At 43.0% G+C, this 144179-nt stretch overlaps 2 protein-coding genes across 4 annotated transcripts; one reads left to right on the forward strand and one right to left on the reverse strand.

The window, feature by feature from the left end:
• The first annotated feature begins 1438 nt into the window (after nt 1–1438).
• LOC102559585 (uncharacterized) lies at nt 1439–71227 on the forward strand. Of its 3 annotated transcripts, none has more exons than XM_059720539.1 (13): nt 1439–1629; nt 2718–2784; nt 10974–11035; nt 17793–17820; nt 32891–32943; nt 34460–34517; nt 46720–46781; nt 51369–51482; nt 53448–53529; nt 55514–57039; nt 58087–58150; nt 68065–68180; nt 70523–71227. In XM_059720539.1, exons 1-12 carry the CDS (start codon nt 1555–1557, stop codon nt 68175–68177), a joined length of 2304 nt encoding a protein of 767 aa, XP_059576522.1. In that variant the 5' UTR covers nt 1439–1554; the 3' UTR covers nt 68178–68180; nt 70523–71227. The 3 variants fall into 3 exon arrangements, with proteins under 3 accessions (XP_059576522.1, XP_019332041.1, XP_059576523.1); XM_019476496.2 differs by having other exon boundaries at nt 1440–1629; nt 68065–68152; XM_059720540.1 differs by lacking the exon at nt 51369–51482 and having other exon boundaries at nt 1440–1629; nt 68065–68152.
• A 6784-nt stretch (nt 71228–78011) lies between these two features.
• Nucleotides 78012–96804, reverse strand: LOC102575462 (T-cell receptor-associated transmembrane adapter 1). The gene is made up of 6 exons (XM_014598981.3): nt 96352–96804; nt 88583–88702; nt 85810–85846; nt 84406–84467; nt 82966–83030; nt 78012–81580 (listed from the first exon to the last, which is right to left on the reverse strand). Exons 2-6 carry the CDS (start codon nt 88698–88700, stop codon nt 81311–81313), a joined length of 552 nt encoding a protein of 183 aa, XP_014454467.1. The 5' UTR covers nt 88701–88702; nt 96352–96804; the 3' UTR covers nt 78012–81310.
• Nucleotides 96805–144179: the final 47375 nt, after the last annotated feature.

The raw sequence follows: 144179 nt of genomic DNA on the forward strand, positions 1-144179 counted from the left end.
AGCTTTTGTCTTGACTCTGAAACATCAGTTTAATTCGAAGGCTCCAAGGGCTAACGAGACAACACACTTCAAGCATTTTGTTGTGACTTTATACACGATATGTGATATAGCAAATTGCTGCACCTTCCACTGACATTATATTTGGTTTTGCTTCCATCTTAAACTGAATAACACGGCCCTAGGCCCTCCCTCCCCCGGCATACTAGTAAAGCTTCTAGTTTTCTTTCAATTGGAGAAAAATATACATTGTTTCATGTGTGATGTTGCACTTCAGCCTCTGCACCCCTTTTCTGATCCCAAGATCAACCCCTGGATGTGGTACTGTGGTGATGCGGATGGTAGCAGAGCCACTTGGCACCAAACCCTGTCGTTTGCTCATAAGCGGGGCTCCTGGTGTTGTCTGATTTAAAAAAAAAAATAATCCCATTTTTTAATTTAAAAGAGCAACCCTTTAAAAAAGTAACCCAAAATCCACATTTTTCAGCTATTAAAATGAAACGCCACTAATAGCTAGATCTCTCTCTCTCTCTCTCTAAAAACACCACTAATATATAACTAGATCTATCTATCTATATATCTATAGATATAGAAAGATATCTACCTATATATTAGTGGTGTTTCATTTGGATCCACTTGACACGTGTGTGTGTGTGTGTGTGTGTGTGTGTGTGTGTGTGTGTGTGTGTGTGTGTGTGTGTGTGTGTGACCCAATTAAAAAAAGTAACCCCAAATCCGTTTTATATATATAAAACCCAAAATCCATTATCTATCTATCTAACAGGAAAATGGATTTGGGGTTATTTTTTTTTAAATTGGGACACACACACCCTCTAATATATAGATATACATATCTATAGATACCTATCTATATATTACATATATATCTATTTAGATATATATCTATCTATACGTTAGCAGCGTTTTATTTTAACTACTGAAAAATGTGCACTTTGGGTTACTTTTTTTAACCCGAAAATTGGGGGTTTTTTAATCAACGAGAACCAGGCTCCCTGCCCACGCGGATGCCGTGGAGCCCACGCACCAGGGTTGTACGGAGCGGTGCAATGACGGAAGCCAGTCAGGTCCACCCCCACTTCCCCTTCAAGCGCCTCCGTGTTCCAAACCCTGCAGTAACCAATAGGAGACCGCCCGCATCCTGCCTCCAATAGGAGCTCACAGACAGCCGCCGTTGCTAAGCGGAACAGGGAAGGAGGGTTTGCGTCCTAGTCCCGCCCTCCCTCTCCTTTCTCCCGAGCTCCGCCGCCAACTAGAGGGCTCTGCAGAGGGGGAAGAAAAAAAAAGATGACACGTAGCCAATCGTAGCTGGCAGCGTTCGCTCTGCGCACGCTGATTGGCTGCTGCGCATAGAGTGAGGCGCATCTCCTCCAATCGGATCTGGGATCCGTCAGCGCGGGCGGGACTGGGCGCGCAGTTCAAATTAATATCCGGAAAGTGCCGGGGCAGGAGCTGGGCTGGGAGCAACCATTACGCACCGGTAGGCGGGGAGGGGGCGGAAGCGGCCCATAGGCGCAGGTGGGCGCACGCCCCGGCCCAATGGAGGACCTGGGGGAGAGGCTGCACCGTAGCGGCGCCCGCTTCGCTGACGCCTTAAACGGGATCGTAACGAAGGTGAGGGATCGGCGCGGCCGTTGGGCGGGGGCTGCATCACCCCAGAGCGACCTGTGCGGGGGAAGGGGGCCCCGCGCACGCCTGATGTCGTCACAGTAGGGAAGGGTAGTGATAGCGGGAGGGGCAGCCTGCCAGGGCCTGCTTGGGGCTCCCCACGTGCCTGACCCCTGCCCTGAAAGCAGCGTTGATGGTGATAGCCTGACATTTTTACCCCCTTCTTCAAAAACGTTTTTTTCAAAGGCCCAGATAATGTGAGGATGTAAATATGCAGGAAGTGAAACTCCCAAATCTCTGGTTAACCGCTTTAAGTAGCTGCATTTGCCCAACGTTTCTAAGCACCTACCCATGCTACTGAATGTGTTGGAAACATTTTCCAACGTTTCTAAAGACCTGCTGATCCCACTGAATTACTCGAGGTGCCAGAATCCGTGTTTAGGAAGCTTATTATTGGGAAACTGTAATCTTCTCTCTTCAGGGTTATTTTACAGACATAACTTTGTGGCAACAGGCAAGTTGTTCCACCTTCCTCTTTGTTGAGACGCAGTGAGTAATGAAGAGGAGATAAAAATTTGTGTTTCCCACACTTTTTAATCTATACTGTACTCAGAAAAAAATGAACGTCTGATTTCTTTTTCAGGCTGTTGTGGAGATAATTATATTCTCTTCAGACTGCTAGACCTCTTTGATTTGCATGTGGGATCAAACAGTAGCTTGCCTAATCCAATTCCCAGACAGAGGCCAGTACAAATTGCTAGAGGAAGGTGGGAGATAGACGTGACATTTCAGAGTTGCCTCTTTGACAGGCTATCACGGGAGTTGATTTGTAATTGATACCCTGAAACAGAAAGGTTTATATTCTTGCTTCTAAAAACATTGGTTAACTCATGTAATAGTGAAAATTATTTAAAGTGCTGCTAATGAAACAGCACACGCACGCCAGTTTTCATAGGGTTCAATCTAAACCAAACTGATATGGGGTTCAGGTTATGAAAATAATCTTCAAATGTATTTAAGAGCTTTACTGTTATATTTAATACATCTGTTCTTATTTTTAAAAATGATTGGTTGGGTTTTTTTTATATATACAGTACAGTTATCCCTTTGAAGATGATGTACTTGTCTCTATGCAAACACTATCTTGCAATACACCTGATGGTAAGAATTTTAACTTTTACATATTTAGTATATTTTAGACCTGCTAAAGGATGAAAACTTACAAAACAGGGGTATACAATGTGTATATGAAGACTGTCCACCATGGCCTGCAAAAATTGCAGCATTTTCTGAAGTTTACCCATTGAAGTATGTAACCTTCACATATAAAATTATAAATCATCGAGACGCAAGGATTTTTGTGAGTTATATCTTTGATTGAACCCATATACAGTTGGGAGAGAAAGGGACAAGCTTTTGGCTGCCTGTATAGTAACTTTCCTCAACTATGTACCATTGGTCAGATAAAAGACATAAGCTGCAACAAATCCTTGCCTCTTGCATTTTTCCTGGACCATCATGGTTACATCACTCCAACATGAGAAAAATCTTTGGATTTATGAATCTGTCTATGTAGCAATGAGTGTAAGGTAAAAGGAACTGATATTTTTGGTTTGAGATGTGTAGTTGGTTTGTTTGCTAGACAAAAAAGCAGTGTATTCTTGGGGTTTCAGATTAAAAGTAGTTAATACTTTAAGGACGTGTAAGAAACAAACCACATAATATGAAAGAAGAAGGAAAAGAAGTGAGAGAGGAAAATGAAGGGAAGGGAGTATCAAAGACAAAACCAGTGGTTCTCAACCTTTTTGGACTTGAGGCATCCCTTGGAAATTGTCAGCTCTTTACAGTGAGCTGCAAAAAGCTTATCTGACATCTCTCCCAACTGTGTTAGTTTAATTAATGACACCACCAAAAAGACCCTTTCTTCTCACATATTTTCTAAACTATTGTTGTTGGCCTTGTCCCTTGATATGACGTTCTCAATCTTCCAGTAAATGGGGAAGTTATCAGTGAGTCTGTAGATGACTGAGGAGGCTGATTTGACATCCCCATGTTCGACTGCAAATGTGGCAAATAGATCCCAGTGCTGTTGCATTATAGTTCTTTCCCTTTTGGCTCTCTCACCTACCCACCTCCATAATGAGAAGAGTTTGCTCAAAATGATCAGTGCCTTATCATACATGCATCATGGTGCCGTTGGGAATAATTAAATGCTCAAGTCTCCCAAATAGCGTATTTCTTTGAATCAGCCTTCAAGGTGTTCTTGAATTTTTCTTTTGCCTACCCCCGGAATGGTGACTCTTAGTAAATTGGGAATATATAGGACCTATTTGGGAGCTGGATGTCAGGCATCCTTAGGATACATCCTGTCCAAAGGAACTGGTGCTTTTGTTCTTCTGTTCTTCCAGTTGATATGGAGGATTTTCCAAAGACATTGCTGATGGTAATGTTCCAAAGATTTCAGGTGTTCCTGATATGTCATCCAAATTTCACACCCATACAACAGGATAGGGCTGACAACCGCTTGGTAGATGAGAAGCTTGGTTTAGGTCCTGATGTCATGTTCATCAAAGGCAGTGCTGGCAGATTTGATTTGGTGTTGAATATCATTGTGTATGTTTATTTTTTGGGAAAGGTGGCTGCCCAGTTGGGGAAATGCTCAACATTCTCCAAGGATTGCCCTCTAATTGTAATATGTAGAAGAGCAGCTGGCAGATTTGGGGTGGCATAGTAAAGGATTTAGTTTTTTATGAAGTTGACAGTGAGTCCAGGCATTTCATCTGTTTCACAGAAGCAATTAGGGGTGTACCAATAGAGATTTTGGGAGCTGATACTGATAACCATTATTTAAAGGAGGTATGTTGTCTGATACCGATCCAGTTTCCGATGTAGTGCCTCCAGCTGGTAAGTCCAGTGTGGTGGAAGGGGAGTGGCATCGGGGGGCAGATCAATGTCTCCCGCGGTGAGGGAGGGGGCAGGAGCTGCTCAGCCAGGGTGGGGGGGGCATGGGATGGAGGCACAGCTTGTAGGGTGGATGCAGTTCCTGCCGCTGCTTGCACCCCGGGAACGCCCAGGTCCAGGGGTGTGTACCCCTGGATTCATGTAGTGCGGGTGGGCTGCAGCTGCGGGGTGGAGCCGGAGCCAGGCGGGGCTTGTCTTGCCAGGGACTGGGCTCAGATTGGGCTCAGGCGGCGCTGGGAGGAGGCTGCAGCCACCCCAAATTTCTCTGCAGCTCTGCTCCCAGCCCTGCACCACTTTCTTTCTCCCTCCCCTTCCGACTTATCAGCTGGAGGCAGCACAGGCATTTATTGGCCAAATTATTGGCACCATCTGGCCGATGTCGAATTGGTACCGATATAAAGAAAATTGTCTGTATCGGATATCAGACCGATGTATCGGTGCATCTCTAGAAACAATCAAAAGTGACCTGGAGCTCTCCAATGGAGTGGCCATACATGACGCAGTCATCAGCATATTGAAGATCAATAATGGAGAGGTTGGTTATCTTGGATGTTGAATGTGACTGGTTGATGTTAATCTTTCTTGACTCCAGTTCTAATAGTGAAGGGACCTGTTTCCGAGCCATTGCTCAAGACTGTTGCTGTTATGTTGTTGTGAGGAAGTCTGAGGATGGTAACAAATTTAGGCAAGCACCCAAGTCTCATCAGGATCTTCCATAGAGCCTCTCTACTGATTGAATAAAAGGCCGTTGTCAGGTGAATGAAGGCCATGTAAAGATCTTGATGTTGCTCACAGCATTTTTGCAGCTGTCTAGCAACAAGATCATACCTATTTTAGCTCTGGGTGGTCTTGAAACCACATTGGACTTGAATAGAACCTCCTTCGTGAGGAAAGTGAGTCTACTGAGGCAAACGGAGATGAGATTCTTCTGAGCTGTGGACAGAAGTGCAACACCATGATAGTTCAGCAATCCAATCCATCTTCTTTCTTGAATTTGGAAATGATTCTACTACCTCTCAAGTTTCAGAGAATCTGTTCATGTTTCTAGATTTTCACAATAATGATGTGTAGTTTTTTAGGGAGCTTTTTTTTTTTTTTTCTACCTTGCTAATAAATTTCACCTGGTATTCTGTGAGGATCATATGCTTTCTTGTTCTTCATCTGCTTAATGGCTTTCGATGCCTCTTGATAAGTTGATGGATCGGCATGGTAGCATATCGTTGTGGGGTGGCTTCCATGGTATTGTCTTCAATATTAAAATATTAGTACAGGATCTCTTGGAAGTGCTCCTTCCACCATGTATTGATGGTGGCTCTGTCTTAAAAGAATGTTGTTCCATCCTTGGACATCAGAGGAGTGGCTCCTTGCATGCTTGACCCATAGATAGCTTTGGTTATGCTGAAGAAACTATGCATATTATAATTTTTGCTTGTCTTTTGCTTTGTTTTCCTACTACTTGTCCTTTTGCTCTCAAATTTTTCTCTGAGTCTCAGCTTTAATGTTGTGGTAGGTGTCTGGATTCTGTTTAGAAGTGATGCAAAGCCCTCCTTTTGTGTTAATGAGAGCTTGAATTTCCCTATCTAATGTTTCTTTTTGGATAATCCTAGAGATTCTTTACTTGCCTCACGGATACCTTTCTTGAGGCTTTCCCGGTCATCAGTGGTGTCAAAATCATCTGTGAGGCCAAAAAATTTCTCACTGAGGCACTGCTGAAGATGATCGGCTTTAGCAGGATCATTCAAGCACTTGATATTGAACCTTTTTTTTAGCTGTTTCCTTTGTTTAGCTTGTTTTAGGGCAATATGAATGGACATAATAGGCCATGATAGACCAGCCAGTCATTTACTGTGGTCATAGCTCTGGTGATATGGACTTTTTGATGGTCCTGTGCATTATGACATAGTCAGTCAAGTACCAGTATTTTGAGTAGGAGTGCATCCATGATGTCTTCCATTAGTTGCTTTGATAGAATAAGGAGTTTGTGGTTGATGAGATCATGTTCCAAACACTTGCTCAAGAGAAGAAGTCCACTTGAATTACCTTTCCTCATACCTTCTTTTCACAGAATCATAGAAAATTACAGTTGGAAGGGACCTCAGGAGGTCATCTAGTCCAACCCCCTGCTCAAAGCAGGACCAGCCCCAACTAGATCATCCCAGCCAAGGGTTTGTCTAGCCGGATCTTAAAAACTTCCAAGGATGAAGATTCTACCACCTCCCTGGGTATCCTGTTCCAGTTCTTTACTACCCCCCAGTGAGAAAATTCTTCCTAACAGCTAACCTAAAGTTCACTTGCTCCAACTTAATGCCATTGTTCCTTGTTCTGTCATCTGCCACAAATGAGAACAGTCTAGGTCCATCCTCTTTCGAACCTCTCTTTAGGTAGTTTAAAGGTTGCAATTGAAACCCCTCTCAATCTTTTTTTCTCTAGACTAAATACGCCCAGTTCCTTCAGCTTCTCCTCATAAGTCATGTGCCCTAGCCCTTTCACCATTTCAGTTGCCCTCCACTGGACTTTCTCCAATTTGTCCACATCCTTTCTGTAGTAGGGGACCCAAAACTGAACACAGTACTCCAGATGTGGCCTCACTAGTGCTGAATAGAGGGGAGTAATCACTTCCCTTGCCCTGCTGGCAACACTCCTACCAGTGCAGCCCAGTATGGTGTTAGCCTTTTTGGGAATAAGGGTGCACTGTTGGTTCATTCAGCTTATTGTCCACTGTAACCTGCAGTTCCTTTTTTGCAGAGCTGCTGCTCAACCGGTTGCTCCCCAGCCTGTACTGGTGCATAGGATTGTTCCATCCTAAGTGCAGGACTTCGCACTTGTCCTTGTTAAACCTCATGAGATTCCTTTTAGCCCAATGCTCCAATTTGTCTAGGTCACTCTGAATCCTAGCCCTACCCTCCAGCATATCAACTACTCCCCCCAGCTTGGTATCATCTGCAGACTTGCTGAGGGTGTACTCTATGCCATCTTCCAGATCATTGATGAAGACGTTGAACTAAACCAGTCCCAGGACCGACCTCTGGGGCACTCCACTTGATACTGGCTGCCAACTAGACATCAAGCCATTAATTACTACCTTCTGAGACCAATGCTCCAGCAAGTTTTCTGTCCATCTTACAGTCCATTCATCCAACCCATACTTCCTTAGCTTGCCTGCGAGAATGTTGTGGGAGACCGTACCAAAAACCTTGCTAAAATCAAGGCACACCACATCCACTTGTCTCCTCGCATCCACAGAGCCCGTCATCTCGTCATAGAAGACAATCAGGTTAGTCAACATGACTTGCCCTTAGTGACTCCATGCTGACTGTTTCTAATCACCTTCTTCTCCTTCAAGTGTTTAGTAATGGATTCCTTGAGGATCTGCTCCATGATTTTTCCAGGGACTGAGGTGAGGCTGACTGATCTGTAGTTCCTTCAATCCTCCTTTTTCCCCTTCCTTAAACATGGGCACTATGCTTGCCCTTTTCCAATCATCCAGGACCACTCGATCACCATGAGTTTTCAAAGATGATGGCCAGCGGCTCTGCAATCATGTCAGCCAGCCAGCTCCCTCAGCAGCCTCGGGTCCATCCCATCCAGCCCCATGAACTTGTATATGTCTAGCTTTTCTAAATAGTCCCTAACCTGTTCTTTCTCTGCTGTTGGTTGCTCACCTCCTCCCCATACTGTGCTGCCAGGTGCAGTGTCTGGGAGCTGATCTTGCCTGTGAAGACTAAGGTAAAAAAGGCACTGAGCATTTAAGCGTTTTCTGTGTCCTTTGTCACTAGGTTGCCTCCCCCATTCAGTAAGGGGTATACACTTTCCCTGATCCTTCTCTTGCTACCAAGAGCGTCCAGATAGCATCAACATGCATCTAAAGACCCTTTAAACTGAACAACAGACAACAGCTAACAGTGCATATGCCCTTTTTGTTACCCTTCACATCACTTGCTAGCTGCAACTCCAATTGCACTTTGGAATTCCTGACTTCATCCCTGGCTGTCCGAGCAGTTCTGTTATACTCCTCCCTAGTTGTTTGTCCAAGTTTCCACTTCTTAGACGTTTCCTTTTTGTGATTCAGCTCACTGAATAGTTCCCTGCTAAGCCAAGCTGGTCTTCTGCCATACTTCCTAGTTTTTCTGCATGTCAGGATGATTTGTTCCTGCACTCTCAATAAGGCTTCTTTAAAATGCCGTCAGCTTTGACTTCTGCTTTTCTGAAGTCAAGGGTCCTCACTCTGCTGCTCTCTTTTCTTCCTTTTGTCAGGATCCTGAACTCAATCATCTCATGGTCACTGCTGCCCAAGTTGCCATCCACTTCTACATTCCCCACAAATTCTTCCGTGCCTGTGGACAGTAGGTCGCAAAGAGCATGCCCCCTAGTTGGCCGCTCCAGCACTTGTACCAGGAAGGTGTCCCCAGTACTCTCCAAAACTTTCCTGGATTGCCATTTCACTGCTGTATGTCAGAGTGATTGAAGCCCACCATGAGAGTCAGGTCCTGTGACTTGGAAACTTCTGTTTGAAGAAAGCCTCATCCACCACTTCCTCTTGGTCTGGTGGTCTATAGCAGATCCCCCTCCACGGCATCTTGTTGCTCTCCCCTCTGTCCCTAACCCAGAGACTTCCAATAGGCCTATATTCAGTTTCATACTGGAGCTTTCCCTTGACTGGAAGGATTGAAGAGAACACCACCTGAGCGCCCGTACCTGCCACCCTTGCACCCAGTGCCCTGTAGTTACTTTTGATGTGCTCAGGGTCTCCCCTGGCAGTATCATTAGTGCCCACATGGATGAGTAGCATGGGGTAGTTCTCAGAGGGCCTGTTGAGTCTCCGTAATACCTCCATGAAATCTTGGATCTGGGTTCTGGGCAAGCAGCAGACTTCCTGAGACAAAAGGAACACTTTCTAAGAGTTCCTTTCCATATGTCTTAGTCCTGGCCCGAACTAGCATTGAAATGATAAGAAGAATTATTTTATCTTATTTGGGGACAGATGACAGGTTTTGGTCAAGTTTAGAAATATAATTCTTCTTTTGTTTTTATCTGTATCGGGTCAGGACATATGCACTGTTAGTTGTTGCATGTTGTCTGTTGTTCAGTTTAAAGGGTCTTTAGATGCATGTTGATGCTATCTGGATGCTCTGGCATTTGAGTAACAATCCTGATCTTGAAAGTAAAACCAACACCATAGATGTGTTTGGTGTTTTTTGGATTTTGGAAAGGGACTGTGTGTGTGTGTGTGTGTGTGTGTGTGTGTGTGTGTGTGTGTTCATAGGGTGAGTCCTGCACCCATACCTCCCCTTGTACTACCATACATGCAGACCCCCATACCCTCCCACATATCCACACATACACCCATGTGCTCCCTCACTCCACCCCCAATCCTATCCGCCCCCTACAAACCTATACCCATCCCTCCCATGCCCCCCCCACCCCCACAATAGTCTGAACCTGTTCAGCCTCAGCAAGAGGAGGCTGAGGGGGGACCTGGTAGCTGCCTACAAACTCATCAGGGGAGATCAACAACAAACAGGTAGAGCCCTTTTCTCCCCAGCACCACCTGGGGTGATGAGGAACAGTGATAATAAACTGATGGAGAATAGGTTTAGGTTGGAGATCAGAAGGCAATATTTTACAGTTAGGGTGGCCAAAATCTGGAACCAGCTTCCCAGGGAAGTGGGTCTCACCCCTACCTTGGGCAAATTCAAGAGGAGGTTGGACGATCACCTGTCTGGGGTCTTGTGAACCCAGCATGCATTCCTGCCTGTGGCAGAGGGTCAGGCTAGATGATCTGTTCAGGTCCCTCCTGACCCTAGCTACTATGATACTATGAATATACAAGAGTAAGACTTCATTTTAAGCTATTATGCAATCACCTCTGTGTACACTACACAAACGCATGTAAATCAGGATAAAAATATTTTTTGAAATCAAATTTAATGTTGTAGATGTTCGCTTTCTAGAATATAATTTGGTATTTTTCTGGTTTGGAGATGGCAAAACCTCTTTCTGAAAGGAGTACTTCTGGGGGGCAAGGGAAGGGACTTCTTGTGGCAAAGGTCAGGGTTAGGGGGCAGAACTTCTGGTCAAAAGATGACAACTGGGGGACAGGGCACCTGTCAAGGGGCAGGGCTACCCTTGCGGCCCTCGGCACCATGGCAAAACTCAGTAAGCAGCCCTCCGCCCAAAATAATTGCCCACCCTGGCCTACATCCATTCCCCTAGATCTGGGGGCGAGGGGTTGCTGGCTAACACAAAGCTTAATTGTCCTCTAGAGTGTGTAGTTCATTTCCCTGCTATCAATTCTCCCTAAACATTTAATGAGTAGGGAAGGTATCTAACATGGAATGACACTGTTAGGCATATATCATATCTATTAACTTTTCCTTAAATATTTCTAGGACCGAGGAGTTGGGAGGACATATCACAAAATTACCTGAAAAGGAGGAGAAAATTACTCAAGGTATCAGTTTACTTGTGACTGTATGTTATGAATCATCGTATTCTAATCTTGTTATTTCCACGAATGTGGAAGATTTAGGTCACTATTAATTGGAGAACTATTTCCTAAATAAATGGGGTTTTTTGGCTTCTGGAGTAATTAGATACTTTGAAATGAGAGGTGTGTTTTTGTTTTTTTGTTTTCTGTTCGTCATATACCATGGCTAGCGTTTTGGAAAATATGGGGGCAGGAGAGAAGGTATGGGGCAGGAGTTAATGATAATTTTGGACATCATTGGGATATTGGCTTGTGTATGTGTACATATGCATATCCACACAGGATATGTATTGGAATAGAAGAAAGTAGGAGTGAAAGGGTCCTCATGCGGTTATCTTGGGGAGGGGGCAAAGCCTAGCCCATGCACTAGATTGGGCCCATGACAGATTCCATTTCCCAGCAGCCCCTACCCACATTGCTGCGGCTTATTTCCCTGGAGATCCCACTACTGGGGTCTCCATGGAAGCCAGCTGCAGCAATGTGGGCAGAGTCTGCTGGGAAATGGAGTCCAGCCATTGGCCAGATCTGCTGTTTTGCCTACCCCTGGGTTGTCTAGTGCAGCTCCCTACTCAAGGCAGGATTATCCCAGACTAAAACCATTCCAGCCAAGTTTGTGTCTAACCTGCTCTTGAAAACTTCTAAGGATGGAGATCCCATACATTTTTTAGGTACCCTGTTCCAAAGCTTGGCCAACCTCAAAGTGAAAGAGTTCTTCCTGATATCCAGCCTAAGTTTTCTCTGTTGCAAGCTGAGGCCAATGCTACTAGTCCTGTTTCCTATGGCCATAGAAAAAGCCCATGTTTACCTGTCTATAATTGTCATTCAGGTATTTGAAGGCTGTTATCAAGTCCCCCCTCAGTCTTCTCTTCTCCAGACAATAACCCTAGCTCTTTCAACCTGTCTTTCAAAAATGATTCTTCCCAGGCTCTGCTCTAGACCTTTTTAATCCTTGAAGTGTGGGCCCCAAAAGTGAACATAACGCTCCAGGTTAGGTCTCTCTAATGCTAAATAAGAGTGGAAGAATCATTTCCTTTCATTTATAGGTAGCACTTCTGTTCATTCATCCTAGTATGCCACTGGCCTTACTTACAACAAGAGTATGCTCTTGGTGCATATATAGCTTTTGGTGCACTGTAACCCTCCAAGTCTTTCTCTGCATTGCTGCTGCAGCCTAGCCAGTTATTCCTCAGTCTGTATTTGTATATTCAATTATTCCATCCCAATTTCAGGATTTTGCATTTCTTGTTGAATTTCATCTGATTTTGGACCATTTTTCCTGTCTATTCAGGTCGCTCTATATCCTAGCCCTACCCTCCAGAGTGTCTGCAACTCCGCCCAAATTTGGTGTCATCTACAAATTTGCAAAGCATGCACTTAGTCCCATTGTCCATATCATTAATGAAGAAGTTGAACAATACTGGACCCAGGCAGGACTCCTGGAGAACCCCACTTGATACCTCATACCAGCTAGACATTGAGCCATTAATGATACATTGAGCCTGTGATGAACATGACAATCGAACCAGTTATGTATCTACCTTACAGTACTTTCATTCAGTCTGTATTTCCTTACCTGGCTAACAAGAATGTCATGGAATACAATGTAAAAAGCAAGATGTATCACATCCCCAGCTCTTCCCCCAGAAAGAATCAGGTTGGTCAGGAATGACTTGTTCTTGGTGAATCCACAGTGCCAGTTCCTGATCTCCTTGTCCTCCTCTAGGTGCTTCAAAATAGGTTCCAGGAGGACCTGGTTCGTGATCTTTCTTGGTATCGATGTCAGAATGACTGGACTGTAATTCCTTGAAACTTCCTCCTTCCCTTTCTTAAAGATGGGCACTAGAGTGGCCCTTTCCCCTTTCAGCGCCATATTGTATTGGCACTGATAAAAGGAAAATTAACATTATTGGCTATTGCCTTTTTTGGCCAGTGTAGCCAATAACGTACCAGTAAAAATGCCTTCTGGCTGGGGCTTCTGGACACTGCATGCATGCGTATGGCCACAGCATGCATGCGGGCAGAAGCACAGCCAGACAGTATGGAGAGCAGTGCCATTCAGGTAAGTCTGTACATGGGCAGGGGGGAGGGAAGGGGCCATAGGCGGGGCAAATCCAGACCCTTATGGTGAGGGAGGGCGTGGGGCAGGGGTTGGGTTAGGGTGTGGCCCAGCCAGGGCAGTGAATGGTACCCCAGGGCCAGGGCAGGGAGCGAGACAGAAGCACAGGCGGTTCATCCATGGGACGTAGCGGGGAGCAGGGTTTGGCTCCCCACCACTGTGCGGTGGCACCCGTGGGGGAGCTTGTGCCCCCCTGGATTTGTTCGTGGAGGCAGGCTGCCTGCTGTGTGCTCAGGGCTCTCCGCCCTGCTGCCTTTTTTTTTCCCAAGAGCCCTGTGCCAGCCGTACATCCCCTGCCCACCTGGCGACGGTGGGGGCAACAAGTTGTGCCTTTTGCTGCCAGATGTACAGGGGACACAGCATGGCCAGTGCATGGCTCCCGGGGCAAAACAAAGTGAAAAGACGAAAATAGTTTTGCAGTGGCAGTGTGTCAAATTGAGATGACTTTCTCCATCATTAGGGTTGTGGGCATGTTATTTGTTCTTTTCCCTCTGAGCATTTAAGTGTTCCAGATGAACATTTCTTTTGTAGTACTTTTTTTACTGCAAGGGTGTTGAACTCATCTGGCCTTCTAGGCTTGGATGAGAGAAGCTGGCCAATCTGTGGGCTGGACCAGGACTGACCCCCCGTGCATATAACCTGGGGGCTAGACCACTCGTGCCACACGCACTGCCAGGTCCAGCCTGTGACCTCTGTGCCGGCCCCCTGTGGTGCATACATAACCAGCCCCTGTGCTGCACACAGAGCTGGACTGTGCCCTCCATGCAACACAGGAGGCCTTTCAGGGGCACACACTATAAGCAGTGCCACACAGGTGCCGCCTTGTCTCTGATTCGGCACAACCCAACCTAGGTCATCCCAGGAGCCATCATGCCGTTCTAGTCTGGCAGCATGCAGCATACATTGCATGCTCCGCATTGATCCCCTGTGCTGCATGCAGGATGCATGGCACTGGGTGCAGTCTGTGGTGCCCCATGCAACGTAGGGCCAGGGCCAGTACATTGGGTTGCTGCGATGACCCGTGGGGCTGTGGGCCTGATAACATGGATATGGCCTGTGGGCCTCATGTTTGTCACCTTTGTTTTACTGCAAGATTGCTGGTGTGCATGCTGGCACTGAATATGTTTAAGGGTGGGAATGAACAATTTTTCCTTGTAGCGTAGAAATAATGTAAACATAGGGGTGGACAAAGTATGGCCCACGGCCAGATAAAGCCAGCCAATTGACTGCATCTGGCTCATGGGTGGGTGCTCGTCAATTAAGTGGATCTAGCCTGTAGCTGCCCCCACATTACTCTGCATGGGGATAAACCCCACCTGGGGCAGCCCACAGCCACTGGACACTCCCAGTCCTAGCCAGCGTTCACAGCTTCCTGGTGGGGTTGCTTCCATTGCAGCTGCCTGGGTACTGCTCTGCTCCCCCTGCCTCCAGCATTTCCTTCTCTTGCCCTTGCTGCACTGCTTCGGGGGCGGGGGCAGGAGGGCAAGCCAACAGTTGCAGCCAGATGGCTCCTGCCCCAGTGTGTGGGACTCTAGTTCCAGCTTTTAGCTGCCTTTCACTCCAGCCACCTGGCACAATGACCAGCCACCTGTGGGCTGCTGAGTGGTTGGAAGGCAGCCAGGAGCTGGAGCCCTGTATGCTGGGGCAGGGACCACCCAGCTGTAGCTCCCTACCCCCCTGCCCAGAGCAGCACAGCAAGGACAGGAGGAAGAGGAGGAGGAGCTGCTGGAGGTTGGGAGAGCCAAGCAGTTCCTGGGCAGCTGCAGCCACACCAGGAGCAACCCCCGGGGAAGCTGTGCATGCTTTCTGGGGCTGGATTGGTGCAGATGGAAACACAGTGCCTAGGTGGGAGTGGGTGGGGCTTGGCCCCACGTGGGTGCTGTGGGGGCAGCAGCAGGCTGGGTGGGATGTGGGGTGGATCACACAGGTACATGCACCACCCAGGCAAGCTCTGCTGCATCTGCCCCCTCACCGTCGATTCCCTAGACTTAGCGTGCAGGCAGCCTTCCACACATGCAGGCCCCCCTCCCCACCCTCACACACACACATTTTACAATAGTAAGACCATATTGAGCTATTATGCAATCACCTCTATATACACTATTCAAAAGACCAAATCAGGGGGGAATTTTTTAAATAAAATTAAAATATATTACAGTAGATGTTTGATTTCTAGTATATGATTTGTTTTTTATCTATAATTTGTTAAAATTATATCTTCTGCAAGATTTTACATGTGTAGCCCTCGAAAGCTCACGAAAACTTGTTAAGGGGCCCTTCAGCCAAAATAATTGTCCACCCCTGTGTTAACATATCAAGTATTTGTCAGTTGCTATCAAAATTGAATATATAATATACTTGGTGTACAAATCGCATACCAGCATTCATTGTAGTTGAAATAAACACCCTCAAACAGCCCATCTTGGGCACTAACATCTAAATCCAGCATCTACAAACATAAAATATCAACATCATTAAAAATGGTGGCTTGTGTTCTTTACAGTCCTGCCCCAAAAGCACTCAGAGCAAAAACATGCTAAACTGATTCTTAGTCTTAAAGCTCATCAATAATTGTAAGAAATTCCTGCTGTCTATACACATCCTTGGTGTTGGGTGGAGGGGGTGCTTTCAATTAGAGTGGTTCCCAGAGAGTAATTAAAACACCTCACTGTCACATGTATTAAGCCCCCACAGGTTTAAAGATGGCTGTGGGATGCTTTATCTAAATTTCATTCAACAAGGTTTAGGTAAAGTGCCCCAGCGGCCATGTTTAAACTCATGGGATCTTATGCACGTGATGACGAGACTACGCTGAAGTGTTCTAATTGGGATGTGGAACAGATTTGATTAATCAAGTCTGCTCTGACAGATTCTTATTAGGAGGTGAACTAGCATGTGTATAGATGCCCTCCAGTTTTAAGTTTCCCCTAGATGCTCTTTCAAAAAACTGGGCCATGTGGCCTTGAAGGTCAACAAATAAGTACTGTTTTGAACTTGGCAGGATGATGGGTTAAACTAACTTTATTCTAGAGCAGGGGCAAGCAAAATGTGACCCACGTGCCAGATTCACCCCTTCAAGCACTTTCATCCAGCTCTTCTTCCTGTGAGGGTGGGAGTGAGGCACCTACATCTGCCCCCAACATGCCGTATTATGTCTTGCTCTGACTCATGGGTGGAAGGGCCAGCCTTGCTAGCGCTTGGTGGGGCTGCTGCTGCAGGCTTCCCCGGTGTCCCGTTCCCTCAAGGCAGTAGGTAGGGAAGGCGGGGCAGAGCTGCAGCTGGGCAGGAGTACAGAGTGTGGGACTGGGGCTGGTGGCAGTGCGGAGGTCGCTGGGCAGGGTGTGCGTATAAGGGAGGGTGGGGGGTATGGGGATCCCTTCCACACTCCCCCCCACATGGCATGCAGCCCTGGCAGGCAGCGGGGGCAGTGCTTGGCACTGGTGTCTGGCTCCAGCCAGCACTGCACATTGTGGCGAGGAGCTCAGCCCCTGCCAAGTCATCTGTATCACGGGCGCTCCCTGTACTCATGTGGCACAGTAGGGAAGCCCCAGGCACAAGCCAGTTGGGGTGGGGAAGACAGCTGGCTCCAGCGCCTGGGGTTTCCCTCGTGCTGCATGAATGCAGGGAGCACTGGCAACACAGATGGCCTGGCAGAGGGCTGTGCTCCTTGCTGCAATGTGCAGCTCCAGCTGGAGCCAGGCACCAGCACCCCTACCTGCTGCTGCACCATGGGGAAAGTGTATGGGGTGGTCCCCACACCCCTCCCACCCCACAAATCGCACACAGTGTTGCCTGCGTTGACTGCAAGAGAGGACAGTGTTCCAGAGCCACATACCCACACCCAATAAACACCACAATCCTCAAACATACCCTATGCCTGCCACACACAGTTACACTACCTCACAAATTACTCCCACAGCCTACTACACACCCACCCACCCAGCCATACCCCCTTACACAATATATGACTAAAATTTCATTTTTAAGTTATTATGCAATCGCCTTTATATACAGTACACAAACACAAATCATGACAAATATTTTTTGTAATAAAATTAGAATATGTTATAGTAGGTGTTTGACTCTTAGTGTATGATTTGTTTTTTTTCTGGTTGTAATATGGCAACTCCCCTCCCCCCCCCAAAGGAGTATTACTGGGAGGCAAGGGGAGGGACTTCCAGTGGCAAAGGTCAGGGAAGATGGCGACCAGGGGTGGAGCAACCTTCAAAGGGTGGGGCTACCCATGCGGCCCTCGACAGCGCACTATATCTCATTAAGCTGCCCTCCACCTGAAATAATTGCCCGCCCCTGCTCTAGAGCGTCCCTAAGGAGAGTATTGTCATTAACTGGATAGATACAAAGTTAAGTTATAGCTTGTGTTTGCTGATTTACCACAACAGTACCAAGGCTTGAGTAAACAAGGTGGAAACAAGATGATGCCAGTATAGTCATTGCCTTGTAGATTAAAATAACAACAGAAATCTCATCCATAGCCATTGAGAATTAAAGGAGATAGGTGCCTTACAGCATTGAAATAAATAAGTGGTTTAGTCAAAATAACTTGCGGTTCTAACTTCTGACTCTGCTTTCTGTTTTTAATTTCAGAAGACTACACACTATCAAGTAACTACAGGTAAAGAAAAGTCTTACAACATTATCTATATTTAATCTATCCAGAAGTAAAATAGAAATGCCACATCTACAGTGCATGAAGATACAATGATTTTGTATATGCTTTGCAATCTAAAGGCAGTAGGTGCGGTCACCCGACAGGTTGTCATCATTTGATGTGTTAATACGCCTTTGTCAAAAGTTTTGAAAAAAATGTTTAATACCCAAACAAATAGTTATTGGATTTTAAAGCCCTCTCTTTTATCTACAGTGTTCAAGATATATATTAGTGAGAAAAATGTTTAAATAAGTGGGTATAGATTAGGAAAGGCAACCAGGACTGGTTGAGCCAAAGAGATGGGAAACTTGGAGGGAGATGAGGCCAGTACTGATTGTGGAAAGAGCTGAAGCAGGTAAGAAAAATGTGGGAGGAAGAATTACAATGGAACTGGAAAAGGACTAGGAACCAGTGATGTCACTGGGGACAGAGCAGAATGAAATGGCTTGGATAGGGAGCCCATGTGAAAAACTAGGATAAGACACTAGCAAAAAGACTTGTGAGTAGGAGGAGAAGCCAGAGGAGTGGAAACTGAGGGTGGAAGAGGCAGACAGAGGAGAATGGAGATGAGATTGGGCGGAGTAGGAAGAAAGGGGTCAAACTGAAAGCAGAAAAGGCCAATTAGGAAAAACTTCCTTTTTACAGTGTGAACCCAAGAGTTTTAAAATTCATCATTTTTCATGTCAGCAAATATTGAAAATCCAATGGAAAGTTGATGTCTCATCCCTTCCAGTCCTAAAATACATAGAGGATGGCTGCCTACTGGTACCTAATATTTGGTTAGTTCAAGTCGGTAGTGATAGATAGATTCCATCCGTATTGATAACCCGTGTAGAAGGTTTTATTTTTAATGTGTGTTTTTAAAAATAAAAGAAAGAAATTATACACACAAACATCTGTATTGCTAGAACTTAAAGTCAAAATCAGAAGCTCAAGTCAGCACTGAACGAAGCAAATTTTCTGTAGAAAAAAATGTGATTGTGTATCATAATGTATACAGAAATGAGGACATAATTAAGGCAACCTTAATTCTGATATTTCCAAAATTTTGGGTGCTTGATTTTTTTTGCAACCTTAACACTCTTTTTCCTCAAAGATTTTGTGCATCCAAGATGGGATTAGAGATGGACTATTGAATAAGAGAAAATGTCTGTATGTATGTGATGACTGCAGTGGAATGGTTGTCAAAAGATACTGCATAATGGAGTAAAGCTGGGAGAGAAGCATTAGCTTGCAGTGAAGACTTCAAAAGATTTGGGGTCTTTCATTTTGCACTAGCAAGTACTTTTATTTGTAAAATCTTTTGGCTTGACCCCAACCCAATACTGTTCAAGTTGCTTAAAAATTAATACCAAAGAAACTTACTAGTTCTGTTTTAAATACCTTAGGATTTGATGTAACTGCTTTTAAATCTTATCTTTTTGCAATATAATTAAGGCCAGGTAGAAGGAAAACCACTTCAGACTTATTTTTTTGTTTTTCCATTTTTAATGTTATCAAAGCAAGGTCTAAAGGAAAAGTGTGTGTATTTACTTATTTTACTGTGTTCCAATTATAAATTTACCCTGCACGCAAGTCAATCCCACTCTCTCAGGTAGGGATGCACCAATAGAGATTTTTTGGGCCAATACTGATAGCCAATTTTTAAGAAGGCATATCGGCCAATACTGATCCGATTTTCTAATAGTCAGCCCAGCAGCTTGAAGAGTAGTGTCTGGCTGGTAAGTCTGTTGTGGGGGAAGGGGGGGCAGATTGAGGCCCCTGCGGTGAAGGAGGGAGAGGGGCTGGGGCAGGCACTGTCCAGCTAGGGCGGTGCATTGGGGGGGGGCATGGCGGTGGGGGCATGTGTCCCCAGATCTGTGCATGGTGGCTGCCGCTGCAGGCTGGGGCTAGGGGCTGTGCTGGCCTCTTTCTGGTGGGGGCTGGGCCGAACTGTGCTTGGGGTGCGGGCTGGCAGTGCTGGTAGGGAGTTGCGGGGGGGTGGAGCTAAAGCGAATTTTGGGATGGCTGCAGCCCCTCTAGCGCTCATATACCCTTCCCAGTGTCGCTGCCACCCACCCCGGGTGCAGCCCTTGGCCCCAGCCAGCAGCAGCAGCTGCCCCACAGCCCCAGACAAGTTGCAGATCCATCCCACGCCCCCTGCTGGACAAGCCGCAGCACCATCCCGTGCCCCTCCCTGGCTGGGCAGCATCTACCCCAGCCCCATGCCCTCCCTCACTGCAGGGGCCTCGATCTGCCCTCCCACGTCCCTTCCCTCCCCTTTCACCACAACAGACTAACCAGCTGGACATATAGCTCTCCAAGCTGCCAGACTGCGCTCCTGGCCCTGTGCATGCTGCAGTTGCTCATATTTATCAGGCACAGTATCAGCCGCATCAAGCAAAAAAAGCCGATTTCTGATGTAGTCAATTTTCTTTATTGGCACTGATTCTATCGATCCAGTATCGGACTGATGTATCGTGCGCCTCTACTCTCAGGTTCTGTTTTAGGAAAATAGCCTTCCCTGTAAGGATCAAACCCTTAAACTAGTATTGCCATTACAGATCTCACAGAATCAAATAACTAAGTTAAGGACCCAAGTGTTAAAGGCACAAAAATTACTAGCATAAAAGGTATATTCTGTACCAAAGTTAATTTTGCCCAAGACTCACTACATTGCTTTCAGCCATTTCCGAATGTCAGTATATTAAGGCATATTTTTAGTTAAACTGAAACTGTTTCTCTTCTTTGGCAGTCCCTTGCAGTTGAGGATGATTGTCTTGAATTAATGTCTTATCTGTGGGTTCGAAGATAGCTGACAAGGCCAATCTGGGATTGACAGACTCTGCTGCAACTCAGACACATGTTTCTGTGTGGGGTGGGTGGCTCAGGATTCTTAATTCAGTCCGCAACGTGCTGTTTTTACCACTTCTGCTTTTCCATCTCCTGTTGTCATTGTAAGGTTCCAAAGTACCGAGATCCTCACAGTAGACTCTTCCTCCATTTGGGGCAGTCCTGGGCAATAGTCTCCCAGGAGTTGATGTTGATATTGCATTTTTTCAAGTTAGCCTTGAGGACGTCCTTGAAGTACTTTTTCTCCTTTCTTTTGAGTGTACACCTTGACCTGAGCTGGAAGAATAAAACTTGCTTCAGGAGTCTGGAGTTGGACATCCAGATGACATGGCTGGCCCAACGAAGTTGATGTCGAATGACCATTTCCTCAATGCTTGTGGTGTTTGCTTGCAAAAGTACATTAATATTGGTGCATCTGTCTTCCCACTGGATTCAAAGGGTCTTCTGTAGGCAGTGCAAATGGTATTTCTCCAGCAGCTTGAGGTGTCTCCTGTATATTGTCCACATCTCAGCTTCTTACAGTAAGGTGGGGATCACAACTGTTTGATAAACCATGAGCTTGGTTTTGGATGTGATGTTGCAATCTTCGAACACCAATTTCCTCAGGCATCTGAAAGCTGCACTTGCATATTTGAGGTGATGTTGGATTTCTTTGTCAAAGTCAGCCTTCTGCAAGAGATGGCTTCCAAGTTATGGGAAATACTCAAAGTTCTCCAGAGTCTCACTGTGCACCTGAATTACCAGAACTGGGGATTACTCATTAAGAGCTTGTTGATGGAGGACCCTAGTCTTCTGAATGTTAAGTGCAAGTCCCATTTTCTTGCATGCCTCAGTAAAGACATCGAAGATTGCCTAAAGATCTGTTTCTGAGTGAGCACAGACTACAGCATCATCAGCATATGTGAGCTCAATTATTGAGGCCAGGATGGTCCTGGTTTTGACACGGACTCATGAGATTAAACAGTTTACTATCCATTTAGTATTTTAGCTCCACTCCAACTGGAAGCTTGTTGGTAATCAGATGTAGTATCGCAGTAAGGAATATCGAGAAGGGTGTTAGAGCAATGATGCAGCCTTGCTTAACTCCCGTCTGAACCTCAAAGAGATCTGTATTAGATTCATTACTGGGAACCACGGCTTGCATTCTGTCATGGAGCAGGCAAAGAATGGTGATAAATTTCAGTGGACATCCATACTTAAGAAGTATTCCCCAGTGCTTCTCAGTTGACAGAATTGAAGGCTTTCATGAGGTCAAAGAAGGCCAGGTAGAGAGGGTTTATGTTTCTTCTGGCACTTTTTCTGCAGCAGGTCAGCTGCGAAGATCATGTCAGTTGTGCCTCTTGATGCCCTAAATCCACACTGAGATTCTAGGAAGAGCTCTTTAGCAGTGGAAGGAGACGGTTCAGGAGAGGTTCCTGTGGTGGGCAGCAAGGCAATCCCTCTGTAATTTCCACAGTCAGACTTGTCTCCTTTTTTGAAGATTGTCATGATCATGGCATCCCTGAGGTCATCTAGAATTTCTTCACCATTCCAAATCCTTAAGATGAGGGCATGGAGCTCTGAAGTGAGCTCTTCTCCCCCATGCTTGAAGATTTTGATAGAAGATTCCATCAGCTCCAGATGCCTTGTCATTTTTCATCTGCTTGATGGCTTTCTTCACAGGCTTTCCTGTCTAGAGGGATTTCTGACTGGATGATGCAGGATGGAGTTGAGAACACTTTCATCAACAAGTCTCAGTTGAGAAGGTCTTCAACACATGCTCTTTCCAATGTGTGTGGATGGCTCCCCTTTTCTTGATCAGGTCTCATCCGTCCTTAGATCTCAAGGGGGTTGGTCCCTGCATGCTTGGACCGTAGATGTGTTTGGTAGCCTTGAAAAAACTGTTCATATCATGGATGTCAGCAAGATGTTGAATTTCCTTCGCCTCATCTTTCTACCATCTGTTCTTTATATTGTGGGTCTTCTTTGGACCTTTGCCTTGGTTTGTTGGAGATGCAATTTCTTTTATTGGAGTTGATATTATTCTGCCAAGTACAAAAGGTCTTGTGCTTATGGTCAATCGACTCTTGGATCTCACAGTTTTTCTCTTCAAACCAGCCTTGATGTTTCCTGGTAGAGAATCCAAGTGTCTCTTTGCAGTCGCTGATGATGGTGGACTTGAAAACACCTCAAATGCTGCTGACATTCTCCCATTGTTATTGATTGGAATCTTTTGTTGATGCACTGGTAGAAGAGGTGTCGCTTGATCAGGCCCTTGAATCCTTTGATGTTGATCTTCCATTGGCATTTCTTCTGCTGTAGCTGTTGTTTGGGAGCCAGTTTGAGTGACATAACCAACTGAATGAGTTTATTGGTCCAACAATCATCAGCTCCTAGCATAGCTCAGGTGATACAGACATGTTTGCAATCCCAGGCATGAACAACAATGTAGTCAATCAGGTGCCAAGGCTCAGATCACAGATGCTGCCATGATGTCTTGTGCCATTTTTTCTGGTGGAGCAGGGCATTGGTAATGATGAGCCCATCTTCTGTGTACTTGGTCAAGAAGAGGATGCTGTTGGAGTTGACCTTCCCCGCTCCTTCCTTGCCAATGGTTCCATTCCACAGGTTCGAGTTCCTCCCACCTTTGGCATTGAAATCACCAAGCAGAATAAGCCTGTCTTCCTTTGGAATGCCAGAAAGGACTTAATCAAGGTTTTTGTAGAATTCCTCCTTGGTTTCATCAGCAGTGTCAAGAGTCAGGGCATACTCACTGAAAACAATGGCATATTGGCTCCCTGCTAGTTTAAGATGGAGAGTCATGAAGTGTTTATTAATTCTGATAGGGAACTCGTTGAGGTGGTTTATGAGTTCATTTTTATGGCAAAATCAACTCCATGAAGCTGGTGTTCTCTTTGTTTAACTTTCCAGAAGAAGGTACAGCCACCTCCATGTTCTTTTAGTTGCCCGTCTCCAGCTCACCAGGTCTTGTTCAGCGCAGCGACATTGTTGTGTTGCCTGAGTTCTTGAGCCGTGATTGCAATACGGTGCTCTGGGCATTCACTATTAGCATTGTCCACGAGGGTCTTGATGCTCTAGGTCCTGAAATTGATTGGATAACTTTATTGATTCTATCCTCAGTAAAGGTGATTCTGCTGGATGTGAAGGTAGGCTTCTTCAGGAAGAAGGTAGGCTAGTTTAGGGCACATTTTCTAGCCCCCTCCCCATGTGAAGTAAGCAGATTGGATCCTGAAGAGGGCTGCTCAGTTGCAGTTACAGCTTCAGAATTGCACTCCTGCCTCATCCAGCTGCTAGAAGGACCTTCTTGTAACTGCTGCCTTCATGCCAGTTCATAACTATGAGCTTCCAGACCTCACAATCCTGGTCCCGTCATCACTAGCTGGTCATCAAAGGGCTTGAAAAATGTGCTGGGAAAGCCATTTTCATGGAAGATGCCTGTACAATAAACAATAAAAGAAATGAAACTGTTTAAGCCTGTAAATAGGGGGTGGGCAATTATTTCGGGCGGGGGGCCACTTACTGAGTTTTGGCAAGCCATTGAGGGCCTCATGACAGACAGCGAGGGGCAGATGTATATTAATTTTCTAAATTTTTTTAGGGGCCCCACAGGCTAGGTAGAGTGGTCTGGTGGGCCACATCTGGCCTGCGGGCCACATTTTTCCCACCCTTGCTGTAAATAATCACAATGGCCAGATTTAAACAGCAGTTCAGGATTCAGATCTATAGGATATAAATCCTTAATTCAAACAGCCCTGGCTTTAAAGCTTTAGAATCCACATTTTCCTAATTTTTTGAGGGATGGTGGGGAAGGGTGAACTGGCTGTTTTGTATGGAAGATTTCTGATGTTTTTGTTGTTTTTTTTTGTTTTGTTGCAAAATGCTCATTTGTTGAATCCAAAGTGTTTCACTATTGGCTTTGACCATCTTCCAAGTGAAATACAGACAGGGCTCTGTGAACCACCCAGGTAGTCATGATTCTGGAGAGGCACTGCTGGGTGTATTGGGTTGGGTGTACTGCTACTCCCCGACTCCTTAATATTCTAGTTGTGGAGGGTCAGCCAAGGATCCACAGATCAGGACCTTGGCCTCCCTGGGCAGCTGGCCTGAGGCTTGCCCCTGGATTATGAGCTTTTCCCCAGGCCCTGGGCTCCCTTCCCAGAGTCCATCCCTGTTAACACAAATCAATAGTAATAATAAATGAAAAGGGTTGCACTTATAGTCATGGTTACCATTTGTGGTCTCCGCTCTCTGCTCCCTGTGTTGTGGTTCTAGTACCCCAACAGCCTGGATCTGGATATGGGTTGGCAACAGGGCTTCTGTTGGACAAGGATAAACCCATCCAAGAATTACACTGTCCGAGCGTCTTCAGCAGTGGCAGCGTGCTCCTTGCCCAGGAGCTGCCCCCCCCCCACTAGTTCCTGGCTGCTTTGAACAAACTGCTCCCATGGGGGCAGGCCTTTCCACCCTGCCCAGGTGGCTGGGCTTCCAGTTGTCTGCAGTTGGGGGCACTCTTCCAGCCAGGGCTGTTTGTCACCTCTGCTTCCGCCATATGGCCTTCTAGCTGGTCCATGTAGCCACAGTGCTGTCTTGGGGTGGGGGGGAGTAGGGAGCCGTCTCAGGACAGAAGTGGCTTGGACGCGCTCCTCCCCGCAGTAATGGAGCTGGACCCCATCACAGACTCCAGCAGAACTCCTTGTTTCCTACCACCTCCTTTTGTGGACTCTTTCCTGACTTTGTGGCTCCAGTGGTGACCTGCCACATGGATCACCACATCTCTGGGAACCTAAGGCACCAGAGCCAAGGGTCTGGAAATCTCAACTTGATGCTAGCTTCTTAAGACTTCTGAGCCCCTAGTTTGCCTGAGGAAGGATTAATGCTTACCTCCTACAAGAGAGCAGGGAAATCGCCAGAAATTCCAGGTGCAGGTGATCTGGGTTACCCAGCCATAGTGGCTCTTCCTTGTGTGGGCCAAGACTCATGCTACGTGGTGCTCCTAAGAGCCACAATGGGTAGCATTTGTGGGGTCATAAGATCAGCCAGCAGCCTGACAAGCCATTACGGTCCTTAATGACATAGGTGATGGGTAGGGGGTGCATAGGGGTGCACGTGCCCCCAGCTTACAGGGCCAGTGCCCCCCCAACGACCAACATTGCTGCTGTCGGTAGGGCTGGTGCCCACTCCCCTCTGACAGGGCTGCTGCCATTGGTGGCTTCTGCCTCTTCAGGAGGCACCAGTTGCTCATGCTTAACAATGCTACATAGGATCAGCTGCTTCACATTGTAATGCCATGTTTCTTTGACTATAGAGTTACCCCATAAATTAGGATGATTTTTATGGTTCTCTTTAAGCCAGGGGGGAGGGGACTGATCTATAATTGGAGCAATATGACAAACAGGGACCCAGGTCTTCCATTTGCTGCAGAAAAACATGGATTTTCTCCCTTAAAGGAAAAAACCACAGGAGACTTTCAGGCTGGCAGAGTTCCAGCCTGCAAGGAGCTGCTTGGGAGAGTAGGGGGAGTGGGAGGAGAGCAATCACAGACAGGGGTGTCTTGTGCATGTGCACACACATACATGCACACGGCAGCCAGGTGGTGTGGTGGAGAGCAGCTCCCTACAAGTAAATCTATGGTGGGGGCATGTGCCCCACCCCCCCTGATTTCTGTGCCTACAGCGGGGCACAGGCCTGCAGCCTGGCCAGACCAGCATAGGCAGGAACCACCTTCATGGCCTAGCAAGTGGGACCCAGCACAGGAGGGTGGAGCAGGGCAGCAAGACTCATTGCTGCTGGTGCCAGGACCCCCATGCCAGGCATGCCACCAGCAGTGCAAAGAATAATGGACCGTGGCAGGGGCTGTGCTGCCTTCACCTCCTCTTGCTCACCAGGCCACAGCTCTAACCTGCCGCCATGACCCAGCCGCTGCTGCCACTCCCCTCAGGCCGCCTGTGCTGCCCCCAACCCCATCTCCTGTCTGGGGTACAGCTGCAGCCTGAGGGGACTGGCAGTAAGAGCCGGGGCCTGGGAGCAGGGTAGAACTGTGGCTCAGTGTGCTGGCAATGGGAGGAGGTGAGGGCAGAGCACCACTACCCACCAGTCTGTTACTTCTTGTGCAGCTTGGGGCACGACTGGTGTGGGGGTTCCTGGCAGTGATGGCAACAAGTTTTGCCATCCTTCTCTGCTCTCCCGCATGGTTCCTGCCTGCTATGCTGCAGAGGCAGCTCCTGCCTGTGCTGGTCTGATCAGTTTGCAGCCTCATGCCCACTGTGGGTGCACAAATCCAGGGGACATCTGTCCCCCACCATGTCCCAGCATCATGTCGGCTATGGTCAGGCACCCCCTTCCCCACACATTGTGGGGCTGGGGTGGGGGCCTGCAGGTTGGGGGGGCACTGTCAGGGCTGGAGGGGCTGTGGTTTAGGAGTAAGTGGCACTGGCATAACAGGGCTGCTAAGCACCACAAAGCAGCAGGAGGAACAGCTGCAGCTGGACTTGCGTCCTGGTAAACAAAGAGAGCAAGGGGAGCTCTAATATGCCATGATAAAAAAGCCAAAACCAGAAGCCAAAATATGTATTTGGAATGTATTTTATTATAATGAGTGAAGCACTGATAGGAATCTGAATTGCTTTAAAATTGTCAATAAATCATTAAAATATTGTGTTTAACTGATATCTATATAAATAGCGGTGTTTCATTATAATTATGGAAAAATGAGGATTTGCAGTTTTTTATCACATAATTTTTAAACTGAGAAAACCAGGATCCCTGATAAGTCTCAAGTTGTCCTAAGCAATAAATATTTAGCAGTTATTAATTTGTAAAATTAAAAAATAAGGGTTAATATAAACATTGACAGCTTGTGGTCTGAGGGAAAAAATGACTTTGCACATTTTTCTGGCTCGTGTTTGTTTATAAATAACCTGATTAAAAATATCGGTTCACTGGGGACTTTCAACGCAATAATAACTTGGAGCTTTTGAAAATCAAAATTTGCAGAATAGCATAAAAGAATGGTATTGAGGAATCTTGTACTTGGCTGGCTGTTAGTCTCCTGAAGATCTCTGCATCACAGAAAAGAAGAATGCATGCCTAGTTATGACTGAATAATTAAATATATAATTTATACTACTATTCTGACCACATCATATACTGCACTCTTAGGATTCCCTGATTATATAGTTAGGTTACAATCATTATAGCTATCTGCATGTTACTTTAGAACAGTGGTATTCAACCTTTTTCCACGGCAGGTTGGATGGACAGCACCCAGTCTGTCCACAGGCTGGATCCAGCTGGTGGTCCTGATCTGGTGCCTGGGACCGGCATGGCAAGCACCATCTGGCCATGCAGAGCAGGGTGGGTGGCAGAGGGCAGGGTGGCTGCAATCCAGCTCCACAAGGGAAAGAAACTTGTCCCAGCCCAATGGAGCAGGGAGGGAGAGGGAAGGAAGCATGGCCTGGCCCTGTGGCGAACATGGGGAGGAGAAGGAAGGTGCATGGCCAGGTTCCAGCCTTGCCTGAATTAGAGGGAAGGGGCCATGCCCCAGCCCTGTATAGGGAAAGGGGCATGACCTGGCACCGCAGCAGGGGAAGGTGATGTGGCTTGACCCTGATCCAGAAGTGGGGGCTGGGGCATGGTTCCAACCTGCTGTACAGGGGTTTAGGAGGGAGGAGGATGGCTGTATTAATGGTCACTGCTTCCCCACTGCCAAATTTTCAAACCTATAAGGGCCCCACAGGCCAGATGCAATGGTTCTGCAGGCCGCATTTGCCCCATGGGCCAGAGGTTAAGCACCCCTGCTTTAGAGTTAAAAGAAGAATAATGAAGGTAACATAAATAAAAGCCAAAATATTTCTGTACTGAATACCACCTTCATGTTGGGTGTTCATGTTTGCTCTGCACTTTTACCTGCACTTGTAGTTTATTTTTAAATTTTTTATTCTAAGCATTAGTTACCTATGTTGTGCTGAGTCCTCTGCTGAGTTGTCTGTTGTGGCAGCTCAGAGTAGAAGGACCAAGGAAATAATGTATTTCTGGGACATGTCCCACACAGTTTTAAAATTTCTTCTTTCCTGAATAAAGCAAATGTTCCATTTCTATTTTAGACCAAACAAAGCTCCTCTGAGGTATTTAATAGATTTTGCTTTACAAAGATGGGTATAGGAATGTTCATGGGACATTGTCATGTGTTATCTGACTTCCCATTGGTTTCCAGTAACAGATAAGCTGCCACAATGCAGGTCTGATTCATCTTTAACTTTTAGCATTAAATTAAATTTTTTTATTTAGAAAGCATTTGTAAATGTACTTTGCGTTCACAAAATAAATGATGTGGTACTTCGACAAAGAGCTTAAGTTAAGGCTCTGATCCTGGTAAACATGTGCTTAACTTTATGAAGCAGAGTTAATTTCATTGTAGCCCCAGTCCTTTCCCCTCCTGTTATCCAGCCACATGTGTCTAATTTTCCAAACATTAGGCATTTGATTAGTCCTGTTACTTGTGCATTTATTTAAATATTTGCTTCTTTAGAGACCTTAGGTTGATTGGTCCCCAAGGTTCCCCACCACGCATCATGAAAATATAGTATTTATTAGGGCTGTGAAACAGCACCATTTTGTTTCAACGTTCCATTTCAATGGGACAGTGTTTTGTTTCGAGTTTCATTTCAAAACCACTGTTCCTTTTTGTTTCATTGAAACTTTCGCTGCTTCATTGTTTCGCCCATAGGCTATAATGGGGAGCCATGAAACTGCCTATAACTTTGTCAGTTCTTGCCTGATTCAGATGGAACTTGCAGGAATGGTAGCTCCTTCTGAGGCCGTGAAGCCTGCCATGTTTCAAGGACATAGTTGCAGGGATTTTGGGGAAACTGCACCTCAAATTTTTTAAAGCAAAACTTGTGTCACGTATATGTGTTAAGACAGCAGGGTGAAAACTGCAGGGGTAGTAGCCCCTGCTGAGGCCATGAAGCCTACCAAGTTTCAAGGAGTCAGATCCAGGGGTTTCTGGGAAGCTGCACCTCAAGCTGCTGAGAAGCAAAACTCATGACGTGTGACTGTGTGTGTGTGTTAAGGCATGGGGGTGGTGAAAACTGCAGGCATGCTAGCCCCTGCTGAGGCCATGAAGCCAGCCACGTTTCAAGGAGATAGTGCCAGGGTTTCAAGCAAAACTGGTGACATGGGTGACAGAAAGCAGGCCAGTTCAAACAATGCTGCCTTTATCCTGTTTTTCCAATCCCAGTTCTCCGGGGGAGGGATGGAAGAGACCTCAGGGAAGGATGACAGTCACTGGCCAGCTACACAATCGATATGGGAGCAGTCCTTGCCCCCTTTTCCCCCTCCCTCTCCTTACTTTCTGTTTCCCTGCAGGCAAGCCCTGCTTGAGTTTCGAAACTCAAAAAGTTTCGAAACTTGAAATATTTCAACTGCCCTCGTTTTGTTTTGAGGCTGTTTCAAAGCCTTGTTTTGTTTCAATTTTGCTGTTTCAAGCTCAAAACGAGTTGAAACAGCATTGAAATGAAACAGCCAGTGAAATTTCACACAGTCCTAGTATTTTTTGTCTTTGATATCCATTTATCTGCTAACAAGCATAAAAAAGCAAGAGCAGTTAAATTTGCCTCAAGTAGAAACTTCTTTAATGTCAACCCTGAGCAATAGGGTTTAGAATGTTTCTTATACAACCTGTGCCCTTTTTTTTTCCAGGCTCAGTGCATTGTATGCATGCTGTCCTAAGAAGAAATAAATGTTACAAGTGGTGTCTGAAAATAGATTTGACTAATTTTTGTTATTAACAGGCCCAGTTCAAGAGTATGCATTGTTGTAAAAAAAAATCTAAAGTCATCAGTAGATGTATGCTGTGGTTCTAAGGAAATTAGGTTTTGTTTGGTTTTTATAATCAGTCAGCCTGTGTACTTCTAGTATTGTAATAAATGAAGGAAGAGTATAATCAGGACTGAAACAGAGAGAGGGTCTGAGAGTCTCCTAGCATTAGAATCTTTACACAGGCACACAAACCTTGGAGTATCATTTAGATTCTTTTTACATTTTTCATATGTAAATATATGAAATCTATAAAACGGGGGTTTTTTTTAAATACATATTAAGGCACAGTAAAGTCTTGTAGGGTGAACACAAGTGTTATCTTAAGCCTGTTGAGGGCTGAAACATTTGTAAGAAGGGAAATTTATTCCCACAAGGGATTGCCCAAAATAAACTATTTCTCCCTTTCCCCCCAATTTATTCTTCCAACAAACTAGCATCAGCAATTATAGAGACAGGGTTTCTACTTTCTGGCGGCATTTCACAGGGCAAAAATTGAAGTGTATGGCACATCTGATGAAGGTGTCCCTCCTTACTATAGAATCATAGAAAATTATGGTTGGAAGGGACCTCAGGAGGGTCTCTGGTCTAATCCCCTGCTCAAACCAGGACTAGCCCCAATTAGATCATCCCAGCCAAGGCTTTGTCTAGCTGGGTCTTAAAAACCTTCAAGAATGGAGATTCCACCACCTCTCTGGGCAACCTTTTTCAGTGCTTTACTACCCTCCTCACTGTAATTTTGTTTCTAATATCTAATCTAAACTTCCCTTGCTGCAACTTGAGACAATTTCTCCTTGTGGTTATGACTTTGCATTTATCCTTATTGAATTTCATGAGGGATCCTTTGGTCCAGTCTTCCAATTTGTCTAGGTCTCTCTGAATCGCAGCCCTACCCTCCAGTGTATCCACTGTTTGTTGTGGGTACACTTCATCCCACCTTCCAGGTCTTGGATGAAGATATTGAACAACACTGGGGCACTCTACTTGACACTGGCTGCCAACTAGATATTGGGCCATTGACTACTATCCTTTGATCCCGATGATCCTGCCAATTTTCTATCCACTTTACAATACATTCATCCAACCTATACTTCCTTAGTTTGGTTGCAAGAATGTTGTAGGAGACCGTATCAAAAGTTTTGCTAAGATCCAGGTATGCCATATCCGCTGCTCTCCCCACATCCACACAGCCAGTCCGCTCGTCATTGAAAACAGTCAGGTTAGTCAGACATGACATGCCCTTGGTTAATCCATGCTGACTGTTCCTAGTCACCTTCTCCAAGTTCTTGGAAATGGGTTCCTTGAGGACCTGCTCCATGATTTTTTCCAGGGACTGAGGTGAGGCTGACAGGGCTGTAGTGCCCCAGATCCTTCTTCCCTTTCTTAAAGACAGGCACTCTATTTGCTCTTTTCCAGTCATCTAGGACTTCTGCTGATCGTCACCAGTTTTCAGAGATGATGGCCAGCAGCTCTGCAATTGGTCATATTACCCAACTCTCTCAGCACCCTTGGGTGCATCGTGTCCAGCCCCATGGACTTGTACACATCCAGCTTTTCTAAATTGTCCATAACCTGTTCTTTCGCCACTGTTGGTTGCTTGCCTGTCCCCGAAACTGTGCTGCCAGGTGCAGTAGTCTGTCCTTAGAAATTGGTAGCATGGGATATGGGATGGCTCACATCTTAGGAACACCAGCAAGTATTAGGTTTCCTGTTCATAGGCCGGTTACTCTCACATAATACAAGTGGGCTTTAGGCAGGTGTTTAGAGTAAGAAAAAGGTAACCTAAAGCTGAAACTAAAATGAACTTGAATGCAACTTGGATAATATTTTTAGGTATTTATTTCTAATATTCTAGCCCTAAATCCTCCCTTTCAATCCATGTGACAACCAGAAAAAGACATGTAGTATCTGATTAGAACACTGCAAATGATTTTAACAAATAGGAATCAGTAATTACCAGTTATAAGGTAGTTAGGAAATATTTAATTTCTGAAAGTGAGTATAATTTAAATCTGAGTAAAGTTATTTGTTTGCTTAAGTGTGGCAGGGTGTGGTCATAGTTAACACTTTTATATAAGATTTGTAAGAACCTTTTTTGAATATCTATTATTATAAAATACTAACTCAGATTTATAGCTGATCTAAATCAACATATTTCCATTGACTTCAACATTCCTACATCAGTTTATATTGGCCATAAATCTGTCCTGAAATCTTTCTCTTTACTTTCATTGTACATGTTCTGAATTTATTAAACCTCTTTAGAGTTTACTTAACTTACTAGTAAATTAAATATAGTTAATGAAATCACTGTGGGTATGCAGTTTTAACAACTATCAGCAGCAGATTCTAATGTAAGTGTGTTTTATCATTCTTTCTAATTAAGAAACAGAGCAGTCGATTGCTGGTGTTAAAGATGAAGAGATAAAAAGTTATCAGGTATGAACACAAAGCTATGCCTTTTTGGCAAATGTAAATCTTAAGAAGAGCTGATTTGTGAGATATGGGTTCATGACTATGTAAATATAATTTCTATAAGTGTTTACTCCTAAAGGAGTTGGTATGATTGTTATAAAACCACATTTTTAAAAAGCAGATAAATAGTTTAATTAATTTACCACACTGTCTCTAATTAAATTAAAAAGAACTTATTTGAGAAAATTTGAGTTTATTTTTACACCTACAAACGCCATGCACTTGTTTTCAGATATTGCATATCTGACTTTTTTTTTCCTTCTGTGAAGAATTTGCAACCACGTATTTTAGTTAGAAAATTTCCCTTCTAGTTTCCCACTTGTCCACTTAGATCATTTTAGAATAACTGTATACGTTGTTGTCACATATATGTTCCTTCATAGGCTGAAACAAAATTTATATTTTTAGTTCTTGGGGTTCTCGAATACAAAGGTGTTCAACTCATTTAGCTCCGCAGGTTGCATCTGGACTGCAGGACTTCCAGCAGGCTGGATGGACCCACCTATGGCTACAGGGCAGCAGCTTGTAAGAGTGACTGCCAGAGCGCTTTCATTGGCATGGTTCCAGGACCCATAGGGTGATTGCCACCATTGTTTGCCTCCCATTTTCCCCTGCCACTGATTTGAGTTGCCAGTGGCCACCAAAACACCTGAAATTTGGCAGCAGGCAAGGGAGTGGAAGGTGGGGGACAAGTAGCAGTGTTGTTGACTCCCTGGGTTCCAGATTAACAAGAGCAGGTCCAACAGGCATGCTGACAATCCCCCTGGACCACAGTCTATCTAGTTGTGGGCCACATGTATGATGCTAGTTGGACAGCCCTTCTTTAACATCTTTTTTCTCATCTGCTTAATCCTAGCCTCGAATTTAGGTTTATCTAAAGTGACAGAGAGGTTGCATACGAGCTTTTCAACTTTGAAAATAGATTTTGTTAACATTACTTGTGTTTAATGTATTTTTCAGTAGTAAACTCTGGGCCTTTTAAGGCTTAATGTTTTGGGGAATTGCTCTTTTTTCAGGAGCAAAAGTTCAGTAGTAGATTTTTGTGTGGCTATGCCTTCAAAAAAGTATAATTTTTTTGTTTATGATCTTTTTATTTGTCTGCATTTTACTGTAGTAAATTCAACTAAAGGTTTTTTTGTAAATGAACTAGATATGAAACTTGTTTTACAAAAGATTCCTGCAGAGACTTGGCACAAGAGGTCAATTATAATTTTCAATAAAATGTTGTAGAAGCTTCTGGACATTTTTCAGCATAGTTTACTGAAATGTTTTTAAAATAGGCAGTTAGGGACTAATCCAACATATGTCATAATCATTGGCAAAGTATCAGCTACTTCCCTGGGTACTGGATCAAACGCTAAACTTCTAAAGAATACAAAATGTAGTTTTAAGGAGAACTAGTTGCAGAAGAACACCTCTAACCTGTGACCAGGTCTTGTGACTCATTTTTTTTGTTCACATGCATGTTGCTATTTTTAAGGAAGTTGCTGGGGAATCTTTCATACAATCCTCTGAAGAGAGTCAAGTTGAAGACACAGGTAAGGCTTCAAAAATGTTACCAATTTTGACACTGGCTAGAAATGAACTACAGCGGGTAAAAGTCCTGTTGCCACCTTTTCCAGAATAACTAAAATGATGTTTGTTAATACATGCCTACTTTTCATGTTTGCAATGGTTTGTAACTAAAATACAGACTAGGGACCATGTGGAGGCTCTGCAACATTGCTAGTGCTATTCAGTGCATCATCCATGCAGTATTTTAGATCTCAGCACAGAAGGCTTGCTGCTTCCTGCTGTTGGTGTAAGTAATTCAAAGGAGAAAATTTAAAAATTTGTTATGGACTGGCTATAAGTGACAAATTCATGTTATAAATCCTAGAAAACTTTTGCCTCAAGGGTATGTGCCATAATTTACAATGGGTTAATTAGCAAATTCTTTAGACGGGGCCTTTTCACTGCTGTAACTATATGTCACCATTTCCATATCAGTTATGGGTTTTACATACCAAGTTGTTCAGTGTTATGTTCCCAATTAATTATTTAAGTCATTAATACCACTACCTTTGTTCAGAATGTCATCAAATACTTATACTTCAGATAACATTTTTCCAATTTGTAATACCTGTTCTTTTGCATTATGTAATTCATGGCTGGTTAGCATCCTACGATTAACTCTTTATTAAATAAAACATCAATTTCATTAGCTAGTACATAATTTCTTTGATTTACATAACTGCTTTCATAAATATAGTATATCCCTGAAGATGCCCCTTTGCATTTACCTATTGGTGAAAAACAAGTGTGAAAACATTGTTCGTCCTCTTGTCAAATTAAATTCCCTGTTATCTTTAGGATTATGTCCTTATCTATATTCTTTAGTATCCTTACCTATATTTTTAATGCATAATTTACAAAAAACAAAGACGGTTATAAGTTGCATCCTTTCTTTTAAGCCTGGACAATGAAATCCACGGTAAATTTCGAGGTAACTAGAGTGAGTGAGGAACTCAGGTGTCCTGCATATCTCTATTCATGGGAAGCACCAGGTAGTTCCAGACTGTGGAAACTTCTTGAGGTCAGGATCCATTAGAGTGCTCTTGTGACCCTCCCACTCCCACTGCTCTGCATTCCAAATCGTTTCAAAGGTGGAATTCGAAAGGCTTGTGGCATCCTCTGTTATTTCCATTCTTTCCCATCATTACAGCCCTTGTGTGAGCATCTTCAAATACTTAGCACAGTGGTTTTCGACCTTTTTAGACTCAAGGCACCATTTGATAGACTTCAGACACTCCTTGGGAAATGCCAGCTTTTATTTTTCACTCTTCTTTTGACTACTGAAAAATAGAGCAATTCTTCTGTTGCAAAGAACTCAGAAAGATCACAACAGGTCAGAATGTTTTTAACACTATAAATTCCTATAGGGAAGCTCTGGATTTATCTTGTGAATTATGTTTGCACACCAAATAATGCTAACATTGTATGGCACCCCACAACCACAACACCCTTGAAAGGATTTCAAGGTATCCAAGGGTACTGTGACACTTTGTTGAGAATCACTGACTTAGCATCTTGTTTCTTTATTGAAGATTATAGTGTCTTGTCTATAATTTGCCTTTTTATTGTTAGAGATGTGTGAGGGACACCCTGACCTGAGTTAGTCACTTGTGCTTTTGAGGCACATGCGTGCTCTCATGTGTTCATGGGTGTCCTTCAGCCTCAAATCCCTGTCTGCTGCTTGATTACTGAAAAGAGACTGAGACATGCCAGGGGCCAGCTCCTTGGCCTAGGGCACTGTGGCTCTACCCATTTTACCAGCATAAGAACGTAAGTGCCATATTGGTTCAGCCCAATGGTCTAGCCCAGTATTTTTTTTTTGAGCAATGGTAGTAGTGGAAGCTCTAGTGGGAGAGTATTGAACATGGAATATCTCAAGTGATCTATCACATATTCGTTACCCTCCTTGGTATCCACCATCATTGGTTTTGCCAGATCTTAGCAGAGGAAATTTTGCCATCTTAAAGACCTTTTGTCTATCATATGCTCAAAAATCACAGATCCCCCTCCTCTGGAGAAGAGGGCTGCCTGTTTAGTCAAATGCTGTGAAATCACATTTATCACTAACAATAGCTAAGTTAATAAATCTTTTGTTATATTTTATATCAAAACAAGAAAACCTTAAGAATCAGTAACCATATTCTAACATGCAGAGAGAGATTTTTATTAGTAAATGTTTAGGATTGTGAATCCAAAACTGACAAAGCCGGTAGGGAAATACATAGCGCCCGAGCGAGGGACTGACAGTAGAAGGATGGGGGTGAGGAGGAGAATGCAACTAGGTTACGGGAGATACAGTGTTAGCCAACTAAGCCCGGGGGTAGGGGGAAAGGGGAGGGAGGGGGTTTGTGACACAGAGAGAAAGAAGATAGATACACTCAAACTCGTTACAATGGTCCGCAATGGTGGAAGAAGTGGTCCGAAGAAAAAGTGCCTCAGTCCATATAGAGTCTCATCGCGGGGGTCCTCTTCGGGTGGAGCAGGGTTGTCCATTGGTGAAGAATCCTCTCGAAGTGAAGGTCCATCTGGTGCAGAGGGGAGGTTCAGGCGGTCCCCTCTGGGTCTGGTCCAGCGGTGGTTCGCCTGGTGGGATCGGTGTACTGGCAGTGGCCTGTGATGTGTTCCACGTAGATGTCACGGGACCAACAGATGGTGTCGGACACCATGAGGCAGCACATGAGCTTGGCATAGCGGCAGGAGACATGGCAGGCATGCAGGACTCTCTCGTTCCTGGGGTCCCAGGCTCCGAGCATTCCCACGATGAGCACGTTGACTGTCACATCGTAGCCGTGGCCCCTCAGGATGTCGGCCAGCGGGGCGTACTTCACTTGATCTGAGCCTTCAAGAGGCCGAGAAGCGATAGTAAAAACACAAACAAACAAAGACCAAAAAGAAATATCAGAGCAATGATTGGACCTTAGTCCTGCATCTTAGCTCTAAGCCTTAAAAACATAGCTTCCACTGCTGACTAAGCCAAAGACTTCTTCCAAACTACAAACTTGTTTTGCCCAGCTAAACCACCAGAGACTAAAGCAACTTATGCCCAGGAAACTTTGGACCAATGATTCTCTACCAAGGTGCCATGCCACCCTGGGATGCCTTGAGATCCTTTCAGAGATTCTGTAGTGTCACACAGTGTTAGCACTGTTAGATGTGCAAATATAATTCACAGTTAAACCCAGAGATTTCAAACAGGATTTCATAGTGTTAAAAGCATTCTGACCTGTTGTGGTCTGAGTTATTTGCCACAGAAGAATTGCTCTATTATTTTTCTATTGTCAAAAGTCAAATGAAAACTAAAAGCTAACGTTTTCCAGGGGGTGCCTTGAATCTAACGAGAGGTCTCTTAAGTAAAACTATTGAGAACCATTCCTTTAGATAATATTTGCCTCTCAAGGACTGACTTAAGTATTTTTTTAATTTTTTTTAATCTGGCCATTTTCATTATTCTTTCATTGAAATCTTGGAGAACCTGTGTTATACATATCCTTTTATTCCCCAAGTTGTTCACTGGTTAGTCAGACCACATGTTTTTCCTGATCCATTTATGATCAAGAACATATTTACATCCTTTCAGATATGACGGTACTAATCTAATATTCTAAAGATAGTTTCTCCCTACTCTGTTTTCCCCACTCTAAGAAATACTCTTCTAGTCCCTTCCCTAGTGTCACTCTTGCTACAAGCCTCTCTTTTTAAAATGTAAATTCATCATTGTCTGGAACAGCCTGGCTCATATGCCTCAAACCACATCCACAAGGGCCTGTCTGGCTTACTATTAAGCATACACATCAGATGCTAATTCTCAGTGGGTGCATCAACACGTTCATTAATGCACCTTAGATACTATGCATTTAGTTTAGTACTTATTTAGTAAACTGCTAACTAAATATGCAGTAACTAATGCCAGCACACAGTTATTTTGTGATGCTTGCTGCACATTAGCCTAATTATACTACACAGTAGGCTATTAGCATGGTTTTTAACCACTATGCTACTGTGCAGTGTTATTAGAATAATGTGGCATAAGTGTCTCTTGTAGACATGCCCAGTGATTATTTCTTTCAGCTGTTTAGACTATGTTCCTCTTCCAGGTGTGAACCTCATTGTTTAGGGAGGAATACCTAATAATCATTATCATATTGCACATTTGTGGCCCTAACTATAAAATGCATAAATACATTCATGTCGTTTTAAGTTGAGGGGCTTTTTTCCATGCCAGGTGGAGGGGAAAAAACCTTGTCTTTTATTTGAGTAAATACATAAATAAAGTGGGTACCACATCTTTCTTTTTCATTCTCTGGCCATGTATTTGAATAAAAGTGGCTGTGGCTGTTGTGCATTGTGCGGAGTTCAGTGCTTCAAGCCTGCTCTGAGGCCATCTACTGGATTGAACTAACTGGAGGATTGTGTGGGGCTACTTTAGTTTGTGAATCCTTAGGGGTTTAAACATCAACACTCAGATAAGCATTAAGACACTCAAAACTGTCAAAATGGCACCTTTTGGTGTTCACAGGCACAGAACTTTAGACTAAAATAATTTTTTTGGTCAACATTTAGTGCCTACAGCTTTTCAGATGTCTAAACAGTTAGGTTTGGGGGCTTTTATAGGGGGCTTTATATGCAATTGGCATGTAAGTTCTCTGTTGCAGCTGGCTGTTAATACTGTTGTGCCACGCACCATAAGATAAGTGTTTCTTTTCACAGCACAACTAAGGGATTCATTAAATTGACTGATCAGTGTATCTCCCCCCAGTAAAACATCAGATTCTGTTTTGTCAATTTAATTTGGTTCTAACACATCATAGGAAGTCTTCATTTGATCTCATGATACACTGCTGTGTTCTACCTTCTTGTTAAACTAACCTTTATAATAGCTGGAAGGCCATGTTTTTAGAGAGCAAGTTATATGCTATCATGGCAAATCCATTGCTCACTATTGTATGCAAGAATATGATTGTGTTTCACTGTTACTGTAGATTTATTTTGCTGAGTAGTATCTGCCTTTCACTTTAATCAACTAATTAATCTGCCAGTTTTCTTCTGTAGATCTCTTGCTCTCACAGAGTCAAAGCAACATGCTTAAGATGCTAAGACAGCAGGAGCTTACTATCTTAATAGGACTAAGAGATTTCTTTTAATCACCCAATCGCTTTATTTCATATGCAGGGAACTATAAAAGGTCATACTAGCCTTTTTCTAGGTAGGCTAGATAATGTTTGAAGTTGGTTTGTAGGGTAGCATCCATTCAATAAGAGCACGTATGCAGTGGCATCCAACCTTTTTGGTAGAAGTACCACAAGTTAGCTCCACCCTCTCCAAGTGCCATTCTGATCCCCTTCCATTGCCTAATCTGCTGTTCTGCTTTCTGCTCCATATTCTGTGCTCCCTGCCTGATATCTTGCTTTGCTTTCTGCTTCCTATTGTTTCTGTTGCTGTATTGCCAGTCCCTTCTCCCATCAGTTGCGTGCCACACACAGCCTGCCCATGCCATTTGTGGCACTCTTGGCATGGGTTGTGCACCCCTGATTTGTACTGTAACATGGAAAATTGCTACGGTAGGCAAGGTTAGTGATGCTATGTACACTTGCAAAATTATACCTTGTTGTGAATCTGATAGTTGTAATCCCTGACCCTACTAAAGCTCCAGGCCCCATCCCTTCAGGCTTGGAAGATGCAACTTGCCAAAATATCCCATGACTAGGGAGGTCTAAAGGAGGCTGGATGAGGGGGTTGAAAGCATATTGTCCAAGTTTGCTGATGACACTAAGATGTGGGGCAAGGTGAGCACACTTGAAGGGAGAGAGAGGCTGCAACTAGATTTAGACAGACTACATCTACATCTAAAGTGGGCAGATGAGAATAGGATGGGGTTCAACATAGATAAATGCAGGGTGCTGCACCTTGGGAGAAGGAATCCACAGCGTACATACAGGCTGGGGAGTTCCCCTGTTGAAAGCACAGAGACGGAAAGCGATCTTGGAGTCATCATTGACTCCTAGATGAACATGAGCTGCCAATGCTAGACCGCAGCCAGCAAGGCCAGCCATACCTTGTCATGCATCCAAAGATGCATCTCAAGCCAGTCCAGAGAGGTGATATTCCCCCTCTATGCAACTTTGGCCAGGCCACAATTGAAGTACTGCATCCAGTACTGGGTGCCACACTTTAAAAAGGATGTGGCCAGCCTAGAGAGAGTTCAGAGGAGGGCCACCTGTTTGGTGAGAGGGCAGCAGGACAGGCCCTACGAGGAGAGACTGAGGGACCTGAACCTGTTCAGCCTCGGCAAGAGGAGGCTGAGGGGGGACCTAGTGGCTTCCTACAAACTCATCAGGGGAGATCAATAGCAAATAGGCAGAGCCCTTTTCTCCCCAGCACTACCTGGGGTGACGAGGAACAATGGTAATAAGCTGATAGAGAATAGGTTTAGGTTAGAGACCAGGAGGCAGTATTTTACAAATAGGGTGGCCAAAATCTAGAACCAATTTCCTAGGGAAGTGGTCCTCACCTCTACTTTGGGTAAATTCAAAAAGAGGTTGGATGATCACCTGTCTGGGGTCTTGTGAACCCAGCATTCATTCCTGCCTGTGGCAGGGGGTCTGGCTAGATGATCTGTTCAGGTCCCTCCTGACCCTAGCTACTATGAAATGGACTTACCTTTTCTGTAACAGAGTTCTGAAATGGACTCTGCAGGCATGTCCAGACGAGCGTGGACGTGCAGTATGTGGCCCTGCAGACCTGTCTGTGGCACTGCACATGCAGGCGTACCCTGTGCTGCTAATTTGCAGCATGGGGGTTTTTTGACATTGGAAGATTCCAGTGTCAAAAAAAGCCGTGCCTTAAAAAAACGGGGTGACGCACATGGGTGATGCATGGCAGCAGTGTGTGCCACTGGAAATCGGAGCTTGACCAGTCAGTGCCACACTCCAGCTACTGGCCAGGCTGCATGCTGCTGGATTGCCATGGCTGCAGCTCCCGGAGGCCCTGATTCCCCCAGGTAAGGGTACTGGGACCAGCCCAGGTATGGGCCTCAGCTTTCCCAGCCCCACCCTGAGCAATGTGCCCCACGCCAAAGTGTGCGCACACAGATGTTTCCCAGGGACAAGCAGCAGTGGCACATACTGTGCCACTACTTTTTGTCCCTGAGAAGCACATGTTCCCACTCGTGGAGACATGCCTTGCATGTTCACCTTTTCCTCCCATCATCCTCTGTAAGAAATCCAGATAAAATCTTTACTAAGTCATAGAAGGGGCTGAGGTAGCACAAGTAGGTTGTGCTTGTGGAGTTTTGCCCTTGGAATGTTTTAGGAACTATTTTGACAGAAAGCAGTGGCACTGTAAAGGGAAGGCCCTGGTACCTGACAAGTATGTTTGTTCTGTGAGTGTCGATATGTCGAGTCTATCTGGAAGAACTGTACTTTTAGGTAATTAACCTTAATTTTTCAACATGACTCTGCTGCTTACAACCCATACACTTTCAATACAATTTAAATTGGACATGTAAAACAAGGGAATGTTTTCATTAGGTATTACAAAAGCTTTAAAAAACATTTTTTGTATGGAACGTTTTTTGGCCAAGTTGACCAAAACTATACCTAGAGGAAGTGTATGCATGTTGTCAGGCACATTACAAAGTAGAAAGTAGGCCTGTGGAAAGCCTCTGGGTAAAGATTGGATGAAATAACAGAAGGGTGGATGCCACTTGGCCTCTGCATAGGCTACCAAACCAGGAAGAAGAGGGGTACAAGGCCTTTTTTTAAACAAGTAATAGGATCTGGTTCTCATGGGTGATTTCAATTATTGTGACATGTACTGGGGGGGAAACACAGCAGTGCACAGGCAGACCAGCAAATTCTTGGAGTGTGCTGGGGATAACTCTTGGATAGAGGTGGTGGAAAGGTCAAGTAGAGGGGAAGCTGTTTTAGACTTGCAGCTCACAAACAGAAAGGAATTAGTTGAGAACATGAAAGTGGAAGCCAGATTGGGTGATAGTGATCATAACGTGACAGAGATCAAGATCCTATGGGGAGAAAGGAAGGAGAAGAGCAGAATAATGACAAGAAGGGTATAGTGCCCATCTTTAAGACAGGAAAAGAGGAGGATCTAGGGAATTACAGACCAGTCAGTCTGACCTTGATACCAGGAAAGATCATGAAGCAGGTCCTCAGAGAATCTATTCTAAAGCACCTAGAGAAGAACAAAGTGATCTGGAACAGTCACCATGCAGTCACCAGGAGGAAGTCATGCCTGACCAACTGATTTCCTTCTGTGATAAGGTGACAGGTTCTATGGATAGGGGAGAGCTGTGAATGTAATACACCTTGAGTTTAGCAAGGCTTTTTACACTGTATCCCATGACATTCTCATTAACAGGCTAAGGAAATACTAGGAGAAAGTATTTTAAGGTGGATACAAAACTGGTCGAATCATCATTTTCAATGGGCATGTCCCCACATGCAAGTAATGCACACAAATAAACTCCAGAGCTAATTGCTGTTAATTAATGCACAATCTGTTAATTGTGCATAACACATAGAGGCCATTCAGAGCAGCTGGCAGGGCACTGACTGGGCTCCACATGCTGCAGAGGGGCTGGCTGAGGCAAGAGGGTGCTTCAGTGTGGGGCTAGCCAGGAGTCATTCCCTAGGCTAAAGTACCCTTGTGTCTCGGCCAGCTGAAGTAGTACCTAAACCAAGCCTGTTGCACATGAAAAAAACCCTGCAGCAGTATTTTACAAGTACTACCATGCTACAGAGTTTACTAATTTTGTACGCCCTAATAGTGGCGCATGTGTAGATGTCAAGATGTTTACTGTGCAGTGAGACACTTACTGCATAGTTAATTAATCAACTGTGCAGTATATTTCTCACGCCCAATCGGTAGTCATCAATGACTTAATGTTTAATTGGGAAGAGACTTCAGGAGGGGTTTCCCAGGGGTCTTTCCTAAATTCAGTGTTTTTTAAGATCTTCATTAGTGGATTTGGGTGAGGAGACTGAGTGCATGTTTAGCAATTCTGTTGAGTGGAGTTACAGTCTTGAGGTTTGGGGAAGGAAAGCTGAAGAAATGGTCCAAAATCAGTCAGGTGAAATTTGGCATGACCACGTGTAAAGTCCTGCACTTGGGATGGAATAATTACATGCACCTATATAGACCGGGGTCTGACTAGCCAGTACTGAAGAAAAGGATCTGGGGACTACAAGGGACCATAAGCTGATTATGAGCCAATAGTTTTGGTGGGGCTGAGGTGACATGCACACTCAGGTGCACAGTTGACAGGCCAGAGCTTGCAAGTTTGAGTCCGCAACAGAAGCGCTCATGGTGCAGATACCAACCAATCCGTGAATTCTGCTAAATTCTTTGTCACAAGGAGGCATGAAAAAGGAAGGAAGTGTTTTGCTTGCAAAAACAGCCAGCAGCATATTGGGTTGTAACAGGAGTCTTGCTTGCAAATCAAAAGAAGTGATTCTTCCACTCTGTTCTACACTGGCAAGGTCTCATCTGGAGTACTGTGTTTAGTTTTGGGCCTCACACTTTAAGATGTGGACAGATTGGAAAGCATCTGGTGAAGAGAACTTAAAATGTTTAGAGGCCTGAATGACATGACATATGAGGAAAGGCTAAAAGAACTAAGGTTTCATAGTTTCATAGTTGGTAGGGTCAGAAGGGACCTGTACAGATCATCAAGTCCGACCCCCTGCCATGGCAGGAAAGAGCACTGGGGTCAAACGACCCCGGCAAGGTGTACATCCAGCCTCCTCTTAAAGACCCCCAAGGTAGGAGCCAGCACCACTTTTCTCAGAAGTTGGTTCCAGATCCTAGCCGCCCTGACAGTGAAATAGCGCCTCCTGATATCTAGCCTGAATCTACCAGCTGCCAGCTTGTGACCATTATTTCTAGTCACTCCTGGTGGTGCTCGGGGGAACAGGGACTCCCCCAGTGCCTGCTGGACCCCCCTGACTAGTTTGTAAATGGCCACTAGATTCCCCCTCAGCCTTCTCTTGAGGCTGAACAGGTTCAGGTCCCTTAGCCTCTCCTCGTAGGGCCTGCCCTGCTGCCCCCTGATCATGCAGGTGGCCCTCCTCTGGACCCTCTCCATGTTGTCCACATCCCTCCTGAAGTGCGGCGTCCAGAACTGGACGCAGTACTCCAGCTGTGGCCTGAACAGTGTCGCATAGAGGGGGAAGATCACCTCCTTGGACCTGCTTGAGATGCATCTGTGGATGTATGACAAGGTACAGTTGGCCTTCCTGACTGCGTCCCCACACTGTCAGCCCATGTTCATTTTGGCGTCAATAATGACTCCAAGATCCTTTTCTGCCTCTGCACTGACAAGAAAGAAGTTCCCCAGCCTGTAGGTATGCTGCTGGTTCTTCATCCCCAGGTGCAGCACGTTGCACTTGTCAGTGTTGAAACCCATCCTGTTCTCATCCGCCCACCCCTGTAACCTGTCTAGGTCTGATTGCAGCCTATTCGTCCCTTCTGGTGTGCCCACTTCCCCCCACATCTTAGTGTCATCTGTGAATTTGAACAGGGTGCTTTTTACCCCCTCGCCCAAGTCGCTGATGAAGATGTTGAACAGTGCGGGTCCGAGGACCAAGCCCTGGGGGACCCCACTGCCCACATCCCTCCAGGTTGAGTAAGACCCGTCCACCACCACCCTCTGGGTGCAGCCCTCCAGCCAACTAGTGACCCATTTGACTGTGTAGGTGCTGACGCCACAGTCCCCTAGTTTTTTTAATGAGAATGGGGTGAGAGACAGTGTCAAAGGCCTTCCTAAAGTCCAGAAAGACTATGTCCACTGCTACCCCTGCATCTAAGGATTTTGTGACCTGGTCATAGAAGGCCACCAGGTTGGTCTGACAGGACCTGCCTCTAATGAACCCATGCTGGTTGCCCCTAAGCATAACCTCCCCTGCTGGCCCCTCGTGGACATGCACCAGTATAATTCTCTCAAAAAGCTTACCCAGGATCAAGGTAAGACTAACTGGCCCATAGTTTCCTGGGTTCTCCTTCCTCCCTTTTTTGAAAACGGGAACCACACTGGCCCTTTTCCAGTCCTCTGGCACCACGCCAGAGCACCATGAGTGCTCGTAAAGCCATGCCGGGGGTCCTGCAATGACCTCCGCTAGTTCCCTCAGCACTCTGGGGTGGAGGTCGTCAGGACCTGCTGATTTAAATATGTCCAGTCCCACCAGAAGTTCCCTGACTAGATCCTCACTGACCCTAGGTCTGGGTGTGCTTCCCCAGGGGCCTACAGGGGTCCTGGTGGGGGGGGATGATCCATTCCCTGCTCAGAAAAATGGAGGCAAAGAAATTGTTAAATAGATTAGCTTTATCGTCTGGTGCGACGACCAGATTTCCTAGCATGTCTTGCAGAGGCCCCATGTTACCCGGTACCTTCTTTTTACCCACTATGTATTTAAAAAAGGACTTCTTGTTGTCCTTGATCCGGGTAGCTAGTCCCAGTTCCATCTCCACCTTGGCCTTCCAGACCGCCCCCCTGCAGCCCCGAGCAACCGAGGTATAGTCCTCCCTGGTGATGGCCCCTCCCTTCCATTGGGTGTACGCCTCCCTTTTAGCCAGGAGATGTTCCCGGATGCTTTTGGTGAGCCATGGGGACTTTTGCACCCTCTTACCCCCTTTGATCCGTGTTGGGATTACCTCCCTTTGGGCTTGGAGGATTGGTTATTTAGTTAGGAGAGAAGATGAAGGAAAATGTGATAAGTCTTCAAATACCTGAAAAGCAATTATGAAGAGGATAGAGACAGTCTTTACTCTGTAGGAGTGGCTGTAGGAGACAGAACTAGGAGCAGTGGCCTTGAGCTGCAGCAAAGGAAATTTAGGTCGGAGCTTAGGAAGACCTCTCTGACTATAAACATGGTTAAGCGTTGGAACAGGCTACCTTGAACTTGTAGAATTTCCACCTTTGGAAACTTTCAAAATCAGTTTAAAGAGGCAAAAGCAGTTTGGCAAGGATGGTTTAGTCAGGGGGTAATCCCGCATTGAGCAGGGGACTGGACTAAGTGGCCTCATGAGGTTCTTTCCACCCCTACTTTCCTATGATCTTGCTATTACAACTGGTCTTGAGAGTATCTGTGTGTTATTAATTCATAGAAAAATTAATGAATTGCATTTGTTGCAGGATTCAAGTGGATTTTATTTAGTGTTTAATTTCAATTGCAGATACAGAAAACAAAGCAGATTTGGTTTCAATTAGAAGAAGCTTTGAAAATGTTAACCTAAAGGTAAGATCATTTCTGTTGCGCTTTCTCCGTTAATTATAATAGAACAGTCTCTCTCTCTCTTGTTTTGGTTTCTTGTTTGTTTTTATTTAAACTATTTTTATGTGGACTTTTTTGTGAAAGGTGCTCAGCAGACAGTTGCAAAACCTGGTTAGCTGCAGCTCAAGTACTGTACAAGCTGCAACTGTACAAGTTTCTCTTCTTCATTCATATGCATCTCTTTCTTTGTTGTTAGAACATCTGTGTCTAAATCTGAGTCCTTCAGTCCTCTGAGGTTGCTAACAGATATTCTATTAGCCCTTGCAGTCCTTTTATGAACTAAGTGGTAATCCCCAAAGCCATTTCACATAAGCTGCCCTTTAGGTTTCTTAGTCCCACTGAGGACAGTTAGGGACTTACAAGATCTTAAAGAGCAAATGAGGGAAGCCTGAGGGCAAACTAGGCTTTAATAAATTGCACTGCCCTGGGGGACTATTTAGCCTGTCATAGTACTGTACTAATTCAGCTACCCTGCTTTCTGGTTCCAGAAATAGCGCATTCACAGCTAGCTCAGTATATCTCTGCATGGCACTGCATTGTCCGATGTAGTCATACTCTGTGTTTCTATATAAATAAATCGTGAGACTTCATCTGAAATACCATTTGCAATTTTCCTTAACCCATTTTGCCTGTTCAATTATTTCTCCTTTTATTTTATTTATTTACACTACTGTTATCTCACTGGATTCAACTGGACTTGACACACAGAGCTTTTTCTTCTTGAACACTGAAAGACTAAAAGCAGTGCTGAAAGCAAAAAATCAAAGCTGTCCTGTCATCCCTACCAACCCCTGCCACACCCTGCTTTTATACTATTCTGTCCCTTTTACGTAAGTAACTTGGCCTGTCACAGGGTGTCAAACTTGCCCTGCCCCCAGGCTGGATCTAGACTGCAGGGCTCCTTGCAGGCCAGATTCAAACACAAGTGTGGGGACACCATCATGCATGCCCAGGGTGGTTTTGTGTCCTGGTTATGCAGCAGGTCTCATCCTGAATTCCTGTCCCCCCTACCAGCCCCATGGACCACACAGCATGTCAGTGCAGGCCAAATCTGGCCCATGGGCTATACATTTGATGCCCTAGGCCTGTCATGTTAAGTCTTTCAATTTGCATCAATATGCATTAATTATAAGGGGAGAAGGAGAGAAAAATATGCTTCAAATGTTTTCACCTCTCTCTAGGGATACCTCAACCCGGTTGGAAACTCTCCTATATCTTATGAAGATTTTTCCCAATATCTTACAAAACTTGATACTTCTGCTTCTGCAAATTCAGGCCTAGACCCTTCAGCTCAACTCTTCAGCTTCACTAAAACAATACAGATAATTTAGTTAAGATCTAAGTTTAAATAAAAAAAAACATTAATTTATTTTAAAGCTGTCTTAAACTTTCTTGAGCAACACCCATCTCAAAGTTTATGGCAGAATGGGATGGAATAATATGAATGATCAGAAACATGAGGCTCAAATGTTGACATGATTTTTAAAGTGAGATTGTTGAAAGGCATGAATTAAGGGGTTACAATAAAAGTATATAAAATAATGGATAGTATAGAGCCTGTACTCAGCTTTTTCTGATCTGGTCATCGAGTACAAGAACTTGGGAAAACTAGAATGTGGTGAAAGCAAAATAAGTAAAAGGGAGGAAATGCTTTCTCACAAACACATATATCAAATGTGAAACCTCTTGCCACAGGCAGGCAGTCATTGAAGCTGAGAAGTTAGCAACATTCCAAGAGGGATGGGATGTCTGTGGATATCAAAACTATCCAAAGTGGTTTGAAGCAGTATAATTTTTTTTTTTTTTTTTTTTTTTAGAAGCGATATTAATAACAAGGCTTCAGGCCAACCTCAAGATAGTTAAGTCAGGTAAAGTCTAGTATGTAGGGCAGATTACCCCGTGTCCACTTTCTTCAGTCTTCTTACGCATACTTTCTAAAGCATGTGGGTAGTGGCCACAAACAGGATACTGAAGGAACATGTGTCTGATTCGATAATGAAACTCATGTTTTGATAAAGGCCCATTTGCACTCAGAAGTGCTGACACCCAGGTAAAGGAGTGAATTAAGGGGAAAAAATACTTGTGTGTGGATTATCATGCCCATGGCTGCTGTTTTTTTATCATATATAACAAATTAAATATAATTTGAGACATGCAAAGTCCTGCATTTGGGGCAGAACAATTACATGAACAAATGCAGACTGGGGGATGATTGGCTAGGCTGTAGTATTGCAGAGAAGGACCCCATAGGGTTATGGCAAACTGCAAACGGAATACGAGTCAACAGTGTGCTCTTACTGCAAAAAAAAAAGCCAACAGCATCCTGGATTATATTAATAGGGCTGTCACTTGCAAATCAAGGGAAGTGATTCTTCTGTTCTATTCAGCACCGTTAAGACCCCATTTGGAGTACTGTTTGTAGTCTTAGACCCTATGCTTCAAATAGGACACGGACAATTTGGAAAGAGTCCTTTGCAGAGCGAGAAAAATGATTAGGGGCCTGGGAGACAAATTTTAAGGCTGAAAGAACTAGGGCTACTTCATCTGAAGAAGTGACCAAGTGGGGATTTGATAACAGTCTTCAAATACCTAAAGGGTGATTATAAAGAGGGTGGAAATGGGTTTTTCTCTAGGGCTATAGGGGACAGGACTAGAAGAAATGGCCTCAAACTGCAGCAAAGGAAATTTTAAGTTGGAAATTAGGAAGAACTTCCTGACTATGAGGGGAGTCAGGCATTGAAACAGGCTACTTAAAGAAACTCATGAGGTCCCTTTCAGCTCCACTTTCCTATGATCCCCTTTATAAGATCATAGGAAAGTAGGACTGAAAGACCTCATAAGGTCATCTAGTCTAGCCCCTTGCTCAAGGCAGGATCATCCCTGACTAAACCATCTTTGCCAAGTGTCTGTCTAATCTACTTTTGAAAGTTTCCAAGGATGGAAATTTTATGTTTGTGGTTCTCTGTCTCTGGAGTAACTGTCACCAAGGATTTTGGAGCCTTAGAAAGGCCATAGACAGATGTGCATTTGAAGCGCTCAAAGTTCTACTCCAGTTCAAAGCCCTTCAGTTCTCGGCAGATCTGTGGTTTCCAACCAGGCCTTCCCCCCATCTTATTCCAAATCTCTGTAATGGTATACTGAAGCTTTAGCCATGGGGCATGGTAGGGGCAAATGCAGTCCTTCAGCATCTTACAGTCATCTTTGGGGGAGCAGGGGAAGGAGGGAGTGGGAGTGGAGTAAGGTGGACAACCACTAGCTCACATGAGAGCACTTGTTAGCTGTCTGCCCTGCTCTCAATCTCCCCTACCGTCACCCCATGAAGCACTGGGATGACGGAGGACTGAACATTCTGGTGTTCCAACTCAGTGTTCCAAATGGTGCATAGAGGGATTTTAGGAAACGTTTTGTCCATGCATGTCTGTACACTCGTTGTCTGGAGCACTTCAAACAGAACATCTGTCCAGGGCCAACTCCTCTTTCAAAATGTTTTTGGCATTTTATTATTTACTTTCTACTGAGGGACACTGGCTAAGAACAAGTCATCTTCGGAACAGGATCAGTCGGGGTGGCATGTGTCCCTGCACAACTGATCCAGCTCATTGGCATCCACAGACATCACCAGGGCTGTTGTTCCACAAAGTCAGGTCCCCCTGGAGCTTCAGTGGCCTAATCCTGTGGGAGATCCCATGCAGGTTCCTCCACTTGCAGATGTGTATCCTGAGTCAAGGTGAGGCAGCCTGATACTTGTGCTGCAAGAATTCTCTGCAAGAGAATTCCCATGCCACAAGCAAACAGAAGTCTTGCCATTTAAGTCATCACAAACTGTGATTTCCTTAGGCACTTGGAAGTGCGCCAAGGAGCTAGGATATCTGTTTGCTCACTTTGTTGGCACAAGGGTGATACCTGTTTACATCCACTGAGACAGGGGTGTTCTAGCCCAAGGTCCCCTTGTTAATCAGTGATGTAGCCAGGGGCAGACTTGAGGCATCCAGGGCAACAATCCACTGTTTTTACCTCTCAAGAAAAATCTTCCCCCTCTCCCAAAATCATAATCAACTTTTTTTTTCTTAAAGATCAAGGTGAAGTAAGTCTGTAATACTGAAGTTGGATTGTAGAGTAGGTGGAGTAGCATTGTTTTTAACCTGCTCACATCATGTAATCATGCAAGTTTTTGGAAGATGAACCTTCTCTAAGGACTTGGATGTAGCTATTTATGTGTACTATTTTTAGAAATGCAATTTTTTTTTATATAAAACATGTAATATACATGTACATACAAAATACATGTAATATAAAAATTAGGTTATAATTACTGAACATTTTAATACTCTTTACTTGGAATGTAAAGTTAGTTCATTCAAAATACAGTACTTTGAGTATGCCATAAGAATGTATTTATTAATAGTTATACCTATGTTTTTAATTTTTTAATTAATTTGAATAATAGGGATGCCAATATTATGTTTTTGACAAAGTATTTTATTAATTTGTACTTCATAATATTCTGTTGACGTGGCTATTTCTGGTGGGGCTCTTTTTTGACAATGATAGGAAAACAATATTCTGCTTGCAAACCCTTCTGAGATGGAAATGGGAGACAAATTCAGAGTTCGTGTGGATGTTTTAGTACAAGGTGATGATAGAAACATTCCCAAGTGGATTACGGTAACATATTGACTTTTATTAGTAGATGTTTAGGATTGTAAATCCAAAAAAAAGCTGACAAAGCTGATAGGGAAATACATAGCGCCCGAGCAAGGGACTAACAATAGAAGGATGGGGGTGAGGAGGGGAACGCAACTCGGTTACAGGAGATACAATGTTAGCTAACTAAGCCCGGGGGTAGGGGTGGGGGGAAGGGGAGGGAGGGGGTTTGCGGCGCTGAGAGAAAAAGAAGATAGATACACACAAACCCATTACAATGGTGGAAGAAGTAGTCAGAAGAAAAGGTGTCTCAGTCCAATACTACATTTAGATAGAATCCATTAACTGTTTAAAATCGTATTTTTAAACTACTTGCCAACTTAATACTTAGTGTGCCTATTGCTAGGAACAATTCAAATGTGCAAGAGCTTCATTAGTAGAAAATAGGATAATTCTCTTGAAGATAGAGCATCTTAATCACTTATAAACATTTGAGTTGATTTAAAATGTAGTGTTATAAGGAAACTGCTGAATCAGTATACCCATTATAAATACAGGGTTGAGCGCAGTATATCCCAATCTGTTTTCCACTCTTCTTGGTGGAAATCCAGTGATATCCTATTACAGTAAACTTTAATAAGCTCATTAAGACTGATTTTGGGGGTGATTTTTTTGGTTGCTAAATATTAATCTATACTACATTAGCTAATTTGTGTAACATTAGTTTAAATGCTCAGCTATTTCTTTGTAGTCTCTTAATGACTTTTTTTTCTTCAATAGGGGTTACAGACCCTGCCAAGTAATGTTTATGGAATTTTTTTTATTATTATAATTGCCATACAGAGTATAATTTTATTTCCTCTTTGTAATCTGAGTTGTGATTTGGCTTTTGTCTCTTGAAATGAGCTTTGTCCCCATTGCTTTTAGTATTAAAGGAAAACTTAAAGGAACTGAGCAAACAGTATTCAAATAGCCTTTTTTACATTGCACGTTATTTTTTCCGGTTATAGAGGTAAAGACGAATTTACACATCTTAGTTGGCCTGCTAAAGTAGGGATGTGAAAGGATAAACACTTCAATGTTAAGTGGATTTATATTGGTAATTTATTACTGGTTAACGTTTAGCACAGGGCTTAGTTTGGCTCAAAAGGAAAGTGGTGCAGTGCCCCAGGAACAGGAAGGCGGCAGGGCAGGCAGGAGGGAGGAGCAAGGAGAAGAGGGAGGGGCAAGAGGGGAGACTAATAACCATAGCCTATGAGGTTAAAGAGGAAGACAGAGGGCAGCTTAATTAGCTGCTTGTTCACAGGTGTCCCTTCTTTCCCAGCGCACCAGTGGCTTCAGCAGGCTGGGAGAGCCCCTCACCTACTGCTGCATTTGTATTGTCTGGTAGGGTATCCCACAGCTAGCTCCCCTTTCCCTCCCCTTCCCCTCAGTCAAATGGCCCAGGGAGCAGCTCCCAGCAGCAGCCATGTCCAAGCTTCTGTGTTACTGCTTAATCATTTAACCAATATGATTAGGGGAGGCTAAACAGATAATTTTTTAAATAATATTTATATCCCTATGCTGAAGAACCAGTATTGTTATGATTGTTCTTTAGGGAAAATAGAAGTTAGGTTTGTTGTTGAGTTGCCTGGTACTTGTTTTATAAATCTAAGTACATGTAAATAATTTGGGAGCGAAATGTAAATTTTATGTTTAATTTAGAAATGAACAAAGGTGATATAAGATTTTAAATACTCTACAAAATGTCCTTTGAAGTTTTACCTACAATTACTTTGCATAATAAATCTTATTGAAGCTTTTATTAAACTGGAGAAAGTATTGAATGGAACTTTCTCTTCCTGGATTTCATTAAGCTACTCCTGAACAAGGTCATACCTCTCTCTCTCTTTATTTAGCACTAGTGAAATGGATGTCACAATCCAATGATGCTTGGGCACTAATGTAATAGATTCTCTAATTGAGTTCTGTGAGGGTTTTTTTCAGGTGGCACCTAGAGAAAAACCGGAAAGTATTTACCTACTTTCTCCATTACAAGGGCTAATGGAGACATCTAAATCTGTATTTGGTGAGCATCGTACTGAACATATTATTATTGATTTTAACATGTTTTATCAGAAACACAGAAAAGCGTGCGTTTTCTGAACATGAAAGTACAGTGGCTTGAACTCTTAAGGCGCATACATATAGGCGCATTATTAATGCTTTTCTAGAAATGTATTAAAAAAATTAAAAGGAAAAAGTGGCTAGTATAAATGAAGCCCAGTTAATTAAAAGTGACCAGAACAAAAGCTTTTGAGAATCCTGAGAAGAAAATTTTGTTTGGTAGTATCTGTTATTAGGTCAATTAATAATAAATAATTAGTAAGTCATGGAACACCTGCACAAACACCCCTCTTGGTCCAATTAAAGCTATTACCAAATAAATTTTGCTTCCTATATGTTCCCAGCTACCACAGCACTTTAAAAAAGCTCAATAATATTTAAGCTTGGTGATTTTAAGCTCCTCCCTCCTAGTTCAGTCACATACTCTGGACACTCACCTTGCTAGAATCATCTGACTTCAGCAGTCTTTCCTGCCCAAGCACAGGGGGCTGGACCCGGTGTTGGGAGGTCCCTTCCAACCCCAAACATCTATGAATCTATGAATTTTTACATGCTTTAGTGTTTGCCTTGGTTTAAATGCAGAGAATACATCCAGGAAGAACACACATCAACTGCTGCAGCTTCCTTAGCCTGACGAAGGGTTTTTGAACCCGAAAGCTTGCTTAATAACTATTCTCCAACCATTTGGGTTGGTCTAATAAAAGATATCAAATTCACCCAAGGAACCTTGTCTGGGAGTACAATGATGCATTTTTGTCTGACATATTTGTTGGATTTGCTTCCTTGCTACTTTTGCCCCCTTTCTTCTGCAAGAGAGTACCAGACTAAAATCCTGCAAACCTGCAACAGAAGACTCCCATTCATTTAAGTTCAAGTTTCACCCCTCTGGAGACTACAGATATTGGGCCTATCAATATATTGCTTCAGCCCAAGGGAAGTTTCTATTACTGACACATTCAAGGCTCCTGCAGTCTTATAGGAATATGCAGCAAAGCACTCTAGGTGATAAAGAGATTCTTTTAGTTTTGTTAAACAATAGAACAAAGTTAATTATTGTGTTGCTCATAACGCAATTGTAATTTAATCTCAAGAGTGTTAGTCTCTTTCATGACACAAATTAACGTGAGTGCTCCTAGCCAGATTCCATTAATCAATATTTGGTTACTTTTATATGAAATACTTAACACTTCACAGTGTATCATGTTTTGCCTCAGAGACCAAAAATGTTTACATTTTCAGATGAACAAAGTAAATTTAATGCTGTATTTTCTTATGTTTTAAGACTTGTTTTATGCCATCTCTTTCTAAGAAATTTACCTTAGACTTTCCAGTCAATGTCAGAAATTTTGAAAAGGAGAGACTGTGTTTTGCCTCTGGAATGAAAGTACTTTCTTTCAGCCTTAAATTTCTCTCTCAAGCACTTTTTGGCCACCTTTCTAAAATAACTTTACATTTTATTTTCTAAAACATTATCCGTTATCTGTAATCTGTTAATACAAAAATGTTCATAAAATATGTATAAAAATCTTCTTGCTTAATTACCCTTTAACTCGATGATAATTATGTTTAAAAAATACTAGAGATTTTAATCATGTATCAAAAAAATCTTTATTAAAGCTGAGTTTTATAAGGCTTCATTAAGAGATGAAGATCAACACAGAATACTTTACAGCATTTGACAGTCTATTAAAGTCATAGACTCATAGTATGTAATAAATGTTACTAGAAAGTTTCTAATTACTATTTTGCATAACTTTATTTGGTAATGGTTTCAGGGACGAGTCTATACTATTATATTAGAAAGGGTCTAATTACTATTTTGCGTAACTTTATTTGGTCTACAAGGAAGCTAAGGTAATGGTTTCAGGAGGAAGGCAGAGTCAGGTAACATGTTTTGCTTCCAAATCTCAAATCACATGTTTCCGCTGTTCCTTTTTTATCAAAAGATACAGTTGCACCCAGATGTCGACCTCTCACGGAGAAAAATGAAACTGGCTATGATAGCTTTTATGAAGAGTACCAGTCTGCAGATGAAGAATGTTCCTGGAGCAATGTCACACTTGCAGACTTGTATCCAAGCATGGTGGAGAACCTTAGCAAGCTGATCAACAGACAAACTCAAAGAAAAATAGCTGATTACATCATCAGAAACTACAAACGCAGAGGATGGCATCCTAAAAAACCAAGACTTAATGTTACCATGGTAAAAACAAAAAGGTTGAGGCCAGCTAAAGTAAAGCGCTTCCTGCTGAACACACATGATGGTGGTAATGATCAGGAGAAACAAAAATTAATTCCTGGAACTAAAGTCAATGAGAATAATTATGACACATGTTTAACTAGGGATGAATCTGATGTGCTGTCTTGCTTACCTTTTAATACTGAAGAAATGGAAATAGACTGTATAATAGACTGTTCTGGAAGTTTCGCCAATAATTCTTACACTGAAAGAACAGACCAAAACATCTTGAAGTCAACTATTTTTCCAAATGCAGTCATTAGAACAGACGAAACATTGTTGGTTGAGAGTCCATCTCAAGCCACTCTGTCACTGAACCATTCTCAAGGTAGCCCAACTGAGAAGCTTCCTGAAATATCTTCTCAGAAATACCCTTCTGTAACTTGCACTGGAGGTTTGGGATCAGTGTCTCTTTGTCTAATGAAAGATGGTGAGAACAGCAAAATTGATTGTGTAACTTTTGATAGTACCTCAGAGAGAAACTCTCCCACTCGCAACTTTAATGTCGATGCTAATACCTTTCTGTCGCTGAACAACTACTCCTTAGCAAGAACATCAGATGTATTTCACAGACAACCTGAAATAAAGCCAATCGAAGGAGGTGTTTTGTTGCAGCGCAGTCATTCATTTTCCTCACTTCCTGTGAATCGGAGCCCTAGCAAGGCTCAGCAGAAATATGAGACTGCGTTTGAAAAAGTTTACCAGAAGCTGTGCTCTAAAGAACTTCAGAAACCACATATATTTCCAAAAACTCCTTCAAACCTAAGGAGATTTGAAGAGAAAGAAAGTTTATTCAAAATTAACTTTTCTGAGTCTGAGAAGTGTCATAAACAGTATGAACATGCATTTGACAAGATTTACCAGAAGTTACATACTGAAGGGCTTCCAAAACTCCCTACTTTTTTAAGAGCTTCAAACTTAAGGAAATATGAATGCATACAAATGTCTGAAACTGTAAATGCCCTAATTAATTCACCCATACGAACTTTGCCTTCATTTGCCAGAATTAAGAGAGTAGCAGATATCCACAAAGAAGATCTTTTGTTTTCACCACTAAAGAGACTGAAAAAAGTACCTGAATCTTATTGTCCTAAAGGAGCATGTCCAAAGTCCTCTCGTAAGAAACATGTTAACTCTCAGACGACTAGCATGGACTTATCAAACACAAAGGATGAGATTGTTGTCAGCCTCTCTCAAAGTCCAAATAATCAAAATTATGAGACTGAGAACTTTGTAAGGAAACTTTTACTGTATTGCCTTTTTTTCCCCACAAACACACCTGAAATGTTAAATGTCTTGTCTCATGCCCTCATAAAATCTACATCCTGGGGAAAACTTTCAGCCTTATTTAATGTAGAAACAGTCAAATAATTTAAAAATATTAAACAATATCTTTAATTGTAGTTGATTGCAATGACTATTGAAAGAAAAAAAAACCCCAAAATTTTGCTCTTTGAACATTAACTAAATCATATTGGCTAAGTAAAGACAGTCAAAAAAGCCCAAGGCTAAATTGATTCAATCTTCACAGGTTAGTCTAAACTGCGTATATTGAACTGACACGCAAGTGAACAGACATTTATTTTTGATTCGGGAAAAGCAACCACGTGCCTGCAGTGGCCTAGGCCAAAAGCCGGTGGGGGGCGGCACTAGAGCACACCCACTTGCTCAGCCTGCCCACTCTATGAAGTAGGGATTTGCAGGGGGAGATGAAAAGCATCCTGGGATGGTGGGTGACTGAGAGTTAACTAAACTGTGGAGGAGATCTGGAAGTTCAATAAACCGAAATCACTTAAGCCTGATGCAACACCCATCCAGATTTATCTTTAACCAGTTTTGGCCATTTTGAAAGTAGTTTATGTGTACTGAGCTTCTGTATATTACAGATTTGAACCAGTTTCCAATCACTTAGACCTGTTTGTGTGTAATTTCTGTCCCTAGCCCTTAACAACTTTCCTGTGAAACTGGCGAGTATTACTCCCATTTTATTGTTGGAATACTGATGTTAAAAACTTCATAAGGTCGTGTTGAAACCAATAGCTTTTTACTAATTTTTATAGGTCTTAAATTGGTCCCATAGTCCAGGGTTTCTTGTCCTGCTCTCCAGCAGTGTTCCCTCTAAGCTATGTGGCATGTGTGGCCGTACAGGCATGCTCATGCTGTGCTCCCAAGCGTGGCTGCGCACACCACACAGCTTAGAGGCAATGCTGCTCTCCAGTTCAGGCAACGAATGCTGAGATGTTTGAAAACTCACTTAATTTATCAATGTTTTTCTTTTAGAATTTTGGGTTTCCTGCTTCTCCAAATCGTACTTTTCTTGTTCATCCAAGTACTTTCCTGCAAGGTAAGTTCCAGAAGGCCTTGTGAGGTAATTGCTTTATAGGTTAGGAGAACTGCTTTACAGGATAAGCCAGTAGATCTCTGCAAATCATTTCCTAAATGACATCCATTTCCCCTCCCCCAAAACACACCTCATACAAAACAAATCATGAAAGGTTTTGTGAACTGCAGCTTGAGAGTTGTTTGGCTATTGTCTTCTTCCATTAAACCAAAAACTCCTTATAAAAAAATTATATAGTGTTTTTTCTTCTCTAATCTGCTTCAAATGATGTACACAACATCTCTCTGTTAATGTGAATGGGGAAATTGGTAATTAGTTAATCTTATGCTTTAGGAACCAAATACTTTTATTAACAGTTTTAGGGTATGTCAACTTCCAGCTGCATTTGGCAAAATGTGGTTTGTTTTGTGCTTTAGATTGACTAGCTTACTGAGTTTAAGTGATAAGAATGGTGTGCTTGAGTTGATAAGAGAATTTGCTCAAGCTCTAAATTTGAAAAATTAAGAATGTTTTTTGTCTAGAGGTGTACCAATATATCAGTGCCATATTGGATCGGCACCAATAAAAGGAAAATTAACATTATTGGCTTTTTTGGGTGGTGTAGCCAATAACATTAACCAATAAATATAATATGCTTTCTGGCGAGGGCCCCCAGATGCCACATGCATGCACGCAGCTGGATGCATGCATGTGCCCAGGAATGCAGGCCGGCAGGTTGTAGAGCAGAGCCTCACAGGTAAGTTTGTGGCAGGGAAGGGGCATGGGGGAGGGAAAGGGTGTGGGGGGTGCAGATCGAGGTCCCTCATGGTGAGGGAGGGACCAAGGCAAGGGCTGGGGGCACTGCCCAGCCTTGGTGGTGAATGGGACCTGGGACTGGGGTGGCAAGCAGGATGGAGCCACAGGCAGCTTTTCAAAGGCGTGCGGGGGGGTGGCTCCCCTCTGCTGCACACACCCCCTGGGGCAGGCATAGGGGAGCATATGTCCCCCAGTTTTGTGCATGGGGCAGATGCAGGTTGCCTGCTCAGGGCTCTGCTCTGCTGCCTTTCCCTCAAGAGCCCTGTGCTGGTCACACGCTCCCTGGCAGCAGTGGGGGTGGCAAGTTATACCTCCTGCTGCCAGGCAGTCAGGGGACACGCAGCCAAGTGCTCCTGAGGGAAAGTCAGCAGGGCAGAGAGCCCTGATCCCACAGCAAGCAGCCTCCCGCTTGCCCCATTTGATTTCGGTTAAAAGCGCCTGTGTGCTTAAAAATGGGGGTGGCAGGCAGTGTTTGAACTAAAGCTCATTTGCCAACCTTTAGTTCAAGCACACCCGCCACCATTTTTAAACACCGGGATACTGATCCCCTGAACAACCTGCCCGCAGCTTTGTCCCACTCTCTGCCCCGGACCTGGATCCTATTCACCGCCCTGGCTGGGCAGCACCCCCAGCCACAGCCTTTGACGCTGCCCCACTTCCTACCTCACCATGGGGACTTTAGTCTGCTGCCCTTCCCCTCCACAGACTAACTTTCAGGGAGCTGGTGTCCAATCTGCCCAGCTGCATTCCTGTAAATTGGTTATCAGATCAGTATTGAGTGATATACCTGGTTTGTGATTGGCCAAGAAAATCTTTCTTGGTGCACCCCTATTTTTTTCATCAGCTTTACAGATTTGAAAACTACTGTCTTGTCCTCCCATCCTCTCTTCAAGTCTCCTTTTCTCCAAACCAGCCCTGCCTTGTTCCTTCAACTTTTCCTTATATGACTTACATTCTATTTGTCACTTGTCTTCTTTTCAGTTTCTCTCTTTTCTTGAAATGTTGCACCCTAAACTGAAAAAAAGTACTTTAGCTAGAGTTTAATCAGTACTGAGTATTGTGGTGCTATCATCTCCCTTGTCTTGCATACAGAGCGTCTGCTAATGCAACCCAGATTTGCATTTTTGGTTGTTTCTGAGTTTTTTGTGACCTTTAACCTCCAGATCCTTTTCATTAGTGCTACTGCCAAGCCAGTTATCCCCTGTGCATCTGTTTTAGTTCCTGGAATTAGCATGTTAATTTTAATCTTTTTCTCCAAAGCATTTATAGCCTCTATTACTTGTACATCCTCTGCAGATTTGATCAGTTTACTCTCTTCCTGTAAAGTAAACAACTCTGAACATGGAACAGGTCCATTTGGAGTCCCACTTGGGACCTTCTGCTCATCTGACATTGAACCGTTAATAGATTCCCTTTGCTTATGGTTATTCAGCCAGCTAATGCTAATTCTAGTGACCCACACTTCTGCTGTTTCCTCATGAGAATATCTTGTGGGACTGTGTCCAAAGCCTTACTAAAATCCAGGGATATTATGTTCACCTCTTACTTTTCCTATCAACTCAGTTACCCTTGTTAAAGAAGGTAATCAAGTTTGTTTAGTGTGGTTTATTCTTAACACATGCATTTTTCCTAGTTATCATGCCTTCCTCCTGACATTTACTGTTTTGTTTCCTTCAGTAGCTTCTCAGGTAGGGAAATGAGTCTGACCAGTGTTTAAAGCCCTGGGCTTTCTTTTTCGCCTCTGGAAAGGTGGGCACTACATTAGTCCTTCTCAGTAGGGGTGTGCAAAATGGTCTGTATTCAATTCAGATTTGGCCCAAATCGGGGACAGTGATTTGATTAGTTGATTCAGATCACTGTCCCCAATTCGATTTGGCCAAATTCGAATATGAAGATGTGGAGAATCAGTGATTCAGCCATAGGCACAGCTTTAAATGTTTTTTCTACATACCTCAAGGTACCAGGTGTGGCTTGTGAACACTGCGATGGTGGGGCAGATGGAGTGTCCTGCAGGGGCGGGGGTCCCTGCGTGCTCTGTGCCAAACCCAGAAGTGGACCTTGACTACTTCTGGGTCCTCCACTGAGCATGCAGGGAGCCCTCCCATGCTCCCCTGGCTCGGCAATTTGGCCACAGGGGGACCCTGGGTACACCCCCAGACTCAAGAGACACCAGTCATCAAGCAGGGGGGTGCAGGGTGCCCCCCAATACACTTGCCAGCAGACCTGGAAGTGGACCAGTGGACCAGAAGTGTTTCTGGTCCACTTTTAGGTCTGCTGCCGAGCACACTGGGGACCCCCCCCCCCCCCGGGCGCTCCTGAGGGACACTCCATCCACCCTACCATTGCAGCATTCACAAGCTGCCTGGTACCTTGAGGTATGTAGAAAAAACATTTAAAGCTATGTCCAAATCATTGAATCTTTCCGAATCTCTCAGAATTGAATCTGAACCCTCAAGGATCTCCTGATTTGATTCAGAGATTTGGCCACCAAATCAGGCTGAATCTCCACCAAATCAAATCAGCAACCGAAGCTTCTCACAGCCCTACTTCTCAAGTCTTTTGTCTATGTTGCAGCAGCATGTATCAGCCAGGATAGGCCTGAGTGTGTCCTGTATCAGTTGGAAATGCACTCCAGACCCAAAAGTTCACTGGTGAGGCCACTGAGGGGTAGTCTCTCAGGCAGCTCTTGACCCCTTAGTACTTGCCTGTCATCTCTACAGCTAGTTCTTTCAGCACCCATGGGTGAATTCTGTCAGTCCCTCCTGACATAAATTCATTCAGGCTGTCCAAGTTCTCTGACACATTTTTTATGCAACATGATCTTTGTTGATAGTATTTGGCTAGTCTTGTGGTTAGATGTTTGTATGTATATGTGTGTGGTGTCTTTTGTGACTGAAGTAAATTAGTTACTGAATAGCTTACCTTCTCTGTCTCTTCCATTAATAGCTCACCTATCTGTGAGCTGCTGACTCATAGTTGTCCTAGTCTATTTTTTTCCTTCCTTTGTTGAACCCTTTCTTCTTACCCCTTCAACAACTCTACTGAATTGTAACTCTTTTTTTTTCTGCTTTCGGTTTCCTCATTTTTTTCCCTTCGCTTTTGTTCTGTTTGTGTATTTTTCATATTAGCAGTTGTCAATATTTCCTGTGCAATAAGTTGCATTCAGTTCCAGATTTTCAGTTCAAAGCTAATGGTGATGCTATCACCTTGAGAAAATAATGAATTGGTCTCTGAGAATGTTCTACTTTTGTTGCAAGAAACACTTAAGATCAGCTGAAAGAGATTAGAGGTCCTTTGTTTCCTCAGTTTCTTGTGCTTTTCACGTGTTGGGCTTTCAGCAGTGAGACCACTAAAGCGCTACTCTGAAAGGAGCTCATATAAATGTTACTTTCTGGTTCCTGCAAGAGGGCATATGCTGTTTTCTAGGAGCATGAGGAGCAGAGCTGCTGCTGTTTCCAAGTTTGATATTGTGGAATGTTGTCCTTGTCCTAGTATCCCTGTATAATAAAGGGACAAGAAACCACATTTTTCACTCCCTAGACCAGGCATGGACAACTGTTTATGGTGAGGGCCATATAGGGAGTTTAGATGATCTATCGTGGGCCAAGTCAGCCCCCCTCCCCCACTCAACAATGTACCAAAACTACCTATGGGACTTTGGGGTAGATGGGGAGCAGTGTTCAGGAGTGGGATGGGTGAGCAAGGCTGGGTCATGGGGCAGTGACAGTTTGGGGCCAGGCAGGTGATAGGCAGCTGGAGCCAGAGCCCTGCACACCGAGGTAGAAGCTTCCAGCCTAAAGCTCCCCCACCACTTGGAGCAGTGCAGAAGGAAGAGGAGCTGCAGCTAGAGGTGTGGGGAGCAGAACAGCCCTGCCAGCCCAGGCTCTGCCAGACGCACTCCTTCCAGCAGGGCTGTTCCCAGTGTGGCTGCAGCTAGCCAGGTGCTGCTCTGCTCCTCCTCCCCCTGCGCTGCCACTCTGGGTGGGTGGGGGGGAAGCTTCAGTCGGGCGGCTTCCACTGGAGGCGAGGGAAACAGAGCAGCACCAGGAACAGCCCCACTAGAAGCTGTGCATGCTGGTCAGGGCCCAGGCCAGCAAGCATGGGTAGGAGCATGAAGCAGGCTGCCCCAGTGAGAACAGGTGGAGCTCAGCCCCGCACAGACCACTGTATGTGCAGCCACAGGCTGGATCCAGTCAGTTGGCAGGCCAGATCCAGCCTGTGGGCCATATTTTGCCCACCCCTGCCCTAAAACATTCTGTGTTTATCTGAGGACAAGGCATAGTGAGATCACACACACATACACATGCGCACACATTTTCTCAAATTGAAGACAAGGGGGTTTTCCCCCATTTTTAACATGCAGGGAGCTTTGTCTTGAATGCTAGGGTAGGAGCTGCTGCTGCTGGTGTTGGCCAGAGCCAAGGTGACTTGCAATAGCTTGTACAGTAGGATAGCATGGAGAGACTGTTTTGTCGGCATGAGCAGGACAGGAAAGGCCATGTCATGCTGGGTGTGGGGGCTGCTACAGGGAAGACCACGCAAGGAGCTGGAACTGCTGCCGCCACCACTACTACTTCTACTGCATACGGTAACCAGTGACTGCAAGTGGCAGTGGCAGCAGGAGCAGGCAGGCTTTGGCCAGGTGTGCAGTGCTGCAGGTGGGACAAATGGCAAGGGGGCAGGCACTGGGGGGAGGGAGGGAGGAATGGCAGGAGGCCCTAATAGCTGGCTCCCATGCGACATGGGTGGGGAGATGAATTTATGATGCCCAGCCAATAATTAGACTACAGCTACTCCTTGCTTAACATCATAGTTACGTTCTTGATAAATGCGACTTTAAGTGAAACGATGTTAAGCAAATCCAATTGCATCAGTAGTTACCTACTAGCAGGTGGCGGCCAAATGTTATAACCAAACATTGCGCGACTTTAAATGAGTATGTTCTCTAATAGATCAGCGATGTAATAATGAAACAACGTTAACCAGGGCAGCGTTAAGTGAGGCGTACATAAATATATACACATATGTGGAAAATTATAACAAATTTATAATTTTCCATGTATGAAACCTAATTATTGGGAGAGTTGCTTTAAATTCAGTGTTGTCTTAGGTTCATGTAAATATGGTACATATACACAGTGGGTGTGAGAGTATGTGTGCGTGTGTTTTTATTCCATCCCCAGTGGCTAAGGCAAGAGGGAGGGGATAGGATCTGGGAGTAGAGTTTTGCACTTCTGCTGTTCTGATTGAAAGGCCTTGATTCAGTGTTATGCTCAAGCAGGAGATGAATGGGGTAGCAGGATGAGCCCCAGCACATCTAGAGACATTCATGGCTCCCTCTCTTCCTGAAAAAAAATCCATATGGACTTCAGTAGGGTACCAGGAAGCCCTTAAACTTTTCCAAACTTTTTTTCAGCTTGATGACATACTACATAAGGGGCCTTGTCAAAAACATGACAGTGTTCCTATTAATGCAAATAGCAATGTTTCTCATTCTTCCAACCCTCCACAATTCTGAAACGATTATTTTACAAGGGAAAGAATTTTCTTCCTTGCATTGTTAGAACAGCATGTAATCATGTAGAGTTTTGCAGATTGTTATTTTTGGGGTATTATAAAACAGAAGAAAATATAAATTGGTTACTGTTTACAACAAGCAAGCTGTTGTTTTGCATGTTTTTATGATACATGAATGTTCCTTTACCTTCACTATAAATACTATTAAATGTTTTTTGAGATGTACATTGCAATAAAGTGCTCCTCTGTGGATAATCATAAATGATATACGGGTATATCAGCTGAAAGGTTATACATTTGAGGTTTATAACTACAAAATTCATGTGTGTGAAAGCTGCACCCATTTTAATTTGCAGTTGGAAGAGTAGAAATCTCCTTTTGCTTTATTTGCTTTTGAAACTAATGAATTAAATGAAGAATTTTTTTGATCCTAGATGTTATGTACAGTAAAACTTGCCTTTGTTTTGAAGGAAGGACTTCAGATACAATAGCCAGTACCATGATGCTCTTTCCAAAATTGCATTGACAGCCAGTTGGTAGTAAGGATGTAACCAGGTGGATAAACTAGTCTGATACCCAGTTGTACAAATGTACCTAAATGAGAGAGGCAATAGGCACATAAATAGATCTGAGAGTCATTCTTTAGGGCCCTTCTCTCACCTTTTGGTCCTTTATATCCATACAGTACATGGCCTGCAGTTCTGGAAGCAACATACTGTATTGGAAAGGAACTATCATTTGTGCATGCTTAGAAGCACAGAGTTGGTTGTATTCTAAACTCTACCTCTTAATTGAGGGTGTGAAATGTCACCCTTTCTAAATCTACTTAGACTATAGTAAGCCAAGGTTTATTTAAAGAAAGACAAGCCAGTAAAGTAATTCAACTGGTCGTGGCCCAGCTGACACTGGAGATGTCATACCTAGCATACAGGTATGGCAGTGATGAGCCAGGATCTCTGCCTGACATAGCAGTGAAAGGCTGTGATCTTTTCCTCTGTGGCCAGCAGCTCTTTGGTTTAGCCCAGGGCAGTCAAACTTACCCTGTTCCTTGGAGTGCATCTAGACCTTAGGGCTCCTCACTGGCCAGTTTACAGGGCAAGCAGCAGTTGCAGAGGTGACTGTACCAAGCAGCTGTGTGGCAAGCAAGGCTGTGGCAGCAAAGCCCACCTGCCAAGGGCCATGCCCAGTGGGGCCCCAGAGCCTCAGATTGCACAGCAGACCATGCCCCCTGCTAGCCATGCCAGCCTCGCCACCACAGCTCCCCTCCTGAATTCCTTGGGCTACTCGTAGTCCTGCAAGCGATTATATTTGACATGCCTGGTCCACCCTCTAGTGTAGGCCAGAAAACAAGTATTCTGTTTTGTGAAGAGTGTTGAGGACTGAGCATTTAGTAGTGTTCTGCAAAGCATGACTACTTTGTGTGTTGGGTTGGTTTGTTTGTTTTTTCTAAAGGTGTGAAAAACCTCAGCAGCCTCATGGTTACAGCATTCAGCTGGCATTTAGAAGATACAGCTTCATGCTCTGCATTTTTATTATCCCATGTTCTAGGCAGAGTCCCAGAACACTTGGCTGTTCTGAAGTTGGTTTCTCATTCTCAGATTTTGACCAGAAATCCTATTGTGAACCTGAGAGACCTCCTCAGTAAAATTTTCTTCATTTTGAAATTTTTTGGAAAGTATACATTTCAGCAAATCCTTTGTTGGGAGAAGTACCTTCCATCAAAAAAAATCATGACCTAGCTTCACTGCTTTAGCTTGTTAATTGTGCATGTTAAATGGTAGCCTGAATCTAGTTCACTCTCTGGCTTTAACAAAATAGGGATCTTATTTTCGTGCAGTTGTTCTTTTAATCTTCTTTCCATTATGAATTTTTGTCAGTATCATTGGAAGAGAGAGATTTATCTTGTATTTAAAAAGTGCTTCCATTTTAAAAATTGGTCAGTTATTAACCTCCCGTAAATTAAGGGTTAATAGGTGCAAAAAAGGTGACTGCTTAACTTTGAAGTCATTTAATTGATCTCCTTGCAGTAAGTGCTGGGTAATAGCAAATAGAGTGCTAGCAAGTAAAAATTTAAATCCTTGCATTACAATGGCTAGGCCATCTGCTTGCCAGGTAAGTTTTTGTCCTTGTGCATCCCTTTTGTTTAGAATAGTTAAATTTTTATGTTTCAAAAGATGCAACTTCTACCCTTTTGGGGTACTATTTAGGATTTTTCACCTAAATATATTTTGCGCTCAAAAACATTGTTTCTTTTTTTCTCCTGTTTTCCACTTTGATAATTAGCCAGGGTTTTCATTTGCTAGGTATCTTTTTTCCCTGACTTTTCTTTGTTGGTATTGCCTAACTTCTGAAATATACTGTACTTTCAGTCAAAAGTAACCATTAACTGAATATAATATCATGTGACATTTCAAGTTTGCATCCAATTTATTCAGTACCTATGGTTTCAGTGCCCCAGTTTTCAAATATTTTTGCTACAGAATATTTCTGTTCTGAATTACTGTATTTAATCAAATCCAAAATTAAGTGTTCTTTTTCCCTCATTTAACTTGGGGAAGGGAACTCTCATCTTGGACTCAAGTGCCAGGACCAGGGCTGTAGCTACTGGCATTGCTATCTGGCAAGGATGGCTTGTGGGGCAGGGGAGAGGGTGAATTGGGGGAAGATCACGTGGCGCGTGCGCACGCGCGTGTGTGTGTGTAGAGACAGCTTGCCGCAGGGTAAGTGGTGTCAGGAAGGGGAAGTGGCCTATGAGGAGGAAGAGGCAGCAGGGGGTAAGCACTGGGGGCAGTGTGGGGGGGGGGGGCAGGGGGAGATAGGTACTAGAGTTGCAGGTAAATACAGTACTTCCCTTCTAGCTATGTGAAAGAACACATTAATATTGAACTATGTTTTAAAAAGAAAAGAAAACAAAAACAAATTTTGGTTAAAGTGTGTTTAATGTGACTTGAGAATTTCCTAATATAAAATGTATATTTTGAACAAACCACTGGTATTTTCCTGTTTGTCAGTTCATTTTTATTCATCTTGTCAGCAAAGGAAGAACTCCAAATGAAGAACTGATAAAAGCAACTTAAATTGTCAAATGCACAAAGTTAACCAGTTGCAAGAGAAAATAGAAGAAAAAATATATTTGTTCACTGCTTTGTTTTAGTAATCTGTTCCTAGTCAGCACGCTACCTGCAAACTCTTCAGAAAGATGCTTGACTTTCTTTTCGCTATGTTTAAGGGTCCCTTAATTTTCTGTTTTCCAAAGCAAATTTTATTTTATAGTTTGTCCCAGAAATTGTTAGTCTCCAACGTTCCTTTATAGTATTTCTCTTTACTGATGTATGCGGCGCACTCTAATTGCCCTATGTAATGATGATACATTATAAAGACTTTAAAGAAAATTAGCTTTACACTTAAATATGTTCACTGTTTTGAATGTTAAATGCAAATTGTATTTGAAATTGAATTTGGACGCAACCTTGCTGACTAAAGTGGTGATGGTCTGAGCTACTTATCCAAGCCCATAGCAGTCCAGTGTTTTAACAATCTTCTGCAATGCACAGTGTACTCGATGTGGTGCTTAAAATTTTTCACATTGTTCTTTATATCACCAGAATCCAGGATAGCAGATATCTATGCAACTATTCCTAGGATGCTGCAAAATCATGGATCAACTAGAAATGCAGAAAAACGTCAACAAAGGCAAGTGACTTTTTTGAGCAGCTAAAAAGTAAGTTACTTTGCAACTGCAAGTTAATTTGTTTCTTTTCTCTCTCAAAAAAAGAACACATTTACTGTGTAATAACCTTCCTTTTAAAGATGTGATGTTTGAGGAAAGAGAGAGTGTGTGTATTTATATTTGGTCTTATGACAATAAAAATAACTGATGCACTTTTTATACCATTAATAGAGTCATATCAGTCCTTGATCAAACCTATACTTTTAGGGTGCATTTTGAGACTTACATATTGCAATACCTTGCATCATGATAGGTTTTGATGCAGAGGTTTTAAAGGCTTTGATTTGCATTCCTCTATCATGTGTTACATATTTCACATGTGCTCCATACATGAATATGTGGAGAGAATGAAACAAGATGTTGATGGTATCCCCTATACTGAATATGTTGTGTTAATGGACGTATGTTAAATTGTGTTCATAGTATGTGGCTGACCATCTTGTCATTCTTGTGCCCACTAGTCTGTGTATAAACTAGACCTCTTGACAGGTAAGGCATGGATGGACTTTAGACATATTTATTTGTTTCCTTTCCCATCAAATTTAGTCTTCTCCACGGTTGGTAATTTTAGCCTTGTGACAGGTTCAGATTCTAATATCTGGCTTACTAGGGCTTTCTAGTGGACAAAGATCTTTAATTTGTTTAGTTGAATTAAGGGGAGATATTAGGATAACTTCTGGAAGCTTCTGAAGCTTCCGCTCTTGAAGTCATGCTCATTTAGATTTCATCACCAGAGGATATCAGGTTTATAAACACTGGAATGTAAAATATAATGCACAAGGTATTTTTTAAATGTCCTTTATTTCCAAAAATATATATTTAAAAAATTCATTAACAGTTGGTAACACAGAAAATCTCTTAAGACTTTAAAACATGACTTCCTATTTGGCATTCTATTAGAAGCATCTGAAGGATAAATCTGTTACTTGACACTCTCAAATAGTATACCCTTCCCAGACTCATGCCATTAAACACTTTTGTCATGCCATTATGCATTCAGTACAGCTGATCTCATGTGAAAGAGGCTTCTGAGGGTGAAAATTAGTTGAACATTTAGAAATTTAGAATAAATAATGTAATTTGGATGATAAGTAGATGAGTTCTTCAAAGAGTGCTAAACAGATTGTGGAAGTATTTCAGCACCAATCTTAAGGAAAAAAGATCCCATGCTTTGAATAAAAAGGAGAGAACAGTAAACTGTTCCTAAATGAGTTTAGGCAGAGATGAATGTGAAATACTCTACAAATATGGAAAAGTCAATGCAGTGTATGATCTTGAGTAAGCTTAACAAATGGGATGATTTTTTTGTGAGTTTACTTGTCTCTTCCCACTTAAATCTCCTTTTGGTAAATCGTTACTCAGCTTCTTAATTCATACTTGTTTTTTTTCCCTCTGTTTCTTTCCTTTCTGTCCCTCTGGACAGAAACTTTTTATAAGATTGGCAAACCCAAAAACTTATTTCTGTATGTGTGCAAGTAACAGGCTGTATGAGAAGCCATAATGAATGTTTTCTTGTCAAGCTATCTGGAATAAACATCGATCTTTGTTCCTTAATTGCAAGTCAGTGAACATGCATTTGTATAACCTGAATGGGCTCTCAGCTGGCAATTTTCTCCAGCCAAAGCCTTGATATTTTTTAGACATCTGAGATGCCTCTAATAAACACCCTGAGAATGAGGCTTTTCCTTAATGTTCTTGAAGCATTCCGAAATCTTACAGCCAAGCAGATGGCAAAGCAGCCATGTGTTCCAATTAACAGTTGGGAAAGAAACAGATAGATCCTCATTGTGTCTGGAAAGATTTGACAATCCTTGGCAAAAAGGAGTTTACAAAAGATAAATATCAGGAAAGAAAAAGGACAGAAAGTAACAGGTTTGCTGTGGATCTATTTGAATGCTGGCTTGGACTGTGGTGACACAGATCACCTGACACTGTGATCTCAACCTAGATGAATTAATAATAAATCTGAAGAATAAGATGACAATCCTTCAGTTCCTAAGGGGAGAAATGAAAGGGAGAGTAAAGGAAGTAGTCTCCCTCTTCTGGAACTTTCACTTTTATTTATGTTCAGATATGACTGCTAGATTAGATCTGAGAGTTATTAACCTAATTTGAATTAATAGAGATTTTCCTCTATTTGCTGAAATTATTGGGACATTAAAACATGGAAAGAAGAAGAGAATCCCTATGTTCAGGTGGGTGTGAGAAGGTGTGTGGTAGGCCCACTGCAGTTAACAATAAATGCAGTTAGGTGACTAGATCCTTTGCTTTGACATTGTGTTCTTCAGAGGTTCAGTTACTAGTAACTATAATTCAACAATATTCTTTTCCAGGATATTCAGAAAACTCAGCTACAATGATGAGTGAAAGACGACTCCTCGCATCATTTTGACAGCTTCATGGCTACCACCCAGCCCAGATCATCTGTGGACTGCCATAAAGAAATTATTTTATGAATTGTTAAAGATATCAGAGACAATTTTTAACTACTGCAGGCTGAAATTTGCAATTCCTGCTAAGGAGGGAGCTGAATAACATTGCTCTGTATTATACAGATACAGTTTATCCTAATTTGTACATTCCCTCTTATCCAGAAGAGTACCCAGAAGGATTGCAGGGCAGTTCTACTTACTGAATTGTTGTTTATGTGACTTTTGAGGTGTCTGCTTGCTGCTGATAATCAGGGCTCTTTCTTATAGCTCAGCATATATTTGTAACTCATATATTAGGAGTATTCATAATGCTACATGTTTGGGCTACACATAGTTCTTTTGTCTGCTGATTAACACAGGTATCATCATGCTAATAATAATGTGTTAACAAGCTCTGTACTTGCCAGAATTCCTACCCTCTACTGTGAATAGTGGCTTTATATGTGCATGTCATTAGGCTCCTGACAACATTAGCTAGAAAGATCTAAATACAGTATAATATTATGAACCTGTAATGGGGCCATTCTATTAGGTTCCATGTTTTAATGTTTAATTTTCCATTTATCTAATTACTAATCTTGTAATAAATTTTTATGTGTTATTGGATTTAGTAGTTGTTTTCTTTTTTTCTAAAGTTTGGTAACTGTAAGAGGGAGCAGAGTCCTTGTTATGAAAAATGGAGAAAGAAAGCTGGAAAGAGGTCCTGACCACTTAAAAACCAAGACCTTTTGGGACAGTACGAGCCACATGCAGCCAAATAAGCCACATGACCAGAAGTTGGGGAGTGGCCTAGGCAGATAAAAGTTCACCCAGAAGGGATGGGTTGGGGGCAGTGGAGCCCTGACCACCAAGAGGACAGGATAGTCCCCACCAGAGGGAGAAAAGGCACAGATGGACCCTGTAAGTAGCCCTGGCAGGGGAGTGAGCTTGAACAGAAGAAATTCTAGTTTCCTCTTTTGTTTCTATTTTGTTTGAACAGCAGGCCTGTGGGGCAAAGCCCTGTGGAGACTGTCCATTACCCTGAAGTAGAGAAAGAACTTTAAGTTGATTTTTTTTTCCGTTTTTTTTTTTTTTTCCTAATGGACAGCTGGTGGACCAGGAGTGACTAATGGGAGATGTGGAGGCCAAAGGACAGGGTGCACCCTGCCCAACCTACTTCCCACAAGAAAGATTATTGCCACAGGCATGATAGCCCAAGAGTCTACTGTGGTGGTGCAAAGCGTTGAGTGGCTGTGAAGCCCCAAGTCTTGGGCCCTGGACCTGAAGAGGTGGTAACCTAGGAGTAAGCCAGAGTCAGAGGCAACGAGACTGAGACAGAGAAGGGGAAGCTGGTGAGGTGACAGCCTGACCAGGAAACCAAGAGTACCACCCAACATCAAGAACACACCAAGCTATGAGGCCTAGCCTTAGGAGTCCTCTCTACCCGAAAAGGCATGACAAGCAAGTGTCACTGGGAGGATTCTGAGCAGGTGGGTGGTAGGATGGACTGTGATGGACAGAGGAACCCTCTCTCCCCTCAGCCCTGCCACAGTAATAGATCATATTTTAGGTTCATTCAGTATAGATTGGGTGTGGAAATCTAATCTTTCCCAGTTTTATGAACACCTATTATATGATGATGTGATATGGTTAGTCTTTGCTTACTTACTCTGTAGGGCAGAAGAGTGAACATGATAGTTGGGCTATCATCAGGGATCCAGGTTTTCCAATTCCCACAGAAAACCGAGAAAACCATAGATTTCTCCTTTTTATCAGAGAAAACACGGATTTCTCCTTTTAGCGGAAAAACCTGCAGATTCTCCACTTTTGCAAAGAGCTCTGCAGGCTGGTTGAGCTCCAGCCTGCAAGTGCTGTTTGCAAACAGGTTGGGAAACCCCCAGCCCTGCTGGGAGGGGGAGGCAGAAGGGTGGGGGCTGAGACTCAGTCAGCCACAGCTCTGCTCAGCTCAGCCTCACTCTTTGCTCCTGGAGCCTGTGCGGTAAGTGGGGCTTGCAGAGGGCTGGGGGCCCTTCTGGCAGGGCTGGAGGGTTGCAGGTCATGGCTGGGGGACACCAGCAGGGCTGGCAGTGAGCCTGGCTTCAAGCTGCTTCTGCTGCAGCTGACTGCTGTTGGGGACAGGGAGCTACAGACCTGGGTCCCTGGCCATATAGCCCTGGCAGATGGGGGGCCCCTTCCAGCAGGGCTGGGGGGCAGGGGCTGTGGGTGTGGGGCAAGAAGCACAAGTAGGGCAGGGGAGCTGTTGTGGAGGCAGTGAGGGGCACCAGCAGGATGGGGGGGGGGGTTGGGGGCAAGTGAGGGGCACCAGCAGGGTTGGGGGGGCTTTGGGGACAGTGAGGGGCACTAGCAGGACTGAGGGAGGCATTAGGGGGGATGAGGGGCACCAGCGGGGCTGGGGGGAATACAAGGAGCTTTTAATTTTAATAACGGATTTGGGGGGGGTTATCAGAGAATTTGGATTTATTTTTTTTATCAGAGAAAACTAGGATCCCTGGTTATCGTGCACCACAAGCCATCAGAACTTATTCAGGACCTAAGTTAAGAAGGAATACATTTTTCACCTTTGTTTACTGAAATGTGCTTGAAAATATGGTTTCTCTCTCCTATGTCTGGCACTTGAAGGGTGACTGTTCCTCAGCTAGTGAATGTTCTGACCTAGCTACTGTTCCTGGGCAGTTTGTTCAGTTCTTCAAGTTCTCAGAAGAAATCTGTCTGCTGAAAAGCATCAGGTAGCTATTGGGTTTTTTAATTTGTTGCCTGGTTATATTTTCCCGGCGCACCACTGTTCTCTTGTTTCTTGGAAGAGAGGATTATTTTAACCAAATTGTCCTATAGATCCCATCAACATGGGCTATATTTAAGCCCACAGGTTCACATTTGCCTTTTCCCAGATTCAGGAAGATTTGGTACTGCATTCTGAAAGTTTCAGTAGGAATCTTTTTATAACACTTAAGGTCAAATGCACTTTACCAGTGTGCTCACACGTGGTTGTTTGTATTCTTTAGGAAGAAAAAACTAGTGTTCTCTTCAACCCACAACTTTGTATATAGGCAGTTGCCTATTATTGCTTGTCACTTGCTTATTTGCACTGTGAAGAAGTTCTTCCTAATGTTCAATCTAAATCTGTTCGCTAGCTTGTGGCCATTGTTTCTTGTAACCCCCGGGGGCGCCTTGGTGAATAAAACCTCACCAATTCCCTTCTGTGCCCCCGTGATGAACTTATAGGCAGCCACAAGGTCGCCTCTCAACCTTCTCTTGCAGAGGCTGAAGAGGTCCAGGTGCCCCAGTCTCTCCTCATAGGGCTTGGCCTGCAAGCCCTTAACCATACAAGTGGCCCTTCTCTGGACCCTCTCCAGGTTATCCACATCCCTCTTGAAGTGCGGTGCCCAAAACTGCACGCAGTACTCCAACTGCGGTCTGACCAGCGCCCAATAGAGGAGAAGTATCACCTCCTTGGACCTGTTCGTCATGCATCTGCTGATGCACGATAAAGTGCCATTAGCTTTTCTGATGGCTTTGTCACACTAGCGACTCATGTTCATCTTGGAGTCCACTAGGAGTACAAGAAGGTTTCCATGTCTGGAAGGTTTCCATTTGTCTTCACCTCCCAACACCTTCATCTCTTCCCTTACCTCCCGCAACCCATACCTCCCCAAAAACAGTTATGTCATGACCCAAAGGTCTGATTTTTTTGTGTGTGCTTCGGCACTAGAATTATCCCCGTGGGTTTACAGCTTCATTGCACGGTGGAGTTCTGCTGCACAGAGAACCCGCGTGCAAAGGAGTGTTCCCGCCACTTTGCAGCTGTCTTTGCAGGGTGCATTTTCTTTGCAACACAGAAATGCACAGTGCAAAGAGTTCCCACTCTTCATATGCAAATTCACGTCCCGCTATTGGCTAGTTCTAAATTATTCACACGTGGCGGCTAGCGATTGGCCTGCTAGCCGTATAAGAGGCTTGAGCAGTTTCCGCCAAAGCCGAAGAGGACTCCACATCCATCTTGTGGGGACTCTGGGTGCGCGGCGGGGTCATCGAAGCCCTGTGTGTTACTCAGAGGAGTTTGGCGGCCTGATCCACCACCCACCTCTTCCCGTCTTCAAGCAGTAACTTTCTATAAGACGTATCGACGAGTTTTCTATTTTGAGGCGCGCTTGTCCTGGACATCCGGAGTTCCGTCTGCATGGAGCCTAGCAAACTCCACGTGATTGTTCGTGTTTTCTGTTTGTAACCGCAACTCAAGCAAGTTTTTCAGCCTGCACCGCGACCATCTCGGTGTAAGTAAACAATCTTAAAATCAACCGTTACGTGTCTGTGCCTAATTCTAGCTCGGTGCCCGCCCTCTCCGACCCGGCCTGCCCGGGCTGCCGGCCACAGCCCGCGTGCAGCGTGACACAGGGCCCGGGTCCGACCCGGCTCGCACAAGTTAGAATGGCCAAGGTCTGGAATGGGCTCCCAAGGGAGGTGGTGCTCTCCCCTACCCTGGGGGTCTTCAAGAGGAGGTTAGATAGGCATCTAGCTGGGGTCATCTAGACCCAGCACTCTTTCCTGCCTATGCAGGGAGTCGGATTCGATGATCTATTGAGGTCCCTTCTGACCCTAGCATCTATGGATCTATGGTTGCAAGAGAAGCCATGGAAGGGGTAGGGAAAGCTGCCAATTTCTGTCATTTCTGGGCAGGAAGGATGTTGAGGAGTGTTGCAGGACACTAAGGTGTGCCTGCTCCTTCAAGACCAGAGGCAGCTTAGCTAGGGAACCCTGAGAGCTAGGCAAGTTGCTTTGGCAGTAAGCTAATCGGTATTAACTGGCACATGCACCCAGTCAGCTGACCAGAAGTAAACAGGGCCCTGGGCATATATAAACCTCAGGGCTAGGGCTGGCAGGAAGTTAGCTCTCTGTCAGCAGGCAGGGGGAAGGAGCTCTTGCAGAAACACTACTCAAAGATGCTTGGTTGTCTATTCTTCTGGTAAGACTAATGGGCTCTAGGAGCTCCTAAAGTATCTGGGGCTAGGAGGCACACATTGTTGAGGGAGAAGCTTGCCTCCATAAAGGGGCAGTGTGACCTCCAATGTTGTTGTTATGTTATAGCCCAAGGGTTTGTATTTACATTGTTATTTGAATTTGGTGGACCAGGATGAGGCTATTTGGGAAAGAGGAGGTCTCATTAGGACTGAAGTGAGCCCAGTTCCAGTGAGGGCACAACGACAGGGCTGCTGGGACCCCAGCACCAGCGAGGGCGCCGCTACAGGGGGTGGGGGGGACCCCAGCACCAAAGGTCACCATGACGGGGTGGGGGAACCCCAGCACCAGAGGGCATCATGCCAGGGTGGAGGGACCCCAGCACCAGAGGGCGCCTCTACTGGGGCCAAGGGCCCAGTGACGACAAGAGGCCGAGCTAGACTGCAGCCTCATCAAAAGAGACAACATTCAGATGCAATCTGCGAGGCATGGGGCATGGTAAAGGGGAAGTTTTGAAGCCATTCATCTAGCTCATAAGGCTTAGGGTGTCTCAAGAGGCACTGACTTTGAATGAGACCCAGCAAGGGATCCAAGATCAGCAGGATCTAGTGGGGTTCAGCAGGACTGTGACCACACAAACTCATGGGCAGCATCCCAATTTATTATTTCAACCAATAAGATGTGGCAGGCAAGATTAGAAGGCGCCTGCAGGGTGGCGCAGGCACAATCATAGTCACGGAGCCCTAGGGTCACCATGCCCATCCCTAGGGACCCCATGCCATGAAAAGGAGATTGGAATTATTTGGAACTAGTTGAAAAAGGCCATGGTCCTGGAGAATGTCAAGCTATTATGGGAGATTGGGGGAATTTATAAGGTGTCAAAGCTGGAGGGGTTGGGATTTTGAGGGGTTGAAGGAAAAAGGGAAGGTGTTGAAAGAGATTAGATGGAAAGATAAAGTGACAGACGTGGGGGAGTTGGATGGGCAATGGAGGTTTAGAGGAGGGGGATCACAGAGGGTTGAACAGGGAGCATGCAGAACTGATGTGGAAGATAGGGTTTTACCAGTTAGGGAAATTCAGCACAGGTGAGGGTTGAGAAGATGGATGTTTTTTCCAGAGGAGAGATGCGCAGCAGAGTAAATGGTGGTGCACATTTTTTGGGAATGTTATTTTGTGAGGGAGTTTTGGCTAAGGATGTACAGGTTTGTAAGGAGGATAAAGTGGAGTAGAAGAGTTACTTTTGTGGTGATCAAGTATGGGATAGTGAAGCAGGGTTCAGAGGAGTGGAGAATGAGGATCTGGCTTACGTGTATAAAAGTAGTGTTGCGGAAGGTGCAGAATCTGTTGATCCTCAAAAGATTGGAATTCACAGTTAGAGCATGTCTACGGTTGGCTCTGCTTGAACTACGATACTATATGAGGAAAAAGGAGTGGAAGTGGGTGGGGATTGAAGAGAGGTGGAGAAAGGAGGAATGATGGCTTATGTTTCCATAAGGGACATGAAATGGGGAAGGACAAATGTGAGATATGGTGTTAGATGTTTATAGTGGAGGAGAAGGGGTAGCAAAGTAGGCGAGGAACAGAGGGAGTGTTGTGTTAGGGGTATCTTATAGATCAGAGGAAGAGGTTTTAGGGAGGGGGAGTGTTTATGTTAGGGAGACCTGGTGCAACAGGTGGTGGGAGATGGGACAAGGACTGATGGGAAGGTGTATAGTTTTAGTTTTATTTCTGGTTATTATGGTTTATCCTGGATCTTATGGTTTAGTATAATTGAGAGCGACCTTATATTTATAATGATGAACAAAGCATTGTTTGAGTGGATCCATAAAGATATGTACCGGTAAGATAAAAATAATGATGTTTTATGTTTGATGTATAAATCTATGTGGTTGCTTGTGTATTTGAAGTGGGAGTGTGGATGTTATCTGAAAAAGGAGTGGAGAAAAAGCTTTAAGTTGGATTTGAAAAAGATTGTTGTTTTAAAATTGTTTGGAGTGGGGAGGTGATGCAAACAGTTCTAGGTTCATAGTGTGATATATGGGAGAGAGAGGCATGTTATTTAAATTGTTGTGGGGGTGATGTAAACATTCATATTTTGGGGGATATGGAAGAAAGATGCTTTTTGTTTAGTTTGTTTGGGGGGGATGTGATGTAAACAAAGTTATGTTCAGGTTGCATTATATGTGGAAAAAAGATAAAATTTTCTTTTGTCTTTAGGGGGATGAGTTATAAATAGTTATGGTTTCTTTTGAGCTATGAGAGATTATATATAGTGATAATATTATTTGTAATGCTTTTATGAGGATATTTGTAATAAAAAAATAATAATTCCCCTTCTGGCTTTGTCTTGGTTCACTTCACTCTTTTGAGGGTCTCAGGCTATATGAAAGTAAATACATGTTCAACTTGTTTATGATATGATCACAGTTTTACACTCTTCTTTTACCTTGGTTTTATTTAAAATACTTTCTCAGTATATTACTGAAAACAGAATTTTAGGTTATGCAGATGTTTACTAACAATTTTACTGAAATTACTCTTTAACATGGCATTTATACAACACACACTTATCATGTACACAGTCACATGGGGTCCCCTAGGAAGTTTGCTGAAGAGGGAGCAAAAAAAGAATATTCTCCTTTTCAGAGTTCTGCAACCACCTGAAAACCACCTCCAAAAAGGTTGTTGCTAGGTCAGATCTATGGTTTTCACTGACTTGTAGGCTAAGGACAAAAGGTTCAGTCTATATGAAAATTTAAGCCAAGGCTACAGAGCTGAAGAATTATTTCCTTAAAAAGATCTCCTTACTGCTGAAGGGGAAAAATATCCATATATCAGGACCAGTAGAAATCTCTAGAAATAGCTGATGTGGTCATTTAATGTTGTTTATCCTAAAATATCCTAAAAATCATCATAGGATAAAATTACTTATCCTATGATGATAACCTTTAGACCATTTAATCAAAGCTGTGGCCAAACATAGAAATAGAATCTGCCAAAGTTTCCATTTTTGCTTCCATCATCAAATGACTAGGAAAAGATGGCAAGTTTTCCTAGCTGGTATGAGGTATTATCAATCCATAAAAGATTAAATTAAGACTAACAATACTGAGGGAGCAAAGTTACAAGACTCCCAGATAAGCAAGACACTTAGGTACGAGGTTAGCTTTAAGCATTTGTGTATATTCTATTGATGTTAATGGGAATTAAACATGTTTTGTTTTGAGGCTTTAGTAACCCATGAGATTACCAGAAACTTGGGATTTCCACTGTGAAAGAGGGAGGTTGAATGCAAAGTCCATGTGCCCAGTACAAGCATAATGAGAAACCCAGAAAGTTGTCCCTGGCCACTTTTGACTTCCACCACTGACTTCATAAACTGTTGTAATTTAAAATACTCTATCCCTTGTCTTTGATCCACTGGGCATGTCTACACAAGACGCTGACTGCTCAGTAGCCCAATATTACTGTGCAGTAGCATCACATGGCAAAAACTGTGACGCAACGCTGCTGCACAATATTATTAGGCTACTGCTCAGTAACATCACAAAAAAAGTGTCTGTTCACTGGCGGTACTGTGCAGTAACTCAGGTTACTGCATTTATTTAATACTTACGTACTAAATACATTTCAATTACAACAACTTATTAAGTGACTGTGTAGTAGCATCTTGTATAGACGCTGCCATTGTAAATAAAAATAGCAGCAGAAATGCTTGGCCGTCTGTAAACGAAACAAGTGGGTGGTGTGCACAACACTTTAAAGCAAGCTAAATGCTTTTGCACTGCTTTAATGGTGTCAGTGTTTTCACACCTCAGTGGCGTATTGCGCATTAATTCCAGCTGCTGTAGGAAATTCAGTGGCGTAATGCTCCTTAAATGACTTGGGGCGCAGCAAACTACCATAGCAAACCACCTGAGCCGGGTGCCTGCATGCAGGTGCTGCCTGGGGGGGTGCTGCCACTGCTGCAGGGAGAAGCACCTACCCCCCACACAGCCAGAGACCACTCCACCTGCAAACAACTTGCTTCCTCGTCCGCCAGAGTGGCAGGTAAGTAAGTGGGGTGTGTGCACAACACGGGGGTTTGATCGGCCCAAAATTGAAGCTGTGTGTGTGTGTGTGTGTGTGTGTGTGTGTGTGTGTGTGTGTGTGTGTGTGTTCTTCTGGTGTGTAAAGTTAAGCAAGAGTTTGTTGATAGATGTTGCGTTCTTTGATCTACTGTAGTAACTAAGCTATAACTACTTCCTTCAGATTTGATATGGGTAAGATAAATTTCCTCCTTTAGCGTTCCCGTATTTCAGTTCAAGCTTATCGTCTTATTTTTTGAAATCTCAGATTGGTTTTTATCACAATGTGCAAAATACATTTTCTGTTCACTACTAGTATTTTTTTTCTAGTTCCTTCATATTAGCTGTTCTTTTGGAGACTTTCATTGTAAGAAAGATGCAGACACATTCAAGTAATACTTAATATTTTCAGAATATGACAGTTCATATTCTGTTTGTTTTGCATGTGAAGAGCTCCTGTACCAAAAGGTGGCACCATTACAACTATGACCTATTATTACTATTAATATTTACACAAACCCAAAATGTTTCATATATTAAAAAAAGAACAAGACCCTTCCCTAAACAACTTTTAGCATGACAAAAGTCCAAATATGGTGCATGCACCATATGAATCCTGTTGGAAATAAAAGGGCCTTTCTACTTTCCTAAAATAGCTTCAAAAGCATCAATGTAAGAGTCAGGGGGCATGCCCACATGTGCATTAATGTGCCATAGTTACTGCACATTAAGTTTAGTACCTATTATAACAGGTATTAACTCAATGAGCAGTAACTGGCACTACTGCGCAGTAGTACCGACACATGCCTTCTTAGTGATGGTAATGTGCGGTAGAACTAGTCTATTGCGTATTTAGCATCTTGTGTAGACATGCGCAGTAGAATCAAATAGAAAATTATGGGAATAAATCTTCCCTAGGAGGTTTGTTTTTCTGGATCATTTGCCATTTTCTTTACAAAGAGCCGATTAAAATGTTACATTAATAGAAGAGGAGGGAGATTCATTCTAGACAAGGTCACCAAAAGGAAACCAAAAGTACATGTAAGGGAATTGTTAAGTTTTTCTGGATGTTTAAGTATTGAATTAAATGAACTGAAGTTGCGCAATTATTCTCTAAACTTAAATATAATGACATGTTACTGTAGGTCACAGTGGGAAATACAGCATAACAAGTTTTTAATTGTACAATCAACCACAATCTTAAATACACCAATCCTAAAGTGCCTCTAATTCCAGAATTATTTATGAAACTATAAAGAATAACAGTCAGAACCTGCTAGTATACTGCAGAGGACTGAGTGGGGCTTTTTGATTTCATTTCAGAAAAAGGGGTAAAATAAAAGGACTGAATCTAACCTACTAGCATAACAACACATTGCAACAGCTAATTGGGGCCAGATTCTGAGAGGTTTGCAGCTCCTGCAACTCCCTTGGAAATTGGGTGGATACGTGGGTGTCCAGCTCTTCTTCAGGTGGCCTCAGAATTAACAGTCAAGGTCTAACATCCTGCTATTTACTGGCCTAAATTAGTCTGCAGTTGCTTGTGACATCCATTTGTACCATTGATTGGTGCATTAATTTACCAGGTTTTTAATCCTTATTTATGCAGCATCTTCCTGTTGCATGACCAGGCAGAAGACCCTTTATTTGGCATGATGACTCAGCTGGGTCATGAATCCCCTTCAAATGTTTTCTCCTTTGCTTTATGAATCAAACCAAATAATCTGATGGGGTCATCATGAATGGCTTCTGTTTCCGTGTTTTCAGCAGCTAGCTGCTCACTATTGAGATAAATGCTAGCTTTAGAAGCCAATGTGCTGCTTTTAGATGTCCTGTCTTCCTCCTCTTCTATCGGAGCTTTTTTTTTCCTAGGTTTTCTGTGTTTTCCCTTAATGCTGTGATCCAGAGATGCGTAGCACATCTGATTTTCAGGTTGCACCTAAGAGGAGAAACATTGTGTTTACTAATATTTGTAAAGTATTAATCCTTGGCTGAACAACTACACCCTTTAATCTTTTGTGCAGGTTTAGAGTGCAGTCATGGTAATGGCTATACTATGGTCCAGACATTGTAAATTGCAGGGCATATGGCTTAGGTCTGCCACACCACAATCAGTCAAGTACTCATTTAGATTTTCCCAGTATATTTCTAACTCCCAGCTTATGTATTTTATTTTGAAAGCAGAAGTCTACAGCAAGCAATGCCATGCTGGTGACTCAGATTTTAGCACCTCATTTATTAGGTCATTACTTAATTTTCAATAATAGGTAAGTACCTTTTGCCCCCCAAACCAAGGATTCTCTTATCCTGCCACATCTTATTTTTTTAAATACATAATATATTTAGAAATTATCTGATGAGCACAGTATACATGATTAGTAGCCAAAATCCTAAAATACCTTCAACATATTTTAATATGTAACTTCACTTATTAGTAGGGGTTGGCCCAACTCAGAGGCAGCTGGCCAATTTCATAGGCCAACTGTGGGGCTGGCTATCATTTTCAAGGGCTTATCGTGGCTGTCCCCACCCCCACCATGCCCCTGACCAAGGTGTCCCCGGGGCCCTGCCCCTTGCTGTTGATTGGCTGCAAAAGCTGCCCATATGGCCCCACCCCTTAGTTCTGATTGGCTGAGGGCTGTCTGCATTGTGGCCCCACCCCCACTGCTGATTGGAGGAGAGGCGCAGAGCTCTATGATAGGCAGCCCTCATAGCCAATCAGCAGTGAGGGGAGGGGAGTCAGCCATCTTGGGATCCCCTGTATGCTGGCATCCATCACAACTTCCCCTCTGGCAGGCTGCACAGCTGGGCCACAGCACCCTGAGGACTGCTGGCTCCAACTGGGGAGCCAGCGTTTTATTTTCAGTAAGCTGTTTTTGTTTTCTGCAGATTTTGCAGACATTGCCCACTTCCACGGGCAAAGCCAGCTTTCATGTTTTCCTCAAAATTGTGATTTCAGTAGGTCATTACTTGTTAGTGGCTAAGCTGATATTTTTGACACAATGGAGCAAATTCCCTGTTAACCCCTCTAGAATCCATGTCATTAAACCCACAGTTTGCTTAGAGCTGTAGTCTTATGGCTTGCGTTTACTCTTTGGGTGCTTGCAATGATCAAATTTCCTCATTAAGGCATGGATTAGGCAAAATCACCAAGTACATTGTTAAGTGCTTGGCTGAACTGGAACTGAAGGCAGTGTAACTTTCCCACTCTTCACTGCAGAAGAGGCTGGGGCTGACCGCTACTAATGGACCCATAAAAGGAGTTGGAGACAAAATGTGTTTGTTGATGATGAAGGCTAAGTGGAAAGGTAGAAATAAGGATACCTGTAACCCAGTAGAGGGTCTCTGGGGCTGAGCCGTCATCTGTTCATAGCAACATTCCTCCAAGGCTTATTAAAAAAGGAAAAATATTTCTTAATGTTAATGAGATACTGTCTATGATGAAAAGATAAGCAGAAACGCTCCAGGATAGAACTGCATCTCCCACGTCTACATTAGTGGAAATGAAAATTAAAAATTAAATGCTCACTCTGCCCTCCTTTGGGAAAAGAGGAAAAAGGACAGGAAATCCAGGCTTAATTTCATTTTCTTCCTGTACATGGGTCTATTTATTCTTGTGATTGTCGAACGGGACAACAATTTTGGCTGTCCAACAAGTATTTTTTTTTAATTTTAGGATAACTTTTAAAACATGAACAGTCTTGACCAGAGGTGTTTACCTCTGGCCTGTGGGCCAAATCCAGTTTAGAGATTCCCCATGGGTCTGGTGTGTGGGGTCACTCCACCACCAAATCCCACATGTGAGGCCATACTAGCAAGCCAGATCACACCTGTAGACTGTCACTACATGTCAACCCTATGCTGGATCCGGCCTGCAGACCAACCCCACCCACAGGATCTGGTCCACAAACTGGCTCCATGTCACTCATCTGGTCTGCAGGGCTGAAGGTGGAGCACCACTGATCTTGACAGTGCTTTTAGCAACATGACCTATCAGTTCTCCCAAGCTAAGCAAGGCTCCTCAGGGACCCAACCTGCACAGGTTGGTCGGTCAGTGTTGGAAGTTGCTAGGAGTCGGAGTAATTAGATTCAACTTTTGATTCTGACAGTAATTTAGTGCAAACTTGGGTCAAGTTATTTCCTCTCTTAGTACCTCTTTAGGCACTGGTAAAAATGGATTCCTCCTTTTCTCATTGCTTAAGGAGGTGTTGATATACAAATTGGAAGTGGTTTAGTTGAATCAGTTGAAATCCATGTGGACAGTCTTATTTCAGTTTGAGCTGCTTAGTTCAGTTCGTTTTAAACCTGTTCCAAACCTAATTAAGCTAAAACAAATAAAGCTGTTTACATAAAAAGAAGTGTGTCCAGACAGCCTTATGCATGAGTATAGCACTGCACTTTACATTAAACAGCACCCCCCCTTCCTGTAGACAAGCCCTCACATGTTTGTTGAGATACTATAAGTAAAACTATTTACCAAACTCAGTTTTCATTCTCCAAAATCATTATTCACTGTCCTGGTTCCAATGTACCATATCACAGTTAGGGTAATAAATGTGGTAAATCTGATAAGCTTAATTTTAAAATGAACAACTAGAAGCAACTGGAGCAACATAGTTCAAGATTTTAAATTAGTTTCAGTTCTGAATGCAATGCATTTGAAAACTATCTAAGTATATCCCAATCATGCAGTTGTTCTAGTAAAAATATCCAGTAAAATATTATTTCTACATAACAATTTCTCAGGATTAAGACAAGTCTTACCTAGGATCTCTTGATTGAGGTTGCCATAAACTGGGCATTCTTCAGTGTAATAGTCATCGTCACTGCAATGCGGAATAAGAAATAACTAGTTCCTGCTGATGCTGCACATACTGAACTTGATTTTTGTCACCTATAATGCAATAGTGCCTAGAAGCCTTAACAGAGGTTAAGATTTTGTTGTTTTAAGCACTTTACACATAGATAGAAATAAGATTGTACCTGTCTTAGAAAAGATGATAATTTTAATACATGGGGGAAGCAGTGAGAGAGAGAAAATGAGTATTGATTTTTTTTTTTTATTTTTAGAGGGGCAGCTCACAGTTCTGAGAGTTAACTATATCTTTGGGGCATACCTTGGAGAATTTAATATCTGTAAGAGCCATGTTGGAGCCAAGCATGGTATCAATATTATCCAACATTTCTAGGACATGTCTGGAAGGGATCTCCTGGGTCACTGTCCAGTCGTGTTACTGCCAATAATTGTATCTTATACCATATCCTTTTTCATAAACTTATGGAGCTCCAGCTTTACCATTTAGATATTTTGCTCTGCTACTATTACTAGAAGGCTGTTTCAGATGATCCACAGTTCTGGTGGTTAGAGTATTTCTAAATTCCAGCCTAAATGATTATACCTATTTGTTCTTGTGCCAATATTCTTCTTTAGCTACAATATCTCTTTTCCCTTATGTGCCCCAATGTATTTGTAAGCAGTAATAACACCCCTCGAAACACAAAATGCTAAAAGCATAAAAGGCAAAGCAGGATCAGAAAACAAAAAAATCAAAATAGCAACTGTAGTCCCTAACCAACATTACAAATCATCTGACATCCTCCAGTGTTTGTGTGAAAGCATGCCCTAAAACAATGGGTTAGATGCTTTACATCAAGGGTGTCAAATTCATCTGGTACTGTGGGCCAGATGAGTGGTATGGGGTCAGTCCACGGGCAGGACTGACCCACAGACTTGGTCTGCATTCTAGCATGTGATCTGGAGCAGCCAGATTGGGCATGGCATATGACCTGGTCCTGCTCTATCTGCCATCTAAATATGAATCCTTAGATATGGGGAAGTCATGATTTTTTAGACCATTAAGGCAGAATTCTGAGATCTCCTTTTCACTCTCTTTGTAGTTAAGCAATAATAAATGCCCATTTAGTCTGATATCACAAGTTATTAAATCCCACCCTTCTTTTATAAAATGAGTGAAGTATTTTCCTGTATTTAAGTGATGTAATTTTTCCCTGTTTCCTTTAAAAGGAGCCCATCATCTGCAAGAAGTAGATGTTTCTTTGTAGACAAATATAAGACCAATGGTATGCCGTCCTTTCAACTCCATCCCCAGCAACCTACCACTCTCTATCACCCTTCCTAAATCAAAGTGAACTTTATCTCCAACATACCTTGGATGATATTCTTGATAGTCTTTGTATGTGTAATCTGGAAAAGGGTTGGAAACATAGTTTAAGTAAAAGGAAAATGTAAATCATGCATGGTTGACATAGTTCAGCTCACTTTATTAAATTGTAACACAACTATGTTGTGTAGCTTGAAGGATACATGATGTGGGTTTAAAAATAGCTCGCAGGCACTATGCCTGCTTTTTGTGCAAGAATGATAGCTTTCAGCTCTCCAAGTCCTAAGTGGGTTATTTTTCCTCTCAGATTCAAACTACTGATTGAAGACATTTGTTTTTAAATAGATTTTCCTTTATCATGGATCTAGATTCTGACTAGCACAACTTAATAACATTATTACTATTGTTATTGTTATTTTTGCCCTTTTCCAACAGGTCCCAGTCAAGGTCCCATTTGCCAGTTACATGCAGAATGCTGCAAAGGACTTGTAGGATGAGCATATGAAGCATCACAAAAAATGGAGACAAAAATAATACAGGATGTGGAAGAACAAGGGTACAGTAGTAGGATCCTATGCAATATAATGAGCAGAAAGGAAGAGAATCTCTGCAAGGGAATCTCCTGTGTTACACAGATCAGTCAACTGATTCAGGAAATCCCAGGCCACAGAAAGGTTCATTGCTGAAACTAGGTTTAAGAATTTTAAAGATTCTTTGCTCGATCTTCTGTTTTGGCTTTCAGAACGAATACCGCTTCAGCATCCCTCAGTCAAACTGTTTTCTTCATGCTTTCCATGTGTATACACATGTTCTGTATGTATGAGATGTGACCAGCACAGAATAGTATAATGTCATTATACCAGCATAAATGTATGCATGCCAGCATAGCTGTACGGATAGGAGGCAAAAACTATATATGTGAAATGCCCTTTGTGCAACTGCATCCATGACAAGGTTTGTATGGGTATAATTATTTTAGTAAAAAAAAAAGAGAGAGAGAGAAAATCACACCTTTAAATGAAAAGGGAGACTGTTTCATAGTTTCATAGTAGTTAGGGGTCAGAAGGGACCTAAATAGATCATCTAGTCTAACCCTCTGCCACTGGTTGGAGCACACGCTGGGATCACACAACCCCAGATAGGTGTTCATCCAATCTCTTTTTTAATTTACCCAAGGTAGGAGTGAGGACCACTTCCCTAGGAAGTTGGTTCCAGATCCTAGCTACTCTGACAGTGAAATAGTGCCTCCTAATCTCTAACCTGAACCTATTCTCCAGCAGCTTCTGGCCATTGTTCCTCATCACCCCAGGTGCTGCTGGGGGGAAAAGGGCCCTTCCTATTTGCTGCTGATATCCCCTTACGAGTTTGTAGGCAGCCGACAAATCCCTGCTTGGCCTCCGCTTGCTGAGGCTGAACAGGTTTGGGTCCCTCAGCCTCTCCTTGTAGGGCCTGCCCTACTGTCCTCCAACCAAGCGGGTGGCCCTCCTCTGAACCCTCTCAAGGCAGGCCACATCCTTCTTAAAGTGCGGCTCCCAGAACTGGACGCAGTACTCCAATTGAGGTCAGACCAATGTCGCGTAGAGGGGGAGCATCACCTCTCTGGACCAGCTTGACATGCATCTTTGGATGCACGACAAGTTGCGGTTGGCCTTGCTGGCTGCGGTCTGGCATTGGCGGCTCGTGTTCATCTTGGAGTCAATAATGACTCCAAGATCCCTTCCTGCCTCTGTGCTTTCAAGAAGGGAACTCCCCAGCCTGTATGTATACTGTGGATTCCTTCTCCCAAGGTGCAGCACCCTGCATTTATCTACATTGAAGCCTATCCTATTAACCATCTGCCTACTTCTGTAGTTTGTCTAAATCTAATTGCAGCCTTTCTCTCCCTTCGAGCATGCCTACCTCTCCCCACATCTTGGTGTCATCGGCAGACTTGGACAATGTGTTTTCCACTCCCTCATCCAAGTCGCTGATGAAGATATTGAACAGTGTAGGCCCCAGGACCGAGCCCTGGGGTACCCCACTGCTCACATCCCGCCAGGTCAAGTACAACCTGTCCACCACCACTCTCTGGGTGCGCCCCATCAGCCAATTTTTGATCCATCCAACTGTGTAGGCGTCAATGCCACAGTCACACAGTTTATTAATGAGAATGGGGTGAGAGACCGTGTCAAAGGCTTTTTAAAGTCCAGAAAGACTACATCCACGGTGACACCATCATCCAGGGATTTAGTTATCTGGTCATAAAAGGCCATCAGGTTGGTCTGGCAGGACCTGCCTTTGATGAACCCATGTTGATTTCCCCTGGGCATGATCTCCCCTGCTGGCCTCTCACAGATGTGCTCCTTGATAATTTTTTTTCATTTATTAAGGAATGAATTGTATTTTCATTTATTAAGGAAGCTATACTGTCCTTTTTGGATTAGCAACAGAATGGCTAGATAGCTACTTAGGATGCTGTAATGGAGTGCCTATTATTTAGTAAAATTTACTTTTTCAGACAGGAGTTGTATTTCGTATTAAATAATTAAATGTGGATGAAATCAGAATATACAGTCATGAACATTTGCAAGGGGAGAGATTTTTTTTCTTTACCATTAAATTATGCTGACATTTATTTGATTTTTTTGTTGTTGTCCTACCATAGAGCATCACATATGAGGTGACATCATACCTCACATATTAAGCAATCATTTTTACTTCAGTCTATTCTTCAAATATGCATTTTATAAGATACAAAGTGTAATATTTGGCCAAAAGTAATAAATGTGCTTATAGTCTCTCTGATATGCAACGCAATCGATGCACGCACTATTGCTTACCTTTCTGCTTCTTTTTCAAGAAGAATGAAACATTTAGGATGACTGAAACAACCAGAGCCAGAGTCAAAAAGGCTACAAGTCCCCAGATTAAGAAGTGACACTCAACAACTTTGTCCATTTCTGCAACAAAAAGCAAAACCCTCCTTAATCAGGTGTTGACTAAGTGCTGTATATATTTTTAGTCTTTCTATAGTTAAGGCTGTCACATTACATTTTTATTCCAGTCACAGCCGCTGCCATACAACCCAATTAAATATTAGTGGAAGTGTTTAGATGTCAAATTCTAAGAAAATAGAATTGATAAAACTACTAATAGAGATGACATTTCACAGTGTGTTGGCTTGACCAAGTCTGGTGTCACCAATTGGACACCCAGAAGTGTAGAAAATTAGGAAAGTTGCTGTCATGTGAAGACGTGATGCTATTTTCTCCAAAATATCTGCTATTTGTTAACTAAATAGGTTTGTGAACTGAATTCTGAATATTACTCTTTATTTAAGCAAAACTCCTGACTGCAGAAGCCACTGGCTTCAATGGAGTTTGCCTGATCAAGGCTGAATTTTGGATTTTGCTTTGTGCTGAGTTTTATCCCCAGGGATTGCAAGTGTTTCTTGTGAGTGTTTTTATGCCTTAATATTTTGTGTTCCTCCCCTCATTCCTGTAAAAATGTGTCATTCTGCTGCATTCTCCATCCCTGTTGGAAGCTGTTACGATCCCCTGCGCTGTCTAGCCTTCTGCCTGGAAGTGTCTTTCTGCTCCTTTGATTGGGATGGTGAAAAAGAGGGACCCAGAAGCTGCAGAAAGTGGAGCATGTAGGAGTCTATGGATATTAGAAAGACGGCAGCCAGAGTCTAGCCATAGCTTAAATGAACTGGCAGTGGGGGAGCAAAGGTAATGAAATATAAGCAGGTTCAGCCCATCCATCTCAAGCCCTCCTCTCCTTGGAGCCTGCTGAGAAACTCAGATGAGATTCTCTCTCTCTCCCCCCGCTGTTCCCCCACCAAACCCATGCTTCATTTTTAACAATGGTACATTGTGTAAGGTGGACTCATCTCATCTAAATTCTCCACTGCCATGGGTAGATAAAAAGACCACAGCCTGTTTGACCCTCTGCCACCAAACAGAGCAGTCCCACATATGTGATTACTCCCACCAGCAAAGTAGCTCCAAAATTCTTCCCTGATGGAGAAAGGTTTAACTGTGTGCTTGCTGCGTTCTTGCCCTAGGTACTTGTCCATCCTGTTTTCATACTGTTGGAGTGCCTGAGATGCTTAACTTAAACTTCTTTCCTTCTTAAAGAGACTTAAACTACAGGAACTCCAGAACAGCTACAAGAAAGAAGGGAGCCGTGATGGGGACTGAGGAGGTGGGTAACAATGGGATCAAATTCTGCATGACAACCCAGACTGGACCAGTAACATTACTCTCACTTGGTTTCTGTGAATTTTTCTTCATGTATTCTTTGTTTTGGGTTTTTTGCTATTTTTTTTTTTTTTTACCCATTCGTGTGGCAAAGGACATTTTATGTTGCAGCAGGGGCCAATGATTTTACTCCCGCTGAGAAGATAGACTGCTGCTGCTCGGCTCATTAGCTCCTGCTCTCTGTGAGCACTGCTCATCCTGGCTGTAGCACTTTGTTTTGTTCTCTAATTACACCATATTGCCAGAGCTGCCTTATTTATTTATTTTACTCTGATAAGCGTTGCTTCTGTGATAATGACATTCTGACACAAGGAGCTGCTCAATGATCCATGGCAGTAGTCTTAGAAAAATGCCCCTTTTGCAAAGTGCAACCTATTGGTCACTGAAGTCAATGGAAAAACTGCAGCTGGGCCCAATTGGGCCTTTAGAACCCAATTTTCCTCCCCCTCAAGCTGGTGGCAAATCTTCCACCGGTATCAAAGACAACACTGTCAGGCTTTCAATTATTGTTGGATGTGGGTGCATCTACACATGTATTAATGCACCTTTGCTACAATGCATTAAATTTAGTACCTCTAATATGAGTTACTACATAAATGCACAGTAGCCGGCACTAACACTCAGTAGCAAAAGGTGCTTAATGTGCAGTAGACTGATTCTATTGTGCATTAGCACATTTTTTGCTCTGATGTGCTAATGCACAGTAGAATAAGTTTACTGTGCATTAAGCATCTTATGTAGGTGTGCCTTGTGTTGATTTAAATTGACCACTGAGTTGTCAGACCTAGAATCAAACCAAAAGAGCCAGGAAACCAGAGACAATGTTTAGTAAAATCATGAACTTCACAATTCTCTTTGAAAGTTTCCTTCCCCTACAAAACCGTCTTCTACAAAAAGTTTAGGAGTACCCTTCTTTCTAACAGCCATTCTTTTTTCTTTACAAAGTCCCTGCCACCATCACTTTCTGTAATGTCTGGAACTATGTTTTTTGTTCCTTTCTTTTTCACCCTTTACAGCCTCCCAGTTCTTTCTAAATAACTACAAGACTCTTCACACTACATTCTCTAAGCACCTTCTGTGTTTTGAGGGCCCATAAAGCCAGTCATGAGCATCCCCCAGCTTAGGTATAAGGTCTCTGTGTAAAGATGCACAGATGACATTCCCCTTAGAAACAGATGGCCAGAAGACACAAAGTTGAGGTTTGCATCCTCTCCTCCCGCAAAATCTCCCGCTAAATAAATTGCTCTAAACCACACAGAAGTCAGTGTCAGAGCCAGGAATGGAATTGAGGTCTTCTGCATCCCACTCCAGGTGCCAACCCCCAAGACCATCCTTCCTCCTGTTGTCTTCCTACTTTGACTGTGGGTATTTACTGTCTTTAGTTTTCTCCACATTTCTCCCCATGTGGATTTTATTCTTAGGCCCATGGGAAGGAAGGGCACATCATACTCTGAAGGAGGAAAACCTAAGTATCCAAACAGAAACTAGTAGATCTGTTTTCGTTTGGGATAGAGAGGTTTGAAGAAGAGGATGTCTCCCAGGCTGAGTTTTAATTTGAATATATATATTCAAATTAAAACTCAGCCTGGGAGACATCCTCTTCTTCAAACCTCTCTATCCCAAACGAAAACAGATATATATATATATATTAGTCAAGTCAAATAAGACATATATATATATATATATATATATACAATCATTGGAGCATGTATCTTTTCCTGCAGTAAAGAACTGGCAGCAAAAACAAAAAAAAATCCAATTAGTCTATTTCAGAAATTTGGGAATTCTTTTTCTCTTCTTTCTTAATAACATAGAAAGCAGATCTCAGAGGCATAAGACCTTAACTGAAGAGCCATAGACTTTGGATCCTTTAATATTAAGCAATTCTCCCAACTTTTTGTTTCTTTTTTTAAGATGTTGGGAAGAGGGAATGAAAATACTTTATTAAGAATTTAAATCTATGTTGGGTCAGATCACAGGTCCATGCAGGGCTGAATTAACCCTTTAGTGGGCCCTAGGCAAGCAAACTTGTGGGCCCTTACTTAATACTGTATCTTTGTATTACTTATTTTTATTCAATAGTTATAATATGTAAAATAAGCACAACTAGACCCCTTCTTCACTTTGGACCCCAGGCATGTGTCTAGTTTGCCTATGCATTAATCGGGCCCTGGGTCCATGTTGCCCGGTGTTCTGTGTCTCACGATGACATAAGGGAGAGGCTAAGGAGGTAGAGTGTTTATGCAGGACCTAACCAGCCTGACTTGTCCTCTTCCTCTCTTCCCTTACAGTAGTGGTTCTCAACCTTTTTAGACTGAAGACACCCCTAATTAAGCTCAAGGCACCCCTTGGAAAATGCCAGCCCTTAGTTTTCACTCATTTTGTGACTGTGGAAAAATAATACAGCAATTTTTCTGTTGCAAAGAACTCAGGAAGACTACAACAAATCAAAATATTTTTTAAACACTATAGATTATTATTTGAAATCACTGGCTGTGTCCACACGAGCATGGATGTTTGGTTCCCCAGAGACAGCTAGGACCAGCACACCTTGTGCCGCCGCTAGTCATCACCAGGGAGCACCTGTACCATGCATCCTCTGGCACGTGGCAGTTTACCCTGGGTGGGGTAGGTCAGGCTGGCCCCAGCAGCCTTACCTGAGGTCCTGGGGACCTCCTGGGGCTGCAGCAGCAGCAATCCTACCACTTGGATCTTGGTCAGCAGTCAGAGTGTGGCTCCAGCGGCCAGGTTCCAGTTTTGAGTGACACGCATGTGCTGCTCCGCTTTTTTTGCGCGCATTTTGTTTTTATACCCGTATATCCAGGGGTCAAAAAAAACCCCGTGCTGCTTCCTTGCAGCACAGAGAACAGCTGAATGTGGTATGTGGCGCCACAGACGTGTCCGCGGCACCACATACTGCACAGCTTCGCTTGTCTGGACGCAGCCACTGGGTTTATCTTGTGACTCATGGTTGCATACCTAAGGCCCCTGCTACATGTTATGTATATTATAAAATGAACTGGTTAATTGTACAATAAATTAGACCAGTCACATGTGCAAAGTAATTATCACAAAATAAAAATGACTATCCAGCTATAAAAGAGCCAAGCAGCTATAAAGTTAGTGCTTGAAAATATGTAACAACTCTGTAGCTGGTCCAGCTTTAATTTGAATGTGTAGCAGGGTCCTAGAAGTACTAACGTTGTATGGCATCCCATAGTATCCCTGAAAAGGTCTCAAGGCACCCCAAGGGGCCACAGTACCATGGTTGAGAATCATTGTTTTACAGTTTCCAGTGCTTAGTGGCCAGCAAAATAGTAATTTGGAGGTTACAGGCTTACTATTGTTTTTAATACCTGCTGGTGAGCCTACTCTGCATGAATTCTACAATCCTGTTTTTCAAACTGGTTCAATTACCAAGTCCCAACATAAGACAATGAGTTGTACAATTAATATTTGCCCATTGTTTAATTTATGTAATTAAAGTCAGGATGTACAAAAATTGCTGCTTCATTCATTTAGTGAGGCTTAATTTTCTTTACACTTAAAATATGATGATCCTCACAGTTCTCTTAGATCCTCCAAGGGGAAAAAAAGGAGAAACTACGGCCAGTGTTCCAAAATACAAAAAAAAAACTTCATAACCTCCTGGATTTGTTTGTACATCATAAATAGGCTTCTGTCTGAGGCAGGCTATTTAATGTTTTCCTCAGCAGGTCATGTTTTAGATTTTATTTTTAAAATTATTATACAAAATTCCAATTTAAATGTTTTATTTTATTTATCTGAGAGAAACGTGCACACGCACAGACCATTAACATATCATCCTCTTGCATTTTTAATCTTGATCCTACATAAGCAGTCTAAAAATACCTGCACTTGCCAATCAACATTCTTATATTCCATAAACGAAAGTGAGTCTTAGATATATCCATAAAGTCCCAGTCAGGGGTTTGATCAAACACAGAATATTGCCTCTCTGTGTGTCCCACACTTTTTTTTTTCTAATGTAAATTTCAAGCTAATCTTGCTATCCAAATAGAAAACATGAGAGAAATCTCACTTTTTCAGGCCCCTTGCTTCCTGCATACACATTCCCCTCTCTTCCCCAGCTGTTCCTTCACTACCCACATGCTTACTGCCAGTAACCCCCCACCCGAGCTATTTACTATTATTAAAAGTGAGTTATTTAAATACCTATAACTTTGACGACAGCAGTGGGGGAAACCTGAATAGCACTCTGCAGAACAATATGTCTCCACAGATAACTGAGCAGCTGTCTCTGTGTGACAGAGAACAGGTGTAACCTGTAACAACTCGCTTGCTGTGCAAAAGACGTCAAAAATAGAGGGGGGTGGAAAAGCTTGAAACAAATGGAAGGAAAATGCTGAATGCTTCCTCTCTCACTGTGAGAGAGTGGCCCATAGCTTAATATTGTTAGATTTGTTTTCCAAGTTTAATTTTCTTCCATATTGTCTCTTGTGATACCCAGCAAATATAGATGATTTTTGTGTAGGCAGGGGACTGATTTTAAAGATCTTTATCACCACATTTGGTGATGGTTTCTCAATCTATATGGAAATAGTTGTCATTGAAAGTGAAACCTTTTCTTTGTTCTAATTTTTTGTCTTATTATTTTAAAAATTGCATTGCTTCTTTTTAAAACTAATGCCCCAAGTTGAAACAGATCTGTAGGAATAATATACCACGGTTTGAATGTTACAAGCCTGTGGTTCTACCCAGATCTCATGGAATCCTCTTCAAACAAAAGAAACACAATGGACTTGAGTCTCTTATATTTCTTCTCAAGGACTAGCTTGTTTGCGATTATAGAAGTAATGGGAGTGCCTTTAGAGCAATGAAGGTTGAATTGTTACGGCCTAAAGACTTCCATAAAAGTGCTCACTTAGCCCAGGATTTCTGGTGTTAAATTGTGAACATTTGGGGGGGTGGGGATGGGATATATTTAATACATCTATCACATTGTTATATATTTTTATCCACCTTGCTCTGGGGTCTGTTCTATATTTATGGCATCCATTTCTTTTTCAAGGCAATGTAGTTTTGGAAAACAGGATCACATTTAGTGGTGGATCTAAATGCAATTTATGCCTTCCTTACCTCAAAATGTAAATTAGACCAACTGGATGATATTCTATATGACTTTTTTATTTTTCTGCTTGAGGGCTGAAAGTCCGCCTTTTATTTAGTGTGTTGTATTTTGTTGTGCACGTTAATGGCACTATATCATAATAATACAATGTAAGGCTTTTAAAACATATTTTTCAGTAAATGTAATTGCTACTGCTCCTCTTTTTCTGATTTCCCTTTTGAAGTACCATTGGCACATCTCTGGAGTGAAGGGTTCTTTAAAAAATCTCCTGTTTGAAATCCTCCCATTAATGAGCATTAGTGTACCCTACTGGTATGGACACAGGCTTCATTCATGAAATAAATTTGGCGCTCACGAAAGGCACTACTCTCCGGAGTCTGGGGAAAGGAGGGCAATATTTTTATTAATCCTTCTAACAGCTCAAGGATGGAGAGCAGAAGTTTCTACTGGAAAGTTGTCCCATTCTGTCCCTGATTTAGAGAAATCATCACTAAGAATGATACTTTCTTCAGTCCTTTCAGCTAAGATGAGGGGAGGAGAATGTAGATATCTCTCCATTTGGAATGAGAGATACCAACTCCACTATCACTTCATCATCCAAAGGAGGTATAATAATGACTTTTGGTCACTTCCAAGTGATCCATATTTGCAGAATGAGTTGGAGGAGTAAAAGAGTTCATATCCCATCATGTCTGTAGACAAAGGCTGAATTAGCAATTTTTTCTCTCCAATTAAGCAGCGAGATAAATAATGTTCTATAGTAATGACCCTTACCAAAAAAATCCATTAAGTGACTGACAAATGCTAAATTAACATTAATAACATTTCCACCTGGGTGAACTTTTAATACAGGATTGATTCCCTGGAAAGGGGTCCTTAAACTGCAATTAATTAGACCGCAGCTAATTGCTTCTTTAAGATATAAACTTCATGCCTCAGAAGGGGAAGAAAAGTGCACAGTAAAATCAGCATCTCTCTAAGCAGGAAGCCTTTTAAGCACAAAAATGATACCAGTGTTTCTTCCTCATTAACAAATCTTAATGCACTTTTGCCCACTTAGCTGAAGATTAATTTAGATTACGATGATGACGACTCATCATTGTAATTACTAATATGAATATTCAGACTCTCAGATTCTGAACAACGTGCTCGAGGAATTTGTAATCTATTGAAACACATTCCCCCCATATAAAAGACTTATATAAATCAAGGGAAAGTGGAGAAAAAGACATACCTGTTCATATATTGCTGTTTGGAGAAGGAGCTTCTTTATCACAAACAGAAAATAAAATTGAGTTTAAACTGCCTCACCCCAATACGCTCTTTTGCTTTAGCGTGGCAACTTGAGTCTGCCTCTGGAGCTCTCTTGGTCTTAAAAGTCTTTTGTCTCTTCTTTGCTCAGTTACAAACAGGAAATGTGGTGGAGGAGGTTTCTAAGCAGCCTGGAGATAGAAGTGGTACTCTCCTGCATTGTATTTCTCAGGAAGAAGTGAAAAGTAGATTGAACCCTTGTATTTCGTACAATCTACCTCTCTTCCTACAAAAAAGCAGGCACGAGGCTTTGTGTTTTCATGTGACAGGCCTGATTCTGCAATACTAACTTATGTGAGCAGTAACACTCAAACTTAGGTATGTAGTTCCATTGAATCCAATGGCACTACTCAGTGGAGTAATAAACGTGGGCAGTGTCCAGCTGCATTTTTAACCTGAAGTGTAGTGTGGAAGCATACCCTCTTGTTATAACATGGCTGTATATCATTTCATGGATCAAATTTCAGCTCTTTCATTTTCTAGAGAACCCGGACCTACATTAATGATACTGTACAGATGCTTTATTTGCACCCGTCTCTAGCTTCGTATAACAAATAAAGTGCAATTTTTTAAATTTGGGAAATTGAATATCTTACTTGATTGATTCTCGAGCTCATTAAGTTTTAAATCAAGCCTGGAGGTCTTTCTAAAGAACATGATGTTGCCAGTATTTACTGGTTTCCTGCAGAAATTACTTAATGAAATGATATAAACTGGGTTATATAAGAGGCCAAACCATCATTATATGGTCCCTCCTAGCTTTGAAATTCTTGCTTTGTACACGTTACCCCAGCCAGAGGCAAATTTAATCTGCTCAACACCTGATGAAAGCAGCTGGTTCAAAAGTGTGTATTTTCTATATACCACATCTTGATATTTTCAAACATCTGCCTGTGTTTGGCTATCGAAACCATTGTGTTTTCTGAATTGCTGTCTTGTTGCAGAAGATTACATCTCTTATGGTGTTTTCTCAAGGATTTATACCTTTTATTTTTATTGCTTTTCTTTAGGCCCCAAATGCCTTATCTTTGATTAAAAATACATGTCTTACTCTTTATTATAATTATTAAATAAAAAAGCAAAGCCCCTTATCCACAATTTTCTTTTCTGAGTGAGCACAGGTGAGGGCCTTTATAATTTTTACAACAGAGTTGTAAAACGTTATCAGCAATATATGCTTTTATATATTTTATAATATTAGCCTCATTGTAAAAGAATGATTTAAGAGAAAAAAATCTGCTTATTATACATCTACTAAAATGTTCTTCATTATTTCCTAATGCTATTAATTTATTAGCATCCAAAATCAGAATGTAGAAAGTATATTTCCCACACCAGTGCTTCCTTAGGAATGTCTAATTAAGCTAGTTCTAGTAATGCTGAGATGGCTCTGCAATTTATTTTATTTTTATTTTTTTTGCCCCAAAACTAAATGGGGCCTTTAATTGTCCAGATGTTATCAAAACCAGATGTCTTCCAATTTGGTATAGTTAGAGGCAAAAATACTAAAAATAGTGAATGCTTTCACACTGAGTTGCAAACTCAAAAATAAGTGCATTTGGATAAACATTAGCATGAGAAGAAACACATTTCTGACTTAAAAGCAGCTTTGATACTTGCCACAATATTAGATATGAGATTAGAATTGAAATTGGGAAATGTGTACTTTTATATTTTTGCTCCAAAAATAGCCATTCCAGCCAAACAAAGCAGAGGGTTAATTAGACTAAACGCTGAATACGCTGGCTCACATCCCAAGCTTTTAAAAATGTTCTTTGAGTGAAGGAGAAGTCCAATGGAGTTCAGCAGGGCTGCTCACACGCTTAAAGGAAGCATGTTGTCACTGGGCTAGCCAGCCGCTGAAATGCAGTGAACTCAGCCATACCTGGATCAGGCGCAGTTCTGTTCCCCTGGTGAAGGAAATGAGTCCTGGGATCAGTCTGTAGCTCAACACCAGGGATGTTAGGAGGAGTGAGAGACAGCCTGCACTCAGTGAGAAACGTGAAGAAATAGGAGTGTGATGTGGGTTTGCAGAGAGCCTTTTTCCTTCATGCCAAGGCAACAGGCCTGAGGAGTACAGAAACCTGCAGGGATGTTGAGTGAAATGCTTATTAGCTGAAGGAAAAGGCCTGGCAGGAAAAAAACTCTTTAGAGTCAATTAGGAGTCAAGGAGAGGTGTAATAAACTGCTGGGTATGTAGAATAAGGCAAAAAGAGTTTAGCTCTAAGTGGAAATGCTTTGTTTATGTTAATAAATTATTCCTCAGCAGAGAAGGATAATTATGACTTGTCAGTTATGATAGCTTTGTTTGGCAACAGTAAGAGGCTTCATATGGGTTTGGATTTTGGATAAGCCTCTGTTTCATGTGTTATGATGTTCTGGGGAATCTGTCTGTACAGAGATGATGAATTCAGTTTGATCCCGGGGAGGGTGGGCCATGCTGCGATCTATGCTCTGAATGCACAGCGTGGCTTGTCTTTTGCATTTGTATTTGACTAAAGCTTGTGGACGGGGACATTTTTGCACTTGACACAGTATTTAAAGAGGGCAGGGCTTGTTTTACCTTCATGGTCTTCCTTTCCAAAGGAATTAAGAGATGGATACTGTCCAGGCCTTCAGTCTAAACTGAAGGGAGGTGATAACTAAGCAAAGAATTATTCAGTGCGCCCTTAAAAATTCTGATTGTGGGTGGAGGGAGAAGGGATGGTGATGAAGCTCGACAAAGGGTACAGGTAGTTATAAAGAAAGAGTCTTTCGCTGACCCTTCTGGAGAGAGAAAAGAAGATGATGCCTAGCTACAAATGTAAGAAGAGATTATCTCTGTGTTCTTGAGGAAGAGACTTGTGCAGAGGGGAAGTATCCTGGACTTCTTTAAGAAGCCTGTTGGGTAGGCTTTTTTCTGGGGAGGTTTAAAGTAGCACCAGGTGGCCTTTGATGATGATTCTAAGCATATGTGGGAACTGAGGCTGGGAAATGTATCCAGGTGTTTCATTCACTTGTCTATATTTTGCTATTTAAAGCAGAGAATGTTACGTATGTACTTCTACTGTCAAGTTCCTGAAGGAGTAAGGTTGAAGCTTTCAGAAAGGGTATGCTTTAGCCTACTGGGGAAGGTGGGTTTTCAATTGTCTTGGGACCCTCCAGTAGTTCCCCTATGAGGCCCTGTGTCTCTAAAGGGTTTGCAGTTAATCTGTCCCAAAGACTTGGAGGAAGAAACCATGGCTGGATCATTCTGCAACTCAGGGGAGCTTAAAACTTGGGGAGAGTTAGTCTAGGTCCAGAAGGAACAACTTGCTGCTTGTTCAGCAGATGGACAATTACAGAGCTCTGGTGTGTATTGAATTAGTCCTCTGGGTCTGGACAGTCTATGCAGCACCCTTATAGAGAGTTGAACAATTAGCCAAGAACCCAAACTGCCTGAAACACTGACAATACTTATACAAAACTAGACAGAAACCATCTTTACCAGCCTTATGCAACTCTAATCTAAACTACTAGAGTCTGGACAATGGGGTTGGAAATGTCGGAGAAAATCAGATTTGTCCAAGCTGAAAGGCATTTAAACACATCATCAGCTAAGACGAGGATCAACATATGCATAACTATAAAGAACAGAAAAGTAGGCATTTCATATAAGGCTCATATGCATTGTCTGTGAGTGGACAGACCCATATCTTTCAGGTAACAGGGTAAATTAAAAGCATAGACTTCATTCCATATTTGTGAACTGCTGATAATTTGTGCATATTGCTGTGTGGGTGTGCGGTTGCAAGTGGTACATTATTCTTTCCTTCTGAATAACTACTATATAAGTACGACACTCGGTTATCAGACTAAATAATCAGATAAGCCATGCCTCCCACAATATCTAGCAGAATAAATGGCATGCTTGAGAGCAGATTTTGGTCCATTACGCCTACTTTGCATTTGAGTTTTCTAAAAGGTAGTCATCACCTGAACTGTACCTACTTGAAGACCAGCGTCCCTGTTGACATTAATTAACAGTACAATAAATAATGGGGAGGATGAATAATGATGAATAATAAATGGGGAGAGTGGTGGTGCTTGAATATCCATGAATAGTTTCAGTGCTCTTGCAGGTAGAATTGCCCTTAATGTGAATTTTCTTTCTACGGTGAACCAGCTTTAAAGGGCTTGGGAAAAGATACCCGTAACCAAAATACACTCACCTTTGTTGGAGATGGTCTGTAAAAAGTGCTGTAGGAGATGAAATTCTCAATGAAGTTGAAAGCATGTGAAGTACAAACTCTTCCAGTCTTCTTTGCAAGTTGTACAGTGGTTTAAAGTCCACCCAGAACACGCAGGGATGTAAATCGGGAGTAACACCTATGAGCCTAAGTTGGTATAAAACTTCTATAAAAACAGAAACAGGGCTTATGGTGTGAGGAGTTTTGCTGGTTGTCTACAGTGGGTTGAGTTCCCTATTTCATAACAAAATTAATCACCTAATCACAGTCTCATTTGTAAATTGTAGGTAACAATAGTCAGTGATAAAACAGTGAATTTCAGAACGTTAAGCACAAAGCAATCTCATTAACTGCCCCTGAAATGTTGGCTCTTTTTACATGCTATATCAGAGATTTCCTGTGGGGAAACCACTACTATGTTTCCGAACTCTGCAAAACCTCATTGCCAAGGACTCTGACACTGAACTGAGTTTTCAGAAGAAAATCTCTCATCTTGGTAATTCTGCACCTCTGAAATTTCCATTGAGAATTAAAACGGACACACTTGTGCAATGTTTTGAGGCTAGTCATATGAGAGCACCAAGCTGGGCCCAAGTAGAACAGGCAGTCTAGGATGTATGTCACAGTAAACTGCTTGTGTGTCACCTGCCTCAGAAGTCTAAAAAGTCAATAGTAATCTTTCTATTGACTTCAGTGAGTTTTACAATAGACTCATGAGACTCGCCGATAGTCCTAGAGAGAGAATAGTTACCTGTGGCACTATAAAGCCACTCTAAATATAATAGTTGCTGTGAAGGGGAATTTTCTTATGAAAGGAAATCTTCATGTCCTACTTTGGACAACTGGGTTCTTCTTAAGCCTTCAGGTTTTCTTTCCCTTGCCTTTTCCCCCTTTGGCTCTGTAATCAACACATTTAAATGTTTCCCTTTTTGCAGCCCTTTCTGCAGTTCCTAATTGCATGAGTTGTTTCAAGGCATGAGCCAAGTTACTCTAAGGTAGAAATGGGGGGCTTACTATGGGCAGTTGACTGCTACACAGTAAACTGCCTGTGTGTACTCTTACCCCATAGGAAATGAAAGCTAAGTTGTGGTAACTTATCTTTGTTTCATAGAGACCTAAGGTTTTACAGGTCAGTCTGCCTTTTACATGGCATAAGTGTGTATGTGTGTGGTTACTGTGATGTTCAATAAAAGTCTGCCTGCCTTAGTCTCACAGTAACTAGTTCATCTGTTCATACCTCCAGCTACAGGAACCGGGTTTGCTGACTTATTCCTATAGAGGAGCCATAAGGGGGTAAAGCTAGCAAATCTGTTCAGTTTACTCCCTTTTAGGAGCTGTGTTGTGTGTGTCTACAGACTTCTTTTAAATCAGGTCCACTTGACTTGCTACCTGTCAGCCCAAAGTCCCATTTTTCACAAGCGACTTCAGCATGCAGGAGCCCATTGACTTACAATGAGCCTTGCACTCTAAAGTGCCAAGGGGCCTGTCTAAGCTATGGGTGCTGCCTGGCCTGAGTACATTACATCCACCTGTGTCTGCAGGCATACTCCAAACCTGTGACCTTGCTGGCATGTACACTTGAGGGAGCATCTTTCTGCAGGTGCTTGAAAGCCTTCTATCTCTAGCTTCCTTAAGAATGACTGCTGGGGATGAGCTTGGAGAAACTTCACGGGCACACATATAGATTTGGAAAATGTGAATACAGGTGGGTGGGGCATGCTTGGACATACTGCAGGATAGACATGCCCTTAGTAACCTTGAAAATGGGCATTTTAACACTTGAGCAAAAGTTGTTGAGTCGCTGAGCCTTGTCTGTGCAAACGTTGATGAACATGGACATGTTTTTTTATGAGGTCTAGTGAAGAGCAAGCACACACTATATGGAAAGGACTACTACGGTGCCTCATTTTCTGTGAATTTTTGCCATTTTTTCTGGATGTGAACATATGCCACAGTTAGTTCATGTTAGTACACTAGACTTGCTCCAGTTGCGCTAACCTAGCTGGAGTGACAGCACCCTCAGTGCATAGCAACTCCTGAGCTACACCAAATAATAGGATTAGCAGGTCATGAGCTCGTGACATGTCCCTCTAACCCTATTAGTTAAAACTTCAGCAGTGGTTGAACTTCATACCTTTTTCCACATCTCTAGCATAAAGTCTTCACTGCACTGTTCATCGGGGCTTTTGACCTGGCTTTTAGCTTAAATCCTGTCCCCAGGAGAAATCTGACCTGTATTCAGAGTTAGCTAAGCTAGTCCAAGCTCAAATGTTGAAGCCCAGGTTTGTTTTATTTCAGGCAGATATAAGTGAACTTTGCAGTTCAAGGACAGACATGGTCTCGCACAACTGGGAAAGAATCCTCAAGTGGCTCTTTACAATGAACTGTTGGATAATAATGCCTCCAGACAGATAAGAGCAGGTGCAGAGTCAGCCAGTGTACAATGCTGTGGGTGAAGCTCTGCACTGACTACGCTAGGTTGTAAAACCAGGTGCCAGACCCCTGGGCCAAAGGGGCCAATAGGTTTACTGTGTAGGAATGAGTAGATGGAAAAGTTAGACTGATCTCAAATTATCACTTAACTCAAGCTAGAGTCTTGTAGGCGAGAGAAAATGGAATAAGGGCAAAACTGAGGTCATATCTTAAGCTTAAAAAGGCAGTGAAGACAAACCCTCTAAAAGCAAAAGCTGTATTGTGGTATGCTAAAGTAGCTAATTCACTTGCTTTGACTAATACACTGAATGACTTAATTCAAACTACTGCTCGGTGCAGAGATGTTGTGGTTGAATCTATTTAAAGAAATATCTGATAAACATATAAATACCTGTGTCCACCGCAGTCTGCACTGAAGTGCTTTCACATTATTTTCTTGTTCCTTTTTCAGCAGTTTGTATTAAAAGAATTATTCTGTTTGTGAAGACTTCCTTGTGAGATGGGGGATTGATTAGAGTCCTTGGTGTGAATAATGTAAAACAGAAATGAATCTAGGTTTCCCACACCTCAAGTTAGTACCAAAGGTATTGGTATTTTGGGATTTTTTATTCTCTCATTTTGACCAAAAATTCCACTCTGGACTTCAGAATTTTTCCACAAAAATTTCCACAAAAAGCTTAAGCTCCACCAAAGTCATACACCTTGAAACAAGTCTCCCTGTAAAATTCCTCATTAGCTCTGGTTTGGAGTTTGCTACTACAACTGCTTGAGCTAGTGGAAGAATCCCACTGTGCATGTTCTGTCTCACACTCTTCAACTGTCTACTTCCTTAAATCCTACACTACAACATTTTATTTTATAGTTCTTGGTTTACATAAGTTAAGACTAGTACTGTCATCCTGTTTATGATACTCCACATGCACGTGTGTGTGTGTGCGCGCTATAGTAAAATATTGAAATGACAAGGGAATTTTTGTCTGTGTTTTTCTTATAGTAACTTGCAAGTTTATAGGATTTCCTTTAGCCCTCTCATACTTTTTCAGGTGTTTGCAAATTAAGTACTCCTGACAACTAAAGGTCTAATTGCCTTTGAAACACTTGTACAATAGCACTGTGGATGGTATTGTAATCCTTGCTGGCCATGTCCGCATGAAATGCTGACTGTGCAATAGCTCATTACTACTATGGAGCAGTGGCGACACATAGGAGGTGCACGGGGGTGCACACGAACCCCCTGAGAGCACTGGTACACCCCCTGACAGGCTGCACTCTCCACTTAGGCGACTGGCAGGGGTGGCAGGCAGGAGCGCTGGTGCCCCCTTGCAAGCGCTGGCCAGGGAGTGGGAGCACCAGATGAAGCACTGCAGCCACTTCCCAGTCGGCGCAACCGGCCACCTGTCAGTGAGATTAGCCACAGGGAGAGCACCGCGGTCGCTGACTGGTCGCTGGTGTGGCAGTGGCACCAGTTGTCCATGCTGTGTAGTACAGTCATATAGCAGGAAGCGTGACACAACACTACTGAGCAGCAGTAATGAGCTACTGCACAATCACCTAAAAAGCTGTTTGGCGCTGTTTCATTCAATCAATGATTTATTGTTTAATTTATTTTTTAATGTTGGTCAAGGATACTGAAAGTGAACCATTAGTGCCTCCTTCTACTAAAAATCTAAGTACAGATAGGCAGGTTAACATAATGCTACATTAAAACAAAAGGTATGTTGTCTTGATAGGAGTAAACTCATTAGTGTGCTTTTGAGAAACCTCTTTTCAGATTCACAGGTAAAAATATCTAAGTCCAGACATCCATATCCCTGATATGTAATGCAGCTGAACATGTTTCTGTCTACGAGAAGTCCAAGTTGAACCTCTGATCTGTGTACCTAAAGACAGTTTAAATAAAATGCTTTCTGCCTCTCTCCTAAAGCTGAAACTCTCAGGGATACCTAGGGGTACTGGTTACCTATCTCTTAATGCAAGGAGTGAAATGTGTACTGTAAAATCATGTCACCAGAGTCATGCCACCATGAGTGGATCTAGAATTTTGAAAGGAGGGGGTGCAGATGGTTAGGTACATCATCACATATGAAGCAACACATATTTTTCCCCAGTTAAAAATAAGAAGCTTTACTAATATGCTAGGGACCTAGGGCTTTATTGAAGCAAAAATGAAATACAGGTGTTAAACCTGGTAGGAAAAAATATGTGGTCAAGGTTGACCATCTTGGTTTGTGGCTTTCTTTCAAGTTGTTGTGTTTTTTGAAATGTGAATTTATAGATGTCCTGATAGCTCATGGGGTCATTTCACTGTAGAAGCCATTCATGTTGATTGCATCTCCTTTTATTTAACAGACATGGCCCATACAAAGCTAAGTTTGTTCAAGCATTTGTCAGACTATGCTACTGACTTTTTTCTACACAGTTCTGCCTTTAGGAATATTAGTAGATGCAGAAGTCTTGCCCTCCATAATACTACTGAAACTTTCTTGAAGTGATATGCTACAACCCAATAGAAGTGAACAGGATTACAAAAGTTTGTCAGGGCTGAATTTTGAAGGCTGGGTTTGGTTTGAACACAATCAGTCTTCTGTATATACCAAATGATGAGGTGAGTGTAAAGTCTCAGCCAGGATCCTCTTGTTCTCTTCCCCTTCTATCACTTTTTCTTCTCCCCCCCCTCGCCCCCTCCCCCTCACCCTCCTTCTCTATTCTTACAGATAGTGCCCAAATCAAAGGTGCCAAGTACGTGGGGGCCTGAGTGCCCTGGGCCCCCTCGGAAAAAAGGCTGTCACCTGAAATGAGTAAAACTTTCCACATGTCTGTCATCTTAGCCCCTTCCCTCCCCCAGAAAAAATAAAAGTTGGTACCTATGGTCCAAATTATACTTTCAAGGAAGCTCTTTTCTTTTCTTTCTCTCCTTTTTAAGGGGAGACCAGAAATGCCTGTGAGTCAGCCTGGTGACTAATACTTTCTGTGGTGCTTCCCGTTTCATTGGCTGAATATGTATAAATGGCTGCATGATCCATACATTAAAGTGACTTTACAGGCATCTTTCAAGCTACTATATTACATTACTGAATTTTCTTTTGTACATAATGAAAGACAATTTTCATTATGCCCCCCCACTCCCTTCTTTTCTCTCCATCTCAATCTTTAATGATGAATTCAGAAATTAGATAGGCTTTTCTGTTCTACTTCAAATGATTGTTTCCTTAGCTGCAAGATTTTTGAATGCTAGAGATTTTGGTTTAGCCAGGAATAGTACCTGAGATTAGAAAGTATCCTAACATGTTGGCAGATTACGTGAACTGTTATTACCTGTTGCTAGAGGTAGAAATTAGACCAAAGCAAGATCACATGTTTTCATGAAAACCAGTATCAAATTGATTCTCTGGGAAACTGACCAGTTGTTTTGGAAAGGTGTTTAGATTTGACTGTTTAGATTTGATTAGGTTGCACAGAATAGAAAACATATCCCACTACAAAGTTCAATAGACAAAACCCTGCTCATCCCACAATGAATTCTTTTTCATATTTTTTGCAACATCTCATAAATTGCCTCAAAACAAATTCCAGATAATTATCTGGGGAAAATATTCAAATGCTTTGGAACATGATCAAGGAAGAAATCACTTCTTCTGTCTTAAGAGGTGCCAAATAATATTCTTCTATGCTTGACTGCACCCGAGAAATTAGTTAACAAGAGACAGATGACAAGGATTGGGGTTTTTTTCTTCTGCAGAAGAAGGAGGTGAGGGAAGAACAGTCAGAGTTTACGATGAAAAACATCTTGTTTGGATTTTTTGGGTTGTTTGTTTTAACGTGACAGGTTCTACTGGTGCTGGATGACAAAAGCTCTCCTTGAACAATTAAGTGAAACTGGAAGCTGTCTTTGACTTGAGAGGTCAAATATAAAGGGCAAAAGCAACAGGTTCAGAAGGGAATTCAGGACCCAAACAAAGTGTGTGCATTTCTTTTATGTTTCTCCTCGCCTGTCTTGTGCACATTCTTTGAATCTAGTTCTTGATGATATCATAGATGACTGCACTGAAGCAGCGAGTTGAAGTAGCTGACCTTGTTGCCTTACTGGGATGTAATGCACCTTGTTTCCAAAACATTAAGCGAAATGAGAGGAGACAGCTGAAGTGATACGATCTGTATATTTCTGTACCAATTTCTGAAATCTGATATTTTAGGATCGTAGCCAGAGTTTCAAGCCTAAGAGACCCCACTGGAACCAGAACTAGAAGCATTAGCAAGCTGCTGGCTTACAAATCTGTAGCTAAGTTATTGTGCAACAAATTTTGGGGGGATGAGTGACTTTATGAGGACAACATTGCAAGTCAAATGCTTTTAAGAAGTTGAACTGGATTTTGAATGAGCCCTGCATCAGCTAAAGGCTTTAAAAGTATTCCTTGTAAACTGAGAGAGGTAGTTAACTGTGTTAGTCTGGAGTCAGGCAGAAGGAGGGCAGACTGTTTCCTGAATGAGTTGGTCAATAACATGCTGCCCTGCCCTGATTTCTTCCTTGTGAATTATCATTCTGATAAGAGGGCCTGATGATGTTAAGAAACTGACCAGTGAGTCAGATATCAAAGTAAATTCCCTGCAAGAAAAATAACTTGGAGTGTGAACCAAGAACAGGGAATTTTGATTACAAGACCAGCAATGATCTGCTAAGTAGAACAGAAAAAAACTAAGCAGTTGGCTTTTCCAACTATGCTACAGATACTGCCATACAATCAGGTGAACAGACTCTGTCAGACCTATACAATTTAAAGAGAATCATAGGCTATCAAGGTTTTTCATTATATTATTGGAACATCAGAGCAAAAACAGCAGGGCATCGTTTTAAGCAAAGCATTAGATGAATGTCTCGTCATCATCCTGTCCTCTGACACACATGCCCTGGATCTCTTTAATGACTTAAAGCTCTTGACAATCTGCTGTTACTTGGCCTAAAATCAAGAGTTTCTGTGCAAATAATAAGCTTTGGTTCTTGTTTATAAGCATCCATTGCATTCAGGAGTCTATGAACTATGCTTTCTTCTGTCATAAGCAGAAAATGCAGTTTTGAAAAGTTTACACTTCCAAATGCACAAGTACGTTCTAGAGATGACTTGGTCTCAATTTGGAGAGGATTGTGTGTGTTGGTGTCTTAATTTAATTGCATTTGAAATAGCGTTGGTCTACATGACACAACCCATCAACAAGCCTGCATGTGTAATGCAAGGAAAGTGAAATACACTGGAGAGGATAACTGCTTATCCCAAAAATATTTGAGAAAAAGTTTTAAAGTACTAATAGTGTATGTCATCTTTGTGTTTGCTTTGTGTATATGCAATATGTTTTGGTTTTGTTTCTCCCTTTACACACACCCCTTCCCCCTGCTTCATTTCCTTACCTCTGTTTTTAAATCAAATAAGAATTGGAGTCATTTCATGGGAGGGGTGGCAAAAAGATATTTCTGCCTATACTGGTTATACTAGAGAACTGGCCCAGGTGCCAGGTCTCTATATTGCCAGTCTGTGTGCTACACAGGTCTGTGTGCTACAGTGTCCTGTGTACCAACCATGCTTCCCCAGCTAGTCTAACTGACTGTGCTGCCACGCTTCAGGAGTCTGTGACCAGGTCAGATTTTTTCTAATCCAAAGTATGTTTAACTTTAACAGTAACAGCAAAACAACTGAAGAAAATACAGGTGATGTAAAGCAGTCTGTGCACATTAGGGCTGTCCAAAATTTCACCAGCAGTTTAGTTTCAACACTGTTTTAACTCGCTTCAAGCTTGAAACAGCAAAATTGAAACAAAATGGAGAGCTTCAAAACAGCATCGAAACAAAACGAGGCAAGTCGAAGCTCTTTGAAATGTTTTTAACGTTTCCAGTTTCAAAGCTTAAGCTGGGCTTGCCTGCAGGGAAACAGAGACTAAAGTGAGGAGAGGGAGGGGGAAGAGGGGAGAAGGCCTGCTCTCGTTATTGACTGTGTAGCTGGCCAGCGACTGTGATCCTTCCCTGAGGTCCCTTCCAATCCCAGTGCTCTGGGGGAGGGAGGGAAAAACTACATAAAAGGCAGCATTGTTTGAACTGCCCTGCTTTCTGCCTTGGTGTCAGTTGAGTGAGGGCGCACCTTAACACACACGGTGTCACCCACCCATGTCATGAGTTTTGCCTGTCAGCAGCTAGAGGTGCAGGGCCCCAGAACCCAGAAGCCCTGCACCTATCTCCTTGACAGCTGACAGGCTTCATGGCTGCAGCAGGGCCTAGCATCCCTGCAGCTTTCACCCTGATGCGCCTTAACCCACACAGTGTCACCCATGTCACGAGTTTTGCTTGTCCGCAGTTTAAGGTACAGTTTCCCCCAAACCGCTACACCTATCTCCTTGAAACTTGGCAGGCTTTGTGGCCTCAGCAAGAGCTAGCATCCCCGCAGTTGTGACCCTGCTGTGGCTTAACACGTACACATAACATGAGTTTTGCTTTCAAGAATTTGGGGTGCAGTTTCCTCAAACCCCTCCACCTATCTCCCTGAAACTTGGCACACTCCATGCCCTCAGAAGGGGCTACCATTCCTGCAAGTTCCATCCAAATCAGGCCAGAAACAATGAAGATAGAAGCTGTTTTGTGCTTCCCCATTATAGCCTATGGGCAAAACATTGAAAAGTGTCACTGTTTCAATGAAACGAAACAGAATAGCAGTTTCGAACTGAAACGAAATTGGAAATGGAACGCTGTTCTGTCGAAACGCAAGTTGAAACAGAACGGTGACATTTCACACATCCCTAATGCACTTCTAGCTTACTTGAAGACTTATTCTCCCTTAGTGATGAAGTAGGTTAACTTCTTCTGATGTCTTCCCATAGGTGGTTATGGTCAGTTTAAAAGGCTCCCCAAAAAACTGCTTCCCTTGTAGGAGAGAGACCTTTTGGTTTTTGTCTGGCCTTTTGCCTTTTTGCAAAATGAATTGGCGTAGAATCAGTCCTATAGGCTTAGCTAGGGACTAGATCACAATCCCTCAAATCAGTTGTGTTTCTCATTGTTCTGTCACATCAGCAGGATGGCTGATATGCTAATGGAATATAGTTAAGTTATACCATAAACATCTCCTGTAAGAGCCATCAGTACGCCAAGTCTGCTTGGCAAATATGTGTGAGAGGTCTTTCTCAGCAGTCGCTCCTCAGCTGTAGAAATCCCTCCCCCGTCAGGCCTGCTAGAGCAGTTGCCTGGACATCTTTCAGAAGCACAAAAAAAACTTTCTATTTGGGCAGGCATTTAGTAAACATGACTAGGCCAAGGTGCTGTTTACTGGGTCTCTGTTTTATTGTGTTTTATTTATTCTAATTGCCTTTTTATGTTGTTCTGTTTCTTTTACTGTAAGCTGCCCTGAGCCTTTGTTGGGAAGGGCAATATATAAATTGCATAAATAAATAAATAAATCCCAATAATATGAATAACATTCAGTATGCAGGTTATTACAGAGCAGCGCCATGGCCATTGCTGCTCTTCCCACTCCATCCATATACATGACTTAAGCTTTGGAGCAGACTGCAGGAAGCTAGGATTACTTGGAAGGTGAGTTCTCTGGGACTGTTAAAAGAATCAAGGCAGTAGAAAATATGGCAAAGGTTTGTGATCTTTATTCTGTATTTAGCTTATCTGCAACTGGAGCTTTTCTTTTTTTTTTTTTTTTTTCTTTTTTTTTAAAGGAAATAAGAAGGTGTTTAACCCTCCTGCTTGCAGAGGCCTGTGGTCTTTATGCCATATTCAAGTTGTATGGCATCTGCAGTTTCACTTTTAAAGAGGGTAAGTTTCTAGCCCACTTGGTTGCAAAACAGCTTTGCTGCCGTGAACTAACGACAAACTCTGCAAACAAGAGTGCTAACTTCCTGAGTGTTAAGACACCTGGGGAGGAGGACTTCAAAGAGTTAATTTCCTTAAATTATTGACCCTGATATGGGCTGCATTCCTGCTATAAGGAAATAGCCAGAATGTCAACATTGGCTATTTCATTATAGCAGGAATGCAGCCCATGTCAGGGTCTCGGACTTGAGGGGAAAATGCTCCAGAGAAAGCAAATTTGCAGAGTGTGATACAGTGTCAGGTAAAGATTTGGCAGCAGGCTTAGGTGGCTACCAAAACTGGTGAAGCTGTGTTAGTGCAGCACTTCCCTTGGGCTAACACAGCTGCATTGCTTCTCATACCTGCATAAGCTCATTCAACACTAGCTCAGACATCTCCACACAGTTGTTTTGTACTGCATAGATGTTCCTACAGTGATCATTTAACATCACAGGCTAGATCAGGGGCTGGCAACATTTGTGACTGAAGTGCCAAAAACACCCCAGCCTCCACCCATGCCTCAACTTGGCGTGCCAGAGGCAGACGGTAGGGGACCCATGAGTGGCCTGATCCTCATTGCTGGTGGTGGGTACACACGCATCTCTGGGTGGATGGTGGGGAAGAGGCAGGGTTGCACTGCCCCAGGCATCTTCCTGGCCATGTGCCCCAAAGTGCATATGTAAATTTGCCTCTATGGAGCTCGTGCCAGAGCTCCCGACCCCAGTGCAGCTGTTTGCAGTCTGACTGCCACCTGCTGCAGCTGCTGAGAACCTGGGCCAGCTGTGGTGTGCCAAGCGAAGTGGCCTTGCATCCCATGCTCTGGCACACATGCTGGGGGTTGTTGACCTCTAGGTTAGATCCTGAGAGATGCAGGCCAGCTCCTGGCACCAGGCTGAAGTGGAAGACCTCAACTGAAGGTGGGAGGAGTGAATATCGCCTAGTGGCAGGAGATATTGGGTGAACAAAAAAAAAGCGAGCTAGGAAAGGACAGGGACTCTGTGTTATTGCTGGACTCCCGAATAAAACAGGTGCATTTATAGCATGTGTTATATAAGCATGCCTGCCACCTTCTTTGATTTATATTTGTGTCTATATTTGGATGTTTAATTTCTCACCTTAGCCCAGAATGCACTCATATGTTTGTCATACCTCTGAGGTTTATTTACAGACAGCACTGCATTTCATCATCCATCATGTTCAATTCCTATTAATATAGTGTAACAGAAGTTCGAATGATCCACTTCTAGAAGAGAAGCAAAGGTGGGACCTGCGGATCCTACCAGCCTGTGCAGAATCCAACGTTGGGAGAATGGATTCCAAGGAGGCTACTCCCACAAAGTCCGGTAAGCAAATATTTGAAGGGGGTTACTTCTATGGCCTAGAAATGCTACCATGGCTCCCAACACTGATTTTGCCCCAAACCTTTTGGTTTAAATGAGTACATATTTTTAATGGGTTCTTTTAATACTCTGACTCCTGCCTCAATAGGGAGCAGCCTTTTAAAGAGCTTCTGGAATGAGGATCTTTCTGAAAGAAAAAAGGGGAATAAACATTTTCAAGTATGTCCCCCTGAAGTTCCAGGTGTCTACAGGAGCATTAGGGTCTCTGCAACATTAGTTTTTCTGGGTATTTTACATTAGTGTGCCTGTATTAAAGGTCACACATCTTAATGGATTTGGATAATATAATGGCTACCATTCAATTTATTTTCAGCCACCCAAGGGGAAAAAAAAAGACATTTAAAAGAGATATGAACTATTGGCTTATTCAAGAAACCTTTACAATTTTGGTACAAACTGTTATTGAAGCCAGCAACTACCTAATTATAAGGAACACAAGCATTGTTATATAGAACTATAACAAAAGGCACATTTCTGTAGATTGTTGATATCAAGAGCACCATCTAGTGACAGGTAGTCACGTTTGTATTTAGGCTTGATAAAGTTACTTTAATGGCTCTCTATTAGGGCTGTGCAAAGCTTCATGTGGTGATTCAATTCGAAGGAGAGTCGGCTCGATTTGGTGGCCGAGTCTCCGAATCTGAATCAAATCAGGGGACCAATTTTAAAGGTCCAAATCAATTCAAAGATCTCTGAATCTTTGGGAAAGATTTGGAAAGCTTTGATGATTCAGGCAGTCCCTCGTGGCTGCAGCAGGAAGTTGCAGCCGACTCCCAGCTGGTAAATACTGGGGCAGGAGTAGGGGGCTGGGGAAGGAGGGAGGGGACCATCAGGAGACCCATGCCAGCCCCCTGACCCAGCACTCCCCCAGCCCCCCATGGCTGCCCCCACCCACCCCAGCTCCCAGTACTTTAAAAAAAAACCCAGTACTCACCAGGTGCTGCCAGGTGGAGGGGACAATCCCTACTGCCCTACACTGCATGTGGGGAGCTCTGGACGAGTCCCTTGACCCCCCCCCGCTCCCCCAGCCCCCCCACGGGTGCCCCGCCTGGGCCAGCTCTGGCCCTTTAAGAAAAAAAAACCCCAAGAAAAGCCCCGGGACTCGCAGCTCTTGGTGCAGAGCAGTGGGGATCGCCCTCGGTCAGCAGAAACAGTGAGTCAGGGGGGGTCTTTTTTTTGTTAAAGGGCTGGAGCTGGCCTGGGCGGGGCACCCATGGGGGGTCTGGGAGAACAAGGGTGGGGTCAGGGGGCTCATGCAGAGCCCCCCCATGCAGCGTGGGGCAGTGGGGGGCAGCAGGGATTGTCTCCCACCCAGCAGCACCCACTGAGTCGGAGCTTTTTTTTAAACAAGCGCCAGGAGCTGGGGTAGCCATTGCCGGGCTGGGTGAGGGGTGAGGGATGGGCCTGGCCTGGCTGATTTCGGCAGTTTGGCAGCAGCCAAATCTCTGAATCAGATTCGACTGAATCGAATTTGGACAGTGATTCGAATCACAGAATCGAATCACTGTCCCCCAAATCGGCCGAATCTGAAGCAAATACTAGCTGCTTCGCACAGGTCTACTCTTGTTCTGTAGTTCTTATTATGGTATTAGACTGGCAAGTACTACTGGGCAGAATGGTTTCTTGTTGACTCCACTCAAGTCTCCAGTACAGAATCTGGCAGAGTGCATTCTCTTTGGTCTTACATGGTGCTCCTACCTGCATAGGATCTAGTTGTACTATATCACTCCCAGTTATTTTCTGGGCGTTTCTGTTTTGTTTCTTTTTCTGGTGGTGAGGAAGGTGGTTAGTATGTGTTTTGTATTGTTTTATTTAAAATATTAGTCATCCCTGAGTGTTTGCTTCTGGAGCCATTTCCTTTGGGACTAGACTGGAAATGCTCATCATCCTTCACAGAGTGTCACCATCATCCTTTCCTTGTCAGTTTCTCGCAGCTTCCTTGTCAAAAGCTTAGTGGATTATGACAACTTTATTTGCAATATGTCAAAAATACTTTGCAAACTTTAGAGGATTAATATTTATATGGTTCATCAGACTGGAAAGTGGGTAGTAGGGACCAGAGATCTGTTATCAATTTCTAGGCATCCTAGTGCCACCATCAGTCCTACATGCCATACTGCTTTTGGATGTGAAATCCTTTTGGGATGCCAACTCTCTGTTCGGTATTGTGCTGCCCTCCTCTTCAATCACAGGGAAATGTGGGATTCAACATTAGCCCTCCTTCTGTAATTGACTTGCTACCACTGGTATTTTTCTCCTCATGCCAAAATCCATTGAATGTAATCCAAGAACCACACGTTTGTTCAGAATTTATTTCCCTGGACTTCTGTACTGGTGGATTATGGCAACAGCCCTCTAGGAAGGCTTCCATATTTTAAATGTTTGTTTTTTTTAAATAGTCTCTAACTTCTCTGGTCTAAAAATCACTCGTTCAGAGAAGCCACTTAAGCAGGATACAGATTTTGTACTGCCCCTCAGCAGTAGGCAATTTAACAATCCCAGAATCCAGTGTAAATTGTCATTTGTCTTGTCTATCAGGATTTGACCTTTATGAGTTAAAAGCATAATTCCACCTGCTTCCTATTTTGCAGCTCAATAAAGCTTGCTTTCTTCCTCTATACACCAGCACCACTCAGTGCTGAGATTCACCAGAGGCTATTGATAGAAGAATAATCTTAAAACAAGATGATATTGAATTTCAAGATGAAAATAAGTATGTGCAGCCAGCTGACATGGTGGGAATCCCCTAAGGCAGTGATTCTCAACTAGGGTGCCAGGGCATCCTGGGGTGCTGCCAGATCCTTTGAAGGGTGCAGTACAAAGTACGAGGATATAAATGAAGTGTGAAGAGAGAAACTGATAAAGGAAGCAGATAAACCAAGCTCAAGCTTGTCTCTGCCTGACCAATCCCCACCTCTACTGCCCAGTTCCTCGGTAAGGAGGAATATAATAATATAATAATATAAATCAGGTTTTGAAATTGGGTGCCACTCAGTTCACAGACTTATAGAGGAGTGCTTTGTGTCCATAAAGGTTGAGAACTATTGCCCCAAGGCATAGGTGAATGTTTCCTTTTCTTCATTCATTCATTCCTTTCACTCTTTGCAACTAACAGCAAGAATGTCAGCAGGAGCAGTTTGTTTGTCAAGTGCCCTTGATTTGCTGGAAACTGAATAGAGGCTTGGTTCACAGGGACATCTCAGCAGCCGTCAGATAAATAAATTGCGAGCACTATAGATTTGGGTTAATACGTTAATTATGTGCTTAAGGATTCTGTGTCTGTGCTGCACCTCTACATCTCTGTGAACTCTCCTGCATACAGAAATAGTCTGTCTTTGTTTTGGTTCAGTTCAATGCAGACAGTTGCAGAGAGATGTGATATGCTCTTTTTTTTCATGTGTTTGTTCTTGTTTTCTTAGTCAAATGTTTTCTGTCTAAAAAAAACAAACCAAACCCCAGCCTTTCTAATATGTTACATTTTTTTCACACAAAGTACAAATGCATTGATATATCATCTGGATTCTGTGTTCCAGAAACAACTCTTTTGCCTTTTTGTGTCAGGAGAAATGTAACAGAGATGAAAAGTTTACTTTTGGAGACAATGGATTACAATCTGTTTCCTGAGGGTGTACCCTCTACTTTTTTACCTTCCCCCATTCCAAAGGTGTATTGCTTTGTCAGAAAACATCAGTTGAGAATTAGGTTGCCTTGAATGTTGAAAGATGACATTTGAGATACAATATCAAGATGTTCCACAGACAGTTGTCATTTCCTCTCTCTTTTCTGCAGGTGCTTGCCTGCTACTTTTGACCACGTGATGAACAGATAGTACTTGTTTACTTGGTTTAGCAGAAAGGAAAGGAAAATCTGGGGCCTACACTGAGGTACAAAGTACAGATGGATCTTTTCAGTACACGGAAGGCAAAGTTGTTTGAGTGCAAAGGCAGTAAATGTCTGGATGATTGGTATGTAGGCCTGGCCTTTATCTTCAGAATCCAGGTTGGTTGAGATCCTGTATATATCAGGGAGCAGATGTCCTTCCACACCCTACCATAAATCTAGTGACCCAAAATGACAGCTGATGTAGACCAGTGTATAATCTTGGGAGTAGAGGCGGGATTTTTTTATTAGAAGGACCGCAAGTATACAACTCCTTCCCACTGGAAATCTAGCTGGGTTTGTGTCTCACTTCCTCAACAACCCAATACACCATTTTAATGCATGTTCTTTTAATGCAAGAGGCTATGAAGTATCAGATGGATTATAATTTTAGGACCAAAAAACCATTGCATTACAAACTGTCCAAGAAAGAAAAAGAGTCCATCATCATCAGGAAGTGGCTGTGTCTTTTTAATTCATTGCACTCAGTACCTTGCTACTGTAGTAACAATAATTAAAAATATGCAGATGGCACATATCTGTGTATTACAGGTGGGAATTTGTTTGTATAATTGTATGTTGGCTACCAGTCACAAATGAAGGTCCTGATCCGGTAATCTCGAGGAACCCAACTAATTTCAGTCTCCTCTTCAATGGTAGGGATGACTTTCAGATCTTCTAATAGACTAAGCCTCTCCCACTGAAGTCAGAACTATGTGTATGCAAAGGTAGGAAGGGACACAATGCTGCAAGCATATATATTTTATGAGGGATGGTTTATGGTGAAAATGTTTATGTCAATTCTAATATTAGCAAGTTATTTAAAGCACTGCCTCTTATCCCAATGCAAAAGGAAAGGTTTTTGATGGATATACAAAGTCAGTAGTGTATCTAGGGTGGGGTGAACAGGAAAGCCACCCCAAGTGGCAACTTCACAGGGATTAAAAAATATCAGCTGCTGCTGCAGTCACACAATTGCACCAGTGGCATGCTAGCTGCTGAAAGTCACCACTGCACCGTGGATCCCACAGCCCTGTGCAGCTGGCTGCTTTATGCCTCTGCCCAACCTCTTACTATGGAACAACCTACCCATTTATCTAACAGTCTCCTTAGGCTTGCCTGTGCCAGCGCTGTGCTGCTTCCTTAGGGCTAAGTGGGCTCAGGGATATGGAAGGATAAGGCCCATAACTCTGCCTCAGATAACTTTCTGACCAGTTAATATGTGGTGTTGGAGTGATGTTGCAGCCTTGATGGCCCAAGAATGTAAAAGAAGCAAGGATTTGGGGGGGGATGATATATTTTATTGGACTAGCTGTGTAGCTGAAAGAGATCTTACACAAGTTTTCAGGCACAAGGTACAGAATTATAAAGGAAGCTAATAGACAACTTCCCCAAAAGGTAGGGTAACCTGGAGCAACTTAGTAAGCCTATTCTGTTTTGAGAAATAGGTTGGGTTTCTATTTAATTTAAACAGAGCACTTCACATTTTAGTTAGCTACTGAGCTATAATGTATGTTTCTATAAAATCTCCACCCCCGTCCCCATTGTCTTGTATAATGGTATTTCTTTGCTAATTAACTTGGTTATGGCAGGTTTTGTTTTCTAAAGTGGAATAATGGTGTATGCGAAGAGAAACCAATGGCAGAATTAGCAAGAAATCCTGTAGGTAAGTAAATTAAACTACACTCTATTTTTCATGAGTGAAAATAAATGCCTTTATGTAGAAAGAAATTTCTAAACTACCCTTTCTAACTTTCAGCCGTATTTTAGTGCATGTTATACTCCTGGCAACCTTCTGTTGTTCAGGACTTTTTACCCCAATGGTCAGGAAGTGGCAATGAGGCTTTTAGTTTAAAAATAATGGTGATTGATCAAAAGAAAAACAAAAGTTTTTTTTTCCTGTTGTTGCTTTTCTGATTCATACTCCTGAGGACCCATTTCTTTGCCAGCTGATACATGCTATAATTTAAATGATTGCAAATATACATATGATGTAAATATCCATCTTTGTGTACTGGTGATGCAATGTGTGTGATGGGTAAGGGAGGTTTCCCTTCAGGAAAGAATTTAACTTTTGAGCGTTTCACCTTGGCTACATGTTGGCTGTCACTCTACAAAACAAGGACTCCACTTAGTTTTTATGTAACTGATGAGTTGTAACCATGATAAATGGCTGTATCTGGACACCTAATTTATTATTCTGTTTTTGAAAATTAGGAACTTTTAGATTTCTTTGAAAAGGCTCATGGGAGCAACTAAGGGAACGGGCCTTCATGGGAGCTTTTGGATGCTATGCTGTATGATCTCTTGATTGTGGAGATTTTCTGCCCTCCACCTCCAGTTGGTGTCTTCCCTTCCTCTTCATTCACTGCTGTTTCCTCACTACCACCACCAAAAGAGAACCACCCTTTATCATTTAATTACTTGGTTGCCTCTACTACACTCACTAGTTCACTGGTGTTTCCTTTAAAGATTTTTAAATACTTGATACTGCAATTAGGCATTCACCAGAATAACTTTTTTTGCCAATGCAGTCCCACCAAAATCTATGGGATCTCAAGGAAATGCAAAGGGGCCCCCAGTCCAACCATAGGATTCATACCTTAGTTATCCTGTGCAGTCCACAAAGAATCCAAAAGTCTCCAGTCCTTTTTATTTTTATTTTTATTTTATTTTACTGTACATATAGGCATTTGAGGGAAAACTGGAGGGACAGAAGTATTGTAACTCTGTTGCCTGAGCTAGACAGTATGGAAGTGCCAATGTCTCCAGTGAGAACACAATTCTGACGACTACTAGGCAAGTCAGTCTCGTGTCAAACTATCCAATTGGGAGCCACCCGCTGTGTGGCTTTCTGCATCAGTCTGCTTCCTGATGTTGTGACAGACAAATTTACACTCTGAAAGCAATAAGTAGCTAGTACAATGTGGCCCCCTCAATTTATTTTGCTGGTTCGCTAGCACCTGGAAGGTGGAGTGCAGTAGCAGAAGCAGCATGTTGCTTTGCTGTTACATGTTGAATACAAATGATTTTTTGTTGCTTTTAACTGCATGTCTCTATAATCCCTCTCTGCTGAAAAATGCTGGATTAATTTTACTAGTAGCATTAGTGCACAGTTAACTCTGATGTGCTTGTTGGCCAATCTTGAGGCCAGGGGTATCACAAAAACAGGTTAAAAACAAAAGGGAGAGGGAGGAAGGAAGGAAAGAAAGAAAGGAGACCATTTATTTCTCTTAAACAGTTTTCTTAATCTGGTGGCAGTTATTCAGTATGTTCACAATGAAACCCAGTTTTCTTTGTGCCTGGGCACTTACGTAGTGGGCAGAAAGCAAAAACAACCAGACACAATAAAGATCAAGAATGGATTATCCTTAGTATGCTGCATTTGTTGAGTGACAAATTTTTAATGCATTTGGGTTGATGATCTTCTGGCTAGGACACTGGCATGAGTTACCTGTATGGTACTGAGAAGATTACTTGATCTTTCTATATTTTAGTTTTCCACCAGCACATAACTCCTCCTTTTTCCTATTTTGCATGTTTTAATAGACAGACAGTCCCTGCCCTAAAGATCTTACAAGTAGAACTGATCAAAATGTTGTTGGAACAGTTCTTAATCAGTCAATGTCAGTTTAGTCAAAACCTACTTGAGAGGAAGGGGATCAATATGATTTTGATGAAACTGTCAGGAAAAAAATGTCCCATATCAGTGATTTTGCATCTAAATTGTGTGCTTGTTTGGGAGGGTTCTGAGGGGGGGGTCCATTTTGAAACATGTTTTCAGTTCATATCAAGTCTTAATATAAAAGTAAATTACACTGAACTATTTATTTTTAAATTTTTAATTTAAAAAAAATTGAGATGCTACCTTTTGTCCCAGATGGAAGACTATATTTTTTAAGTTTTAAATTTTCTTTTCACAAAAAAGTAAGTTGCTTACAGTGTGTCTGTACCTAGCAGACTCGGTAACCTTTCTGTCAGATGGAACCTCTTAAATTATTGGTGATGGTCATTTGTATAAGAGTAGCACCTTTGAAGAAAAAGGCCCTGGGTAGAAGAAAAATGTCTTCCCCACTGTTTTAAAAGAAATATATAGTTTATGGAGAAGTGCCTCAAGAAAAAGTATACATGCTAAAAGATCAATGAGATGGAAATGGTTGCATAAAATAAAATCTGTAAGTGAAGACTGAAGGTAAAAACAGGTAGGAAAGGACACAGTAGATGACAACCATCTATAATCAATATTCTGTAATCCAACAGTCTGAAAATATCAAACCTAAGCAGAATAAGAAATGAGCATCTGAGAAAACAGTGTGAAAAGTGGGAGGAAAACAGACATAAAAGCATGCTGAAAATATATGTAGAGATGCAGAGAAAGGAAAAGGAGGCACGGAGTGAGCAAACAGAAAGGGAAGTGGAAGCAGGAAATAAGCAGCTGTAAAAGCTGTTTTCTTTTAACAACCTGCAAGGATATCTGGCACAACAAGGTTGCAACACCCTATTAAGTTTGCTAGTACTTCATCTATATCTTTACATCGCTTTTCCAGGCATGGCAAATTCTTTACCCAGGATCACAGTAAATTAGTGGCTTCACAGTAAATGATGTCGCTCCAAACAATAAAATCCTGAATTGCTCCCTCTCTGCCACTTAGATTGTAGTCTGCCTTTGTTTGTAATTAATGTTTATTTGCTAATGGAGAGTGTGAAAATGGCAGGCGCTGGTACTGGAGCACTAAGGAATGTACCAGTGTGCATGCTGAAGAACCACTCCTGGTGTTTTCTGTTTTGGTGAAAATGATATCGCAGAAACAGAGAAGGGATTTGTAATGCTAAACTTTGAGCCACATGCTGAACATGGTGGGGCAAATTAGAGGATTAAGATAATAGTTAAGCAGATAAATGCAAAAGGGTATAAGTAAAGGTTATTCACCTTCAGTGATACCAGTCCCTTGTTAGCAGCATTGCAGCATGCTGGATGACCTAATTTCTTAACCTCAGCTGCCTGACCAGCTGCTCAGCCAATTTAAAGCTTCACTATTCTCCTGATTGATATGATTTATGGTAATGTCTTCAAATCTTAATTCAGTCCCCCTGTTTTGTAATCTGTTTTGGACCTCTTAGAAATAAATAAGGTTGATGTCCTTATTTCAAATTTGCCTGCATAGCTTAAAAGCCAGCTAGCCATTTTGTCCAGGCTGCATGTAACAATCCTTGAACTATCCTTTTGAAACTAAAAGCAGCGTACAGCTGGGGATGTATTGCTCTGATAATTTGTCTCCTTCTGGGTGTCTTGACAGCACAGTCTCCATGGGGATGGAATCCAACTTAATACTTCTGCAGAAACTCAGCAGTGTCTGTAGCACTTCAGTTTTATCCCCCCGCCCCTTTCCCCCACCATTTTTTTCTTAAGAAAAGATAGGATAACATGCTGTAAGTGTATTAGCCCTGAGAAGAGACCAAAAACCCAGTCAACCTGCAAAAAGCTGGAAAAAGATAATAGCAACACTTCTGAATAAAGCTCTGTGGATTCAGGGATACTAGTGGATGTGTACCTTGATTTTAGCAAGACTTTTGATATGATCTCCTACAACATTCTCTCAAGCAAGCTAAGGAAGTAGAGGCTGGATGAATGGACTGTAAGGTGGACAGAAAACGGGCTGGAGCAGCAGGCTTAGAAAGTAGTAGTCAATGGCTCGATGTCTAGTTGGCAGCTGGTATCAAGTGGAGTGCCCCAGGGATCAGTCCTAGGGCAGTTTTTGTTCAATGTCTTTATCAATGACCTGGAAGATGGCATAGAGCGCACCCTTAGCAAGTCTGCAGATAACACCAAGCCGGGGGGAGTTGTAGGTATGCAGGAGGGTAGGGCTAGGATTCAGAGTGACCTAGACAAATTGGAGGAGTGGGCCAAAAGAAATCTCATGAGGTTCAACAAGGAGAAGTGCAAAGTCCGGCACTTAGGACAGAACAATCCCATGCAACACTACAGCCTGAGGGCTGCCTGGTTGGGCAGCAGCTCTGCAGAAAAGGACCTGGGGGTTACAGTGAACAATAGGCTGAATAATAGCCAACAGTGTGCCCTTGTTGCAAAAAAAGACTAATGGCAAACTAGGCTGCATTGGTAGGTGTGTTGGCAGCAGGTCAAGGGAAGTGATTATTTCCCTCTATTCTGCAGTGGTGAGGTGACATCTGGAGTACTGGGTTCAGTTCTAGGCACTACAGTTCTGCAGTGGACAGTTTCAATTCTGTCCACTACAGAAAAGATATAGACAAATTGAAGGGAGTCCAGCAGAGGGCAAGAAAAATGGTTCAGGGGCTGGGGGAAATGACTTATGAGGAAAGACTGAGGGAACTGGTCTTATTTAGTCTAGAGAAGAGCAGACTGAGAGGCGATTTAATAATAGCCTTCAACTACCTGAAGGAAGGTTCAAAAGAGGATGGAGTCTGGACTGTTCTCAATGGTGGCAGATGATGGAACAAGGCACAACTGTCTTAAGTTGCAGCAAGGCAAGTTTAGGTTAGATGTCAGGGGAAAAGTTTCTTATTAGAAGGGTGGTAAAACAGTGGAAGAGGTTACCCAGGCAGATGGTGGAATTTCCATCCTTGGAGGTTTTTAATACCTGGCTAGACAAAGCTTTGGCTAGGATGATGTAGTTGGGGCTGGTCCTGCTTTCAGCAGGGGTTTGGACTAGACCTGCTGAGGTCCCTTCCAACCATTATTTTCTATGGTTCTATAGGCACATCCAGATGAGCGCAACTGTGCAGTATGCGGCACCGCAAACATGCCTGCAGTGCCACATACTGCACAGTCAGGTGTTCTCTGTGCTGGATATTCAGGGGCCAAAAAAAACCTATGGGGAAAAAAATCGAGCAGTGCACACATGGGCAACACTTGCCACTGAAAAGCAGATCTGGGCCACCCAGAGCCACACTGCAGCTGCCAGCCAAGATCTGCCCAGCAGAATCACTGCTCGTGCAGCCCCAGTAGGACCCTGGGTTATAACTTTTCACCTGGTTGGTTTGAACATGACTTAGGATGAGAGCTAATGAATTCCTTACCATCTGACAAAGTATTGGTTCCTATGTGAAATGGATTTAAACTAAAATTGTTTCTCCTGGTCAAGTATCCTTTTCTGATTCAAACAAACCTAAGAACAAATAGTGCTCCTGAGTGCAGTTGATATACAGGTAACTCAGGGACCAAGTGATTTAAAAAATATGTCAGTATTGTGTTGCAATTGGTTAGGTCCATGATCATATTGCTGGTCTTGTTGGTAGTGTTTTGATAACTACTGTAGTTTGGTTCCATAAAGGTGGGCACAAAGAACAAATTTATCTGTGACCCTCAAGAACAGAAAACATGTCACCTGTGGAGGTTACTGTAGTGATGTTTGCATTCAGTTAACCAGGGGTGGGCAAAATATGGCCCATGGGCCAGATCTAGGCCACCAAATGATTGCATTGGCCTGCAGCTGCCCCCATATGGGGCCAAGCCTCACCCAGGGATAGCCCAGGCCATGCTCCTGCCCACCCACAGCTTCCTGGCAGGCCTGCTCCCCATGTGCCTGTAGTTGCTTGGGCACTTCTTGACTCCTTCTACCTCCAGCAGCTCCTCCTCCTGCCCTGCCCCTGCTGCACTGCTCTGGGCAGCAGGTAATGCACAGAAGCAACAGCAGCCATGGTAGGTCACACATCCAAGCACCACATGCCCAAGCACCACACACTAAGCCAGGCAGGGGAGAAGCTGCAGCTGGATGGTTCCTGCCCCAGTGCATGGGGCTGCAGCTCCAGATCCTGGCTGCCTTCCACCCACTCAGCCACCTGCAGGTGGCTGCTCATTGTGCACAGTGGGTGGAGGGGATGGAAGGTGGCTGGGAGCTGGAGCTGGAGCCCCATGCACTGGAGCAAGAACCATCTAGGTGCATCTCCCCACCAGCCTGGCTGGACGTGTGGTGCCCAGCACGTGTCCTCATGACTTCCCTGTGCTGCCTTCTGCCCAGAGCAGCACAGCAGGAGCAATAGGAGGAGGAGGACACTCCCGTGGAGGTGGGGGGAGCCAAGCAGTGTCTGGATGGCTGCAGCAGCAGTCCTGCTAAGAAGCTCTGCACACTGGCTGGGGCCAGGGCTGGGGCAGCGCAGGCTGGTGGGCATGACATGGGTGCAGGCAGGACTGTAGTGTGGGCTACTCCACGGGAGCAGGCAGGGCTTGGCCCCATGCAGAGTGCTGCAGGCCAGATTGGGGGTAAGCAGGTATGGACCACACCTGTACCACACCGCCTAGGCAAGCTCTTCTGCATGTGCCTCCTGCTCCCCTTCCCCCACCCCCCGCTTGCCAGCTTCCAAGACCTAGCATGTGGGCAACCCCCTACACACATATGCACGCCCACCTCTCCACACACCCATCCACCATAAGCCCACCCCCTATACATACAGTCACAGACACCCACCCCTCAAACATACACACACACCCTTCCCATGCACAGCTCACCCCCCACCACACACAATATACTGGAATAATACTTTACTTTGAGCTATTATGCAATCACCTCTATATACACTGCTCAAATGAAGTAAGGACAAAAATTATTTTTTGAAATAAAATTAAAATACATTACCCTAATAATCAGCTATCTACTATATGATGTGTTTATTATCTCTAATTTGTTTAAAATGATATCTTCTGAAAGATTTTGTGTGTATGGCCCTCGACAGCTCACCAAAACTCATTAAGTGGCTCTCCAGCTGAAATAATTGTCCACCCCTGAGCTAACCAGTGTAGCATGGGGCTTTAACGTGCCCCAAAAAGTATAGAATAAATATTCATATTTTTTACATTTTAATGAGATCTGCTGAATAAAGACAGGCCTAGATAAAACCTGGGCATTAGTGCAAATGAGCTGTCCCACTACAGTGCCCTTCCTGGACAAATGCATGGAGGGTGTTTTTGTCATTTAGGAATGAAGGGGGCATTTTGGCTTAAGTAATCCTTTTCCTTGTCTCCTTGTAGGAAATACCTGTTTTATTTCAGTAATTTATTTAAATAATCAGGACAAGTATACCTTTTTCAGCTCACTGCCCTGGTTCTCCATCTTCCCATTTTTGTTTTCCTGTCAGCCCTCATTTTTATCAATAATTGGTTTACAGGAGCTTTAGCCCTGTCTTTTGTTTTGTTTGTGTTCTTTACTGGTTAGATTGGGGGATGGGGAGAGAGATCCAATTAGTTGCCTTAATCTGTAAATAAAACCTAACAAAATAATGGTAACATGCCATTTCATCAAATAAAACTGGTCCTTTGTGGAAAGAAAGGGTTTAGATGAATCCTCAACATTTTTGTATCAGCCTGTTCTCAAGTCAGAAGTTGTTGAAATATCCCATATTCACCATTTGGAAACACAGTTTTGGTTGTCAGTTCAGAAAAAAAAACTGTGTTTTTTCATTTGGAAGTATTAGTTTATTTGTATAAAAATAGGTTAATTCAATCAAATATACTAAAAATTGCAAAACACAATTTGATTTCCCCTCCCCCCCACCAAAGAAGGTGGAGATCTTGGCCTTTTTATCGTGATCTTGGGACAGGAAAACTGTCAGCAAACCTAAATAAACACAGGAATAGAAAACATTTCCCTGTACAGCTGAAGTTTGGCTAGGTAGGTGAACATTAATCCTTAACTATTGTACTAATAAAGGTTCATTTTAGGTTTAGTCATGAATGTGATGACTGTCTGCTTCAAATCTTTTACATGAGAAGGTGAGGTAGACCGTAGGACTGTGCAAAGCTTCAGTCCCTGATTCGATTTGGTGGAGATTTGGCCCAATTCGGTGGCTGAATCTCCAAATCCAAATCAAATCAGAGGAACCTTTAATCTCTCCGAATTGAATCTGAAACCTCCACTTCTGGGTCCACCAGACAGCACACCGTGAGGCCCCGCTGGCTTGGTGACTGGTGCCTCCTAGGTCTGGGGGGGCACCCAGGGTCCCCCTGTGGCCAATCGCTGAGCCGGGAGGGTGCAGGGGGGGGCCCCAGCATGCAGACCCAGAAGCAGACTGGAAGTAATTCCAGTCCACTTCCAGCTTCACTGCTGAGCATGCAGGGCCCCCCCTCCCTCCCTGGAATCCTGTGGGATGCTCCATCTGTTCCACCATCACAGCATTCATGAGCTGTACCTGGTACCTTGAGGTATGTAGAAAAAACATTTAAAGCTATGTCTATGTCCAAATTGCTGATTTTTCTGAATCAGCATTGAATCTGCAGATTCAGATTCAGCTGAATCGAATCAGGGACAGTGATCCGAATCAACAAATCAAATCACTGTCCCTGATTCGGACCAAATCTGAATCAAATAGGGCCTGTTTTGCACACCCCTAGTAGACTGGCCTTACAATGTAAGAAGGAGGAACTGTCACCAACTAGCTCTTCTCCCACCTATCCCCATCTCATGTCAATATGGTTCTATCAACCAGCTGCACCAGATTTCAAGTTGACATATCATACATCTTCAGATACTATTTAGATCTTTATATACTCTTTTTAGAGAAGTTGATTTTTTTTAAACATTTTTAGTGTATGTTCTTTTTCTCTTTGCTGACACTTAGGAATGCAAATGTATGCAGAAGAGGAGTAGAACTAAAATACACAGACAAAATAAGTAGCATAGAAATTAAATGCAAAATAGAATGGATTTACTTCATTCAAATAACCATGCTAATTCCTGGTTACATTTGCTAATGCTATTTTTTATATGGCTATAATAGGGATTATAGAACTAGTTGTCATTTTGGATGGTGTCAAATCCTATGTATTCTCCTAATGAGATTGGAGGAAAGTGCAGCACTTCATGATCTTCTAATAACCCTTAGGCTATGAACAAATGTACCTTTCAACCCCTTTATAAAGGGAGGGGGAGATGCCTCTTGGGAGCATCCACCAGCTATAAGGATGCCATAGTGATACAAGTGAGCTAAATTGATCCAACTTTGACCTGAATGAAATGGAGTTCAAGTTGCAGTAGTTTTTGCTACACTTATATAGCTACAGGAACATGTAAATATAACAGTTGCACCATAACTGCTTATATCAGTATCCTTTGAGATCAATACATTTTGTTATGTCTGCTTGTACCCTCACATTTTAGAGCTACAACTTTTATAGCTTGAGGAGGTGAAAGTTCAAGGTATAGACACAGATACATTTAGTGCCATTTTAGAATATAATAGCTACTGCTGTTTTGAAATGGCTCCAAATGTATGTGTATCCACAACCTATACTACTTTCGGGATAATATGTTTCATGGTTCACAGCAGCATTGAATAAAGTTAAGGACAAGCGGTAAACGGAAATGCAGTATCTAATGAACAGAACAAGGAAATGTAAGGATAGTAAAAGCAAATGCTCCAAGTATAACTTGAACACCATATTTAAAAGTCTCAGTGGGCGCATCTACACGTGTGTTTTAATGCATATTAAAACATCACAAAAAACTGCGCTTTTGCGAATGCACATTAAAATAGGCTAATGCACCTTTTCCTAGTACAGGGGTGGGCAATTATTTTGGATGGAGGGCCACTTAATGAGTTTTGGTAAGCTGTCCAGGGCCACAAGGGTAGCCCCACCCCTTAACAAGTGCCCCACCCCCTGGTTGCCATCTTGGGACCAGAAGTCATGCTCTCTAGTCCCTTACCTTTGCTCCCAGAAGTACGTGCAGGGCTGGGGCTAGCAGTGGCAGCAACCAGAAGAAGCCACCTGCTACCTGGGCTGCCTAGAAAGGCAGTCCAGCTTCAGAGCTGCCCCAGCCCCACTTTATGCCCAGAGGGCAATAGGATGCGTCACGGTTGGACTGTGCCTGGGCCAGGGGACTGAGAAACCCACCACAGGCCAGACAAAGACTCACCATGGGCCAGATCCAGCCCGCAGATGGTATTTTGCCCTCCCCTGCTCTAGTATCTGACAATGAAGGGCCTTTATATACATTCTTTTTGGTCCCACAATGTGCTAGAGATCTACTGCTTCAGAGAAGACTCGATTAATCAAGTCTGTTCTGCACGCTAGCTGATGTGCACTGCGTTGTATTGCATGCAGTTGTATAAGCAGCCAAATGCGCATCAGCACACAGAAAATGGCAGCAGTCCACTTTTGAACAAAAGTACCTTCTGTGTGTTTTAGGTCAAAAGTGCACCGCCACCATTTTCTCAGCGCTGACATGCATTTTGCCACTTATACAACTGCAAGCATCATAGCACCAGGCGCTGCGGTGCTTGCATGTGTAAAAATGCCCAGAGGTACTAAATTTAATGCACATTAGCAAAAGCACAGTAATGAACCTGTAGATGCACCCAGTGCTCTGAAAAGTGTCCCATGGGTCTGTCACATCATCATTCATTCAAAAGATAGATGGGACCCTTTATCAGATCACTAGTTAATCAAGATCTTTCATTACCAAAGGCTCCTTCACAATTTCAAAAAAATAGAAAATAAAAAAGAAACAAACTAAAAGAAATACTTAGAAGGTGTTATACTCACCACCTGGGTAGAGACATAAAGCTAAGCTTCTTATAAAGACCAAAATACAACAAAATAGGTAAGAAGTTGTAGAAAAAATGTAATAAATACATTATTCACAGTGAGCCAGTGACTTTCCCTAAGTACTTGCTTAATTTCAAATAAATGCTTAAATATGCTGCTGACTTGGGGCCTGAATTGCAATACATAGTAACAAATTCCAGTTCTAAAATGACATGAAGATCACTAATTCTAGTCTTGAGTCCTCAGTATTATTGCTATCAAATTAATTAATTTTTATAATGGACGTTTAGAGGAAAGAACGTTTATATCCTTATGTAGCTTGATAGACCTTCACCCTTCACTGTTGGTTTTTTGCTTTGCAAAATTCATATCCACATAGATCATGGATTCTGTCATTGGCATTGATTGAGATCTTTGCGGGGAAGACTTTCTTCAAGCCTGGAAAGAAAATGTTACATAAGACATAATTGCATAAGCTGTCAGAAGTGTATGAATAAGTGAACCACATTTGATTGTTGCATTATCAGTGTTGCTGACTTTTAAATATCCCAGAAAATGATATACCTGAGGGGAGGGAATGGAAGGGGGAAGTTATTTTGAAAACCAGAAAATGTTACTGAATGACAACCAGCAAAAATTTCAAGCTCACAGAAACAGGGAAACAAAGTTAAGGAGCTCATCTATATAATACTGCACACATTAAAATAATAATAATCACTGTGCACTATTAAGAAATGTGTGTTTTCTCACAATACAACTATCAGTGTCCTCCCACCCCCGAAGAGTGATTTGGTGGTCTCTACAAACTGTTTTATTATATACACATAAATTATTAACCAAAATATGCAAGCTTCCTTCTCCTGTCCTACTTGTTTGTTTCCTATTAGATGTTTCATATCTTATAACAAGGGGATGTATGATCATTGGCTGGTATCTGCCCACTACCCTGCATGAAGTATCAGAAACAAAATAATAACATGGCCCATTGTACGTATTTTTTCCTCTAGGTCATGTCCCTTTTCTGATGGGAAATGTAGGCAGGGTGGTCTTTTACCACATCAGTGTTCATCCTCTTGAAGGGTAAAATAGGCTACATAAGAGTTTGAAATATTCTGTTCTTCCCCTTCACATAATCTAGTGATAAAATAGTCTAGTAAACTAGTTTATATATAATGGCTATTTCTATAACATTTACGTTGTTGCCATGATGAAAACACTCATGTCCAAGCTTATCTGACTATGATATAATGAGACTTCGCTGGCCATGTAAGATACAAACATTGCAAATTGCATTGCAATTGAACAAGTGTTAATGTTAAGTGCTCATTATAACTAAGGGGAGGGGCACCTGGCAGGTGGGAGTTTTTGTTATTTAACTTTTTCTTCTGTGTGTGTGTGTGTGTGTGTGTGTGTGTGTGTGTGTGTGTGTGTGTGTGTGTGTGTGTGCTCACGCGCGCGTGTGAGAGAGAATGGGAAAGATGGAGACCCTCTGTAGGCCACAGCATGGCAGTGAGTCACAAAGGAAATTAAGCTACATATGTCTTTACGCAAAGAACCGTTGCTCAAATTTAATTAGGTAGGATTACGAATCGATAATAGGCTTCATTAGCATAATGCTATTCCCATGAAAGTATGTGTTGGGGATTATGAATTTAAATCACTCCTCCAAAGAACACACAGATCTCATTCAACAAAGAAAAACAACAGCTATTTTCACTTCAAGAAACATTTCTGATTTACATAACTATTCTCAATTCATGATCCAACATTTATAAATCACTTTGTCAATCTAAAAGATGCCCTCCATTCAAATTATGAAGCCCCTGTGAATAGAGACCCATTACTCTGAATGGAGAGGCTGTAAAAACATCAGTCCCTCTGACATAAAACTGATATATAATGTAATAATGTTTCAAGTGGAACTTGGGACTCCATATATCAAAATTGTCTGTACTGTTTTGCACTGGATGTAAATGTAGTCCTGTAAGCTTCAATCACACATCTTACATCCTATATTGATATAAAATAGAGGGGTTGAAAGAAAGATCCAAACTAATGATATGAATATCCTGAAAAGGTTATTGCAGGGGTTGGATCTGAAGTTTTGGTCCAAACCCAATCTGTGGACTTCTTTTCAGAAATCAAACTAGCTTTAGTTAAAGTGCCCCTGCTGCCATTTTTCACCATGGAGATGCTGATACACATGACACTGAAGTCTGCTGGAGCGTGGTAATTACAGCACATTGGAGCAGCCTCACTCCACGTTAATAGGTGCCCTTTATTTTAAAAAAAAGGAAGGAAGCTTTCTGTAAAAGAATCCTGAAGTTTCTCAGCTAGCCAGTATTCCACGGACATAATTCAGCCTCTCAATTTAAACTGGCAACCTTTGAAAAATTTGGGTTTTTCATTGTCATGCGCTGATGTTCCTAATCATCATCTTCTTTTGCATTTCCTTTAGGTATGGATCCGAAGTAAAGAGGGGAAAAGGCAACACTAGAATACAGCCAATTGGGGGAGGAAGAATAGCAGAAGTTTACTGAGCAGGGAAGATGCACGTCAAGGTGCAATTCAAAACACTAACAAAAAGAGACAGAGAAAAGCATATTGTGTATTTTTCTTGGTGTCTTGGGAGACCCTTTTAGGAGCCAACAAATTCAGTGTGATGCTGAGTAAACAGTCAAGTGCTCTGTACCACAGGCTGCAGTAACATTACAGGTGAGATCAGAGAGCTCTTACTGAGAATAGTTTCCTGGACCTCTTGTCATTTAGATCATGCTGCATATTAAAGGCATACTTATGTAGTTAATACAAAGGGTTAATAAAGTAGTAGTAATTTTTTCACTTATTTTTATAAGTCTAACTGCTAGGATGCTTATAGCTATCTATACCCTCATCAACTGATATGCTTGTAGTCCTCCAGAATAGAGGTTTCCAAACTTTTTCTTATTGTGTACCCCTTCCAGATTTAGCAGCTGCCTTCATACCCCTTCCAGTATACATTTTATATTTTAACCCCTTAAAGACCAATTATTATTATTATTATTATGAACATTAAATCCACCATTACACAATTTCTCCCTCATACCCCCCAGAGATGTCTTGTGTACCCCCAAGGGTACACAGACCACAGTTTGGGAACCCCTGCTCTAGAAGATATTCCTTTAACATATTAGCCATCAAACTATCCTTGATGCACTATTAAATTTACCCCATCTAAAAAGCTGATAATTATTTAACTTGCGGAAGCACCTATAATGTACTAGATACTTTATAAACATAGACGAGAAGTTCAGAAGCTTTTAAAACTGCCTTACAGATATGATAGTAAATTTAGTTTTTCTTACAAGAAGAGGGACAGTAGAACTAGTTAAAGGATTTTTATTATCTTGTGGAAGGTGGGGAATCATTTATAGCAAGAGTTTTAAAAAGTATGTGATTGCTATATATCATCAGTTTGGAGCCCAGATTCTTGTCAGCCCCTGCTGCTCAGACCTACAGTTTGATTTTTGGTTGAACATCAAGGCTGTCAATCAGATCTGCCGCCTCTTCCACTTCCTTCATCCAGATGCTTTTTTGTTTTGTGCTTTTCAGTGCAACTTGCAATTCATTATTTGCAAGGAAGAAAAAGCAAATGACTTCTTTTTTTTTAATCCGGAGCAAAATGAAATGAGATTTTAAAAAGTTAGTAACTCAAATAGTTAATCTCCTAAAGTGTCACAAGGGCAGTGTGTTTTCTCTTTCTAATCCTATTCGGTAACTTTGGGAGTAGCAAGTTGCAGAATAATAAACCCCAGAGACAAATAATCTCTTGAACTGTTTGCATATAAACAATGCAATTAAGAAAGGAATTAAATGTGAAAGACAGCAGCTGCCTGACTTGAAGGAGAAAAAAATGGACCTGGAGCTATGAGATCCTGGTTTTCAATTTATAATGTAAAGCATTTGAAAGTTTTCATTCAGATTAGCTAACCCAAGCTTTGGAAGTTTATCCGGATCTCATGAAATCTAGTAGAGATTTCACGTGGAATTATTTTCTTATGGGTTTTCTAATCTGTCTTGCTCCCATGACTTGGATGCACCACTGAGGAGCAGCTTTTCTGAAAAGTTTTTGTTGTTTCTGCTGTTTGCTAAACTCATGAAGAGGAAAGCACAGCTATACAATACCCTGCAATTGCATTATGGCTCTGAGAGGAAGGATGGCATTTTGAGTAGACACTCGCCGTTTATCAGTGTGACATGTAATTCATTATACTCGGAAGGAAATAACCGTGCTTCCATTATAAACTGATGCAATGAAATTAAGTTAATTAAACTAGGTATTCTAAATGTTTGTTTCAAGTCCCTACGAACTTCCTATATGACCTCAGGCTAGTCACTTAAGCTTTTATAGGAGCAGACATTTCCTAGTTGGTTGGCTGCTGTAATGTAGTTCTTGCTCCCATTGTTCTTTCTTGGTGACTTTCAAAGTGGTACTGCCCCCCAAATCCAAGTGGAAATTGGCCCAAAGACCTGATTTTTCCACTTGCCTTTAGGCTCAAATGATGAAAAAACATTTTGTGCTGCATGGTTGCCTGAAATGAAACTTTTGGCCCTGCGTCCTAGGAACCTACCCAAGTTCAGGGGCTTGATGTAAACATGTTTAACAACTTGAATGCAGGTTTTCCAAAATTACATTTTTGAGAGTTAATAAAATTCTTACAAATCATGAATGGGTCAATTTGGGATGAAGATCTGCCTATTCTCCTCTTCTCTTCAGTTAGCTGCTTATCAGAATGAGTGCATTAGACATGTCTCCAAGAGACGCTCTTTTTTGGGTGTGTCAGTTCATGACCTTGGTGTTTGTAGTTCTGTACACACAGGGGCAAAAAAATGAATAGAAACAGAACCCTGCTTGAAAACAGAAGGCTGCTATGTTGTTCTGGAAAATATATTAATTGAAATGGAGTTCTTACCCATACACAAATTATGGTGCACACGATTGTAGCAACAGCCAAAGCTCCTATACAGATGACAAAGTAACTTTCCAGTGGCTTGAAAGAAGCTTCCAATTTATCTTCAATTCCTAAACATAAAGAATTATAGTTGAAAATGAATCCTGGTTCTGATATGAAGCAGCTGCCCTCAAGTTTCTTTGAGCTATTCATTAAAATATATGCTTATATTATATACAGGTTGACCCTAGGGGGGTGTAGGGCCCAGCAAATCAGCCTGTGCAAGGCCCCCTTAACACTGCACAGGGCCCGTGGGTCCCCCCGCAAAGGCAGGTCATGGGCTGGGGTCTCCCCTGCACCCATGCAGGGGGGTCTCTGCACTTCTTCCGCGGCGTGAGGCGGAGCCACCAGCACCACGTAGGCCCCATGGGAGGGGCCGCGGCCGTTTGACCTGGCTCCGCTGGGGCCCCCAAAGAGCAGGGGCCGGGGCAGTCGCCCCAATTTGCTGTACACTATGGATGGCTGTGTGTATGTATGTGTGCGTATGTAGTTATGTATGTATATGTGTGTGTGTATATGTATGTATATGTATATAGTGTGTGTATATATATGTATATGTGTATGTATATATAAACAAGGCAGTCAAAATTCAAGGACCACAAAAGAGTACCTTGGATATTAGTATGGTGGGAAAAGGTGTCACTATCTCAAATGGGACTTTCAAATTAGGAAGCAGGTGAAAAAGTATAGTCTTAGAAAGAACCTTTCACTTTTTTCTTCACCTATAGAAAACCACTAGATCATACCTTGTTTTCTGCTTTCTCTTTAAAAGCATCTTGTTTATATTACAACAAAAAATCTAAATTATTACTAGAATGAATAACTTTCAGCATGGATGGATCTAGAATTTTGAAAATGGGGGTGCAGATAGTGAGGTACATCAGCACATAACTAAGACGGTGTTAGCAATATTTGTCTCCAGTTAACAATAAACTAGAAGCATTACTAATACTCTGTGGGCCTAGGGCTTTGTTATTCAATTTAAGATTGAAGCACAAACAAATATCACTTCATTGGGATGAGTTAAAAACAATCTGCAGGGCTGTGAAATAGTAGCTTCATTACTAGGAGCAGCTAACAGACAGCAGGATTGCAGAACAAAAGCTAGTTTGATTGGTGGAATGTGAAGAAACATGAAGAAAAGGATCATTAACACCTGCTGAGTTTAGAAGGGATCAGGTAGATTATAATGAGCCACAAAGTCAAGTGATTCCCTTAGTATTGCCTGACTAGAAATGCTACTGCCACTGCCACACAGTTGGTTTTCAACTTTGGGTTAACCAGGGATCAAAGGGGAGTAGCGGTGCAAGTGCACTAGTGCACCTCTGCTGGATCTTCCCTTGACTATGGGTTGTTACTAATCACACAGTGACCTTAAAATGATATCATAAAGCCATGGCTTCATATATATGACCATCTCTTATCTATTACAGCACATTGGTGTGGCACAAGGGATGGGATTTTTGCTTCCAAAATGCAAATCTGTACTACTCAAGGTAAGTATAGATTCATAGATGTAAATCCCTTTTTAAATGTAACATTACTGAAAGTTGAGTGCTAGGTAATTAACCAAATCAGTGTAAGGCATCAGTAAAATTTGATTATAAGTCAGTCACCAGAGGGCAGTGTTACACTAAAATAGCCCCAAGATTTGGCCAGGTGGGAAGCTCATGAATTGCTGTTCATCCTGATGTTAGCAGTTCTGTGATATAAATATGGAGCTTCCATCCTTGTGGGTCTTGATATAGAATTTTGGATTATGCTTACAATTAAGTTTTTCCTGACTTGGGGTAAGTCCAAAATCTAAGGAAAGAATATGTGTATCAAATACATATGTATTGTGTTAGCTAATTGATGTGTTTTGGCAAAAGATATCTTAATGGTATGAAATATTCTTTAATTTTTCCCTGTGGAACATAATTGTGTGTGGTGTTTTGGCAAACTGAGATGCTTCAGTGGTAATCCAGGTGCTATACTGTACCCTTAAGGGTGTGGTATTTTTAAGTTTTAGATTGGGGAAAAGGTTTAAAAAAAAAGCTTTGCAAAATCCTACCCCACAGGTAAGTTTCATTGCTGGTTCCTTCCAGATATGGAGGCGGCATTAGCCGAGCCACTTTGCAGGTGTATGCTCCAGTGTCTTGAGGCTGAAGGTTCATCACTTCCAAGAAGACTATGCCCTTCTGAATGTTGCCTGCAGACCTGTACTTACCAGCCTTTTCTAAGAATATGTCAGTTGTGTTTAAAGGTAATATGCTTGAATATATGGTTATTTTCTTCCGGGTATCATTTAATAAAAGCAGCTTCAGATTCCAGTAGACTTCAATATCAGCGTGAGAGAGAAACCGAAAGTCAAACATACAAGCAAGGAATGCAGATGTACCATATTTGATGTATGCTGTGTCAGGATATTGCCTTATTGTGAAATAGTCTGTAAAATAAAGGTACACACATCATTCATTTGACCCACCTCATCCCAGATTCTTTTCTTATCTTCTAGGTCCTCAGCTACTGCTTCCAAATTAGTCCTACATTTTCACACCTGCTTTAACATTCATCTGAATCCAAGTGTAATTGGATACTAATTTGGCTGTTTGATTGCTTAAAAATAGCCTTAATTAAAAGACTGCGTATGCTCTCATCAGGCTGTTGCAGCATCTTTCCTCTAATATTGTAGCCAGAACACTGTTTTATCACGGGCATTTGCTTGCCTTTTCTAACCAGGAGGATGGAGAAGATGGATACTTAAGAGCAGAGTGAGAATACACACTTTTAAATCTCAACTCACGCCAAACTTTTTTTTAAGAGAAACTTTCTGGGGGTGAGGCAAAATAAATTCTACTATGTGCGCGCGCGCACACACACACACACACACACACACACACACACACACACACACACACACACAGAGTTGTAAACTTTATTTCATACTACCCATCCACCAGAGATTCAGTAATGCCAACTGTTGCGAAACTATCGTGAGACTTGGGATTTCAAAGTCGAAATAATTTCATCACACGATCTCCTGATCCAGCTATCAGATCTTTGGATTTTCCTAGCTGGTAAGTGGAGGGAAAGGAGCATAGGAGAGGGAAGAGGTGGGGAGATCAAGGCCCCCGTGGTGAGGGAGGGAGTGGGGCAGAGGCAGCGACTGGGGTGAATGGGGCCCCAGGGCCAGGGTGGATCGTCCAGAGTTGCAGGGAAAGAGGCATGTCTCCCTGCAGCAATGCACCCCCCCCCCAGGGGAGGCATGGGGGCATATGTTTCCCGTGGGGCAGAGGAGAGCTGTCCGCTGCAGGCTGGGGCTCTGCACCCTGCTGCTTTGCCCCAGGAGCTCAGCCGCATGATGCCATTGCCACCTGCTGGTCAGGCAGGGGACGCGGGGCGCATTGGCCACGTGGCATGTCCCTTGCTTGCCCAGCAGCAGGAGACACACTGGGGTTGCACAGCTGGACTCCTGGGGCAAGGCAGTAGGGTGCAGAGTCCCAGCCCACAGTAGGCAGCCTACCTCTGGCCTGCAGAGGACATATGCCATGGCTCCCTTGGCGGTGGGTGCTGCTGCAGGGAGCTGCACCCTTCCACCCACACCTCTGGGTGACCCCCTTCCCCAGCCCTGCGGTCCCATTCACCCCTGCCCCTGCTTCTGCCCCATTCCCTCCCTCACCGCAGGGGCCTTGATCTCCCCCCCCACCCCTTTCCTCTCCCCCCCTTTGCCCCTTTCCTTCCACTTACCAGCTGGGTGCTGTCTGTGTGTCTGTCAGTGTGTCTGTCAGTGTCTCTGTGTGTCTGTCTCTCTTTCTGTCTGCTCCTCACTCCCGATCCACAGCCCGCATAGCCCTGATGGTGCTTCTTACTCCTGATCCACAGTACCCCGCATCCTGCCGGAGTGTGTGGGGACCCTCCCTACATGGGCTCCAAGGCCCACACACACCTTCACAAATAACCCCTCTCACACGCGCACGCACACACACACACACACACACACACACACACATACACACACACACACACTTCAAAAATAGCATCTCATAATTTATGTGCCAATCTCTTGATTTTTTTTTTTAAGCGTTCATCTCATGATTTTTGGCACGGTGGGGTTGGCAATACTGGAGCTTTCACTTTCTGAAGCCCTAAAGTAACCAGGATGGGATGGCACCTTGGAGACTAACTGGTTCAGAGAGGCATAAGCTTTTGGGCTAGGGACAGAAGTTACACATAAACTGGTTTAAGTCTTCAGAAACTGGTTTAAACCTGTAACAGAACAGAGATTCAGTGCACATAAGCCAGTTTCAAAATGGCTAAAACTAGTTTAAGATAAACCTGGTTGAATGTAGTATCAGACTTAGGTCAAACCAGTTTATGAAACTTCTGTCCCAGACCCCTTCTTGAGTCAAGTTAAATCAGAATCCCCTAGCATCCCAGCATAGGCTCTGTGTTCACTTCTTCCTGCAGCCCCCGAGGTCTCAGATTTGCAGTCCAGACCCACAGCAGCAGGACTCTGCAGGGTTGCTTATCACTTCCTCTTCCTGCTTCCAGGTGCCTCTAGGATTTGTAGTCCATGATTACAGCCAGCAGGACTCCACAGGGTTGTTGCCTTCTGTTCAGTACATGCTTACTTCAGAGAAAGGGCTATTCTTGTTCATGCATTTATGAATTCAGTGCCACTACATTTTCCCCCAGCCACCCACTCCAGCCTGGCAGGCACTGCCTGCCCCCCATCTACTCAGGCAGACCCTCCAGCTATCTCTGGGCTGGGACTTGACCATGCCTCCTCCGCTGGAGCAGGGAAAGGGGAAAAGCCTTGGAGCTGGCAGGCTGGGAGGTGTGCTCTAGCATCCCCTGGCTTCTGGCTTGAGCCACTGAAGGCATGCACCTGCATTTCCTGAATCAAAAGTGAATATCTGTTCACTTGTAAATTGATTCAATCTCTACAGCTTATACTAGCCTGCTTAGAACAACCTAACTGATTCAGCCTCAGGCTTTTTGACTATCTGTACTTACCTTGTAGGCCATACCCTACCTTGTCAGAGGCTATGCATCTATGATATATAATGATAGTATCTGACAAAATAGCCTGTCTCCTGGGAAATCATATGCCTCTCTGAACCAGTTAGTCTCCAAGGTATCACCCTGCCCTGCTTTCACCTGACTTCAGAGTAGCACAGCTAACTACCTCTCTCTGCACTCCTAAAATGGAGTCATATTTGCATACACAAATAGTCCTAGTGACGTCTCTGTGGCTGCTCATGTAAGTTCTACTCACTGTGAATAAACAAGCAGAGAGGTGATTTGGAGGATGTATGCAGCTCACCCTGGAGTGCCAAAAAAAATTGTTAAATGATATTAGATATTTCCTAATTAGACAGTTAAAATACTAAATCAAGCTGGATAGCCAAGCAAGAAGAATGCCTTTTAGTAAATAATGTTTTCCCCTAAATGCTGGAAAACTGATTCAAAGAAAGTCAGGAGCCTAAGTTAAGCTGAATTAACTTCATGCCTTCCATTAAAATGTAGAAGTATTATTATAAAGTAGAATTTTCTAATGTTATTTAACAAACTTCTTAGCTTTCTAAAGCTGAATGGGACCTGTGTTACACTAAGTACTATGACCTGGATTTCAAAAATGTCTAAATCTGTTAAGGACAAGTCCCACAGAAAGGGAATGGAAGTTTTGTGTTACAGTCGCAAAGGTAGCTTTTGAAGAGGTTGTGTTCAGATTCAGTTATAGCATGCAAATGCCCCTTCTTCTAAGGACATCAACCCTCTAAACTGAAGAATTCCTTTTCACCAATACCATCCCCACCCCTTTTTCAGTAAAAATCAGGTGAAAATTTCCTGATAATTTTTATCTATCTATCTAGCTATCTATCTATTGGGGCCAAGACTGGTCATAAAGTAATCCTTTTATGCCCAGTATCAGTGCTGATACAGTTTAAATGTATATGCAAGAGGGTCAGGGGGTAGAGGTAGGAGCAGGTCAGAATGGAACCTGATGGAGCGATGGTTACAAGAATAAAATATGACTTTAGTTTTGAGTCTCACCAACAGGGAATGGGCAAAAATAAAATATCTGTTTCCTTACATGCAGAAAACAGCTTGAACAATATGGATTCTAAGAGCTTGGAAGTCCTCCTAAGGGAGAGTGGTAACTCCCTTTGCCTACGTGTGAAAAACAGGCCTACAGTAAAAGTAATTCTGTTTATGCATCTGATGAGCATCAGAACCCACCAATCAAGAAAGAGCAGGAGTCAAATTTTAGCCAATTTACCTGCTGTCTAAGCTTGAAAAGTAAATTTTGGTTTGTAACGAAGATGGTGGGGACAGAGGAGGAAGGATGTATTCTGAAGAGGAAATAACAAATGAGAAAGAAGAGCAATCTTAGTGTTCCAAATATTTTGCAGTCACTTCATTTGTGCCAGGATTATGTATAACCATTAATGTTTACCAGAAAGCTTTACTAACAGGGATCCTGGGTTTTTCTGATTAAAAAAAAAAACCCCCACAAATTCTCTGCTAAAAAATTTCAACTTCTCTGATTTAAAAGCCCCCAAATCCACAATTAAAATGAAACGCCACTATATATATAGGTATCAGTGGAACACAATATATTACAATATAACCTCATAAATCCAACATGCTTGGGACCAAGCACCTGCCAGAAATTTTAAAATTCCACTTTTTGAAACTGGAGCACCAGCCAGACTCGGAGCAGTGGCTGCTGCATGCAGAGTGGGGTGGTGGATGGTGGTGGCAGCCACTGCGTGCAAACTTTCCCCTCTGCATCTCGAGGCGTGGAGGGAGAAGTTTAAAAAGTGCTGGACTTTTGAGAATTATTAACTTTTGATATCTAGATTTATGTGGTTATACTGTATAGATATATGTACAATTTTAAAGCAGTTTGGAAGCCTACCAGTGCCTCAGCTACTATAATAAAATACATTCTGAATACCTATACATTTTGGCATTTGATTTTGGGTTTTTTATCATGGAAAATTAGAGTTCCCCTGCCCCCTTTGCTCACCAGGACATGGGTCCAGGCCCTTCACTCCTAAGCCACATCCCGCCAGCTCTGCTGGTGTCCCTCACTCCCCACCCACAACCCCCTGGCCCTGCTGGTGACCCACGGCCCCCACCCTTCAGCCCTGCCAGAGGAGGATCCCAGCTGCCAGAGCTATGGAGCCAGGGACCTGGGTCCACAACACCCTGCCCCCCACAGCAGTGCCTGAGCCCTGGTTATCACCTGTGGGAAGCAGTGGCTGCTGCAGCCCAAGTGGGGAGTGGAGCACGAAGCCCGGCTCCCCCTCCCCCACGGGTGGCATGGCTGGAGCACAGGCTGTGGAGAGGGTGGGTGCCCAGTGGGAGGGACCTGGCACAGCAGGGTAGAACGGTGCTGGGCATGGAAGCTCAGTGCTGCTGCTGGGAGCTCCATGCTGCCATAGCAAGGTGCCCCCTGCTCACCTGACAGTAGTGAGGGGTACATCTGTTGCCACCCCTGTTGCTGCCAGGCAAGCAGGGGGCACCTTGCCAGGGTGGCTTATGGCATGCAGTAGCAAGGAGCTTCCCCACCCAGCCCCACTCTGACTGGCCCACCTGCTAGGCCATGGATGCCCCAGGGGGAGGGCAGCAAGGCAGGGAGCCTAAGTCCTCAGCGGGCAGCCCACATCTGCCCCCGTCCTGTGCACAGATCAGGGGGGCACATGCCCCCTCTTCCCCCCAGGAGTGTGCACAGTGGTGGGGAGCCAGCCCCGCTGCTACCCCACTGGACAAGCCACCTGCGGCCCCATCCCACTCCCCTCCCAGGACCTACCACCATGGATTCCAGCCATGGGCCCCAAGACCCACACAGCTGAGCAGCAGCCACAGCCCCAGACCTAGCACTGCCCAGCTCCCTTCCCCACTCCCTATGAGGGCCACAATTCCCTCTTCCCCTGCCAGACTTATCTGCAGAAGCTGCTCTCCAGGCTGCCTGGCAGCCATGTGCATATATACACAGCACCCCCTGCCTCGCTGCCCTCCTCCCACTCCCCACAACCCCTTGCAAGCTGGCACTCTGCCAGCCTCCAGAGAGCTTTGTAAAAGTGGAAATTCTACATGTTTTTTCATTAAAATTAAAAACTCACATTTTTCTCAAAAGGGAAAATCCATGCTTTTTCTGTTTTTCCATGGGAAACGGAAAACCCAGATCCCTGGTCATAAACAAGAGCCTCTCTTAATGTATTTAATTACAAATCAAACCATTCACTCTTTCAGTGACTTTCACTTATTTATAAAGTTTTGAAGAAGGCTTCAGTGCCTTCTGATTTATATGACAGTTAATCGTTGCTGGTTGGCACTCTCCTTTCTTGTAGAAAGTCTGTAAATTACTTTGTAATGGATGACTAAAGTCAAGTACTGAAGAAGATTCCAGCTTCTATTTTCTTTCCCAAAAATAAGCCAGTGAAATAGAATAAAACGTCAGGCATGAATTAAAATCTCAAGTGTGTGAAAGCAGAAGAACTGCCTGTGACTCTTGCCTTGCTGCTCTAATGGAACAGAGTTTCAGTCCTAGAAATTAAGGTTTCATTAGGAATGTTTGTAGATTCTATAAACTGTCAGGGTTGTGCCTCAAGGCACAGCTCCAGGAAGCACATGATGAGATGCAATTAGCTATTGTCATCCTTTAAAAAAAAAAAAAAGCAAAGAAAAGCTGGAACTGAGCATAAATAGTACTTGCCTAAAACAATAGTTCCAAGACAGGTAAACGGTGTGATTCATCCTAACTCTAAAGTCTGCTCCCAGCCCACAGAATGCATAGCGGCATGGTGTGGCTGGTAGGGAAAAGTGGACTCACATGGATATCTCCTTAATGTATCCTTCTCACTTGATCTAACATTTGATTGGTCTGAAATGAGAAGCCAATACTTACTGGCTGTTCTGGTAAAAATCCATAGTGAATAGGGCTGTGCGAAACAGCAGCATTTCATTTTGACTTTTGTTTCGCCATTTTGAAGCGACAGTATTTCATTTTAAGTTTCATTTCATTTCGAAGCACTGTTCCATTTTGTTTTGTCGAAATTGTTTTGCTTTTTCAACGCTGTTTTGAAGTTTCGCCCATAGGCTATAATGGGGAATCATGAAACTGCCTATAACTTTGTCATTTCTTGCCTGATTCAAATGAAAACAGCAGGCATGGTAGCCCCTGCTGAGGCCACAAAGCCTGCTAAATTTCAAGGAGATAGGTGCACGGGTTTCTGGGAAACTGTACCTCAGGCTGTTGAAAAGCAAAGCTCATGACATGAGTGACACTGTGTGTGTTAGGCACACCGTCACTGGTGCTTGTGCTTCTACACAACATGGCAGTGTGCCCCAGTGAGGACTCCTCCCCTACAGCCTCAGTCTGGCCCACCACTTTAAATAACAACAGGTAAGCAGCAGAGTAGCACTAGCATCTCAGGCAGTCAAACTGTGACAGAGCCTTTCTTTCCTTTCCTGCAGGAGTTTCTTCTCCAGCAGCTGCCAGAGAACTCTTCCTGCCAGCCCCAGCCCTGGGGCTTAGATGTGCCCAGGGCCCTGCGTCCTTCTGGTCAGCTGACTGGGGACAGGTGCTAGGGGTGTTGGTCTAAAGATATGGCACTGGCAGACATGGTATGTTTCTATGGGCCAATCTGATATCTTTTAGTAGACCAACTGAATATTTGGAGAAATATATCTTAGCAAGCTTTCAGGTTGAAAAACCCTTTGTCAGGCTGAGGAAGCACCTGCAGTTGGTGTGTATGATCTTCCTGAATAGAAGGAATGGTAAAGAAGCCAGAGGCTGGTGGATGGCATGCTAGCATGGGACAAGGGATCTCCCTCTTCCACATTCCCCTGCCTCCACCCTTCTGCCTCCCTGACTCTCTTCACCCACACCTCCATCCACTGATCCAGGCTTTGGCTACCATATACGCTCCCCTTCACCCTCGGGTCACACATGGCAGCCAGCATGTAGACTGCAAGGGATCAAAGTGTTTCCTGATGCCCTCCTTCAGCTGCCTCACCAGTGCCTGCACATCTGGTGACAGCAGCTTACCCCAGCCAGGAACACTGATGTCCTGGAACTTCTCCATTTGGTTCTAAAGTTCCCTCACCATGGGGATCACCTGGCTAAGGAGGGCATTGCCAACGCCGGCCTCAGGGAAGGGCTTGAGAACCACCAAGATCTGGGAGATGGTATCCCACTCAGCTCTGTTAAGGGGGCCACTGATCCCAATCTCCCTGAGCAAGGCCATCTTATGGATGACTTTCTGTTGCTCCACCTGCCCCTCAAGCATCAGGTATATGGAGTTCCACTGAGTCTCTACATCCTGCATGATTTTGTGTTGCAGGATGTTCAGCTCTGCCTGTTCGTCCCATAGCATCTTGCCCCATTGATGTTCCAGTGAAAGTAACCTGCCACCTTCCTGCATTTGGAAATGAGCTTGCTGGTGGTGCTGGTGCCATCACTGGCTGCCCTGTTCCCCTCTAAGGAATCCCT

Source organism: Alligator mississippiensis, chromosome 1 (genome assembly GCF_030867095.1).
Source record: "Alligator mississippiensis isolate rAllMis1 chromosome 1, rAllMis1, whole genome shotgun sequence".
Lineage (NCBI taxonomy): Eukaryota > Metazoa > Chordata > Crocodylia > Alligatoridae > Alligator > Alligator mississippiensis.

Coding starts and splice junctions, on each gene's coding strand:
- LOC102559585 (XM_019476496.2), top strand. CDS start 1,555: ATGGAGGACCTGGGGGAGAGGCTGCACCGTAGCGGCGCCCGCTTCGCT. Junction 2,785..10,973: donor ATCTTGCAATACACCTGATG/GTAAGAATTTTA, acceptor AAATATTTCTAG/GACCGAGGAGTTGGGAGGAC. Junction 58,151..68,064: donor TCCAAGTACTTTCCTGCAAG/GTAAGTTCCAGA, acceptor TTATATCACCAG/AATCCAGGATAGCAGATATC.
- LOC102575462 (XM_014598981.3), bottom strand. CDS start 88,700: ATGGACAAAGTTGTTGAGTGTCACTTCTTAATCTGGGGACTTGTAGCC. Junction 84,468..85,809: donor TATCAAGAATATCATCCAAG/GTATGTTGGAGA, acceptor TCCGCATTGCAG/TGACGATGACTATTACACTG. Junction 81,581..82,965: donor GACCCTCTACTGGGTTACAG/GTATCCTTATTT, acceptor TTCTCCTCTTAG/GTGCAACCTGAAAATCAGAT.